Source organism: Staurois parvus, unplaced genomic scaffold, assembly GCF_062004578.1.
Source record: "Staurois parvus isolate SC_StPar_1 unplaced genomic scaffold, SC_StPar_1.0 ptg000264l, whole genome shotgun sequence".
NCBI lineage: Eukaryota > Metazoa > Chordata > Amphibia > Anura > Ranidae > Staurois > Staurois parvus.
The window spans coordinates 3,691,325-3,835,503 of record NW_028318060.1 but is presented as its reverse complement, the minus strand read 5'-3'; positions in this window follow the sequence as shown (position 1 = coordinate 3,835,503).

Sequence of the window (144,179 nt, the reverse complement as noted above, 5' to 3'; positions counted from 1 at the left end):
CGATGGGGCACTATTCCTCCCCCCCACTGACACCAACGATAGGGCACTATTCCTCCCCCCACTGACACCAATGATAGGCACTATTCCTCCCCCCACTGACACCAACGATGGGGCACTATTCCTCCCCCCACTGACACCAATGATAGGCACTATTCCTCCCACTGACACCAATGATGGGGCACTATTCCTCCCACTGATACCAATGATGAGGCACTATTCCTCCCACTGATACCAATGATGGGGCACTATTCCTCCCACTGACACCAATGATGGGGCACTATTCCTCCCACTGATACCAATGATGGGGCACTATTCCTCCCACTGACACCAATGATGGGGCACTATTCCTCCCACTGACACCAATGATGGGGCACTATTCCTCCCACTGACACCAATGATGGGACACTATTCCTCCCACTGACACCAATGATGGGACACTATTCCTCCCACTGATACCAATGATGGAGCACTATTCCTCCCACTGACACCAATGATGGGGCACTATTCCTCCCACTGATACCAATGATGGGGCACTATTCCTCCCACTGATACCAATGATGGGGCACTATTCCTCCCACTGACACCAATGATGGGCACTATTCCCCTCACTGATACCAATGATGGGGCACTATTCCTCCCACTGATACCAATGATGGGGCACTATTCCTCCCACTGATACCAATGATGGGGCACTATTCCTCCCACTGACACCAATGGCGGGACACTATTCCTCCCACTGATACCAACGATGGGACACTATTCCTCCCACTGACATCAGTGATGGGGCACTATTCCTCCCACTGATACCAACGATGGGACACTATTCCTCCCACTGATACCAATGATGGGGCGCTAGTCCTCCCACTGATACCAATGATGGGGCACTATTCCTCCCACTGCAAAATTACAGTTCTGAAGTAGCAACGAAAATAATTTTATGGTTGGGGGTCACCACAACATGAGGAACTGTATTAAGGGGTCACGGCGTTAGAAAGGTTGAGAACCACTGTCTTAGACGAACATATATAATAAATGTAATGAATGCATTACTTACATCTGCAGTTGGTGTTTAATAATCCATGTCTAATTAGTTTTATTCAAAGCCAACAGTCATAGAGCAACCCCAATCATTCCTTTTCTTCAGTGCCCCACCGGCGCTCTTTTCTCCTTCCCCCTTCTGAGTGCCCCCATAGAAAGCCAATTGCTATAGGGATATTTATGGAGGATCGATCGTGAACTGTGTTTTGTGTATCCATTGACACACACACAGCGCTGGTCAGCCCTGACTCAATTCTCTCCTCACAGGCTGTGATTGACAGCAGCAGGAGCTGCCAGGAGGAGGAGGGTGGGGCAGGGAGGGTCGAGGCAGAAGTTGAACAGAGAAGGTTTTTACCTTAATTCAGAGAATGCATTCAGGTTAAAACAACCTTTTGCCTTTAGAACTATTTTAATCCTTAGAGCCCAAGACAACAGCAATCAGCTCCAGTGGAATTTTGGCCTAACCACAAGAATTTATTGGACTTGTTTACTTATCCTGAACTGTACATTTGTTACACTGTCCTTTTTTAATGGCCTTTCACCTATTAGTTTCTGAATGAATATTTGGAGTGCCAATCATTTTATGGTTTTTGTGTGCTTATTTGGAGAAACGGTCTGTGGCGGAAGAATTGTATGCTTAATTTTTACTGTTGCCTGCCTTTCCCCTCTTGACCCCAGAGAAAAACTCACAGCAAAATGCCAACAAGGACCAGGGAGTATGATAATGGGTCTCCCACCAGATGTTGTGGTCCCACAAATTGTAATTGGATCACCCTTTTCAGCTGCCATTATGTTTACCTAGTCTGCATTACTATCTCTGCCCAAGTTTCCTTAACCAGTGCAGGTACATCCTTACAAGGAAAATATATAATACAAATATTAAAAATCTGTATGTCATGAACCTGTGGTAGTGAGCCCTTGTAGATCATCAACTTGGGGTTCCCCAGGGCGCGGAGTCTAAGCCCCAGCCTTCTTCTTAACCAGAGCCCCTGATGGTGGGGATGGACTTGCAGCAAGCTGGTACCAGGTCGCAACCCCCGGGTACGCCCAGCTGAGGATGAGGAGACCGCTCATGTGAGCAGAGTACAATGGGAGGAGACAAACAGAAATCCGATAGACAAGCTGAGGTCAGGACAGACGGAAAACAAGCACAGTCAGAGAATGAAGCCAGGGTTGGTACAGGAGCAATCAATGCAGGATACAGGAGATAGCAACACACAGGAGCTCTGACAACTAGGAAGTTGCTCAGGCAAAGTGGCCTAGACTGAGCATGTCTTATATAGGCAGGCAAACAAGGAGGCAGGCCAGGAAATGATGGAAGGGAAGGAAATAAAACCCAGAGAACAGCAGACGACGCCCATAGGTGAGCACAGACAAACACACATATGGAAGGGATCAGGAACAGGACTGCAGCAAGGAGGTAAGAACACACAAACAAAGAACTTCAGGCTAACTTGTGACACTGTAAAGATGTTTTTTTTAACAAAAATGCAAATACATAAAAATTGTGATGGCGGTGATAAAGTATAATAATGATTACCGTATTTCGTGTTCCATAATATGCACCTGACCATAAGACGCACCTAGGTATTAAAGGTGAAAAACAAGAAAAAAAATATTCTGAACCAATGGACTGCAGACACAGTACAGGAGATGACCAGAGACTGCGGACACAGTACGGGGATGACCAGAGACTGCGGACACAGTACAGGGGATGACCAGAGACTGTGGACACAGTACAGAGGATGACCAGAGACTGCAGACACAGTACAGGAGATGAGCAGAGACTGCAGACACAGTACAGGAGATAACCAGAGTCTGCGGACATAGTACAGGGAATGACCAGAGACTGCAGACACAGTACAGGGGATGACCAGAGACTGCGGACACAGTACAGGAGATGACCAGAGACTGCAGACACAGTACAGGAGATGACCAGAGACTGCGGCCATAGCACAGGAGATGACCAGAGTCTGCGGACACAGTACAGGAGATGACCAGAGACTGCAGACAGTACAGGAGATGACCAGAGACTGCAGACAGTACAGGGGATGACCAGAGACTGCGGACATAGTACAGATGACCAGAGACTGCAGACAGTACAGGGGATGACCAGAGACTGCAGATGGTACAGGGGATGACCAGAGACTGCAGACAGTACAGGGGATGACCAAGAGACTGCGGACCTTTGGGGAGGGAGGGGGAGCGGGTACCTGACGTTGTCCTTTCTTTAGTGTGGGCAAGCTGGCTTCTTCCCATGCCAGCTTCTGTGACAGCCGGGTGCCCACTGCGCATGCGCGAGAAGCGCTGCACTTTGTGAATGGCCCAGCGCCTTCTCGGACCTGTCATGTGTCCCAGAAGTTGCCGGATCATTCACAAAGCGCAGCACTTCTCGCGCATGCGCAGTGGGCACCCAGCTGTCACAGAAGCCGGCGCAGGAAGAAGCTGGTGCAGGAAGACTACAGCGCTTGACAGAGGAACAGGTAAGGTCCTGCAGGAGAGAAGAGCTGAGCGGCCGGCCCGGTATTCTGACGTGGTGGCAGCGGAAATACCGGACTGGTCGCTCTATATTCGCTCCATAAGACGCACTGACATTTTCCCCCCTTTTTTGGGGGGAAAAAAGTGCGTCTTATGGAGCGAAAAATACTGTATATGTTTTACTAATAATTAAATGATAATATTAGGTGCTTATTTGCAATTAATATGAAAATGTTTGTATTTGGAGGCCATACATTGCAACTATTCTTTGCAACTTGTGGCAAAGACGCTGTCCTTACTTGACTTGTTTTACTAAAACTGGAGAGTTCAACATCTGGTGCAGCTGTGCATGGTAATGAATCAGCTTTAAACCTCAGCTTGTTCAATTAAACTTTTACAAAAAAATGGAAGCTGATTAGTTTCTATGCAGAGCTGCACCAGGTTTTTCAATCTCCAGGTTTAATAAATCACCACCAGTATGTCCAGAACCTTCATAAATTTTAAACTCTCTGATTTCTAATCTTTAGAACCTTTACCATGAGCAGAGGCTGTATCGGTTGGTGGAAAATTGCAGACTGTCTAGAGGCCCAGCTGTTTCATTGCACTGTAAGCCACTGGCCATGTACTGTAGCATTGGGACAGAAACTCAGCAGCTGCATTAGTTTGCTTACTAAACTCTCCTCTCTATCACAAGCTGGAAATCTTTCGCACAAAGCAAGGACTGGCCTACCATGAGTTAGTTGCAACAGCTGAGAATGGGTAGAGGTGTTGGCCATGAAGGAGACACAGATAGCTTCAAGGAGTCTGAGATGGACTGGATACCAGTAGGCACTTGTAAGAGAACCCACAACACCCGGGTTGAGGTCCCTTTGACTTGCCTTAGTAGGAGCTACTTGGAACTGAGAGTAGGTATGCAGGGTAAAGTCCCTTGCAGTGCTGGGATGCTGGACTCCCCAGTCAGTTAGTAACATAGTCCAAGCAGGCAGCCATGCACAGAAAAAACAGAGGCACTGGGAATGAGTGGAGGAACACAGAATCACTGGGGGGGTTTACTGAAGGTTGCATAAGATAGCTGAAGTATGACGCAGACAAGGTGTACAGTAACAAGTGCTTGGCTGAAGCACGCAGGGAATCATACAGGGACTGAAGAGCAAGTCATTTGAATTACTGGTAGGCAGGAGTCACAAGTCTGCAGTTAATATAGTTAAAAGAGATAGAAGTGCACAAAAACACACAGAGGCACAGATGAGGAAACAGACTGGGAGTTCATATGTGCTGGTGATGAGAACCTGGCTGAAACACATAGGGAATTACATTGGTGCAGAGGAGCAGATAGTTCATGCGAGAACACACTGATGAATAGAGACTGGTTGCTGGCTGGAGTTTACAAAGCTCCCAGGACTGAATGCAGGTTGGAGTGAACAAAGATCACAGGAGAGGATGATGGCACTGGGAAACACTGTAGCTCCACAGGCATGTCAGGAGGCCTGCAAATCACAGAAGAGGTCACTAAGTAAGGCAAGAGGTCCAGCTGCTATCGTGTGGACACATCACTCGAATATTGTCTGCATGATAGCACTTTAAGAAAGTGCATCCTCTGTAATTGGCTGCACTGCCTGAGGGTCAGGATGCCAGCAGCAGTAGCAGCAGCAAAGGGAAGACCCAGTAATAGAATGAGGAACAGGTAGCTGTGACAATCTCCTCTTGAGTACTCCACACTTCACCATTCCTCTGGGGACAGCAGTCCTAAGTGGACAGCAACTCTGTGTGACCAGCAGTGAGCTGCACGACTGTCTGATATTATTAAGGGTGCACACTGACAGGAATAGAAAATCTTTGGGTGAGTTGAGTTGTGGAAGAAGTCAAGTCTTCCTCTGCAAGTGTTCTGAAAAAGCAAATGTGTCTGCACTTGTATCCCTTCTATGTGAGGGGCTTTCACAAAGTGCAGCGGTTATGTTTCATTCAAATCGAAGGAGCTGTATGTAGACCGTGCTCAGTCTTACAAAACCCAGAGGAAGACCATAATTTTGAAGAAGAGAGAATAAGGCTTAGTGAAACTATGAGTCAGGGCCCCTTCCAACAAATTGGTACTTCATCTAAAAATCCAACAATTTTGGTTCCATGAAGGATCTCTACTATACAAGGGGAGGTATCCGAAGTAACACAAAACAATTTGGTCCTATGGACAGCCATAGAATTGAAAGCCATTAAGAAAGAGACCCCTGTGTCCTTGCAAAACCATAATTGCCTTGCCCAACACTTAATGCTTATCTGCTCCTGTTGACAGGGACAGCCTAGGAAACATACCTGATACAACTACAGCTGTCATTGCCATTTTTTCTGGCATTGATGAGCTCCCAAACAGGAAAGGAAAATGGACTTGTAGTGCTCCCCTGAGATTTTTTTGCAAATTAATATTTTTATCTTGTCTTGTGGATATGGAAGAAGTTTCTGCAACTGGGTCACCAGTCGTAGAGGAATCACTGTTCAGTGAGACAGCCATTCCCTAAGCAGCATAGAGTTTTCCAACAGGGATGTGTTTGTTGTTCACTGTTGTTTATTTGCTACCTTTTTTCACAGTTGCTTAAGCCCAGCTTGCTGCTTGTGCTTCTACCTTGAGTGAGCCCTAAAACCACTTGAAGACCAAGCCTTTTCTGGCACTTTTACAAGTTTAAATCATTATTTTTTGCTAGTAAACAATTTAGAACCACCAAATATTATATATGTTTTTGCGGAGACCCCAGAGAATAAAATGGTGATCTTTGTACTATTTTATGCCACATGGTATTTGCACAGCGTTTTTTCAAATGCAATTTCTTTGGAAAAAATACACTTTAATGAATTTTAATTTAAAAAAGTACAGTAGATAACCCAGTTTTTGGGAAAAGATAAAAGATGACATTACACCAAGTAAACAGATAACATGTCATGCTTTAAAATTACGAACACTCGTGGAATGGTAACAAACTACAATACTTAAAAATCTCCATAGGTGACGGTTTAACATTTTTTTTACAGATTACCTGTTTAGAGTTACAGAAGAGGTCTAGTGCTAGATGTATTGCTCTTGCTCTGACATTTGCAATGATACTTCACATATGTGGTTTGAACACCGATTACATATGTAGATATGGCCTATATATGCTTTTATTTCATTTTTTATTTTTACACTGTCCCCTTTTTTATCACTTTTATTGCTATTATTAAACATCCCTTGTTATAGAAATAAGGGATGACAGGTCCTTTTTATGGAGAGATCTGAGGTCAATATAACCCCAGATCTCTTCTCTACCTTTAAAAGCAAAAGATCAAAAACATTTTTTGATCTTTTGCTTTCTAAAAAATGGCCTTGGGCCATAGAGATGGTCAGAGAAGATCTGGTCTCTGATCACCTATATGGCCAGCCACGTGACCCGTTGTATCGTTTCTCAGGCCCACTGGTGAGTAAGATAAGCCTGAGAAACACCTGCAAGTAGTGGTGGGGGGGGGGGTCCCCTCCCACAGCTTCTGAAAGTGATCCAATGGCTCATTAGCTTTTAAGTCAATCACCGACTGTAAAAAAAATTACCGGGGTTATGGCTGACAGCCTCAGCCATAACTCTGGTAAACCACTTGCAAACTGCAACGTATATATATGTATTGTGGTCAGCAATTGGTTTTAACAGGTACTGTACTAAAGGCTGTAAATACATAAATGAGTGTCCTAATCTGTGCTCTCTTGTCACTCCTGTGGGCCCAGGACAGGCATGGCAGGTAAAACAGAGGGAGATCAGTGTATCTCCATTCTCTCTCATTTTTCAGCAGCACTGACCAGGGAAGAAGTCGATGAGGCATTATCTGTCCTTGATCAGCTTCTGTGGGCTCCATAGGCTGCATTAGGGTCCTCCTTAAAGAGGCCCTGTAATTTCTACTATGCTATCAGCTCCTATGTGATTGCAATATAGTTAAATGTGTAAAAAAAATTAAAGTATAATATTAAAACATTATTATTATTTTTATTGTTATTATTAAAACATTTAAAAAGCTTTAAAAAAATTAACATTCCCCTGCCTTCACCTAGACACATATAAGAACAAAAATGTGTGCGTCAGGGGTGTCTATGTATGGAAACAACAATTGCAATACAGATATCACCATGCACATCGGAATGAGAGTAATGATCTAGGGTCATGGTTCATTGTTAACTTTAAGCCGATAACTTGTAAAGGCATTTAAAGTATCCAGTATGGACAATTTTGAGTATTGAACTTTGTTGCATTCTTGATATTTTACCAAAAATTAGATAACATATTGCCTTTGTGTACACTAAAACTAGTCTAGTTTTACCAAAAATACAGGTTTGATAAACAAGTGCACTAACATCATGTGGGATAAAAGATTGCACCATTTTATTTTCTGGGGTCTCTGCTTTTAGAAAATAAGGTTTGTGGGTTTTAACTAATCTTCAGGCATAAAAAAGGGGTATTATAATATGTGAAAAAAAGAAAAATTGGCTCTGGTGGGAGGGAGCTGGAAAAGAGACATGATTATATGTTTTACTAATGATTAAATAACAATATTAGGTGCTTGATTGTAGGCTCTTTATATAATAACAGGTTTGATTGCTACAAGATTACTTTTCAGAAATCTTGTTTTTGAACAATCTGTTGTTTCCCATCCATGAAATGTCTTGTTGTGCATTCTGTAGAGATAGTCTCTGTGCTTTCTACAGCAAGGCATTTCAGAGCATAAAGGGTGGTCAAGCTTATAAGGTTTAACAAAATAACACAATAAAAGGAGGCAGAGTATTGGCTGCTAGTCCCCAATATAATACATTCGAGAAAAAAATTACCCCCTTGATACTTTAATGCAGCCAACAAAATATCACACATGTTTATGTAAAAAGAATTAATGCATATACTGTACTTTATTTTACAAAATTTTCAAAAAAATTAATTACATCTTAAAATCACACTGGTAGCTCTGATACAATTTCCTCAACTTAGTCTCTTCTATGGGGTTGGGACAGCAAGATAGTATTCAAGATATTCCCCAATAGCCCCAATGCATTTCAATCATTCCAATCCATGGTCTTTTTCAGGGGGCATGACAAGCAGGGGATCTCTAAACAAAATATTCAAAACGAATAACAAATCATTGTACTACCATCAACAATAGGTATATGATCTCCATTTTCATACTTACAAAACATCAATTACACAGCTAGCATATATCAGAGCAATCCTAAAAACAATGCTGTTCATCATAGAATTGCATGCCTCAATAAAATTCATCATGTCCCACGGTATGGAATCAGTGACTTTTTTGGATGTCTGCATACAGAAGGATGGCAATGGCCGCCTCTCAGGCAGAAACACTGTCCTGCAGGGGGACACAGCAAATCCTGTTTGCTTAAAGCTAACTATAATAGATCCTGCAAACAGTGGCGTCACAACCTTTGTTTAAAATGAAGGGACGAAAATGTTAGCAGCAAAGGAATCAACCCGGATGGTGTTATGATATTCTAATCAGCATTTACAAATTAAACACATTTTGCAATGTCATTGGTCCATCTTAACTGATGATGCTTTAGTCAAACAAATTGTGAGTCCAGTTCCATTGATAACTTTTAGAAGGGCCAGCTCATTGAAGGACAAATTGGTCCACAGTGAGTATAAGGAGGGCCCTACAGACAATCATTGCCAGGATTATTCGACATACTGTACCTGTGTGGAAACTGTTCATATAGCTACCTGGTGGATAAAAAGAATATAGTTCAACTACCACACTTTGCCAATTGCCAGACCAAAGGGTTGGTATACCTAATGTCTTGTGAATGCAGCACCTTTCATATAGGTAAGTCCAAGCAGGAGTTTTGGCGGCGCATCTACAAACACATTTATAGCATGCATATTGAGAACCACTATCTGCCCATTGGCAGACATGTGGTTCTGGTACACAATTATAGAGTCCCCCAATAAAAATGTATTGCTATTGACTGGGTACATATTCCAGAATGGGGAGGAGACTGGAATAAGAGACTCCAATTGGAATAGAAATGGATATATAAGTTTCAAGCCATGGTCCCTCCAGGTTTAAATGAACAGTATCCTATCGTCCATTTTTGAAGGGGTATACCTCAGGAAAAACTCTTATTTTCTGATCTGTAGGTTTTCTGCTTATGTATCTAACATTTAATTTAATTATGTAATTTAAATTTGAAGAAAACATTTAAATTTAGAGGATGTGCACTGAGGTGTTGATATGAGTACTGTGCTTATGCATGTATGGTATTGGTATTATGTAATACTAGAAATATTATGTCTCATAATTTGTGTTTATATTTGTTTATTTTAGGTGGACTTCATGATGACATTGGTGTCTGATTGGATGGGTGAGTTCCCTGCTAGTCACTCGGAAATACACTGGGTAGTACACCCGTGATTTTCTGCCTTAGACCCACTGTGGTGCAGACTGAGCAGTTGCTATATGTTGCAGCACCAGCAGGGGGAAAACTTCTGTGCTGGTGGCATCCTAGGACTGTCTTCCAGATGATCTGGCTGCTGCTCATGTGCCTGACGTGGGCCATGACAGCCTGACGCTGTGTGCCGGCGTGGAGTCATGATGTCACATACTGCAATGGGGATGGGTTCTCTCCCTCACGAATGCTTGGGTGGCCACATGGTGGACACCATTTGGTGTCCTGTGGTGATGTTAGCCATAACATCCCTAAATGGCAGCACAGGTTAAACTGCAATCATCTCAATTAATGAGGCAATCAGGTTATATTGAGGTGTATATACATTGGAGGCCTGACTGTGGTTTTTGCTGGCGTGTCTTGATGGAGGTAGGAATCCCTGAGATACTGACATGCTTGGTAAGCATGGATGATGTTAAGAACTTTCCTCTCCCATACAGTTGATTAATTTGGTTGTTGAACAATTGGAATAAGAGAAATTGAGTGACCTATCCTCTTTTCCCTCTTTTTTGTGTTTTTACATTGTCAGGTGGATTTGGAAGGGGCACTTATTGGTATCTGCCAAGGGGCTTTGGTCATTTTTTTCCTATCCCCCTGAGACTATGGTATATACTTGTTGAAAAAGCATATTGTAAAGTTCATATACACATATTTATTTATTTGCCATAGTTAAACCTATAATGCTTCCGTATGGGTTTCCATTACAGATGCAGTGATGTGGAGTATGTCCAAGTGATTGAATTTTATTTAGCTCTTTTTCTTACCAATATGGAAGAGGAATATTTGGGAATTTCAGCTCTACTTGATATATGGTTAGTACACTCCCTGTAGACAACCAGGTTCAGCAATCCTCCTTCATTTTAAATGTCCTCTTGATTTATTGTATGAAATTACTTAATACTTTGTGCTTCTTATACAGTGACTCCATGGAATGATGTTGTCACCAATGTGGGGGTTCATTGACTTCTTCCTCTGCTGCCAATATCCTGAGATGTAATGTGACCACTCATGTATTACCAGATTCACTCATGCCATCATTTATTGAGGCATGCAATTCTGTGGTGAACGCCACTGTTTTTAGGATTGCTCTGATATATGCTAGCTGTGCAATTGATGTTTTGTAAGTATGAAAATGGAGATCATATAACTATTGTTGATGGTATTACAATGTTTTGTTATTAATTTTGAATATGTTTGTTTAGAGATCCCCATTTTGTCATGCCCCTGCTATCTTGCTGTCTGTACCCCTATAGAAAGGATTATGCTGAATTGTATCAGAGCTACCAGTGTGATTTTATGATGTGATGAATGTTTTAGAAAATGTTATAAAATAAAGTATATAAATCTTTTTACATAAACATATGTGTGATATTTTGTTAGCTGCATTAAAGTCCCAAAGGGATAATTTGTTCTTACATCCAAAAAAACACATGAATATTTCTTGTAATTGTTAATATACAGCCTGTGCAAATCCTTAAGTGCTGATTCACACATGTGCATTCCGGATTTCAAGGTCCGGGTTCAGTGTGGATTGCAATCTATTTGTTCAGTGGTTCAGGGTTGGTTCAGGACATGTCTTTGTGACATATCTGTGAGTTGTACTGTTCACAGGTTCAGGGCTGGTTTGGATGTGGTTTTGCAAGGATTTTTTGTTTTGCTGAGGTGGAGAGGAGGGGGGAGAAGAGCAAAGTGTGCTGAAACTTGATCCTGAATTGCAATCCTGATCCTGAACTGAAAGCTTGTTCACAACTGATGACATGTGCAGTTCAGAAGCATTTTCTGTAGAAGTCAGTAGCTTGTAATCCACATCTGGACCTGTCTGATCTGCTCAGAAATCATACAGGACTCTTTTTCAGTCTGCACTGAATCCACACTGCCAGTGTACTGGACATATGTGAACAGGCACCATTAGAAGCAATATTAGTTCACATGTCATGGCTTTATAATTTTTTGTTTTCCAAATAAACTTTCAAAGCTTTTCTTCTTGAGCAGAGGTTATTTATTTCCTCATCACAGTATAGAGATGTGTAGAATTCTGGGCTTTACCAGACTACCCACCCCTGTCTGGTCATGTAATTCAGTTCCCCTGTGTCAATGGATGGGCCAAAGTAAGCCTTTACATTCACATCAGTTGCTGCCTTCAAGGACCTTACAATCTAAGGTACCTAACTCTCATTCATACATAGGCATACTGTACTAGGGCCAATTTAGACAGGAGCCAATTTACCTTCAAGCATGTCTTTTGAGTGTGAGAGGAAACCAACTCAGGCACATGGAGAACATGCAAACTCCAGGCAGATAGAGCTATGGTTCATATTTGAACTGATGACCCTAGTGCTGCTAGATGGAAGCGCTGATCGCTTAGCCACTGTGCTGTCCACAGATCTTTCTTACACATGTTAGTCAGAATCGGCGTTAGGGGGGGAGGGAGTGTTTTCAAGACTAGTTAGATAAAACTCAGAATTATACGTTAATGTTGGACCACCTAGACATCTTCACCATGTATAGACACTATTGGCACCTAAATCCCCAGCTCCTCAAAGACTTCTCATGCTATAATCACATTGGAGGGGAAGGATGAGGAGGAAGAGGTGAAGGAGGAGTAGGAGGAGGAAGAAGAGTTGAGGAAGGCAGAGGAGGAGCAATAAAGGAAGAAGAAAGTGGAGGAAGAAAGGAGAGGCCTCCATGTGGCAGTGCCTCTACCACTCCTTGCCTGTGATTAATATTAGAGAAATTATACCACTGTATGCTCAACTTCATTGTTTACACTACACTGACTTACATTTTGCAAGACTGTCAGTGCACACAAAAACGTAGAAGAAAGTACTATGCCTAAACCTTACTGTGACCCAGTGACTTAGCCAACTTCTACCTAAAAAATCATAATCCACACTTTGGTCTTGTAAATATGTCAATTCAGGTGAACCAGAGGATACTATAAGCTACTGTGGGCATGTGTACAGCCTCTTAAGCTTACACTGTTAAGCTATTATTGGTGTTTATATTCACATATATGTTCATGCAGATTATTTGTTTGAAAGGGCATAGAACTTCTTCATCTCCCTTGATGCCTACAGCTCATCCTTAAAAGAGCTTTTGCCTTCCAGCAGTGAGCTTCTTTTAAAGTGATCTATTTTAGGAGACCCCATTTGAAAGACCTTCTAATGCAAAAAGTCAAACCAGGCATGATGCACAAGACTGGTATAGATGGCAATCAAGGAGCTATTTTTTAAAATTATAATAGTTTTTTAAGCTACAGTAGTTGGAAGAATCTAGCTTTTTAATACTAAATGCATTAATATGAATCATAAAGACCTGAACAGTTATTTTCTATGGAATCTAAAACAAGGGTGAACATCGTTGGCAACTTTCATCAATCATTTTAAAACTGGAACTTTAGAAACAGATTTTTACATGGGAGCACACTGTTATATGCTAATTATATTTAACTTTTAATATAGTATTTAACACAGGCCATTGAACAATTACCACATTTAGCTTTCATATCATTTAGCCATTAATAAAAATACCTAATTAGCCAATAACAGTAACTGAGTTCTTCTTGCAAAATTCCCTACTAATGTGTCAACTTTAAAGAAAATTACTTTAGCTTGTAACAAACTGAAGGTGCTTTAAGATGTGTAAGAAGCAACAGACTGTGTGGTGCAGCTTCAGTAAGTTACAACAGATGCTTCAGTTCTTTAAGCATTCTCAATAGGCTTTAAATATAGCATGATGGGAGGTCTACAATCAGAGCATATTAACACTTTGCACATCCTATAGAGCATATGGATGAAGTAACATGCTTCATAGTATAAAAGTAATGCTTCTATATAATTATACCAAACTACAACCAAACTAAAGCAAACATTTAATAGATACCACATAGGTCAAAATATGATCAGTAATCATTACAGAATGTATATATTATAAATATAAACAAATCAATTGTTAACATACACTGTATGAACATTATTACAAAACAGTCTGAAACACAGAAGACATGAATATGATACAAAAAAATATAGGTCCCGCACTTGCTATTCATCTTCAGCTAGGTGTTCAAGAGATACAGCATATCATTCCCTATTAAAGCAAAAAAAATAAATTACCTGCTAAGTGGAGTGTGGGTCCTATATGTACTACCCTTTAGAAAAATGATCTGCTCAGTTGAGTGTGGGTCCTATATGTTCTACTCTTTAATGGTATTGGAAATTCGCTCACTTTCATTGTACAGCTTCATATTATTTAATCATGGCATAATGGCAATAAATTTCAGATTCTGCAGAAAGTCTTTACTCTAAGGTTAGCATTATCTAGGCAGCCTTAGTTTAAGGTTCAGCTACTGATGGGTACTGCAAATCTGAAATAAAAATGTGCTATACTGGACTTTGCATTGGGGACTTATTACAAGGGGCAACTGCTTCACTGCATAACTTTGAGAACACAACCCTTAGGCTCCATGCACACTGGGCGTTTTATTAACGCTGGTAAAGTTAGCTGTGTAAAGTCACGTTAAAGTTCTCATGCACACTGGATGTTTTTACAGCTGCTGTTTTTGGCTTTTTTTTTTTTTCTACAGCCATCAAACTCCCCAGAATGTTATCCTATGTGTCCATGCACATACAGTGGGGCAAAAAAGTATTTAGTCAGCCACCAATTGTGCAAGTTCTCCCACTTAAAAAGATTAGAGAGGCCTGTAATTGGCATCATAGGTAGACCTCAACTATGAGAGACAAAATGAGAAAACAAATCCAGACAATCACATTGGCTAATTTGGAAAGAATTTATTTGCAAATTATGGTGGAAAATCAGTATTTGGTCAATATCAAAAGTTCATTTCAATACTTTGTTATATATCCTTTGTTGGCAATGACAGAGGTCAGACATTTCCTGTAAGTCTTCACAAGGTTGGCACACACTGTTGCTGGTATGTTGGCCCATTCCTCCATGCAGATCTCCTCTAGAGCAGTGATGTTTTTGGGCTGTCGCTGGGCAACACGGACTTTCAACTTACTCCAAAGGTTTTCTATGGGGTTGAGATCTGGAGACTGGCTAGGCCACTCCAGGACCTTGAAATGCTTCTTACGAAGCCACTCCTTTGTTGCCCGGGTGGTATGTTTGGGATCATTGTCATGTTGGAAGACCCAGCCACGTTTCATTTTCAATGCCCTTGCTGATGGAAGGAGGTTTGCACTCAAAATCTCACGATACATGGCCCCATTCATTCTGTCCTGTACATGAATCAGTCATTCTGGTCCCTTTTTGGAGAAACAGCCCCAAAGCATGATGTTGCCACCCCCATGCTTCACAGTAGGTATGGTGTTCTTTGGATGCAACTCAGCATTCTCTCTCCTCCAAACACGACGAGTTGTGTTTCTACCAAACAGTTCTATTTTGGTTTCATCTGACCATATGACATTCTCCCAATCCTCTTCTGGATCATCCAAATGCTCTCTAGCAAACTTCAGACGGGCCCGGACATGTACTGGCTTAAGCAGGGGGACACATCTGGCACTGCAAGATCTGAGTTCCTGGCGGCGTAGTGTGTTACTGATGGTAGCCTTTGTTACGTTGGTCCCAGCTCTCTGCAGGTCATTCACTAGGTCCCCCCCGTGTGGTCCTGGGATTTTTGCTCACCGTTCTTGTGATCATTTTGACCCCACGGGGTGAGATCTTGCGTGGAGCCCCAGAAGGAGGGAGATTATCAGTGGTCTTGTATGTCTTCCATTTTCTAATTATTGCTCCCACAGTTGATTTGTTCACACCAAGCTGCTTGCCTATTGCAGATTCAGTCTTCCCAGCCTGGTGCAGGTCTACAATTTTGTTTCTGGTGTCCTTTGACAGCTCTTTGGTCTTCACCATAGTGGAGTTTGGAGTGTGACTGTTTGAGGTTGTGGACAGGTGTCTTTTATACTGATAACAAGTTCAAACAGGTGCCACTGATACAGGTAATGAGTGCAGGACAGAGGAGCCTCTTAAAGAAGAAGGTACAGATCTGTGAGAGCTAGAAATCTTGCTTGTTTGTGGTGACCAAATACTTATTTTCCACCATAATTTGCAAATAAATTCTTTCCAAATCATCCAATGTGATTGTCTGGATTTGTTTTCTCATTTTATCTCTCATAGTTGCGGTCTACCTATGATGCCAATTACAGGCCTCTCTCATCTTTTTAAGTGGGAGAACTTGCAGAATTGGTGGCTGACTAAATACTTTTTTGCCCCACTGTATAGACTGCAATCAGTGTTTTTTGGCAGGGGCGATTTTTGGCTGGAAAAAACCCCAGAACTAGTGTGTTTCTAGAGGAGTTTTTTAGCTGTAAAAAAAAGTTCTAACGCTGAAAAACGTGGTAAAACGTGGTAAATCGTGGCATTTTTAAACTTTTTAAAAACAAAATCCCACTAAAAACTGCAAACGTGAAAAAACATGACAAAACGCTGCTAAACGCTGTTGCAAATATGCTAAAAAATGCTGAAAACTCAAATTTTTAATGTGACTTTACACAGCTAACGTTACCAGTGTTATTAAAATGCCCAGTGTGCATGGAGCCTTAGAGCATATTTACAGCTAAAAAAAATCCTCTAGAAATCCACTAGTTCTGGGGGTTTTTTCCAGCCAAAACCCCCCCTGCCAAAAAACGCTAATTACAGTCTATGTGTGCATGGACACATAGGATAACATGCTGGGGAGTTTACTGGCTGTAGAAAAAAACATCAAAAGCCAAAAACAGCAGCTGTAAAAATGCCCATTGTGCATGAGGACTTATTGTCATACTGTACAATATGTGTGCTGTAATCATCATGCTCTATTGACTTTGTTTGTAAAGTCTATGACTATTACTTCTTGTTCCCTCAGTAGTGTGCAGACTGCTATGTATTAGCAACACCAAGGCAAAAATATGCGTTGCAAACGTTTACAAATATAAACTAAACCAGTAATTTTTTCACTCACATTATTTCTCAGGTTTCTGGTCTCCCACAAAAAGATATCACTTTGCATGAGATGCTAGTACATTGGACTTTACTGGAAGCTACAGCTTATCCACAGAATTATAATTTAACATCTAGAGAGCATGCATACCTACCTTTGGATATAACTTAAAAACATCTGATCATTTGCAGCCATTTCACTTCTGTTAAGAGTTAAGAACAAACACATCTTGGAAACAGAAGAATATCTGTGTTTTATATTTCTTGATCGATGCAACCTTGGTCAATACTGTGATGACAGTGGTAGAACAATGCCTTAACATGAAAGCTCACTCATATACTCTGTAACACATTGTCAATCTTTTTACTAAAACATGTACCTAGGAACTCTGCCTTCAACCCACTTGTCAAAAAACCTCTCTGTAGACCACAGAACTTTTTTCAATAGTCTATATCATGAAGGATAGTTTCTTCCAAGGACTAAAGTAACTGTTTGTGCTTGCAAGGGTTCTAGGGACTCACAATACAGTATGTTGCTACATTTTGCTATGCATAAAGGCTTTTTCACTGAAATATTTCTGATTTATCTCTTAGAAAAAGATGTACATATTGAAAACTATAATGGAGCATGTTAAAAACCATATTCAGTTCAACTGTAAAAAATAAAATAGAATACCTGCCAGGGACCCCAGAGCTGGCCACGATCGCGCGCGGGTTTGCGCATGCGCAGTGTGCCTAGTCGCACTAGCGTGTGAGCATTGGGACCTGGGCATCCGCGATTGCAGTGGTGCTTGCGCATGCGCACTCGCGATCGCGGACGCGTGCCTGCCGCCAATCAGGGCGCCCTATTTAAACAGGTCAGGTCTGACTTTAGTTGCCGTATGATCTTACCTGTATCCTGAGTTCCTGTATTGTAGATTGCCTTGTTGCCGACCCTGCCTGACCCTGATTTGCTGTCTGTCTCCTGTCCTGATCCCTGGCTTGTCTGACCATTCTCCTGCCTAACCCTGCACGTTCTGATCTCCTGTTCACGAACCCAGCTTGTGACCTGTTTATCCTCATGCCTACTGATTTGGTACCGCTCTGCCTCCACTGTTACCGACCCGGCCTGCCCGACCCTGCTCTCGTTACCTCCTCACATCAGGCTCTCACCTGCTATACACCTCCAGTGGTGCTCCTACCACAGCTGGGTGAACACAGGGGCTGCGACCTGGTCTCGGCCTGCTCCAAGTCCATCCCCACCATCAGGGGCCCTGGTGAACAAGCAGGTTGGGACTTAGATTCCGCGCCTTGGGGAATTCCGGTCTGTAGAACGCTAGAGGCTACCACCGGCAGGGACATAACAATACCTTTTCAATTTTTTAATCCTTTGTTGCATACTGTATAGTTGTCAGGGCTCCAGGGTATGACCAGAGGTATGTGACTGACGCAGGGAAATGCAGGCTTCAGATATGTTATAAATATAATTTATTAACACTAACAATACATAAACGCAGTGCAATACTAAAACATACACAGTGCAAACGAACCAAACCAAACCACCCACAGATAACAGTACATACAAAGCAAGCGTTGTCAGGCAGGCCGGGATTATCAACAGGAGGTCAGAACGTATGGGGTTAAGCAAGAGAATGGTCAGACAAAGCCAGGGATCAGGAGCAGGAGAATGGTCAGACAAAGCCAGGGATCAGGAGCAAGAGAATGGTCAGACAAAGCCAGGGATCAGGAGCAGGAGAATGGTCAGACAAAGCCAGGGATCAGGAGCAGGAGAATGGTCAGACAAAGCCAGGGATCAGGAGCAGGAGAATGGTCAGACAAAGCCAGGGATCCAGATCAGGCAGGGTCAGCAACAAGACAGAAACAGGACCAGGAACAGGAACAGGATGCAGGAACAAGATACAGGGCCCAGGAAAAACACACACCAAGGCAGAGTCTGCAGGTCTGGCCATCCCTTAAATACACCAGTATAAGCAGCTTCAGGTGTTTAGCTGGCTGCAAGGTTGAGTCTCTGATTGCTGGGAGCACCCGCTGGCCAGCCCTGGTACTACAGCCCATAAGGCAGGTGAGTCCCACCATTGCTGGCCAGTCCATTCCTGACAGTACCCCCCCCTCAAGGAGTGGCCTCAGGACGCTCCAAACAGTCCTAGCTGGGCAAAATGTTCCACCGCCCGGGTCTGGTAACTGGCGGGATATCAAAGACTGGCACACCGGGCAGGACTCCGGGCAGCGGCACACCGGGCAGGGCTCCAGGCAGCGGCCCATCGGGCCGCGGCACACCGGGCAGAGGCACATCGGGCAGAACTCCGGGCAGAGGCACATCGGGCTGGACTCCGGGCAGAGGCACATCGGGCAGGACTCCGGGCAGAGACACATCGGGCAGGACTCCGGGCAGAGGCACATCGGGCAGGACTCCGGGCAGAGGCACATCGGATCACCAGGCGAAGCAGCAGGCAGCGGGCCCCCAGGTGGAGCAGCAGGCACCGGACCCCCAGGCGGAGTGACAGGTCTCGGGCCCCCAGGCGGAGCGACAGGTCTCGGGCCCCCAGGCGGAGCGGCGGGCGCCGGACCCCCAGGCGGAGTGACAGGTCTCGGGCCCCCAGGCAGAGCGGCAGGTGCCGGACCCCCAGGCGAAGAGATAGGTCTCGGGCCCCCAGGCGGAGCGACAGGTCTCAGGCCCCCAGGCGGAGAGGCGGGCGCCGGACCCCCAGGCGGAGCGACAGGTCTCGGGCCCCCAGGCGGAGCGGCGGGCACCGAGTCACCAGGCACGGCAGTGGGCTCCGAGTCAACTGGCATGACCGCTGGCACTGGGTCAGACATTGGATCTAGAGATGAGCGAATTTTTCAAAAATTCGATTCGGCTGATTCGGCGAATTCCAGGAAGAAATTTGATTCGATGCGAATTAATTTGCTACGAAGTTAACTTATAAAAAGGGTTTCTAGGCTTCAGAGAGCCTTTAAATTAGTGCAGAACACTGTACCTTTAATTTAAATGCCCTTGGAGATGAGGAAGGAGAAGGAGAAGGATGAGAAGAAGGAGAAGGAGAAGGATGAGAAGAAGGAGAAGGATGAGAAGAAGGAGAAGGAGAAGGAGAAGGAGGAGAAGGAGAAGGATGAGAAGAAGGAGAAGGATGAGAAGAAGAAGGATGAGAAGAAGGATGAGAAGAAGGAGAAGGATGAGAAGAAGGACAGTTCTGTGACAGTTTCTGTCTATTTCTGACAGTTCTGGGACATTCACTCCATACAGCGGTTTCAACCGCTGTATGGAGGGAATGTCACAGAACTGTCATAAATAGTCTATTTCTGACAGTTCTGGGACATTCACTCCATACAGCGGTTGAAACATTGTATCTATTTGTTTCCATAAATGGATCCATTTATGGAAACAAATAGATACAATGTTTCAACCGCTGTATGGAGGGAATGTCCCAGAACTGTCATAAATAGTCTATTTCTGACAGTTCTGGGACATTCACTCCATACAGCGGTTGAAACATTGTATCTATTTGTTTCCATAAATGACATTTTGCAGATACACTTAGAGGAGCTCTGCAGATACACTTTTTGCCGGCTTGGAATTATTCTTATTTTCATCCTACTTCTTCTTCTTCTTCTTCTTCTTCTTCTTCATCCTCATCCTCATCCTCTTCTTCTTCTTCTGAGGATGAGGATGAGGATGAAGAAGAAGAAGAAGAAGAAGTAGGATGAAAATAAGATTAATTCCAAGCCGGCAAAAAGTGTATCTGCAGAGCTCCTCTAAGTGTATCAGCAGAGCTCCTCTAAGTGTATCTGCAGAATAGAGGAACTCTGCACATACACTTTTTGCCGGCTTGGAATTATTCTTATTTTCATCCTACTTCTTCTTCTTCTTCTTCATCCTCATCCTCATCCTCTTCTTCTTCTTCTGAGGATGAGGATGAAGAAGAAGAAGTAGGATGAAAATAAGATTAATTCCAAGCCGGCAAAAAGTGTATCTGCAGAGCTCCTCTAAGTGTATCAGCAGAGCTCCTCTAAGTGTATCTGCAGAATAGAGGAACTCTGCACATACACTTTTTGCCGGCTTGGAATTATTCTTATTTTCATCCTACTTCTTCTTCTTCTTCTTCATCCTCATCCTCTTCTTCTTCTTCTGAGGATGAGGATGAAGAAGAAGAAGAAGAAGTAGGATGAAAATAAGATTTATTCCAAGCCGGCAAAAAGTGTATCTGCAGAGCTCCTCTAAGTGTATCAGCAGAGCTCCTCTAAGTGTATCTGCAGAATAGAGGAACTCTGCACATACACTTTTTGCCGGCTTGGAATTCTTCTTATTTTCATCCTACTTCTTCTTCTTCTTCTTCATCCTCATCCTCTTCTTCTTCTTCTGAGGATGAGGATGAAGAAGAAGAAGAAGAAGTAGGATGAAAATAAGATTAATTCCAAGCCGGCAAAAAGTGTATGTGCAGAGCTCCTCTAAGTGTATCAGCAGAGCTCCTCTAAGTGTATCTGCAGAATAGAGGAACTCTGCACATACACTTTTTGCCGGCTTGGAATTATTCCTATTTTCATCCTACTTCTTCTTCTTCTTCTACTTCTTCATCCTCATCCTCTTCTTCTTCTTCTGAGGATGAGGATGATGAAGAAGAAGAAGAAGAAGTAGGATGAAAATAAGATTAATTCCAAGCCGGCAAAAAGTGTATCTGCAGAGCTCCTCTAAGTGTATCAGCAGAGCTCCTCTAAGTGTGTCTGCAGAATAGAGGAACTCTGCACATACACTTTTTGCCGGCTTGGAATTATTCTTATTTTCATCCTACTTCTTCTTCTTCTTCTTCATCCTCATCCTCATCCTCTTCTTCTTCTTCTGAGGATGAGGATGAGGATGAAGAAGAAGAAGAAGAAGAAGAAGTAGGATGAAAATAAGATTAATTCCAATCCGGCAAAAAGTGTATCTGCAGAGCTCCTCTAAGTGTATCTGCAGAGCTCCTCTAAGTGTATCTGCAGAATAGAGGAACTCTGCACATACACTTTTTGCCGGCTTGGAATTATTCCTATTTTCATCCTACTTCTTCTTCTTCTTCTTCTTCATCCTCATCCTCATCCTCTTCTTCTTCTTCTGAGGATGAGGATGAAGAAGAAGAAGAAGAAGTAGGATGAAAATAAGAATTCCAAACCGGCAAAAAGTGTATGTGCAGAGTTCCTCTATTTCTGACAGTTCTCTGACAGCTTCTTCACATGTACAGCGGTTGAAACATCTGTATCCTAAATGGAAACTAATAGATACAATGTTTCAACCGCTGTACATGTGTTTCTTCTGTCAGAGAACTGTCAGAAATAGCGGAGCTCTCTGCAGGGACACTTTTGCCGGCTGATCGGGAAAAATCCGATTCGCGCACCCGAAGTAGGCAAATATTCGGATTCGCCGCGAATCAAATTTTTCCTGAAATTCGTATCGAATTCCGGTTCGCCTGGTTCGATTCGCTCATCTCTAATTGGATCGTCTGGCTGGACAGCGGGCATCGGGTCACCAGGCATCAGGTCATTTGGCTCGACAGCGGGCACCGCGTCATCTGGCAAGGCAGTGGGCTCCGAGTCAACTGGCATGACCGCGGGCAGTGGGTCAGACATTGGATCGTCTGGCTGGACAGCGGGCATCGGGTCACCAGGCATCAGGTCATTTGGCTCGACAGCGGGCACCGCATCATCTGGCAAGGCAGTGGGCTCCGAGTCAATTGGCATAACCGCGGGCACTGGGTCAGACATTGGATCGTCTGGCTGGACAGCGGGCATCGGGTCACCAGGCATCAGGTCATTTGGCTCGACAGCGGGCACCACGTCATCTGGCAAGGCAGTGGGCTCCGAGGCAACTGGCATGACCGCGGGCACTGGGTCAGACATTGGATCGTCTGGCTGGACAGCGGGCATCGGGTCACCAGGCATCAGGTCATTTGGCTCGACAGCGGGCACTGCGTCATCTGGCAAGGCAGTGGGCACCAAGTCACCAGGCACGACAGTGGGCTCTGAGTCAATTGGCATGACAGCGGGCCCGGGTCATCAGGTACCGGATTGTCTGGCTCGACAGCGGGCATCGGGTCACCAGGTATGACAGCGGGCACTGGGTCACCAGGAATCAGGTCATTTGGCTCGCCAGCGGGCACCGCGTCATCTGGCAAGGCAGTGGGCACCGGGTCACCAGGCATTGGATCGTCTGGCTCGACAGCGGGCATCGGGTCACCAGGTATGACAGCGGGCACTGGGTCACCAGGCATCAGGTCATTTGGCTCGCCAGCGGGCACCGCGTCATCTGGCAAGGCAGTGGGCACCGAGTCACCGGGTACGACAGCGGGCTCTGAGTCAATTGGCACGACAGCGGGCACCGGATCAGGTACCGGATCGTCTGGATCAACAGCGGGCATCGAGTCAACTGGCCTAATAGGATCATCAGGCTGGATCAGTTCATCAGGCTGAGTGGAGGCATCAGGCTGAGTAGAGGCATCAGGCTGAGTAGAGGCATCAGGCTGAAGAGAGGCATCAGGCTGAAGAGAGGCATCAGGCTGAAGAGAGGCATCAGGCTGAGTAGAGGCATCAGGCTGAATAGAGGCATCAGGCTGGGTACAGACCTCAGGCTGAAGTGCGGGTGCCGAGGCACCAGGCTGAACCATGGAAGGCAGGTTCTCAGACGGCAGACTCACCGGTTTGGATACTGGCAGGATGGTATTGGTTGGAAAGAATTTTCGCTTTTTTCTGGTTTTAACTACTGGAGCACTGCAAGTAAACGCAGGTCTGCAAACGAATGGAGCAGCTGGAGACAGAGAAGAGCTGGAGGATGGAACAGAGGAGGGAGCAGTTGCTACAGAGTACTTCTTTACAGGGTTAAAGGCAGGATAGGTGCAGCGAGTGGGAACAGGGTACTGACATGCGGTAGATAGCAGGGCAGGAGGAGCTGTTGGGAATGCAGGAATAGAGCTTTGAGGAAATAGATTAGAAGCAGGACTGGGTTTTTGTAAGCTGACTGAGGCTGGGTGCAACAAATCTGTCCATGTCTGCAGTATGGGTTGAACAAAGCTGAGCTTACACAAAGCCTGTCTGACCAAAGACTGCACTGCGTTTATACAATCTCTTAGTGTCTGTGGTGAACATGCAGCATAATGCTCCAAGAAGCAATCCACATCATCCTCTAATAACCATACCAGTGACTCTACCTGGTCGGCACTAAATGGCGGCAAAAATTCATCCCTGCATTCGGGGGTACCAGATGAAACCAACTCCGCACAAACCTGAATCAATGGCTGCACCTCAGAGAATTCTGTGCCCTGATCTACTAGAACATGAGCGAGCCGTATACATTCTAGCAGTTCATCCCGGGGATACTCCTTCAGAGTTTGATAAGCATACTCTCTGTCATCAAACACTAGCAGATATAAATACACAACCTCATCAAGATCCATCCTTCCCATCAACAAACCAAGACGGCTTCCCTGTGCAGCCACTTCTGGTCAGGATTGGCCTTGTTGTAATGTCAGGGCTCCAGGGTATGACCAGAGGTATGTGACTGACGCAGGGAAACGCAGGCTTCAGATATGTTATAAATATAATTTATTAACACTAACAATACATAAACGCAGTGCAATACTAAAACATACACAGTGCAAACGAACCAAACCAAACCACCCACAGATAACAGTACATACAATGCAAGCGTTGTCAGGCAGGCCGGGATTATCAACAGGAGGTCAGAACGTATGGGGTTAAGCAGGAGAATGGTCAGACAAAGCCAGGGATCAGGAGCAGGAGACTGGTCAGACAAAGCCAGGGATCAGGAGCAGGAGAATGGTCAGACAAAGCCAGGGATCAGGAGCAGGAGAATGGTCAGACAAAGCCAGGGATCAGGAGCAGGAGAATGGTCAGACAAAGCCAGGGATCAGGAGCAGGAGAATGGTCAGACAAAGCCAGGGATCCAGATCAGGCAGGGTCAGCAACAAGACAGAAACATGAACAGGAACAGGAACAGGATGCAGGAACAAGATACAGGGCCCAGGAAAAACACACACCAAGGCAGAGTCTGCAGGTCTGGCCATCCCTTGAATACACCAGTATAAGCAGTTTCAGGTGTTTAGCTGGCTGCAAGGTTGAGTCTCTGATTGCTGGGAGCACCCGCTGGCCAGCCCTGGTACTACAGCCCATAAGGCAGGTGAGTCCCACCATTGCTGGCCAGTCCATTCCTGACAATAGTCTTTTGCAGCACATTATGCAGTATATCCACTTGCGTACCTGGTACATCACTGGACATCAAGTTGTTGTACTGGGATGATGCCTAAAGCTGCAGGCATCATCCTGGTACCGTGTCAGGAATGGACTCAGCACTGGTGGTGGGACTCACCTGCCATGTGGGCTGCAGTACCAGAGCTGACCAGCGGGTGCTCTCAGCAGCCAGAAGCTCACTTCTGCAATCAGCCAAACCTGGGGCTGATTGCAGAAGGTGTATTTAAGGCATGACCAGGCCTGTGATCTGGGCCTTGGTGTATGTTTTCCCATGAGCCCCTGTACCTGGTAGCTTGTGTTCCTGCTTCGTTGCTGACCCTGCTTGATCCTGACCTCTGCTGACTGTCTCCTGTTTAACCCCTGGCTTGCCTGACCATCCTTCTGCCTGATCCCCTGTACCGCGCTGCCCATGAGTTACTGAACCCAGCTTGTGACCTTGACCATTCTCTGCCTGCTCCTTTGGTACCTTTCTGCCCGCACGTTGCTGACCTGGCCCGTCTGACCACGCTAACTACTCTGCCATCCATCCATCCTGCACGGATCCAGCCGTCCCTGCTCACACCTTCTGCCTCTTCACATCAGGCTTCCTACCTGCACATACCTCTGGAGGATCCCTCTACCACTAGCAGGTGTACTCAGGGGCCGCGACCTGGTTCCTGTCTGCTCCAAGTCCATCCCCACCATCAGGGGCCCTGGTGAATAAGCAGACTGGGACTTAGACTCCGCGCCCTGGGGAATCCTGTCCTGAGGACCGCTAGAGGTACCACCAAACGGTCATTACAGAACCCTACGGCCGGCCTGACCGTTCCACCTCTCCAGCCCTGACTACGCCTGTATTCCTGCACCTCCTAAGATTAGTGGAAGGTTGGTTTGCTCACTGTGCGTTTATATATATATATCTGGGTGGCTAATAATAAACTGTATTACACTGTACCTGAGACCTGCGTTTCCCTGTGTCAGTCCACACCTTTCTGGTCACTCCTAGATTCCTGACATACCGTTTTCTAGAGACAATAGTTGGCTCTCCTGTAATAGCAATCAGAGCTGCTAACCAGCTGCTCAATTGCTATTACAAGCAGTGGGAAGGGACTCTCCCCCCCCCGCATTACCTTCCACAGCTTTAACAGGATCTTCCGTCCCACCGGTAGTCCCAATCTGCCAGCTGATCACATGGCTTTGTTTGGCTCTGTGATATAGTAACCTGGAAGCGATGACCTTACATCACTTCCAGTTTACTTAGAAATAAACAGCACCATTTTTAAAAAAGAAAAGCATTTAATCTTGGTGTGATTAAATGCTTTTAAGGGCAGAAGAATAGCTGGAATCACAGGTGTGCATGAACAGCTACAGCTACTCAGTAGCAATTGTAGGCTTACCATCACACCTACAATGTGCAAGTTTCTTAAATATGCCATTTCAAACCATTAACATTAACTGAACAACACTTTGGGGCTATAACAAGTTCCACTGGAAAGCATGTCTGTGGGAAATTTGCCCATTTAGTAAATAGATCCCCTGTGAGGTCTAGTACTGATGTTGAACGAGAAGGTCTGACATGGACAAGCATTTGAGTATATCCCAAAGATTTTCAATAGGGTTGAGGTCAAGGCTCTGTGAAGGCAACTAGGTTCCTCCATACCATGCTCATCAAATCATATCATTTTGGACCTGACCTTTGGGCACAGTCATGTCCTAAAATTGTCATCACAAGGTTGGAAGCACATAGTTTTTTAATATTTCTTTGTATGCTGTAACATTAACAAGAACCTTCATTGGAAACACCCACACTCAATAATTAGAAGGGGGTGTCACATACGTTTTGCCATATACTGTACTATGTGAGATTATCAGGTCCACAAACATTTGTTGGCTGAGAGACAGCAGAGCCATTGGCTGCTGCAGTCAATCACAGCCAGTGAGAAGGGATTAGCGGCAGGACTGAACCATGCTCTGTGTATTTTATGGACACACAGACCTGGCTTGGGAGCGAGCACACAAAGAGCACACAAGTGCCCTCAGAGCAAGCGACTTGCTCTGGGGGCACTCAGCAGGGGGAAGGGCCAGGAGAGTTTGTGAGGGACCTGAGAAGAGGAGGATCAGTATTTCTTCTTTTTTTTAAAAGTAAACCTTTAGTATCACTGTAAACATAAATCTTTGATGTCGGTTGAGTCACTGCACTCATCCTCAGCCATTGCACTCGTTTGCCCTATTCATGATATAATAAGAGACTTAAAACTTGGGAAAAACAATATAATTATTCTATGATTATTTAACATGGAAAACACATTGTGATATCATAGAGCAGATTAGTGAGCTGACAAGTGATGACTAAAGAACAATATATGATGACTGGGAAAGCATGCTTACTAGTAAGCCATGAATGATGAGAGATGGAATAAAACATTATTGACATCAATCAAGGTACTACGACTGTATATTGATGAGCTGATGTTGTATTTAGTAAGACATTTGCCTGTCCAACATCACAATGCCATGCTCCCTAGACCCACAATGATATTCTACTAGCCATTGTTAAAAGGTAAATGTTACATAGGCCAGAAACAGGAATAATCATGTTCAGTTATACAGAAATTTTTAATGCATTGATAAAAACTCTAGGTGCAATAATGAGCACTTCCAGCAATCAGAAGTATACCTTATTGTTTGAAGATCACCTGATCTTCGAAATTGATGCTTGAATTAGACAAATCACTTGTGACTTTCAGGCTACGTATGGCCATCCTATGAGGCATGAATTATGGAAATCAGCAAAAACCAGCAAAAGTTAGAGCTAATGAATAATAAATAAGAAGGAGCAATCAAACAAGAATGTGTGAAGAATTAATATGGTTAGAATGACCTATACCATACTATACCATACTTCCTCAGCACTTTAACATCAATTTCTTTTGCATACATTGACACGTTTATTTTTATTTTCGGTTAAAAATGGCTAATCACTTATTTTTTAACATAATAATCACCTTGGTTTCTTTTAAACAAAAGAAAAACAAGGCTTATTTTCAATTAAGTTGATATATAATCAGTATTAATTGCAGTAAAAAAACTCGCCAAAGGAGTACTGTATACCAATTTTGGAAGATTTTACAGTAAAGTTGCCATTCATCCCCAATTTTTTGGGACATCCCCATCAAGGAGGGTCTGTTGCCAGGAAATGGCCATCCTGGGAGTTTTTGCTTTTTATTCCTAACAGAAGGCAGCATTCAAAAATGTTGCGGACAGACTGCTCTGCATGTGTCTGACCATTCATGCTGCTGTGCACACGCAGACTGTTTCAGCCATGATGTGCACTGTGTGTAAGGCAGCATTAGTGGTTAGTTCAAAAATGGCACCAGCAGAGCACCTTGCAAGTGCATGACCATCCATGCTGTCGCATATATGTAGATCGTTCCAGCTGTGCCGTATAGAAGTACATTGGCTTGCAGTGTGCAATGCCACAATCCAGTGGCTCCCAGGGATGATGCTTCAATCTGTGATTGTGAAACAAAATAGAATGTGACTTGGTGCATCCAGTGATGTGCCTCCATCCCACCATTAATATATCTATACGATCAATTTATTTGTCCTGGGACTTTGAATGAGGCACAACACACACGACCAATGAATAACTAGTTTCCAACATTGTTGTTTAACAAATGACTAAATATACTACTTATTGAATACAATAAGAGGATCAAATGGTAACAAGCTTATTTGTAATTAATCCATATTGATGCATTTCATACAAATTTCAATATACTGTTGACCATATACAATCCAGATGTCAATGCATGATTACACTAAAATTGTATCCAAAAACTTAACACATTCTCTGACTCTCTGTTCATTCCTTCAGGAGTAGATGCATTTATAATATCTGTAAATGAGGCTTGCCATTCACAATCCGGATAGGATAGCCAGCAAAAAGAAGATAACCCACGTGTGATGACACAGCTTGAGGATGAACTAGATCAAGAAGCCCTTAATACATTATTGTTACTGCTGGATGACAATGATGATGTAGAGGATGAATATGAAAATCAGTCTTCCATAACCAGGAAACTCTGTAATCTCTTGATAAAATCCACTAAAATGCCCCCGCTACACAAATATCAATGGGTTAAAGTGTTTCTTGACCTTGTCAAGGAAGATCTCCACAAAATTAATTGGACATGGTCAGGACTCCATAATCTGACAGGTGTAGAGAGAAAAGCACTATCCAAATTGCAAAATGCCCCAAATCTGGTAATCAAGAAAAGTGATAAAGGAGGTAATGTTGACCTCCTATCCAAGGAAAAATATGAGAAGGAAGTTATGAGGCAACTTAATGATCAATCTACGTACAGAAGAATTAGGGATAATCCCTTCCCAAGTTTAGTTAAGGTTTTGAATGAAAAGGTATCCCTAGCATAGGAAGCAAATTTACTTTCTAAAAAGGAAAGGGATCATCTCACAGTAAAATAATATAATAATTTGACCATCTATATTAACCCTAAATTGCACAAGTCATTAGAAAATCCACCAGGGAGACCCATTGTGAGAGGTGGGACATAGTCAGCAAGCCGGGTAGGTAACAGCGAGGCAGACGGTACAGATCGGTAGACAAAGAGTCACAAGCCGGGGTTCGGTAAAAGGAGGTCAGACAAAAGGAGCAGGCAGAGGATGGTCAGGGCGAGCCAAAGGTCAGGGCAGGAGGAGACAGCAGTATCAGGTCCAGGCAGGGTCAGCAACAAGGCAATCAGCATACAGGAAGAGCAGGAACTCAGGAACAGGGAGAAGACCATCAGGCAACTTGTGTCTGTGCAGGGCTAGTTTAAGTAGCCCGCCCGGTGCTGAAAGGCGCGCCTGGGTCCTGTAATGTAATTTACAGGTTTTTCTTGAATTATAGTGACTGTCATGTGCTGTTCCTGCAGCCCTCCTTATATGAATGATGACATTGCAATGTAGAAACATATGTTAACTCTGTTAAATGACCTAGCCTGTATTTATCCTTTCTTTTCCCTTTCCTTTCCTCATATTTTTGAGAAGACTGCTAGATACGATCTACTTCTAGTTGAGATTCTCATTGTCCAATGTAAAAATGTGAATTGTATTTTCCCTGGAGGTCACTTGCATCATTCACATGTGTGAGTGTGGGAGTGTGTGAGTGTGTGTTTCATTAGGCTGATGGGTGACATCTAGTGGTAAAGTTGGTTATTGCCGCACCCCAAGGTATAAATATCCTGATATACTGGCCCTGCCTATCCCTGAAGAAGCACAAGGGCGAAACATGTTGGACCGCACCTCCCTATGCATGCCTGGCATGTGACGTCACTGCAGTTTGCAGTCATCCCATCCGACTTCCATCACACGTCTGGGCACCCAGCACTCCCTGCCATGTATACAGTATACAGGACGGACTTCCACTACTGCTGATGCTGTACAGCCTATAAAAATGGATCCTGACACCATCTAGTGGTATAGTTTTGGAACTACTCATGACTTGCTGTAATTAAGCCCAGTGAATACCTAAGGGATGGTGAGAAATGGAACACATCTTGTACTTTCTGGAACCTGTGGTCGAGCTGATTTTCCACAGGATAAAGGAGACCTGCCCCACTTGTGTAAGGATGGAGCTGTAAGATTAACCCCGGAGCTGTCTTTACACCATTGCACTTCCAGATGTGACAGAATTTAAACAGATGTGCAATAATGTTTGTTTTCTGGTGAGTGTACATCTGTCCAAGGTGGTGGATTCCCTTCATGGATATTTGCACATTTGAACTTCTTCACTTGGATATATTGCAATTCATTTGAGGACTATTATCGTTTATTGCTCACTGTTTGTTTTATATTGTCATCATGGACATTTATTGATTCACTCAGTTGCACAACTGCACGTACTTTTGCACTTTATTTATTTGGATGATTATAGCATTAATTTTTTATGTTCATGCGTTTATAGCTCTGCACTTTTTATACACATGTTTACATTGGGACTGTTACCTATGCCCTGAGTGCCAGCAGCTACTAGAATAATCATTTGCACATATATAATTAATTATTCATGTCTGTTTTCAATTAGCGCTTGCTTACATATTTTTTTGTATATATTCACAACTACCCATTGCTTATTTAAAGGGGCAACCCTCCTTTACACAATTATCCATAAATTGTCATTCTCCGTGTCCTTTTGCATTGCACCAGTGGTCATAAGGATAGCTGGTGGTTTCCTTAAGCCTCTTCTCCCCAACCAGTGTTGCACTTGCAACAGGCACCATTGATTCCCAATGGTTATGCTCAGTCTGCTAACATTATTTAAGCATTGATATTCACCTTGTATTAACATTGCTTACTCCTTCAAATTGTGTGTATTGCTGTAAACAGTTTGGCATCCCTTAACTGTTAACTTGTTAACTGTGGTTATTCAAATATTGTGTCCATTGCCCATTTATTGGTAACTATTTTGGTCTATGTCTGAACCTAGAGTGTCAGAAGGGATGAGGAATTTACAGGTTAGGTAGCACCAGTGGACCAGCATTATCCAGCTGCTACTATGGGGATAGATATTTTGTACTTTTCTTTTAAGACAGCAAGTGGAGCTTTAGGCTACTTTTCACATGTTTATGTCTGTTTATTCAGTTCTTGGTTGTAAAAACGGTTTTGCTTAAAGAGATTCATAGCTCAAGATGATAAATACATATAGAACTCAATGAATACTTGCAGTTGCTCATCCTTTTTATCCTTTTTTGGATAGTTCAGTCTGAGGTTTCAATCAGACAGATTTGTTACAGATTCCTACCTGTTTCTACTTTGAAGATATAGCTGTTTGTTTGACTATATCATGTGCAAAGTGATTCTAAATGGATCTGTGTTCATTTTAATCAGCTGGTGGCCAGTTGACACCAGGATTGCATAGGAATGCGGCATGAATGTCTTTGTGATTCCTGTATGCTCCAGTGTGTGAGTTTTTGCAGCCCATTCATTTCAATAGGCTGAAATCGCACAGGAATGTCAGAAAAGTAATGAATGCACTACTTTTAAAAAATGGTACTGCATTACCATGATATTTGGTGCCCATCAACGCATGGAATTTGCAATCTGCATTTGGGGTGCCCTTACCAATACATGGGCACCAACAGCAGATTGAAAAGGCAGTACATTCTGAGCATGGGGTGGGAAACAGGCATGGAACACACCTTTTCACACTATTTTATGATTTGAACTGACTCTCAGTGTTCTCATGAGAAAAGCTGCAGTGTCTGCATCCCTTTAGAAATAATTACCCCTTAGAGAGTAAAGCTGCAGAAGATACCTAAATTCTAACATATATTTTGGTGTAGACTCCTGTAAAAATCAGTAAGCCAATCATTCAACCAGGAAATTAAATAACAAGGTAATTTTAATAGCATTACCTTACAATGTGGTTTATGCAGCAATTGAATATGCAATAATATGTTTTTTATTTGCTATATGAACATCAGAAGGTGGAAAGGTGAACATCAGAAGATGGAAAGGTGAACATCAGAAGATGGAAAAGCAACCTTTACAGCAATAGTAATTGGAGTTCACCAAGTATACTACATTTTTTTGCAAAAGAAAAACTTTAGTGAAAATCAATTAGTTGGACTTTGTTATGGTGTCACTGCTCCTCATGCTATGTTATTCACAAGGGTATCTATCTGTACAAAATCTTTAGAAAATTATGTTTTCTTTTATAATGAAACGGATATTTTTAAGGAAGTTTTAAATTAAATGCATATGCAAATGACTGAAACAGCTGTCACAGTGGTATTTTTTGCAAACAAACATAGATCCCTATTTGCCCTTTTTCTCAACATATATTGCAACATACTGCACCACAGAACAGAAAGAAATATCATTTTACCACATTGTCATTTCTTTCAAACTGTATAGTGTGAACTTTTAATGACATCCTATGGACATAAAATTACCATGACAACAAGATAAACAATACAAATAAATCTATGACTGAAGTAGTGTTGCCATAACAACCGATCAGTAGAATTTCAGAACATTCAGACAATGAATAAAGCTTAAAAACATACTTTTGAGCAGTAAATGTGCATTAACACCTGAAGTCAGAAACCAACATGATTCATGTTTGGAGAGTCACAAAAAATACTGAAGATCTTCATAAATGTGTCTCTCACAAACAATCGCACACGTAGGGTCATAATTAAGGATAATCCAAACTAACCTGGGTTCGGTTCAGGGCAGATCCTCAAAACGTGACTAAAATTTGGGTGTGCAATCCAAACCCCAGTGAAGTAAATGGGAGCCAAATGTAATGAAAGATAAAACAAAAAAGATATTTTCTAGGTTAATAGGAAATGGATTTAAAAAAACAAAATGGCATTGGATGCTGGGTACTGTCCTGGGGATTGCGTACCAAAACAAAACATGTATTTTTTAAAATTCTGATTGAAAGGGCATTGAGACTTTAACCACTTGCCTTCCTGGGAATTTACCCCACTTCCTGACCAGGCCATTTTTTGCTTTACGGCGCTGCGTTACTTTGACTGACAATTGCGCGGTCATCCAACACTGCACCCAAATGAAATGTACATCCTTTTTCATCCCACAAATTGAGCTTTCTTTTGGTGGTATTTGATTGCCTGTGCATTTTTTATTTGTTGCACTATAAAAAAAGCCCAACAATTTTGAGAATAAAACTATATTTTTGACTTTTTGCTATTAAACATATCCAGTAAAAAATTTTTAAAAATCTAAGTATGTCATAGGTTTAGGCCAAAATGTATTCTGCTACATGTCTTTGCTAAAAAAAAAAATCCCAATACTGTATGTGTAAATTAATTGGTTTACGTGAAAGTTATAGCGTTTACAAATGGCGGTATATATACTGGGATTTTTTATTTTATTTTTACTAGTAATGGCGGCAAAAAGTGACTTATAGCAGGACTGTGAGACTGCCACAGGCATTCTGACACTGGGGGAACTGACTTGGTGTCACTGACATCCCCAGTGACAGCAATACAGTGAGAAGTGCTAAAAAAAAAACACTGACACTGTACTAATGGCACTGGGCAGGAAGGGGTTAACATGAGGGGCGATAAAAGGGTTAACTGTGTGCTGTTTCACGTAGTGCTGTGTCCATGTGCTTCACTGTAAGCACACTGCTTTGGATGGCTGTGCTGTGCACAGCCATCCAAAGCAGTGTGCATGAGCTGACAGGGAGGAGAACTGTTTTGTTTACAAACAGTTCTCTTTCCTGTCGTAGATCACCGAGTGATGGCGAGTAATCACCGGCCGGGACCTGGTGATTGACAGCCATGGTGATATATATACGTGATTTTGCACACCTGTGCCGCCCTGCAGCAGTATATCTGCTATAGGGAGGTTGGGAAGCAGTTAATAATGATTTAAGGTCAACATTAAAAATGCACAATTCCTTTAAATCACATGCCTAGGGGTACCCTTTACCTGCCTTTGAAGTGGGTTATCTGTGTGATATATACTGTACAGCTTATGGAAGCAAAGGGGACATTTACAAAGAAAAAAACATTTAAATTTCAGACAAATGACAGCTCCTTCTGTTGGTAAACTAACAGCCAGGGATTTCCTTCATTTATACCAGACCCTCATACTAAATACATACCAAGCCACTATCCTTGATTAGAGTATGATATGGATGTCAAAGGAGACCCCACAAGCACAAAAAAATGTTGTGAGGTCTCTCCAAAATTCCATATCCTTCAAGTCTAAGATGGGGGGATGAATAAAACCACATGCTAATAACAAGAAAAAAACAAGAAATGTCCCCCAAAAATCCATACCAGACCCTTATCTATCCATGCAGCCTGTCAAGCCAGGAAATGGAGGTTGAGCGTGTGACCCTCCCCTTTCCTGAACAATACCAGGCCTGATGTCCTCAACATGGGGGATTCCCGTGGCAAAACATCTTGCCCCCATGTTGTGGGGACAAGGTCCCCTTCCCCACAAACTTGGCCTGGTGATTATGAGGGTCTGCAGGTGAATGGCTTATCAGAATCTTCCAAATTCCTAATAAACCCTCACCAGAAGATCCCCACAACTATAGTCTGGTATAGTTCGGGGGGAGCAGACTTGCTCACCTTCTTTTTTGGCCTGCAAACTGTATGTTCAGGTCAGTGTGTGGGATGGAGTTTTTGAGGGACCCCAATTTTTAATTTCTTTGCATGGGGGTTCCACCTTGAACTCCATACTACACCTGAAGGGCAGGGATGAGGCATGGTTGTTAGGATGCTGGTAGCTACTGACTTCCTAACAACCAGCTTGAAGGGAAGCTGTCACATTTAGCACTGGCAGTAATACTACTACTAAATGTATCACTTGCCACTGGTGGTTCAATTCAACCAAACACCAAGTTAGTTTGGCTATTTGCAAAAACTGAAGTAACAGCCTTTAGTTTGCAGAACTGAGTAACAGCCTTTAGTGACAAGCTTCTGCACACAGACCTATATTGCAATAAGAGAAGGAATGGGTAATACCATTTCTGTTACTGATTGCTATTTAATATGTGCAGTTGGTATAACTCTAGTGCCCTTTGTATTCCCTGTTCATATTTAGGCATCCTGTACAACTTCTCTAGCAGGAAAACGCATGTAAAACAATGAAAATGGAAGTTCATACATAATTTTTTGGTTGTCTTTTTCTTTTGTCTTTAATTGGGCTTAGCAAGAATACAAAAATTCAGAGGGGAGCTCACAGCACCTACATCCCAAATGGCAACATGATGCAAGAGAAGGGAGGAGGGACACAAAGAAAAGATAAAGAAGAGGAGAATGAACTCCTCACTGATAGAAGAAGATGATCAGGCTTTAAAAGGCACCAATAATAACAAAAAATGAAAAAAAAAAAAAAATTACAACATTTATTTCAATCATTTAAAATAAACAAGTATAGTATACACATTGAGTGTTTAAATTGAATAATAGTACTAGTTACAATAGTCTACATCCGGTGCACTACTTCTCAACATGTTTTGCCTATTTACAGGCTTCTTCAGGAGAATTGAATATAGCACCTATAACAATGGAACATGTAAAGTAGACAATAATAACAATAAACATTTTAACAGATTAAATAAGCAAGGTATTGAATACCAAATAACATACAGAGATAGGGGAATATATATGGTATATAACATAAACATAAATCAAAAATCGATGAAAGGCAATTTAACAGCAGATTCATGACTGGCTCATTTAAATGTAATGTCTGTGAAACCATTAATGAATAGTTTAAAGGAACAAAGAGTTCTTTCAATCAACTTGGACGTGAAGAGAGCTCAAATGGTAAGTGTTTTTTAGGGTGCCCAAAGGCTAACCGCAAAAATATAAAGTGATCAACTGCCACCTAATATTGTAGATTAACAGCCTAAAGCAGAACAAACCTTTGTTTAATACCTATTCAGATGGAAGTATCACAAAAAATACTCGATGGACATTGTCAACCACCGCCATAACAGTGGCAGTACATAAAAAAAAGGCCAGAAATACCAGTCCAATTAGAACACTAAAACAAAAATGATAATAAATTATATCTCCTAGATTGTAAGCTCGAAAGAGCAGGGCCCTTGATCCCCTCATGTTTTGCATTGTATTGGTATTGTTCTGTCACATGTTCTGTCTCCCTTTGTAATGTACAGCGCTGAGCGAACTATTGGCGCTTTATAAATACTGTATAATAATAAAAAAATAATAATAAGCAGAGATCAGATGAAACCAATCAACCTGCCAAAAAAGGAAACCATTATGATGGAGAAAATACTAAATTTACCTCAATTGTATAGTTCTCAAACCAAAAAGAGGAGGTGGCAGCAGTTAACGAAGGCTATAAAGAAGCCCAATCTTCAAAGAGAAGATACTTGCTAAAAAAAACAAAAAACATCAAAAAATATTGATATGAATAAAGGTGGGAAACCTACAGAAAAATGCCGGCCAATAGCCTGATCAGATGTCTATCGGGTCTCACCACAGCAAGCTCCAACGCCATTATTATTGGCACCTTTAAATTCCCGATCATCTTCTTCTTTCAGTGAGGAGTTAATTCTCTTCTTTTAATTGGGCTTATTATAAAATAAGCAGTATAATAGGGGGCTAATTAGTTTTCAGAAAATTCTAAGCCTACACCATATATCTACTATCATTTGCACTACAAAAAGAGGATCAACCCAACAAAAACATGGTATTTATGTACAGTATAGTCTGCATTTTATGACTATCGCAAACTGAAAAATATTGTAGCCCCTAAACTATAATGCACTGAAGATAATTTGATAGACATTAAGACCAGCAGTGGATTGCTTGTAGAGATTGGAAAAAGTTGAACAATTCTAGGGCAGGGCAACCCCAAAAATAAACCTTATTGGTAACCAAGAGCAGAAGTTCTATAACCAGGAAAGGTAGTTAGCTGGAGTGGAGGTCAAACCCCAATGATTGCTCTAGAAACCAGAACACAAAACAAAGAGAGACAGGTTTTGTCCTAAATACAAATCAATAAAAGGACCATACTGTTTGATGCACATGTAAACTATAACTTTTTTTAACAAACTCATTTCATATAAAATAATGAGCACAAAAATAAAGTAAAATAAAAAACAAAACCAATATCAAATTGATAAAATAGAGCATGTAATATGAATGAATTCATGCTTTAGTGATTAGAGACAGTATACATGTAGAGATAAAGGAGATGTTGATAGGTATATTGACAGGCAATGATTTTACTGCACAATCAGAGCTGTTCAAAGAAACAGGCTTAAATGAACCATAAAATCTAGATCTATACACATTTCTCTAATGATTTCATTGGAACTACTGGTCTCTCAGAATAACAAGCTTTAGATGTCAGTGATATTCTGCTTCGCTTTTCAGTCTTTATCATTTACCTAGGGACTGTGGTTCTTCTTCTATTTTTTAGGATGATTAAATAAAATCTGTTTTATTTGTGAGATAAATATTATTTAATTCAGTATAGCGCTATATTTTCTTAATATGCCTTTAAATGATCTATAAGATCTCACATACAATATATTTTCACATGAAAGGTGTGATGTGTAATGTCACAGTACTGGCCTCCAGTGCTTGTAGCAGAACCATTTGTGTCACTTAATGATCAATTTTTAGGGTCAGCTATATTGTAAAGGCATTGCACTAAGATGAAGTATTGCCGGTTGAGGAGCACTTGATAGCCCATTAAAGACTTGAATATAGCTATTACAAGGTGTGCATGTTTGGATTTTTATCTAATACAACCACCTCTGATCATGCTCTTTCTACAGCTTCCACACACTAATAACAGCTGTATAAGAAATCCATAGTGTAATACAGGTGGCAAAAGAATAACTTATCAAACAAGATAAATGCTCACTGACATTGGTGCCAAAAAGCCTACCAGGTAATTGATGGAATTCTTTACATAGCCTCATTAACCTTGAATGGATGGATGCATTTTGGCCTGATGGGCATTTCATAGGGCATTTGTGTTTTGACTAATCCCTCCCTTGTCACTGGTCACTCAGAGTGTATAATTGATGTTATAAGTGCTGAATTAATGAGCATTGGCTTTTTTCCATGGTCCCCTTGACATCCTGTCATGACTACCAAAAGCAAAGTATTATGCCCATTTATGTAAGGAGCTCAAAGTATTTACATGGTTTATGCATATAGCCTCAGTAATGATGTAGTACTTCCAGGAGGACATATCCCAGATAAGGTCATAGGTTATGAATCATGATGATAGAACAATAATTAAAAATTAGAAAGGTTTATTAGAGCTATGGATTTCAGTTACAGTTGCATAATGGTGAGAAGCTCATTACTGTCAATTATTCTGCAGATGTGCCATGCTCCGTATGGATATCAGCAATCAATTTACATGCTAAGCAACATTTGTGTTTCAGGTGTAATACTTAAATATCTTTGGGAGTAATTATATGATAGATTAGACCAATGTAACTTTGCTCTTTTCATCCAAACAGGTTCAGGTGGATCTTTTTTTTTTTTATAATTTGAATGCCACTTGTAGTGAAATTGTGCTTGCTGCAACATAGACTGTCACAAATTTGCCTTTACACTATCCCACAGCATGCACTTTATGCAAATTCTAGGTCTCTGTACTGTTTCTCTGCTATTGTTTTGCTCTTTTTTCCTACCACCTGTTTACCTGTTTCTGTTTCTTTTACTCCTGTCTCTCAATGACTGTGCCTTGATATAGCAACCCATGACAATATTTTAGGAGTCTTTTCTCTTTAATGGCGTCCGGGGTATTATCTCACTGAGTGACTGGTATGTTAGTTTGCTACTCAATCACAATGTTCCTACAGCTCCCGTGGTCCTGTTTTAGACTTCCTTTCCTGTTTCTAGTTTCTGTATTTGGCTAGAATTCTGATCTCGTTGCTCCTGCATTTCTTTGTGTGGTCTTTGAAATTTAAATTGATTCCTAAATCCTGATCTTTTCCTTGGAATAGCTTGGTCTGTCTCCTGGTTCCTGAATCCGAAGCCGCTCCTGCAAACCATTTAGTTTGTCTTCCTTTTGCTCCTTTTTTTACCATTTTAAAAATATTTTTTTTTCTGTAGATGCTATGTTATGCACACCACAAAGTTTTGTTTAGTTTCAGATGCACTGGTTTATTGAAGAATTTCATTTTGTCATATTCATTATGCTGACCTAATTAGTTTTCAGAATTAATTTCATAACTTTGGCATTGGATTCATATATTTGTTGGTCCTGGTGGATTAGAAAGAGTTTTCAGTTTTTCTGGAAGATTGCTATATATACGATATCTTATCAAATTCATATTCAATATTTACAGATGCTAATCTAACCCACCAAGAGAAATTGCATGAACTGATTGGACAATTTCGACTGGCGTCATGTGCATCCGAATTAACAAATGGAAAGAAATTCAGATCCATTCATTATCCGAATCAGATTTATTGAAGAGAGTCAAAAATGTAATTAATCTCCCCATGGGCCCAAACTACTAGTGCATTGTGTGACATCATCCAAACTAAACAAATGCATTCATTAATTTTGATATAACTTTTTTTTTCAGATTCGTTGATATTTGTTGCTATGTCCATTTGAAGATTCATATACATAAAAACAGTTTATAATGTTTTTACATAAATAGAGCTTTCTTTTGGTGGTATTTAATCACCACTGAGTTTTTCTTAATTTTTGTTATACAATTTTGCTAATAAATAACATTTCTTCATAAATTTAGGTCAAATGTATTCTGCTACATTTATTTAGTGAAAATACCCCACATTAGTGTATATTAGTTAGTCTGTAGGAAAGTTATAGGCCTTGATTCACTAAGATGTGAGTGTATTAGCAGAGACTGACCATTCAGGCAGACTCCGGTCAATCAATCAGTCGTCTGACCAGCGTCTAGCAAGCTCATTAACGAGCGTCTACTGACTACTTTGCCATTAGTGAATGTGGTATCCCGTCTGGCACATTTTTAGGTGCAATACCGGATATATTCGCTAGATGGCGCACAAGCGCGGGCTTTATTAACATTGGCGTTTTTCTGATAGAAAATTCTAATACAGCTGTACTATTACATTCTGAAAATTCTCTTTTGCTATTTTTTTTTTTTGGCTGTTTCTCCAAAATGATCAGGAAAGTATTGCATTTACTAATGAATGTCATACATTTTATTTTCAAATTTTTCACACTTATATCTCAAATAATTTATATACTTCTAATTTCCCAATATAGTTATATATCTTCATTCTCTTTAATCACATAACTATTCTATGTTAAAGACAAGTGCAGCGCTATAAATGCATGTGATCAATAATGAACGCATGTAAAAACCAAAAAGTGCAAAGAATTGCAATAATGATCTAAACTGGTAAATCGTGCTAAAATAAGTTCATAGAATCATTCCTGAATAATGGAATGTCCTTCGTGTGAGAGTACCAACTCAGAGAGTGCCTATGAATGGCACGTGTGGTCTCTCCGTGACGGACAGTAGTGCATGAACTCGTGAAAGGTAAACCACCCTTGGGACTGGTCTACACTCACCAGAACAAAAGTATTAATGTGCATGGGTTATACACATCGCACATCTGGGGGTGCAGCGGTATGCTGGCAGCTATGGGTTAGTCATCCAGCTCCATCCATCCATCCATCAGGGTGGGTGCCCAAATGGTCCTGGGGAGGAATTAGCTCAGCCACAGGAGCCAGAAAGGTGCTCAATAGTGTAGTACACTGTCACAGGGGTGGATGACCTTTCACGAGTTCATGCACTACTGTTCGTGGTTATATTTATCTTGTGTAATACCATTTTACTAGTCTATATCATTTGACCAGCGCTCGCTTTATCATTTTTAAACAATGTAACTATTCTACATTATAACTCAAACTGTGTTTCCCACAGTGGTTTAGTGGTTAGAGCTCAGAACTTACAGCACTTGGGTCATGGGTTCTAATCCCAGTCTTGGCAACATCCCAAAAAAATGGAGATCAATTTTCTGGGTTGTGGCAGGAATATTGATCAATCAATTATGATTTTGCCTAATGACTAGAAAGTGGATGAATGTTACTTGCGTACTGTTCTTCTGCCAATTAGGTCATGTGCAAGTTTCATGCCGTGTATATTTCATTGTAACTTTTTTCTCTTTTAAATCTGTCTCCTTATACAACTTGACCCCCTCCCCCACCCCATCATCACCTGTCCCATATGCAAATCTATGGATCACCGCCCCACTCTTTAACTATCTATTTACTGATCAAGTGAATGTGTCTCATTTTCTATCAGCTACAGCTCAGATCTCACATTATTATACAATTGCTGATTGTATCTCACCACTAGTCTGATTGAATTCACAATTCCTGGTCAGTCCTGTTCCCTGACCTCTAATAACCTTTAGGGCCAGTTCACACTACATGTGTTTCAGTTGCTTTTTCAGCATCACAAACGCACAGAAAGAAGGTTATATGGTTGTCAATGTCATAGTTCACATCAGCGCTTGCATTTTCAATGCATTGCAGGTGCTGTAAACAAAGTTGACCACGCTGCATTGTTTCTGCACAGAACTGTACTGGAACACATTGAAACGTCCTTGAATGTACTAAAACGCACATGTCCCTAACTACATTGAACACAAAGAAAATAGAAAAAAATAAGTGGAAGGGATACAAAAATGCAATGTAAACATGTCCAAAACGCATCCAAAATGTACTGGAACACACTAAACATGCATGCCAAAAGGGCATGAAAAAAACCCATCAGGAACACATCTAGACTGTTTCTATAGTGTGAACCAGCCCTTAGGACTTGTTCACACCATTGGTGGTGCAGAAACGCATGCAAGAACACACATTTTCCAGCACAGCAAAGAAATGCAATGCCCTATGTAGATGTGCGCAGGTACCATGATGAAAACGTTGTTGCACCTACACACGTCTATTAAAAACAACCCCATTCACAGCCACAAATACGCATGGCACCACATGGCACGCATGGTTAGGTGCGACACACTTGGAAAATAACATAAAAATAAGCCAACATGGCTAAAACATATCTTGAAAATATGGGGACTCTGATATCCGGCGACAGTCCGTTCACGAACGAGAAGCAATTCTGCACCCTAAAACCAACATAGAGGAAAGGGATGGTCAAATTGCTGTGCTGCTTCCAAACCACCTCTGGCATGCCAGGGTCATTATGCAGGTCCTCGATGCCAGTTCTTGCCTGCGGCCACAAAATATCCACTGGCCACAAGTGAAGGTGAGTGGAGGACGTGAAGGTGGATTTCTACCAGCTTCAACCGCAAGCAGTACCACTCCTGAAAAATGAGAGCAAATAATCATTGACACGTCATCATGACAGTCAATTCTCAGTGCAGGCTATCTAGAGTGTCTTTCCTTTTTAACCATTTCAAGAGTTCAAGGAAACATTCTTGGAGCATCTACTGTGTTTGGAAAGGCCAAAGGTCCCCCCCTCCCCCAGGCACACTAATGCTTATGCAGGCCATAGACGGGGAGAAAAACAGCCGATTTTTCTTTTAAAAAATGAAAAATCGGTTGTTCAAGCGGCCGACGTTACCAGCAATGGTAAAAAAAAAATCGGCCGATTTTCATCCCGTCTACAGCCGGCAAAAAGTGTCCCTGCAGAGAGCTCCGCTATTTCTTTGACAGTTCTTTGACATTTATAGCGGTTGCAACAATGTATTTGTATCCATTTCGGATACAGATGTTTTTATTCGGAAACAAATAGATACAATGTTGCAACCGCTGTAAATGTCAAGGAACTGTCAAAGAAATAGCGGAGCTCTCTGCAGGGACACTTTTTGCCATACTGGAATTCCTCTCATTTTTCATCCTTCTTCTTCCTCTTCTTCTTCCTCTTCTTCTTCATCATCATCCTCTTCTTCCTCTTCATCATCTTCTTCTTCTTCATCATCATCATCCTCTTCTTCATCATCTTCATCATCATCATCCTCTTCTTCTTTTTCTTCTTTTTGTCTTCCTCTTGCAGGTCACTGCTCATGTGCAGATTTTTTATCAGTAAAAAAATCGGCCGATTTGCCCATCATTGCCGCGAAAATCGGCCGAACGGCAAATTCGGCCGTTTTTTTTCCAACTTTACCGAAAAAAAAAATCTGCCAAAATACCGAAAAACGGCCGAACAAATAGCCCACTAACGATCCGAAAATCGGCCGATTTTATTTTCGGCCGAAAAATCGGCCGATTTTCGACCCATCTATGGCCTGCTTAAGATATGGTGTGGCCCTAGGGTCAATGTGTGTTTAGAATACTTCCAAAATGCACATACAAAAACACTACATCCAAATGCATGTTGCATTTCTATAGCATGTTAAACAGAAGAAAAATGCACTTACATAATGTTAACATGCGCAAGTAAAAATAGACAAAATCCACATCCTTTTATTGTGGCTTCACATACATGCATTGTGGTCTAACACCGCACTCCTGGGCAAACCACATGCAATTTGTGTGCGTTGCAATTAGAGACAAACATTTTGCACACCTCAAATTGCACCGCATCCGGGCCAAAAATGTGCAGGACCCTTTTTCAGGGTATGCACATGGGTGTGAATAGGCATGCCATCCAATTTGGCAAATCGCAATACGCTTTGTGTACCAATATTGGTGTGTTGGTAACTTCACCTAGAAAGCCGCAGCAGGTGGCATGAAGGGGTTGCGGTTGTGATGCGGTGCAGCGCTTGCACAGAAAACACTGCAAATTTCACATCGCATCTGTGTGACACCAGAATGTGCCAATATGTGGCTTGACAAAGCACAGTGGTCAGTGCAGATTATTTTCAATCCATGTTTTTTTACACTTTTCATTCACTGGTTTAACTCAGGTGATCGTTAATCACAATTATCTCCGGAGATCACATGCAGCCCCTCAACCATCTACACATATCTCTGGAAATCTATACAGATCTCCTTGAAAAAATGTCTCCTCTCTTCTTCGGAAAACAATTGTCCTCCACCTCATAAACAGGGGGACAGAGAAGACTTCTCCTTGATAACTAAAATCAGATGAATTATCTGTGCTTAATAAACATACACCAATACTGCAAATGCATTGTACTGTCCAAGGCATTGCACACGAACGCATTGCACACTAGAAATGTCAAATGCGTTAGTGTGTACAGTGCATGAGTGTAAAATGCTTTAGTGCACACTGCAGTGTACAACGCATTGCACACTGTAATACTCTGTACAAAGTAATACTGTGTACACCCACACATTGTAGACTGTAATGCACTGTACTCTGTCATGCAGGATGGAGCAACGCATTGCACACTGTGATACCGTGTACACCCACACATTGTAGACTGTAATGCACTGTACTCTGTCATGCAGGATGGAGCAACGCATTGCACACTGTGATACCGTGTACACCCACACATTGTAGATTGTAATGCACTGTACACTGTCATGCAGGCTGGAGCTACGCATTGCACACTGTGATACGCTGTCCACTGTCATGCAGAATCCAGCAACGCATTGCACACTGTAATACCATGTACACCAACACATTGTAGAATGTAATGCATTATATGCAGTATACATGTCCAGATATTCAAAGATTAGCCATGAAGGCCTAGCTGGTTACCTATTTGGCAACCGCAGATAGCCGAATAACGCTACACTGCATCCAGGCAGCTCTGAGAGGGTGTCATATGACATCCTGGCAGAACCCGCTCTCCATGATTGCTGTGTCCTAAGGACACAGCTGATCACGTGATGTGGTAAAGACCAATCACAGCGGCTTTTTACCATGTGATCAGCCATGTCCAATGACACGCTGATCACCGGGAAATGCATTTGCCGGGTCTTGGCTGCACTTTCATCACGCTGTCAGAATGTGTGGAAAGTACTGCCGAGAACCAGCAGTTATCAAAGCAGGGGTCGGCCCCGATGATCAGTGCCCACCAGTGCCACCCAACAGTACCTGTGGCCAGCAGTGCTGCCTCATCAACGCACATCAGTGTTGCTAAATTACCAGTTTACCAAATGTTATAATATAAACAGACTTTTATTCATTATGAGCTATTTTGTGGTTTATCGAGCAAAAAGTAAAACTCACAGCAGCAAGTCAATACCACCCAAAGAAAGCTCTATTTGTCTGAAAAAACTGATACAAATTTAAGATGGGTACAATGTGGCATGACCGCACAATTGTCATTCAAAGGGTAACAGTGCAGAAAGATGAAAATTGGCCAGGACAGGAAGGGGGTAGGAGTACCCAGTAGGCAAGTGGTTAATATAATTGACCCATCAATACCCAGGAGCTAATGTACAGATAAGTAGCATGTGCACCAAGTGAGATTCTGCTAGGCCTCACCCACAAAATTACAATTACTTGTCCCTCACATGTTATAAACATATTTGCAATGGCCACAGTTACTTTACATATAAGGATCATCTCCTCAGTTGAGAACTGTGCTCTCGCCATGTCCAAATGCCAATAAAGTTATCAAAATTTTCAACCAACACAAAACCTCCAACCACTTCTCATCCACTTACACTCCCCACAACCACTTCCGGGTGCGCGCGCACCAGATGACGGACTTCCGGGAGGATAGCTGCTCGTGCGCCATGGGGGACACCTGTTTGGCGTTTATTTGTGCACGATCGCGCATATCTATGCACGATCGCTCATTTCTATGCACGGCTATGATAGCTTTCGCGAATGTGTGTTTTAGTGGTTTTTTTCTTTTTAAACCTTGGCTAATATATATTTGTTGCCAAAGGCCAAAAATCAACATACAGTGGGGACTATTTTATTACTGTAAATCAAATTGTAGAAAACCTGTAGCTGGCTGCACAGTGAATGTGACATATTCATTAGTACATAACAATATTGTGGTGCAAGCAGGTTTTTTATTTTTTTGTTTGGTTTTGAAAAAGCCAGTTTGCACCCACTTGCATATTCACGCTCTTACAAGCTACATTTGAGCAGATTATATAAGTATACAAAGTAACTATTAAGGTTGTTCATATATTGAACATAAAATAAACACAAAAACATCAGTGAAACATTTATTGATCAAATATATCTTCATTTATTTGGTCAGCAGGAACAAGTAGGTACAGTCAATATCTTGGTGAGTCACAAAAATAGGATTGATGTGGCAAAAATAAAACACTCCTGCTCATAAGAGCTTACAATCTAAAGATACTTCTAATGAACTGTGTGTGCTCAGGTTATAGCAGGAAACAAAGGGGAAGATGAATCAAGTAACATTTTCGTGCACATAAGGTTTACTTACACAATCATTTAGTATAAAGATCCATTCACAAAAAAGTCTACACATCAAAATATAAAGAAAACAAGACATATGTGAAAAACCCCTCCCACCTCTACAAATCCCCTCCCACCTCTACAAATCCCCTACACATACATTTGTCAGCAGGTTTGTAAGAAAAATGCATTTGAGTCTAAATAAGCAAGCAAAATTAAAACAAGAGCAGATTTTAAACAAAACGATTGACATGTGTGAGGCTTTCAATGCAAAGAGAAAAAACACAATCATTGTGCAATAACACACAAACACACTTTACAAGGCCAAAAATATGCAAACATTTCCAGCCCACTTCCAAACACAGCCTGAGTGGTGTCTGGGGCAATTCAGCACAAAATCTCTTCCTCCCCCAAACCACTACAAGCAAGGACTTAGTCACAAACCACCCGGCCTAGTAACAGGCCAAATCACTCCCTACTGCACATCTTTATATAAGCTAGGTTGTATTTGGAGCACGCCAAACAAGGCCCCACACCCAATGAAGCCACACCCACCACTGACCTTAATTTGGTCAGTGAAAGTGTTTTCACCTGATGAATCCTCTTCCTACCTGCATTAACCCTTGGTATACAGGCCCCACAAATCAGAAAGATATATACAGTGAAATGTACGTGTGCAGCATACAACAGAACATTGAGCAGGGATGTGAAAGGGAACCCCAATTGGAACCTTTATTGCTACTATGGTCACAATTCCCTCCAGATTCTCGCATGAGTTAAGACAGTCACATGACCACATCTTGTATGCAATACTGAAAATGACAAATCGATTTGACTAGTATGGTGAATTTCCCATCAATTGGTAAAACACTCCAGAAATCAAACATCACCAAACATTACACTCTGGGCAAAGCTGATTTACAAATCATGCAACTTACAGTAAAGTTGACCATTTCAATGCAATTTTCAAGACATCTGACACAGATCTCTATGCAAATTGCCACTAAAGTAGTACATGTACTACTATAGAAATCAGTGTTTGAAACGCACCCATATGGTCACTCTAATAGCAGACAATAGGGTGCGACTTTGCAGACGATTTACAGCTTGCATGTTGTGCAAATCACATGCCAAGTCCCACTCAATGAGCACGCTATTGGAGCGTTCATATTGTTGTGGTTCAAACTTGGTAGGAGCCGCAAGTAATAATAGAGTAATGAATACACTACTTTTCATGCAATTTGCTGAGAGATCGATGTCGAATGTCTTGCAAATTGCACTTGAAATCACCATGTACCCCGACTTTGAAATCATGCAACTTCTATGCAAGTCACATGATGTGACTGTGGCGTCAATAACACCACTTAGAAATCTGCTTTAATGTGACCGGGTAGCCCCCAGTAACATTGTTTGCGATTGCCATGCAATTGGCATGACAGGCGACTTGCAAATCGTAGACCAAGTCGCACCCTATTGGCCACTGTAGGCTCTGTTCACATCCAATTGGATTGTGAACTCGTGCAACTTCACTGTAAGTTGGACAATTGCCGCATCGGATTAGATGTGACAGTGGTGTTGGCCCCCAGTAACATTGGGTGCAATTTGCCATGCAAAGAGCAAGCTGCTGGCCATGCCAATCACATGACAAGTCACATCCAGGGTGTGCAATTTCAGGTGCGATTTGTGCATTGACATCGTACCTGATATTGGATATAATGAATGTGAGTGTATTAACGTACGCCATTTGTTGCAGCGAGAGTTCAAAGGTATTTGAGAATTGTGGCCATTTATTAGCAATTTAACATCTAGACTCAAATAGAAATCGCAATGCTACACACAATTGAAAACACAACTAGTTAGTAATTCTCTAGAAAACACAGTAAAATTGGCAACTTAAAGAGTAATTTTCAATTGCATATAGTGTGAGCGAAGCAGGAAAATCAACAAAGGAAATAAATCTTTGAAGGCGTGCGGTACCTGCCTGCTGGGATAAGGGTCTGCTATGCATTTGGGGGAAAAATGCACGCCAGGATTTGTGACAAGTTTGATGTGTGGATTCACCAACCAAGTCTTTTCTCTCTCGTTCACTCTTCTGAATGTCTCTCTTTATCACTCTTCAGTATGTATCTCTTGCTCACTCTTCTTTGTCTCACTGGCTCACTCTTCTCTCTCGCTCACTCTTCTGAATGTCTCTCTTTATCACTCTTCATATGTATCTCTCGCTCACTCTTCTTCGTCTCACTCTTCTCTCTCTCTGTCAGCTCTTTGCTTGCCAAATCCTTCACAAAAGTGGGTGGAGTGTAAACCATCATTATCAAATCTATTAGTGATTCAGGCCCTTATCTTATCCCATTGTATGACATTCACATAAGGTGCAGCTTTGAAGGTGTTTCAACAGACAAGGCCTCATTCTAATTCACATTTTAGGGATCATTTAGACAGAAAGCAAAGATGTTGCCAGAATATGTATGTGAAGACAGCCACACACGGAGATCATGCTACTACCTCGCCGGGGTTGGGATTCAAACCTACAACCCTAGAGTTTTGAGGCAGTAGTGCTAACCACTAATCCACGGAGCTACATTGCTAACCCAGCCTGTATTTCTGTGCTGTGAATCAATCCTAGGTCCCTGGGCATGGTCAGTATAACTAGCCAGATATCTCCAATGTGACACAAATGTTGTGCTATGTTGCCAATTCAGATGTATGTTGGTTCTATGTATCCCAATACAAAGGATTGCAATACTAATACAGGCGTACCTCGGTTTACCAACGCCTCAGGGAACGTCATATTTGGGGTACAAATGTCAAACCATTTCAGTTAATTGGTCTGTTTACAAATGTTTGAATAATTTGGTATGGGCATGTGGCCTGGTATGGTTCAGGAGAGGGGGAGGCGCTCGCTCGTCGTCGTCCCCCCCTTTCCTGACCTGCCGGGCTGCATGCTCGGATAAGTATGTGTTATGGATTTAGGGGGGTACCCCATGCTGTTTTTTATTTAATTTCAGCGTGGAGTTACCCCTTAACATCCATACGAGACCCGAAGGGCTTAGTATGGATGGGAGGGGGGACCCCACGCCAGTTATTTAAAGAACTGTTTATAAATCACTGCAATACTTTGACATTCAACTGTCAGTGGGGAAATCCGCCGACAGCTGAAACATGAGCGCTGCATTGGTTTTCATTACTAAAATGCTGCATGAGTTGATAACATAACTCATGCGGGATTGTAGGAGCGACAGCCATGAGTTAATGTTTCAACTGTCAGCGGGGTTCCCCACTGACAGCTGAATGTAAAATAATTCCCTTTATTGCATAAATAATAAAAAAAAAAGCGTGGGGTCCCCCCTCCCATCTGTACCAAGCCCCTCGGATCTGGTATGGATATTAAGGGGGAACTCCACGCTGGAATTAAAAAAAAAACCAGCGTGGGTCCCCCTCAATATCCATACCAGACCCTTATCCGAGCATGCAGCCCGGCAGGTCAGGAAAGTGGGGGGACGAGCGAGTGCCCCCCCCCTCCTGAACCATACCAGGCCACATGCCCTCAACATGGGGGGGGTGCTTTGGGGCAGGGGGGCTCCCCCCCCCAAAGCACCTTGTCCCCATGTTGATGAGGACAAGGGCCTCTTCCCCACAACCCTGGCCGGTGGTTGTGGGGGTCTGCGGGCGGGGGGCTTATCAGAATCTGGAAGCCCCCTTTAACAAGGGGGCCCCCAGATCCCGGCCCCCCCCCCTACGTGAATGATTCTGCGGTACACGGTCCGCAGACTCATTCACAAAAAAACTAAGTGTGGTGTAAAAAAAACACAGTACAGGGTCTTTGACAAGTCCTTTATTAAAACAATGTCCCCCGAAGTAGATCCAACGTCAATCGCGGCGGCGGCGGCAGGGACCCGAAAAAAAAAAAAGTTCCTCTCCCGTCCGAGGCTTCCAGCCTTGTGAAGAAGAGGCTAGCTGGCATTTCTTATATAGGTATGGGGCGGGGCCAGTCGGGGACATCATCTGAGTGACCCGCCCCATGTCACATGCTTGCTGTTCCCGGCTGGCCCCGCCCCATACCTATATAAGAAATGTCAGACTGTCTCCTGCATTCAGCTAGTTAGCCTCAGTGGAGAGACAGGGTGACATTTCTCAAATAGGTAAGGGGCGGGGATGATGTCCCCGGCTGGCCCCGCCCCATACCTATATAAGAAATGTCAGCTAGCCTCTTCTTCACAAGGCTGGAAGCCTCGGACGGGAGCGGAACCTTTTTTTTTTTTCTTTTTTCGGGTCCCTGCCGCCGCCGCCGTGATTGACGTTGGATCTACTTCGGGGGACATTGCTCTAATAAAGGACTTGTCAAAGACCCTGTACTGTGTTTTTTTTACACCACACTTAGTTTTTTTGTGAATGAGTCTGCGGACCGTGTACCGCAGAATCATTCACGTAGGGGGGGGGGGCGGGATCTGGGGGCCCCCTTGTTAAAGGGGGCTTCCAGATTCTGATAAGCCCCCCACCCGCAGACCCCCACAACCACCGGCCAGGGTTGTGGGGAAGAGGCCCTTGTCCTCATCAACATGGGGACAAGGTGCTTTGGGGGGGGGAGCCCCCCCTGCCCCAAAGCACCCCCCCATGTTGAGGGCATGTGGCCTGGTATGGTTCAGGAGGGGGGGGTGCTCGCTCGTCCCCCCCCCCTTCCCTGACCTGCCGGGCTGCATGCTCGGATAAGGGTCTGGTATGGATATTGAGGGGACCCACGCTGTTTTTTTTTTTAAATTTCGACGTGGAGTTCCCCCTTAATATCCATACCAGATCCGAAGGGCTTGGTATGGATGGGAGGGGGGACCCCACGCTTTTTTTTATTATTATTTATGCTATAAAGGGAATTATTTTACATTCAGCTGTCAGTGGGGAACCCCGCTGACAGCTGAAACATTAACACATGGCTGTCGCTTCTAAAATCCCGCATGAGTTATGTTATCAACTCATGCGGCGTTTTAGTAGTGAAAACCAATGCAGCGCTCATGTTTCAGCTGTCGGCGGAGTTCCCCACTGACAGTTGAATGTCAAAGTATTGCGGGGAATTAGAAACTGTTTTTTAAATAACTGGCGTGGGGTCCCCCCTCCCATCTGTACCAAGCCCTTCGGATCTGGTATGGATATTAAGGGGGAACTCCACGCTGAAATTAAAAATAAAAACAGCGTGGGTCCCCTCAATATCCATACCGACCCTTATCCGAGCATGCAGCCCAACAGGTCAGGAAAGGGGGGGGACGAGCGAGCGCCCCCCCCTCCTGAACCATACCAGGCCACATGCCCTCAACATGGGGGGGGTGCTTTGGGGCAGGGGGGGCTCCCCCCCCAAAGCACCTTGTCCCCATGTTGATGAGGACAAGGGCCTCTTCCCCACAACCCTGGTCGGTGGTTGTGGGGGTCTGCGGGCGGGGGGCTTATCAGAATCTGGAAGCCCCCTTTAACAAGGGGGCCCCCAGATCCCGGTCCCCCCCCCCCCACGTGAATGATTCTGCGGTACACGGTCCGCAGACTCATTCACAAAAAAACTAAGTGTGGTGTAAAAAAAACACAGTACAGGGTCTTTGACAAGTCCTTTATTAAAACAATGTCCCCCGAAGTAGATCCAACGTCAATCGCGGCGGCGGCGACCCGAAAAAAGGAAAAAAAAAAAAAAGGTTCCGCTCCCGTCCAAGGCTTCCAGCCTAGTGAAGAAAAGCCTAGCTGACATTTCTTATATAGGTATGGGGCGGGGCCAGCCGGGAACAGCAAGCATGTGACATGGGGCGGGTCACTGGGATGATTCTGCGGACCGTGTACCGCAGAATCATTCACGTAGGGGGGGGGCCGGGATCTGGGGGCCCCCTTGTTAAAGGGGGCTTCCAGATTCTGATAAGCCCCCCGCCCGCAGACCCCCACAACCACTGGCCAGGGTTGTGGGGAAGAGGCCCTTGTCCTCATCAACATGGGGACAAGGTGCTTTGGGGGGGGAGCCCCCCTGCCCCAAAGCACCCCCCCATGTTGAGGGCATGTGGCCTGGTATGGTTCAGGAGGGGGGGCGCTCGCTCGTCCCCCCCCCCCTTTCCTGACCTGCCGGGCTGCATGCTCGGATAAAGGTCTGGTATGGATACTGAGGGGGACTCACGCTGTTTTTTTTTTAAATTTCAGCATGGAGTTCCCCCTTAATATCCATACCAGACCTGAAGGGCTTGGTATGGATGAGAGGGGGGACCCACGCTGTTTTTTTTTTTTTTTTTTATTGCGGACCTTTATTTTTACATTCAGCTTTCAAAATAAATATTATCTAGACCTTCAAAATAAGTAAAATCATTACAGAAATAATTATAAAGGATAAGAAACAAAAATAGAATCACTAGAACTAAGGAAATCTAATTAGATTACATGAAGATATGCCGAGTGCTGTTTATTAAACACAGTAGTCGCGACCGAGTGCCGGCTGTCAGAGGAATCCACAATCAGATTCACTATTAGTCAGTGGCTAAAAAGCAAACGCCCATGGCAGAGGTCTAAAAGGTGTTCTGCACATGCTCAGTTCTATCTGCCAAAGACACTGCACGGGCGTCTAGATTTTTACTGTGTCGATTTCCTTGAAAAAAACGATTTTTAACACATTCTTAATTTTTTTGGAAATAGCAGATATTGTTTAAAGTGAAGTCCTGATATTTGGCAAAGCAAATTTCTAAGTGAACATGTCTCTACAGTGATTTTTCATGGTGTTAGACGTGCTTCTTAGCAAGTCTGCTTTTGTGAGTCTGATTCCGGGCGTGTGTCTTTTTGTGAATTAGATTGGGCGTCTGCTTATGGGCTCTGGTCAATAGTGAATTAGGTTGCAGGGTAAAAAATGGACGGACGCCCATGAAAATTGGGCTTAAGCCCATAAATATGCGCCCACGCCCAATAGTGAATCAAGGCCATAGAGTCTACAAACCATGGTATATATATCTGACAATCAATCAATCAATGTACTGATGGCCAATCTCATTTCTTGAAGCCGAAAAAATGCCAGCATAGTACAACTACCCCCCAAATTACCCATTTTTGGAAAATAGACAGTCCAAAGTATTTAGTAAGAGGCATGGTGAGTTTTATGGAGGTTTTAATTTTTTGTTACAATTTTTTGTAAAATGTAGAAATTAAAAAAATAATAAATCACAGTTTCTTTTACTTTTTTTTTTACATATTGTCACCAGTCCAGTAGTGCATGATTATATAACTGGTGTGACAGTGATCAGGTACACTGACTGGTGACAGTATGTAAAAAAAAAAAAAATAATAATAATTCAATTTTTTTTTCAACTTTTTCTATTATTTTTTTATGTTTTATTACATAATTTTTTCTTTTTTTTTCAACACACTGTAACCAAACAATACCACAGTAATATTGAACTTACTAGTAATATTTAATATGGGCAAGTGATGAGGGTTTTTTTTTTTACACATTATGATTGCTAATACCAATGTATTTTATTGATATTTGCAATCATTATTACTGAATGAAACTGACTTTTGTTGTGATTATCTGTGATTGGGCAAAGCTCATCACATGATACAGATGGGCTATGATTGGTCCTGTCTGTACCATGTGACTGCTTTGATCAATCACAGCTAGCAACATAATTGTATACAATGAATGGTATGACAGAAAGCCATCCATTGTATACAATTGACATGTGAGCTTTTGTGATTGGTCACAGCGGTCACATGACACTGGCAATGGGCCGGTGTAGTGATATGTCATCGACTGTGTGCCGTGGACACAGCCCATGACAGATTGCGTCGCTGCGTGGCCCCGTGGCCAAGTGAACGGCTGCTTTTCACAGGACGTCATATGACGCCCAGTCACAACGGCGAGTGTCCTCCCTGCCCGTCAATCTGCTATAGGCCGGGCGGGAAGGTGTTAATTAGAAGTTCCTGCCCATTACGGATCAAATCCTCTCTCTTGGATCCCAACGGTAGGTTTATTTTCCTGAACTGGGACTACATGGCATCCTCTCTTACTTTGGTCAACATCTATGCACCCAATTCAGGTCAAACACATTTCCTCACAGAACTTTTTGAGAAAATTCAGAAATTTCAGTCACCTCAGGAGTGAGCCCGCATGAGTTCCCCCATAGGAAGTGGCTTTCTCTGGGGTCACTAGATGAAGAGGAAGAGCCAGAAGTGCCAGGAAGGGACCTGAGAAGAAGAGGATTGGGGCTGCTCTGTGCAAAACCATTGCACAGAGCAGATAAGAATGACATAGAAATTAAAAAACATTTAGAACTACTTTAAACAGAACAAGTCATGATGAGCTTATACATTAATTTTAAAATTCTCTTATGGATTGTTATAACTTTGCAGATCTACTTAGGAATGATTAATATGTGCCCTTTGATTTAACTGTACTCACATTGTTTAAATCTGACCCATTAAATTAAGAGAAAAAGTAAGAGATCACCGAAGTTTGATATATGCTCCCTTGTCAATTTCATCATACAAGGAGGTTGATTTACTAAAACATATGTGGAACTTTGTGTTTGCTTCTGTTACATAGTCTCTGAATCAGAGAGACGGTGGAGTTGATTTAATAAATCTTTAAAATCTGTTCACCCAGCAAAGTGATTATTTGCTTTGTAAAATGAATGTTTGTAATTAAAATGCACATGTGTTCACTTTGAATACCCAATCATGTGTGAGGGAAATAAAAAAAAAACAGGACTTATGGCAACATATGATCATGTTTCAAAGTGAACACAGCTTTACCTTATTTATTTAAACGATAAAAATATGCAGCGCTATAAGATTAAACATAAATGAGTAGATAACAAATACTAAAAAATCCAGATATGATATGATAAGAAGCTTCTAGGTTATCATAACGTATTAACGTGACTTCTGTGATATATCGGCATCTGGAAGACTGGAATGCTCGTGACTCTTGTAGATTGCACTAACCGGATACATATGCAAATGAAGCATGGAGTAATTAAGACCTACTCCTAGTACTCTGGAAGTAGGTCACTGGATAGGTAGTTGTCATCTCAAAACTTGCCACTAGGTGTCATATCTCCCAGGACAGGCAAAGGCAGGCAATCCACAGACAACAGCAGCAGCCAGGTATTAGCCAGGATATCAGCCAGCAGACGGACAGGATATATGTAGCCACCTTCAAAAAAGGCTCCCTCAGCATAAGAAAAGGAGCCACAGGCCAGAAGCTTTGATAGTGTAGCAGGGTTTTATTGGTATAATAAAAAACATAGGTAGAAAACCACTTACAGAGTAAGAATATGTACACGGCCGTCCAGCAATGGCCATGCAATGAGTGAAGATATCTGGGGGGCACCTGCCTGACGCGTTTCGTGCGCTGTGCACGTTCTCAAAGGAATTTTCAGTGACCTACTTCCAGAGTACTAGGAGTAGGTCTTAATTACTCCATGCTTCATTTGCATATGCATCCGGTTAGTGCAATCTACTCTCAGTTTATTACCACAAGAGTCACGAGCATTCCAGTCTTCCAGATGCCGATATATCACAGAAGTCACGTTAATACGTTATAATAACCTAGAAGCTTCTTATCATATCATATCTGGTTTTTTTTAGTATTTGTTATCTACTCATTTATGTTTAATCTTATAGCGCTGCATATTTTTATCGTTTATGTACCACTTGAAGTTTTACAGGTTTACTTCCTATGTCAGCTGCTAGCCATTCCCTCCTTCACTGACACCTAGCACTTGGTTTATTTGTCTTTCTTACCTTATTTATTAGCTTTCATTTTACTGGCTAAACAGCCTCTTTTCCTTTTTAAAATCAACCACGCTGTTGGTATCACACAATAAAGTTCCATAGTTGTTTACATTCTCGTTGACCAAAGGACTCAGGTATGTCTGTTTTGTAGGAACATTCAAGAGTTGAGAATCAGCATAATAATAAGAATGATTATTCAGATTTTTGCATTAACCTGTTTATGGTTCTTTTAAAGCAAGGACGCTTATTGCTTTAGCTTACACTGTATACAGAAGACAACTAAAGGCATCAACTTTTCAAATTGCTATGCCTACAATAATAATCAAAACTGAAAATATCAAGTAAATAAAATATGAGAATCACATAAAAAAGTATTTTCAGATGTACATTACAATAAGGAATCAAAATACATACTTAGTAAAATACATTACAGTTTTCCTTTAAAGAGTTATACCAGTTTCACAATTTAAAAAAAATTCATATCCCGTATTCATCAAACTGTAAACTCTGGCTACAGATGTCAGATGCAGATAAGCTGACATTCCAACTACTGTAGTCTACTGCAATCTAGTGATTTTGTGAAAATGACATATGTCTGAGCATAGTAATAAAAACAATGGACCATCAGAGTATATGGATCAATCTAAGGATGGAAATGGTGAATTTTTGAATAGCAAACATAGACCATGGTCCAGGTGGCAGATCTGCCAGGGGTGGTATACAATCACCTTACTTATCCTGTTACTTCTTGTCAGTAATGCATTCCCATCTGCTTCTGCCCTCTGAGTCTTGACTTTAGCTGTAACTGCACAGTTTAAGCTTTCTTGTTGGTGGAAGAGTGTACTGAATAGTTGACTCTATACATTTATATCTAAATTGAAAGCATATTTGAATGAATTAACAAGCTAACAAGCTCTAGGTATAGTGAAGAAGAGATTTCAAACTGTCTCTTGTAGCTTTTCCATCCCCATCCTTTGAGGTACCTTCTGATATTGTTAGTGTAATAAGAAGCCGGGCCACTTGACTTTAGTAGGTGGGCAACAGTACAGGAAAGTTGACTTAAGCAAAAAGTATGAATCCAACCTTGGATGGAGACAGCCATTTTTATCAATTTTTGAAGCCAGGACGGGTCACATGCAACAGATTACTACTACTACAATATATATATATATATATATATATATATATATATATATATATACAGTATATATATATATATATACAGTCATGGCCGAAATTGTTGGCACCCTTGATATTTCTCCAGGAAATCATGTATTTCTCACGAAACGTATTGCATTAACACATGTTTTGCTATACACATGTTTATTCCCTTTGTGTGTATTGGGACAAAACAAAAAAAGGGAGGAAAGAAAGCAAATTCGACATAATGTCACACAAACCTCCAAAAATGGGCTGGACAAAAGTATTGGCACCCTTTCACAACTGCGGATAAATAAGAATGTTACAAGCATGTGATGCTCCTGTAAACTCACCTGGGGCAAGTAACAGGTGTGGGCAATATAGAAATCACACCTGAAAGCAGATAAAAAGGAGAGACGTTCACTTAACCTTTGCATTGTGTGTCTGTCTGTGCCACACTAAGCATGGACAACAGAAAGAGGAGACGAGAACTGTCTGAGGACCTGAGAACCAAAATTGTGGCAAAATATCAACAATCTCAAGGTTACAAGTCCATCTCCAGAGAACTAGATTTGCCTTTGTCCACAGTGCGCAACATTATCAAGAAGTTTGCAACCCATGGCACTGTAGCTAATCTCCCTGGTCGTGGACGGATGAGGAAAATTGATGAAAGATTGCAACGCAGAATAGTCCGGATGGTGGATAAGCAGCCCCAAACATGTTCCAAAGACATTCAAGCTGTCCTGCAGGCTCAGGGAGCATCAGTGTCAGCGCGAACTATCCGTCGACATTTAAATGAAATGAAACGCTATGGCAGGAGACCCAGGAGGACCCCACTGCTGACACAGAGACATAAAAAAGCAAGACTACAGTTTGCCAAAATGTACTTGAGTAAGCCAAAAGCCTTCTGGGAAAACGTCTTGTGGACAGATGAGACCAAGATAGAGCTTTTCGGTAAAGCACATCATTCTACTGTTTACCGAAAACGGAATGAGGCCTACAAAGAACAAAACACAGTACCTACGGTAAAATATGGTGGAGGTTCAATGATGTTTTGGGGTTGTTTTGCTGCCTCTGGCACTGGGTGCCTTGACTGTGTGCAAGGCATCATGAAATCTGAGGATTACCAAAGGATTTTGGGTCGCACTGTAGGGCCCAGTGTCAGAAAGCTGGGTTTGCGTCCAAGATCCTGGGTCTTCCAGCAGGACAATGACCCCAAACATACGTCAAAAAGCACTCAGAAATGGATGGCAAAGAAGCGCTGGAGAGTTCTGAAGTGGCCAGCAATGAGCCCAGATCTAAATCCCATTGAACACCTGTGGAGAGATCTTAAAATTGCTGTTGGGAAAAGGTGTCCTTCCAATAAGAGAGACCTGGAGCTGTTTGCAAAGGAAGAGTGGTCCAAAATTCCGGGTGAGAGGTGTCAGAAGCTTATTGATGGTTATAGGAAGCGACTGATTTCAGTTATGTTTTCCAAAGGGTGTGCAACCAAATATTAAGTTAAGGGTGCCAATACTTTTGTCCAGCCCATTTTTGGGGTTTTGTGTGACATTATGTCATATTTGCTTTTCTGCCTCTGTTTTATATTTGTTCCAATACATACAAAGGGAATAAACATGTGTATAGCAAAACATGTGTTAATGCAATACCTTTTTTGTGTGAAATACTTGATTTTCAGGAAAAATATCAAGGGTGCCAACAATTTCGGCCATGACTGTATATATATATATATATTGTAGTAGTAGTAATCTGTTGCATGTGACCCTGTCCTGACACACACTATGATGTCTTTACAAAGCTGTTGTGATTTATGTAATGCCATCAATGAAAACAGATAAACATTTGAAGGGCCTTTTAACTGGTTTATCTAATTCTGCAATTTCATCTGGAATTGTAATTTGTATAATCAGTTTTGTCTCAACAACCAGCAAGTAATGATATTTACTGAATGCAGACACAATGATCTCACAATAAACATATTTTTTAACCTCCCTAGCGGTCTGATTATGTCCATATTTCTGTGCTCAAGGCGGTACATTTTTTTGCATGGAAATATGTTGTTTTTTTTATTGTAGGCCTGTCATTTTTAGGAATAACTCACTGAAATCTGCCCGAACAAGAGTCTAGTAAACATCCCGGGTAGGATAAAACTTGAAACACGAAATCATAAATTATAATATAATAAATAATCATAAAAATAATAATATAATAATAATTAATTAAATTCAATAATATAATCAAACCAAAAACACTGAAATTTGAAATATAGCGCCAAGTTCGCACATCACTGAGCAAAGTCGCAAAATCGTTTTCAGTGTCTGATGACGAATTTCCCCACAAATCATTATCACTCAATTCTGCAAGTAGTTCTAATTTACTATCGCTGTTCTTTAGCTGGTCTAAAACTGCTTTTGACCTAAAGGGACGCTTTTTGGACGCCATGGACATTTCTCAGTTTCCAGGCAGAAAGAACAGTAAAAATGCAGGCAGGGCACAGGACAAAGCACTGGGGACAAAATGTATGTGAAATGGTTTGATACAGTAATGTTTTACTATGTGATTTTAGTATATTGAGTGAATGTCACTTTTAAAATGTTTGAATTTCCCGCATGTTCCGTCCCCCATATGTCCCGTACTTCCCGACGCTCGCAGGGAACGGAACCCGGGAGACGGATGCCAGCATTGGCCGGAGGAGATGGCCGGGGACGCTGCAGGGGGGACATCGCAGGAGCGAAGGACAAAGTGAGTGCAAGAGGGATCACTGAGCAACGCTGCAGGGTAATCCCGAGTGTAGCTCAGGGTTACCGCTTGTGGTGCTGAAAGTTTTCCTCGAGCCACACTCGGGAATACCACCAGGGGGGTTAAAGACTTTATCCAAAAAGTGTTCAGACATCCATACTTGAAAAGTGTTCAGTGTTCCCCAATGTGCAAACAAGTCATTTTTTAAGTTCTTAGCCTTTTAGTGTCACTTTCTAAGATATAGCCTTAACAAAGTTAGAATTTGTCCTAACCTAATAGCTTATGAAAATACTGTTTGAGGCTTCGTTGTGTATAAGCTTGTCCATCTATAAAATTAGAGGAATTTGGTACATGCAATACTATCTAAATGTCAAATGGATGTGCCCTTTTCAGGTTTAACATCCCTATTTCAGTCTAAAGGCAATTACATGAATCACACAGTCAAAGTTTCAGTATGTCAAACAAACTTAAAACCATTAAACTTACATTAAAGTGTTACTAAACCCACAACAGTAAAATCAGTCTGTATATGTCGTAAAGCATGCTTGTTATACTCACTGTGGAACCTAAGGGGTTAATCCTCTGCATTGTGTAAAAAAAGCTGTTTGATCCTTTCTTCTGCCCCTCCTCTTGTTGAAATGACCACCTGATACAGACTGAATCCGTAGTCACATGCACATGCTCACTTTGGTGTGTATTGCTAGAGAGTTTTTTTTTTCTTGGGAGAGTGCATGTGATCAGCAGAGGGCCAATCAGCACTGTCCAGACAGAAGGTCAAGGGTTTCACATCCTCCTAGAGCAGAAAGAAAACTCCTTCTACAAGCATTAACCAGTGCTCTGCTGAAGTCACAGGACTGCTCTAACTGTTGATGAGAAAAGGTATTTAGCAGTTTATATTTACTAAAATAATTGCATTTCCATATTGTGTGTACTGTGGGAGATCAGATAGAGTGAATGCAGGTTTAATTATATGAACCTTAATTTGCATGGACTTTAAAGTGCAATAGTGTTGATGAACAAACCTAAAATATCCCAATCCAGTCAATTGGAACCTTTGTCTTATGATACCTTGAAATCCTTATGTCTTATAAGAACCTGTTATACCGTACTGCTGCTGATAAATATTTGTTAGTAAAGGTCTTAACAATATGCACATACTGTAAGCAAAGTGCTATTTATTAATAAAGTGCCTAAAACCCTAAAGAGTGTGCTAAATTTAACCATCTATAGCATCACGATCCAATATTTGTACATATACAGTAATAATTACACACATCCACCAAAAGAAGAAAAAAACAAGACAATATTCAGTGCAAACAATGTCCCATGCAGATAATGTCAATGCTCAAAACAAGTTTAAAGTGAATAATGTGTCAGTGATTCACTCTCAAAAGTGCCAATGCCCCAATGACTCTACCTTTTGGTTTTAACCCCACATATGGATACACTCACCAGAATTATTGATCACTTAAATTAAAAAGTGGGTCAATATATTTTTGTAGATATTGCTCATGAATAAACAATCCCCTTTTATATGTTCCTGCCCTCCTCTGGATTATAGGCACTTTATTAGTTACATACATAGTTATATAGTCTCATACACATTAGGGGAGATTTACTAAAGCTGATTCACTCAGAATCTGGTGCACCTGGTGCAACGTAGCCAACCAGCTTCTAACCTCAGCTGGTTTAATTATGCTTTGGCAATATAATCTGGAAGCTGATTGGTTTCTATGCAGAAGTGTACCTGATTGTGCACTCTCCAGCTTTAGTTAATAAACCCTATTGTATGTTAGAGTACTGTTTTCCAAACCCTTCCATATCCAACTCTCCACTGGCACCAAAAACTGTGGAAGGAAGTTCCACATCCTCATCACCCTAACAGTAAATAACCCTTTACAAAGTTTAAGTATGAAAAGTTTCTTGCCCAACTTCATTGTTTGGCCTTTTCCAAAGACCTAAGATGAAAAAGTTCCCTCCTAGTGATAGAGCCACCTTACTAGGATTTATATGTTGCTATCATATCCCCTCTTAAGTGACTCTTCTCCAGGGCGAAAATATTTAATGTGTGTAGCCTTTCCTCATATCTGAGGTCCTCTGAGGTTAGCTTTGTTGCCCTTCTCTGTATTCTCTTCAGTTCAAGAACATCCTTCCTGATAATTGGTAACCAGAACTGGACAGCAATATTTAACATTTTATTTATATGCGTGTTATTAAGAACTTTACTAAGGTTTATTTGTCAGCACCAAAGTACTGTATGACAGGTTCATATAACAGAGGTTCATATTGATTGGGTTGGGATATTTTAAATTTATTCTTCAACACTATTGCACTTTAAATCTTTTAAGCCCATTCAATTAAAATTCATATAATCAAGGTTGCCTTAATGGTATTAAGTTTGCTTGACACACATATTGTTTCACACAATTTTAATGCTGTTCTTGTTTATCACATGCAAAGAAATACTTTTTAAATGTTTTACTTAGCAACCCCCTGGTGGAAAAAGGCTTTAGGCAATTAGGATAGCCCAGAAATCACTTGCACTTTTGACAGACAGCTGTGTCAAACTTACAGGATATAAGTTTTGAATTTTAAAGCAATAGCAGCTTATTATGGAAAAGTGCATATGTTAGCATTGTTATATAATTTAATCAATTATATTGAGTAAATCTTAATACAATACATAAATACATTTTGCTTGCCATAAATAGCTTCCTTATATGACCTTAAGCCTAGGCAAACCTAGAATTAATTGATCGCTGGCTATCAGGAACATTCAGGGAGTTTTGAAAGTGCGACTATCACTATGGGGGATATTTACTAAAATTGGTGCACTCCAAATCTGGTGCAGCTGTGCATGGTAGCCAATCAGCTTCTAACTTCAGCTTGTTCAATTAAACTTTGACAATAAAACCTGGAAGCTGATTGCTTTCTAAGCAGAGCTACACCAGATTTTGCACTCTCCAGTTTTAGTAACCCCCCCCCCAAGTGTTTTTAATATAAATACATCTTGGTGATTGTAGTGCAGTGATTGTGGTGATATTAGTGTATTAGTGCACTTGTGATAGAAACAATTGCATACTCTCCTTGATACTTTTTTTATTTGCACTAACATACAAGCTTTTGGGGTATGCCCCCTTCTTCAACTATTCAGGAAAGGAAAACATTTGAACTAAGAATGATAGTTCTATTTGACACAAAAGATAATGGCTTAAATTTAGACTTGGGCTTTCTTACTTATTAATTCCCAGTTTTCGACCCCCTCTATGATAGCATATGCAAACTGAGACAGTATTAGGTGTCAGTTTCATACATCCAAGTAGATACATTACTGTGGTATCATATTCTCATATCAAGAAGGTAGCCATCAATAAGAAAAAATGTGTTTACTTTATGTAGTGAGCAGCTTTGTTATTCCTGTCTTGTTATACAGTCCTGTAAGATCTAAGCAACCTGTAAACAGTATGCAATAAAGATGTCTTTTGAGGAATGGACTGTTCTTTTTTGATTTGTCTCATTGTTTGTCATTTGTTGCCATGCCTATGCTTAAATTGAGAACAAAAGATACATAAAAGCCTGAATAAGCTAGCTGTAGCTTAGAAAACAGAATGCAGAAGAAAAGAAAAAAACTGAGAGAGGAAAGTAAGGAATAAATATACAAGGATTTAACCTCCCCACACATCCAAGATGATCACAAAATTGGCCATGGTTAACCAGTACTTCCAGAGGCTGTGAGGGCTTCCATAATTCCCAGATTTGGGGATTTTGGCACTCATTGGTGTTGTGGTGTTGCAGACAGTCAGGTACTGTATTAGAACAATTCTAGGATGGAGGTCTGTTTCTGATTGTGGGGGTTCCATGCTTTCATAAAAAACTGTAAGGCTGTGGACTGCTATTAAAAACTCTTTAGAGAGAAGATCTGATAGATAAGAGAAAGGGAAATCCCACATAATAAGGAATTATCCTGAGTTGTGAAAACATGGCTAGGGTATATCCTTTTGGAGAACATGATTGGTCTGTATAAAACTGAGGATGGAAACCAACAAGAGTGCTTCCATGTGCTAGAGAGAGCAGCTGTTATCAGTAATACTGCTCTAGGTTGGTCCACACTTGCCCTCAATCCACAGCTAATTGCATGCCCAGCTTCTTCTGGGTAATATACTTTAAACAACAGATGATGGAATAATCCATCATTAAATACATTAATATTACGAGAATGTACACAATAAAGGGGTTTGCATCTAATACTGTATTGTACTGTCATCCACTGGTTGAAGTGCTACCAGCACTTGGTGAGTTAGGCATATAGTTCCTACCTTCCCTGTAAATTCCTTTTTTTGTATGAGATTATTTTCTATACAGGCATATAAGCATGCATACTCTAATAACCTGATCATGTAAGTCTTTATACAGGTATGTGAGGGAATACACCTAGAACATTTTGTGCTGACCTATAATGAGGCAGAAACAACAGCATTTGGACAAAATGGTCCAGAATGCCTGGTCTTTATTATCTATGAAATTAGTTTTCAGGGATGTCTGATGCACTCTGCTGGCACTCATAGACATGAGAATCATTACCTAATTTGACCAGGCCTCTTTTGTCTTTGGCCACACAAACTGTGATATGGGAACAAAGAGAACATCAAAACCAAAAGTGCAAACTAATTTAAACTATAAATTTTATATTTCATTGGCTAACAGTTTTAAATGTCTGTGTAAAAACTCGGTTACTGTGCCAATTTCATTAAAAGGACATGGTAGGAAATTAGATATTTGACAATAATAAGATTTTTGACACCTCAGTATATTACACATTGCAAACTATTATCATTCATAATTAACCACTTCAAACTCACAAAAGCACCTTGCACCTTGAATTCTACTAAATGTTATTACCAGACATAAATCCATCATTTTAGATGCAGTAGTCCTTCGTGTAGGGACATCTAAATGAAAAAGTTACTAGAAATCCTATGACTTGCTTAGACTAGAGCACTATATATATATATATATATATATAAAACACTATAGCATATACAATTGGGCACAAGTCAAATTGCAATTCATGGATATTAAAAATTATATTTCCTCCAATCTGCAACTCTGTAATTTTCTGTAAGATTCAATGCAATATGGCAACCTGGAGGTGTTCTGTACACAGTTGGTGTACGGATGCCCCAGAGATGTAAGTTCCTGCCTGTATGATTGACTCACTGATTTTTCCAGAAAACTCCTTTAGGTCTATCTGCAAATTACACTCCATTTCAGCAATACAGTCTAATCTAGAACCATCATCAACCTGGGTTTAGAAAATGAAAACAAAAATTAGATTAACACCTTCCCACCCGACCTATAGCAGATTGATGGCCACTCCTCCTTCAGCCGTGGGGCCGTGCAGCAGCGTGATCTGTCACCGTCTGTGTTCACGGGTCACAGCCAATGACATATCACTACATCGGCCCACTGCCAGTGTCATGTGACCACTGTGACCAATGACAGCAAATTACATGACAATGGATGGCTTCCTTTCATACTATCCAATGTATATAACTGTGTTGTTAGCTGTGATTGGTCACAGTGGTCACATGGTACAGGCAGGACCAATCATAGCCCATTTGTACCATGAGCTTTGGCCAATCACAGCTAATCACAATAAAATACTGAACGAGTCAGTTTCATTCAGTAAAAATGGTTGCTAATATCAATGAAATACATTGCTATAAGCAACATAATGTGTGAAAAAAAAATTTTTTTTACATACTGTCACCAGTCAGTGTCCCTGATCACCGCCACACCAGTTACAGTATATGATAACACTGCACTGGTGACAATGTGTAAAGAAAAAAAATTGTGAATTTTTTAAAATTTCTTCATTTTCACAAAAATTGTAACAAGAAAATTACAACTTCAAAAAACTCACCAAGCCTCTTACTAAATACCTTGGACTGTCTATTTTCCAAAAATGGGTTTGTACTAACCTAGCACTCAAGAAATGAGATTGGCTGTTAGTACATCAGGATTGATTGCCAGATATATACCATAGTTTGTGGACTCTATAACTTTCCTACAGACTAAATAATATACACTAATTTGGGTTATTTTTCACCAGATAAATGTAGCAGAAAACATTTGACCTAAATTTATGAAAAAAGGTTATTTATTTGCTAAATTTTAAAACAGAAACAAAGAAAAATGCGTTTTTTTTTTCAAAAGCTCCTTTTTTTTGTTTAGTTAGCAAAAAAAATTAAAAACCGATGGTGATTAAATACCACCAAAAGAAAGCTCTATTTGTGTAACAAAATGCTAACTTTTTTGTGGGTACAGTGTTGCATTACCACACAATTATCATTCAAAGTGAATGCAAATTGGCCTTGGCAGGAAGAGGGTAAAAGTGCCCGGTATATATAAGTGATTTCTGGGCTGCCATTCGCGGCTATCAATCACCGGGTCACGGCCGGTGATTACTCGCAGGCGCCCGGTGATTGCCAAGCATATCCAACGGGGAGGAGAACTGTTTGTAAACAAAACAGTTATCCTCCCTGTCAGCTCATGCGCACAGCTTTGGACGGCTGTGCACAACACAGCCCTGCAAAGTAGTGTGATTATATTGAAGCACAAACACAGGGCCCCATAGTAAAACACACCCAGCACACAGTTAACCCTTTGATCGTCTCTCATGTCAACCCTTTCTTGCCCAGTATTTTTTTTTAGCACTGATCACTGTATTGGTGTCACTGGGGATGTCAGTGACACCAAGTCAGATCCCCCCAGTGTCAGAATGCCCACCGCAGTCCCACAGTCCCATTATAAGTCACTGATTTCCACCATTACTAGTAAAAATCAAACTGCCATTTGTAAAATGCTATAACTTTCATGTAAACCAATTCATTTACACATATTGGGATTTTTTTTTCAGCAAAGACATGTAGCAGAATAGATTTTGGCCTAAATTTATGACAAAATTATATTTTTAACATTTTTTTACTGGATATGTTTAATAGCAAAAAGTAAAAAATATTGTTTTTTCTCAAAATTGTCGTTTTTTTTAATAGCGCAAAAAATTTAAAATGCACGGGCGATCAAATACCACCAAAAGAAAGCTCAATTAGTGGAAAAAGGATGTAAATTTCATTTGGGTGCAGTGTCGCATGACCGCGCAATGGTCAGTTAAAGGAACGCAGCGCCGTAACGCAAAAAGCAGCCTGGTCAGGAAGGGGGGTAAATCCTCAGGAAGGCAAGTGGTTAAAGTCTGATTGACTGCTACTCCCACTTTCAGCAGGCTGATATAAAGACAGCTGCAGTTATTTTTGCCAGCTGTATAAAAAAGTACATTTAATGTGTATCTAAAGTCATTTTTTTCCTTTGGATAGAGTGATAAGTGGTTAGAACCCCTGTGTTTTGTTGCTGCTCTTGTTCCCATTAGGGAGATATTTTCATTCTGTTTGACCTAGTGATCATTGTTAGCAGGACTGATTGTATGATTACATTTTGATTGTCACCAGAACAGGAATAGAAGGTTAATCTTCCAAAGAGGACACCTGTTTCTGTCCCACTTTCTAAGAGAGCATTTCTCAATTTTGGAGAAATTTCTCTTATTTTTTGAAGGACAGGTAAAGTAAAGGGAAAACTGCCCAATGGCACACAGATGGCAAAAACTCTGGCAAGGAATTTACACTTTTGGCTTTAGATATACTTCTACAATGTTTTCATCAATAGTGGTTCAGATTACAGCTTTTTGTACCTGCCTGGAGTTCCAATTTAAAGGATAAGTTCACCTTTTAGCAAAAAATCATAAATGCACATTTTTTTGCAGGTAAACAAAATGCGCATTTATTATTTTTTTGTTCCTGGAGCCTGTAAAGCATTGCAACAGCTATCAGCAGAACACTGGTGCCATGCAAGTCTCCTCCTGACTTGTCAGTAAATCTGCTTGTTTGTACATTACTGACAGGAAGGCTCAATGAACCATCGCAGCACTGTGGAGCGCTGTGGTAGTTCATTTAAAACTACAAGCCGACAACCGCAAAGGCCTCGTAGTCGAAGGGACTTGTAGTTTTCTCATTCACAGAATACTGTGAATGAATGATGAGGCTGAGCAGGCGGAGCCCTGCACGGCTGCATTTTTTTTAAATTGTGACAGCTACCAGGGAGGAGAACATCCCCTGCTAGCTGTCACAACAGGGTTCGGAGGGTACGGGAGGGCTGAATATGGGTGTAGTATATAACATGTTACAAAAGGTGAACTTATCCTTCAAAATGATTCTATCACTTAAAAAAAGAGAACTGCTAACAAGTATATCGCTCAGTTCCCAAGATGTCTCTGCATGTACCTGCAGCAGTTTTTTTAACCCTTCTATGGTCAAATGTTGGTCCGTCTAAAGGGGCAAAGCTCTGGCACTTCCTTGTAGTGTGTGAGAAAAGGGAAGGAGAGGGTGGACAAGCTCCAACACTGCCTGAAAGTTGTGGAGCTTTGCCCATCAAAGAGCTCAGAATTTAGCTGTTGTAGTTATGTGAGGGCTGTTGTAGGTATGTACATGCACCTATACCTGCTAGCAACTCAATTTTTTGGGACATGCCAATCTGTTGTGTGTATTGTAAAGAAAATGTCATCAATTTGCTACCCTGCGTCTGAATGCTTAGCAGAAGAAGTGGAAGGTTAAATACAGAGAAGAAGGCTGAAGACATAAATACACTGGCAAGGTAAGGAGGATGCAAGATTTGACTTATTATTCTAGCACAACAGGGTGGGTTGCAGTAACTAGTCCCTCAGATAAATAGGATTTATAGCTTCACTTTTTAAACTTTCACCATTGTGCAGTGTATTTCTATCCATTTGAGTGGAAGAATTTACAATCTTTCTTGGCCTCATCCTAAATATGGGAATCTAAAAAAATTAACTGAAGTCATATTGGTCCATACACCCCATTCACCATATAGTATGCCATTGTATTCTTCCTTTTGGCCATGTCATACTATAAAATAATTATGAGATTCTTGCATTTTAATGACAATTCCCTGTGCCCTCTGTTGTGTGTGAGTTTTAACTTGTTAAAATAACAACTTTGTGAAAAAAAAAACTTATTTACTTTCATAAATAAAATAAACTAAAATTTAAAAATGTCACCATGCCTCTTACCTCATACTGTGTACTTTCCAAAAAAAGGTCATTATGGGGGTATTTGTACTGACCTTGCATCATAGGGCCTCAAGAACTGAGATAAGCAGTCAGAACATCAGGGTAGATCAATTTTCATATATATATATATACAGTATATATACAATGCACCGCCTAAATAATATATGCATTTTTTTTCCACCAAAGAATAGTATTAGAATATATTTTGGCTTAGATTTATGAACACAATTCTGAAACAGAAACAGAAAGAAAAACTGTTTTTTCAGTGTTTTTGGTCTTTTTTCTTTTATATAGCAGAAATAAAAAACCCCAGTGGTGGTTAAATACCACCAAATGAAAGCTCTATCTACAGTATATAAAAAAAACATTTTATATAAGGTTGGAGACCTGAATGGGAGGCAACTTGGATTTCACACTATGTGGAGCATAGTGACTCCTGACCTTATTGAGTGCATCAAAAGTTGGGGAAGTGTATCGAGAGTATGTTTGGGTTCCTAAGCTTGTAACCAGCTGATGATTTTGTTAATAGAAATTAGATGCCTTATCTGTTACTGATCATTACCATCACATGCTGTACATGACTGCTCTATAACACGAGAGTCATATTTTCTGTCACACTTGTTGCTTGCGTTCCTGCCTATCAGCCCTGAACCTAGGTATTATTAGTCCTTTGCACCTGTGTGTTCGAGCAATGTGTCGTCATGTGGAAGCTGGACCCTTCTGGTTTTTGTGGTGATTGCCACTGCTTGAGTATTCTCATATTCTGTGTGTTGTTTGATCCTGTCTTTGTTCTCAGTGTTCTCCCTCTGACTATGCAGTTATATTCCCTTTGTTTTTTTTCCATGGATCCCTTCATTTCCTGTTGCTGTATGTGTCCTTCTTAGCATTGTTTCTTGTTGTTTGCCCCACAGCTCTTTCCAGCTTGCTGAGTCTCTCTCTCTCTGCACAATTGCTCAGTATCCCCCACTCACCTGCAATTTATGCATGCTCCTTTCCCCTGGCATTCTGTCAGGAATGGACTAGCCAGCAATAGTGGGACTCAGCTGCCTTATGAGCTGCAGTACCAGGGCTGGCCAGCGGGTGCTCCCAGCAATCAGAGACTCAACCTTGCAGCCAGTCAAACACCTGGAACTAATTATACTGGTGTATTTAAGGGACATTCAGACCTGCAGACTCTGCCTTGGTGTTGTGTTTCTCTTGGGCCCTGTATCCTGTTCCTGCTCCCTGTTCCTGTCTGATTCTCTGCTGACCCTGCTCTGATCCCTGGCTTGTCTGACCATTATCCTCTGCCTGACCCTCTGTACCACGCTGCCCGCTACCTGCTGAACCTGGCCTGTGACCCCGACCATTCTCCGCTTGCTCCCCCTGTACCTACCTGCCCAATTGATATTGACCCGGCCTGCCTGACGACGCTTGCATTGTATGTACTGTTATCTGTGGGTGGTTGGTTTGGTTTGTTTGCACTGTGTTATGTTTTAGTATTGCACTGCGTTTATGTTTGTATTGTTAGTGTTAATAAATTACATTGTTTATAATATATCTGAAGTCTGCGTTTCCCTGCGTCAGTCACATACCTCTGGTCATACCCGGGAGCCCTGACACATTCCTTCCTAGATTGCTGCAGTAAGTTACCTTCATTCCTAGTATCCTGTGTGTACCCTGCATCTTTCCAGTGTGCTATTTGGTTGCAATGTGCCCGCACGAGTGTGTTAGAGAGCCACAACCTGGGGAACACTTTGTAGTGAAACATTCACACCGCCAGAGGTTCTGGTGAAGACCGGGTGGCTCCTTAGATCTTGTGACTCTGACACACCTCCGTTTCACGCTGCTTCTGCATTTTCAAGGACTGGTACCTGTTTAATTGTTTCCACTGGCCAACTAGATCTTGAGTTTACAATCCCAGGTGATCTTATCATCTGATCATTACATTTTCCTGGTAAGCCTTCAGTTGTGGCTATTTGGTGGCAGAGATCCTTTTTTTACTTTTCTGACACACACATCAGTTTGAATTGCTCTCAGTGTAGATCGCTTTACTAGTTGATGAGATTCTTGTATATTTTTGCTTGATCACTCTATATGGTATTTATTAGTTGAATATTTTGATCATTTAGCATAACACATGAATGAATAATATAAACTTTCAGTGTTGTATGGCTGAGTAATTGTCATTCAAAGTGTGACAGCACTGAAAAGTGAAAAATGGCCTGGACTGCAAGGGGGTGTAACAGTCCAGTCTTCAAGTGGTTAATAAGTTGGGAGTGAAGCAATGATGACACTAGATATGGCTCCTTATTGTATGTTGAAGCCACATTTATGCATACGATACAGGAAAGATACATAAGTAAGATTCCATAGGTAAGAGTGACAGGATTATTATAATTGTTATTAAATCACTGTGCAAAACATTATGTAGCTAACCCACCTTGCTGTATTTTTCTGTTTGCAGAATTACAAAAAATGCATTTGTCCTCATTTGTCATGTAATATTTGCTAAGTGCATAATAAATTAGATTAGAAGGACCATTGTTGACCAGCTTGGGCTGCAAATGCAGAACACTTTTGCCATCCGTTTGAGACACTTTTAACATTGTTCAGATCTTTTTGCGGGTACATTTGACCTACAAATGATCTCCTTCAAAACTGCTTCAAGATCCTCCTATAGACTAGTATGGGAAGAGAAGTAGTTCGGAAGCAAACAAGAGCTTGCTAACAATGACCACACTGTCCAGCCAAGGATATCAATCTACTGCCTTCCTATTTAGCTTTACTACCTGTATGACCTCCCTGCTAATTGGGAAGATGTGAATATGATGATTTATCGATCAATGAACTGACTGAAGGTGGAGAGAACACAAAGGAACCTGAATTATGGACCAAGAAAATACTTGTGTCATGCATATGTGTTTAAAAAACAAGATTGGCTGTACAGAATTACAAATTATTGGGCAAATCAATCAAGCACCATATGTGTATTTAAACTGTGTATTTAGCTGTTTCTTTGAAGTTGTAATCAACTCAAAATCAGTTTGTACTTTCCTTTTTTTCTCTGCATACAAGTCAATCAAAATGCATGACTAATGCATCTCAAATGCCAGTGAAAGCTTGCCAAAAACAGTTATACACACTTTGTGTAGCCCTGATCTGCAGCAATGGCAGGAGAGAAGCTGTTGCGCAGATTAGTTTGTCAGCATTACACTGATACTGCAGCAAACCACACACAGCCACCTCTGCAATTTCTGTCTCCTTCCCTGCTTGCTACCAAGGATAGGAGTGGCTGTAGGAAGAGAGGGCAGAGAGAGATAAATCACTGGCCATTTGCAAGACTGTATGCAGCCACAGAGAGAACTGGAGAAATGCCCTGCCCATCACTCTGAAAAAACAGAGGAAAAGGAAACTGTGGGTTCCGCTAGATACCATGGATTCTAGCAAGGACAGAGCCTGCTGGGAGCAACTATGACTTATGGGAAATGTAGTCCCCAGGGATATTGAGTATGTATTACCGATTGACTCTGAGACTACATATCCCAGTATTTCCAGAGCTCTGTGGGGAGGAAAAGTAAGGACTATTCTGGAACTTGAGGCAGTCTCACAGAGGACATGGTTGAACACACACACAAAGTAGCAAGCTGTTGCCGAATTGCAAAGAGGGTGAGAGGTGTACTTCTCTTAGTTTGTGGGAATGCCACTGTTGAGCCTGGTGTCACCACCTGATTTTGGAGAGGATGTCACTGCAGCTAACATCACTGAGCCTTAAAGAAGGAGTGGGAGGAGACAGGTTATTAGGAGTTGGTGAAAAGCTGCTGGCCATATCTTACCACACCCCGATTAAGACTCTGTTACTAGGGACATCATTCAGACACCTACTGTACACCTAGGTTAGGAGGGACATAATTTTGAGCACTCTAATATCAGATTTGGACCCCAACATACTGGCCAATAGGGAAGGGATTAACAAAGACTGTTGGACCATTGTTATAGCATTGTCTCCCAGACAAGACCTTCAGTATAGAACTTAGGGTCGTTCGCTGGTCTGCTTGTTTATTACCAATTGTATCTGGTAATTTACATCTATTTCATATACTTGATGTGTTTATTGCTGTTTTCCATTTCTTTTATAGCATTGCATATATTGTTGCAATAAATATTCCATCTTCAGCTTGGGTGCATTGGAGATCATGGTGCTGCTTACACAGTCATAAGCTCTAGGACCCGGGGACCTGAGAAAACAGCAGCTTCTCTGGGGGTAAGCCCTACATTTGTAAGATAAATTTTGGATGAAAGCCAGTTGACCAATACATTTGCTTTTAAATTTGAAAAAGGAAACCTATACAAAATAGGGTGAAAGTAAACAAACTCCATGAAGACTTGCTGACAAACCGAGCCCATAATCTGTGTCAGGGAATCCATGTGCATGGTGTTTCCACAAAGAATGGTGGCCATGTGTGCGTGCAATAATGCATGCACTCTCACAAACACATTTGCGCACATGCACAAATTCCCGCTGGTGCCAGGAGAGCTATTTAAAGGATGCTTATGCTCATGTTCTGTGTTGACTGTCTGACCTCTATTGCTGACTCAGCTTGTTATTGGCCTGATCTCAGATTTTGATTGTTCTTCTGCCTACCCGTTCCTGACCTTGGCTCAACCCTTGACCACGCTTCTGCTTATGCCTCTGTATTGCATTGCCTAGCCACTCGGCTACTCTTGTAACTTTGCTTCTGTCTCTGCTTTGGCTCCATGTTATCTTCAAGTGCCTGCTCTGGCTGTCACTTCTATCAGCTTCAGTCATCACAGCGGGCTCCTGTCTTCAGTCCACTGGAAGCTCTGACAAGCCTTATGCCATGAACCTGTGGTGCATGCAGAGTGCTCTTTTAACCTCAGCTGGTTCATCCTGTATGGCTGCTGCTCCTGACCTGATGTCCTGCCATACTGTTCCAGTCTTCATCGCTGTCAGGGCAGGGGCCGAGGAACGGACAGGCAGGCCTAACAATGTAACGCACTGGTTGACGACAACCACCACCCACAGACCGAAGTCCCTCAGGGCGCGGAGTCTAAGTCCCAGGCTGCCCTTCACCAGGGCCCCTGATGGTGGGGATGGACTTGACGCAGCCAGGAACCAGGTCGCGGCCCCCGAGACACCTCAGCTGCGGTAATGGCCGCCGCCAATGGTGTGTAGCTGGTGGAAGAGACAAAAGAGTAGTCAGACAGGCCGGGTCAACAACAACAGGACAAAACAATACAGGACAGCAGACGAGAATCACAGGTCACGAGCCGGGTTCAGCAACAGAGGGTCAGATCAAAGGAGAATACAAAGAATAGTCGAGTCACAAGCCGAATCAGATACCAGGAGAATCACGAGAGTCAGAACAGAGTAATAGCAACACCAAGACACAAGACACAAGTGCAAAGAGCATGTGCGGACCACAGGCTTATATGTCATCAGCCACACCCCTCTGGGGGATGGACCTCAGAGACCTGAAGGCATAAAAGGATTCCCACCATGCACAGCAGAAAACCAAGATGGACGCCAGCACATGGAGTAACATAACCTCAGGGAAAAGGTAGGACCTTGACAATCGCCTACTGCAAGTTCTACTATCAATACCTACTGGCACTCGTGTTCTTCCTGTCCCTCGGCACCATCTGTTCCACCTTCAGTGGGGCTTGGGCTGGAGAAACAAGAGGCCAGCTTTGTCATCTCAGTCTCCTATCAGGTACGTGACAATCTGGGTGCTGTAAAAATGCTAACTGCTTATCAACCATGCTGTCCTACTACACAAATAATAAAGTATCTAGAGACCAGATGAGGCAGAGGCCAAAGGTAATTCAATAATTGTAAATCCCATTTTAAACAATTGGAAAATTCATATTTTATTATATACTCTTATGTCAACATTGGGAACTAGATTATAAATGCATCATGTCATAGCGTTGCCTTTGTCAACAGTTCACAATGCAGATTTGAGGACATTTGGAGAAAATGTATCAATGTCTTGCTATACATTTGTAAAATGGTGATGCCTAGCATTAGCCATTAATATGCTACAGAAGGTAATCTAACACAACATGTACTGTTGCCTTGGTGACAACTCTAAAAGCTCTGTATATCTTGGAAAAGGGTGCTTACTGTTTTTCTGTTTTCTGAAGTACTCATGTACCCATTAACACTGGCTCTTGACTTTTAGTTCATCCCTCCTACATTGATCTTCTGAATGTACTCTTACCTGCATTTAATCCTGGCTCTTTGCCATATTTATATTTGTTCTCCCAATATTGGTCTTGCCATAATATCTATGTCATGCAGGGTCCTTAATCCAAATGTGATGCAAATAAAATATTGAAAGCTTGAATTAATCTGATGATCAGTGGATGGATGAGTACTGTACATCTCTGAAATTTGTGTTTCTCCATGTTTTGTCTCTTGAGCTAGTTGAGAGTGCTGAAAAAGTACAAAAAGTACATAATATCTGTGTGACACCTCCACTCCTTCTGTCCTGTTGCCACAACTCAACTAGCCAGCAATGTGTGGCCCTTAAAATAAAAGCCTTAAGCTTCTGTGTAAAGATAGCAGCTCTAGCAGCAGCTGCTATCAAAACAGTCACCCGCACACAGACATTTGTTAGTTCTAAAGCATAAAATAACTTGTATTGGTGATTGTGCACGGTAGACATGTGCACGCAGGAGATTTTCATTTCGTTTTGAATGCATTCATTCATTGAAGAATTTCATTTCACTATATTCGTTACGTTGACCTGATTCATTTTCAGAATTTTCAGCATTTGTTTCATAATTTTGTTGGGCCAAGTGGATTTGAAAAATGTTGAGCTTTTTCCAGAAGATTGGTATATATTCACTATATCATAGAATCAGACAAATTCGAATTGGAAGGATTCAATATTTTTGGTCGCTAGTCCAACTCACCAAGAGAAATGGCATGAGCTGATTGGACAATATCGACTGGCGCCATGTGCATCTGAATTAACGAATGGAACCAAATTTGTTATCTGAATCCAAGATATCAAATTAAACAAATTGAACAAATGCATTTGTGAATCTTGTTATAACTTTTTTTGGATTCACTGACGTTTGTTTCTGTGTCCATTTGGAGATTTATATGCATCTTAATCTCCGAACATTAAATTTTCATACGAAAAACAAAATGAAATGGATGTCAGATAGAGTCAGGGTTTTACACCTGAGGACTTTGTAGCTAAGAAACGCCCTTGTGCATGAGGCTGTAGAGAATAACTTTGTTATTTTTTTTAGTGACACTTCAAAAAAAACCAACACAAAATTGAAAAAGTTCCTTTATTTCTAAATATCTAAATAAAAGAAGAAATAATTTTGTTTGTTCTTAAAAATCACATGCTTTGCATGCTCTTGCCAGACTTGAGTAAGTCTTGGACCTCAATTACACTGTTTCCTGGACCAATTGATAAGTGTCTCTATCAGTCATAGAATATCCAGAGGTGCTTGTTTTGTGAGTGACACCCGCTGATTCTCTATTATGGAAGGGAAAGGAGCTTTACTGCTCCATATGCAGAAAGATAACCTTATAAGTTCTAATGATGGATGGAGCCTGTACATCTGTATGTGGAAACTATGAGCCTCTGATTGCTGATCTGCAACTTAAATGAGCAATTGGTAGTTTGCTATGTCTACCTAGGCGCGCCCTATACTATACCTGGCACTAATCACAATTCTAAGGCTAGGTATAAAACCCTTTTGCCCACTGCTCTATGTTTATTTACAGAGATCTGTACACATATTCAGTATATAACATACAACTATTATTTACGGTATACACTGATCACTCTACTTTGCTTTGAGCCAAAGTTGAACAAACCATCTCTCAATAGTTTGTTGCTGGCAACAATTATCTTTTCCAGTATGATATCTTTGTGTATACTGGCTAGCCCCATAAGTGAAAGATTTTAAGTGTTTTTAAGGATGTCAATATGTCTGTCTTTGTGACAATTATGGTATAATACTAAAAGGAATATATTTATACAATAAATATAAATAATAATAAACTTTTATTTATTGTGAATGCTTTGACTGTATTGTATCTATTTAGTGTGCTCAACTTAATCTGCAGGAGAAGGGCTTAAATTTTGAATGATTTGAATTTATGGAGTTTGAAGTTGAACAGATTTGAGAATTTTGGGAAGATCCAGTTAATCTAATATTCGGTATACTGTATATAACATACATAGATGCTATACACCAAGTTCTTAGTTGAAGTCCTTAAAATATATATACTGTTGAAACTCAAAAAATTAGAATATTGTGCAAAAGTTCATTTATTTCACTAATGCAACTTAAAAGGTGAAACTAATATATGAGATAGACTCATTACATGCAAAGCAAGATAGTTCAAGCCGTGGTTTGTCATAATTGTGATGATTATGGCTTACAGCTCATGAAAACCCCAAATCCACAATCTCAGAAAATTAGAATATTACATGCAATCAATAAAACAAGGATTGTAAATAGAACAATATCAGACCTCTGAAAAGTATAAGCATGCATATGTACTCAATACTTGGTTTGGGCCCCTTTTGCAGCAATTACTGCCTCAATGCGGCGTGGCATGGAAGCTATCAGCCTGTGGCACTGCTGAGATGTTATGGAAGACTAGGATGCTTCAATAGTGGCCTTCAGCTATTCTGCATTGTTCGGTCTCATGTCTCTCATCTTTCTCTTGGCAATGCCCTATAGATTTTCTATGGGGTTCAGGTCAGGTGAGTTTGCTGGCCAATCAAGCACAGTAATCCCACGGTCATTGAACCAGGTTTTGGTGCTTTTGGCAGTGTGGGGAGGTGCCAAGTCCTGCTGGAAAATGAAGTCAGCATCCCCATAAAGCTCGTCTGCAGAAGGAAGCATGAAGTGCTCCAAAATTTCCTGGTAGACGGCTGCGTTGACCCTGGACTTAATGAAGCACAGTGGACCAACACAAGCAGATGACATGGCTCCCCAAATCAACACAGACTGTGGAAACTTCACACTGGACTTCAAGCATCTTGCAGTGTGTGCCTCTCCATTCTTCCTCCATACTCTGGGTCCTTGGTTTCCAAATAAGGTGCAAAAGTTGATCTCATCAGAAAAGAGGACTTTGCACCACTGAGCAACAGACCAGGTCTGTTTTTCTTTAGCCCAGGTAAGATGCTTCTGACGTTGTTTGTTGTTCAAGAGAGGCTTGACAAGAGGAATACGACATTTGAAGCCCATGTTCAGGATCCATTTGTGTGTGGTGGCTCTTGATGCACTGACTCCAGCCTCAGTCCACTCCTTGTGAAAGTCCCAAACACTTTTGAATGGCTTTTTCCTGACAATCCTTTCCAGGCTGTGGTCATCCCTGCTGCTTGTGCACCTTTTTCCTATACACTTTTTCCTTCCACATAACTTTCTATTAATGTGCTTTGATACAGCACTTTGGGAACATCCAACTTCTTTTGCAATTACCTTTTGAGGCTTTCCCTCCTTATGGAGGGTGTCAATGATGGTTTTCTGCACAACTGTCAGGTCAGCAGTCTTTCCCATGATTGTGATTCCTACTGAACCAGACTGAGAGACCATTTAAAGGCTCAGGAACCCTTTGCAGGTGTTATGGCTTAATTAGCTGATTAGAGTGGGACACTTTGAGCCTAGAATATTGCACCTTTTCACAATATTTTAATTTTCTGAGATTGTGGATTTGGGGTTTTCATGAGCTGTAAGCCATAATCATCACAATTATGACAAATCACAGCTTGAACTATTTTGCTTTGCATGTCATGAGTCTATCTCATATATTAGTTTCACCTTTTAAGTTGCATTACTGAAATAAATTTGTTATCTTGAATAATGACAAAATGCCAAATAAACAGGCCCATAGAATAAAATTTAAAAACTGCCTTGGTACATAGGGGGTATACAGGTGTGTAAGCTTACATGGTAAAATCACTCCAAGTAAAGAAATTCCTGCTGATCTTGCCAAAAATCCAGTGAACTCCTACATTTTATGTAATGAGCTGACAACACTGACTCTGCTTTCCGGAAATCAATGTTGTCAGCCTTGTCTGTCTCTCTGGTAACATTGCAGCATCCTCTGATAATAGGACAGCTTTCTGTTACAATTCTGAACTCCTATCTATTATATACCTACCATGTTTAAAGTGGTTGTATACCCTTACATATAGCCAGTGTAGTGACTGGCCTCAGATGATACACAGAGATGAAACTAATCCATTTAAGTTTTACATGTCTATCTGCAGTCTTCTCTTCTATACATCCATTCAAACTGTTGAATTTATAAAGTTTTTCTGAGAGTTCAGAAAAAAAGAGAGTGGAGAGCTGAAATTACACTCTGCAGAGCTCCTTGAGGAGAGCTCTGAGAACTGATTGGAGGAAAAAGACACCCTCCCCTCACACAGCTCACAAGAACAGAGCGGAGGCTGTCAATCTGCTGGAGGTCCCTCCCCTGTCACCATTTTTCTCTTGGTGTCAGGAAAACCTGTCAGAAGGGATTCACGCTGATAGCTGAGGAATGAAGCAGCAGACAGAAATGACAGTGCTCTGGATTGAGATAAATACACACGATAGAGGGATATGCTTTGTTCATATTTCACGTGTGAGCTTTACAACCACTCTAAGTAAAATGTTTTGACTACTTGCCTTCCATCCTCATTTCTAGTTTTCACTATTGTTCCTGTTTATCAATGGTATTGGTAGACAATGTATGCATTAATTTCCCATTTTTGATGGCATCAAACTCACTCATCTCCCCCATTACCATTACAAATATCTGTCTTAAATTATTCACTATTTTTTCATTGTGTGTAAATTGCTTAGAGAGTGATATAAATGAATGATGCATTCATGCAGTACCTATAAAATACATATCTCTATAGCAGCAATAATATTATTTTCTGAAAGCTATAAATAAAATAAAAAAAAAATCTATTGCAATGCCTATTTATGTATTGTAAAACTGCGCTAAATAAATATATGTGAAATCCCCAATAATATATATATAGCTTTCAAATTATATGAAGTCCGTGCCTCAAAATACCATCAATTCCTAAAAAATTTATAAATCACTTATATAATTATATCAGTGTTACAAATATTTATGTATTACCTAAAAGGACAAACTGTATATATAGTAGATTTAAAACGTATGTCAAATTGTATTATGAAGTTTGAGAAAAATACTGAATATTTTTGTAAGATTTGTGTTTCCTAGGTATTTAGCATCTGGTTTGCATAACAGGTTTTTTTAACCTATTTCTCACCAGTATCCACTGAAAAATAATGAACCCATTTAAATACAGGACAAATACTAAGTCAAATATGATATTATACTACTTGATCTTAGTTCTAGCCAGGTATTGTTTAATATTGACTTACTCTCATAGTAAGCTTAGCCTGTCATTTGCTGATGTACATTCTCCAGGGTGAACTACATAAAAAGACATGAACTTGATGTGATCCATATAAACAAGTGTAATGTCAAGCTGTGACTATAATGAGGCCTTATTGAGACAGTATGGACAACGTCACACTTTAGGTAAACACAGTTCCATAGGATTTGTATAGTAGTTCAATGCTTTGACCTGGTATACTGGTATAAGAATAATTCCACCCAAAATACTATCTAGGCTTAGGATATGTGTTTAAGGTAAGTGTTACCTTATTATGTGCACTTGCAACAACACAGTTTAGTACTCTCCATGATCCATGATTTTATTTGCACTAACAGTTACATTTTAAGGACAAGCTTTCAAGGCATACCTCCTTCTCCAAAGGTCCAAGCTGTACTGATGCACAAAGCATTAGCAAAATGTTAAAGTGTATCTATGGCAGGGGCGGGCTGACCATTTGGAAACTCGGGCACTGCCCAAAGTCCCGCGGTCAGTAGGGGGCCCCATGAGATGCCCCTGGTACCTTTTTCATAGGCTTTTTTGAGTTTGGGCAAGGACACAGGGGCCCCATGATACCCTATTACCCGGGGGCCCCATAAGTTGTCAGTTTGCCCCTGATCTATGGTCAAATCATATATTCATCTCTACATTGTAGTTTAGTTATTTGCAGCCTACTCCTGTTATTCTGAACAAACATGAGTTTGTAGACTTACTTTGCGAAGATCCCCACACATTTTCTTCTGTGAATTCTGTGGCATGTATTCACTATACTCTGTGAGTAGTCACTGCTTTGTCACACATTTCACAGAGCCTTCCTTCTGAACTACAGAGATGCTGAGGGGAGGAGTTTCAGGAGGCAGAATCAATACCTGAATCACTGCATGAAGGCAGCAAGATACCATGGGATATGTAGTCCTTAGAAATCTAAAGTAAACAGCAGAGGAGAAGTTGCAATGCATGCAGGGAGTCCAGGAAGTTGTGAAAAGAGATGGCCAGTGGACAGGCAGATCTCACAACATGAAAGCAAATTTTGCAAGTAAGCTTACATTAGATTGTCAATGGTAACTATTGTTTGTGTTGTTATTACAATGCTGATGTTATAAAATGAAAGTGTATACTGTTACCATAGATTTCCTTTAAGAACAAATCCTTTAAGGATCTTATGTTGGTGAAACAGGACAGAAGTTGCAAACAAGGATGAATTTGCACAGACATACCATCAAGGAACATAAAGAAGATGACCTCTGCACACCTGTGGGACACCATTTCACACAACCAGACCACACAATGGGAGTCCTCAATATTTTAGTTCTTAAAGGAAATTTCAAATCCATTCAGGAAAGAAAAACTTTTGAACTAAGAATGATAATTCTATTTGACACAAGAGATAACGGCCTGAATTTGGACATGGGATTCCTCAATCATTATCCAACAATTTTATGACTATCAGCTCAAGCATGACTCCCTCTGTGAGTGTTGTCTCCCCCCCCCCCCCAGTCTTTGCTTTTGCTGTGTCTTATCTCTAGTCTCTTTTTTTTTTCTTTTTCATCCAACACATCTCTTCTAACATTCTGCTAAAACTTTGTGATCAGTACTGCTTGGACCTTGAAGAAGGGGACATTCCCCGAAAGCTTGTCCTCAAAATTGTATGTTAGTGCAAATAAAAAAAGTATCACGGACAGTACTCAATTGTTTCTTTAAGAACAACAATCTTAAAAAAAAAAAAGGAAAAACACACAACACTTGGCAATCAAGGGGAGAAAGTTAATCAGATCAGGTGGAATGCTACGGAATGGGAGGGGGGAGAGGAAAAAGTCTCAGAGGTGAGAGTGGTCATAAAACTGTTTGGTAGTGATTTAAGGTCCACATTCAGTCCATTATCTTTTGTGTCAAAGAGAATTATCAATCATAGTTCAAAGGTTTAAGTAAGTAAAACTGAGTTTAATCACAAGCTGACTTCTTTCATTCAATTGATGAGATTTCCATGCAGTGGGTTGTATTACTATCCCTTTTGCAAGACGATCGTGAAACAATTTGCCTCTTGTACTGGGTATTTTCAACTTATTTGTGTATTTTACATTGTATTTGTGTCTACATACATATGTAAAATGAATCAGAATACTGGAATGTCATGATGTGGCTTTGCAATGGCCAATGTACTTGGGCAAAACTGAGAATTTTGGTCGAGCAGTTTTAATATTCGCCTGGCAGTGCTAGGGTCATTGGTTCGAATCCCAACCATGTTACCATCTGCCTGGAGTTTGCATGTTCTCCTGTGCCTGTGTGGGTATACTCCGGGTACTCCGTTTTCTCCCACACTCCAAATACATGCTGGTAGGTTAATTGGATCATGTATGAATTGGCCCTAGTATGTGTATGTATGGATGTAAGTTAGGGACCTTAGAATGTACGCCCCTTGAGGGTTAGGGACTGATGTGAATGTACAATATGTATATAAACACTGCATAAATTGATGGCGCTATATAAGTACCTGAAATAAAGAAATAAACATAAATAATAGTGGAAATATAAACTAGATTGGGTAAGAATAATGCTGCAAAAATAGTTAACTTGCAGTCTATCAAGCAAAAGTCAGGAAATGTTGTTAACCACTTGCCCTCCAGAAGATTTACCCCCCTTCATGACCAGGCCATTTTTTGCTGTTCGGCACTGCACTATTTCAACTGGTAATTATGCGGTCGTGCAATGCTGTACCCAAACAAAATGTATGTCCTTTTTTTCACACATACAGTCAGGTCCATAAATATTGGGACATCAACACAATTCTAATATTTTTGGCTCTATACACCACCACAATGGATTTGAAATGAAACGAACAAGATGTACTTTAACTGCAGACTGTCAGCTTTAATTTGAGAGTATTTACATCCAAATCAGGTGAACGGTGTAGGAATTACAACAGTTTGCATATGTGCCTCCCACTTGTTAAGGGACCAAAAGTAATGGAACAATTGGCTTCTCAGCTGTTCCATGGCCAGGTGTGTGTTATTCCCTCATTATCCCAATTACAATGAGCAGATAAAAGGTCCAGAGTTCATTTCAAGTGTGCTATTTGCATTTGGAATCTGTTGCTGTCAACTCTCAAGATGAGATCCAAAGAGCTGTCACTATCAGTGAAGCAAGCCATCATTAGGCTGAAAAAACAAAACAAACCCATCAGAGAGATAGCAAAAATATTAGGCGTGGCCAAAACAACTGTTTGGAACATTCTTAAAAAGAAGGAATGCACCGGTGAGCTCAGCAACACCAAAAGACCCGGAAGACCACGGAAAACAACTGTGGTGGATGACCAAAGAATTCTTTCCCTGGTGAAGAAAACACCCTTCACAACAGTTGGCCAGATCAAGAACACTCTCCAGGAGGTAGGTGTATGTGTGTCAAAGTCAACAATCAAGAGAAGACTTCACCAGAGTGAATACAGAGGGTTCACCACAAGATGTAAACCATTGGTGAGCCTCAAAAACAGGAAGGCCAGATTAGAGTTTGCCAAACAACATCTAAAAAAGCCTTCACAGTTCTGGAACAACATCCTATGGACAGATGAGACCAAGATCAACTTGTACCAGAGTGATGGGAAGAGAAGAGTATGGAGAAGGAAAGGAACTGCTCATGATCCTAAGCATACCACCTCATCAGTGAAGCATGGTGGTGGTAGTGTCATGGCGTGGGCATGTATGGCTGCCAATGGAACTGGTTCTCTTGTATTTATTGATGATGTGACTGCTGACAAAAGCAGCAGGATGAATTCTGAAGTGTTTCGGGCAATATTATCTGCTCATATTCAGCCAAATGCTTCACAACTCATTGGACGCCGCTTCACAGTGCAGATGGACAATGACCCAAAGCATACTGCAAAAGCAACCAAAGAGTTTTTTAAGGGAAAGAAGTGGAATGTTCTGCAATGGCCAAGTCAATCACCTGACCTGAATCCAATTGAGCATGCATTTCACTTGCTGAAGACAAAACTGAAGGGAAAATGCCCCAAGAACAAGCAGGAACTGAAGACAGTTGCAGTAGAGGCCTGGCAGAGCATCACCAGGGATGAAACCCAGCGTCTGGTGATGTCTATGCGTTCCAGACTTCAGGCTGTAATTGACTGCAAAGGATTTGCAACCAAGTATTAAAAAGTGAAAGTTTGATTTATGATTATTATTCTGTCCCATTACTTTTGGTCCCTTAACAAGTGGGAGGCACATATGCAAACTGTTGTAATTCCTACACCGTTCACCTGATTTGGATGTAAATACCCTCAAATTAAAGCTGACAGTCTGCAGTTAAAGCACATCTTGTTCGTTTCATTTCAAATCCATTGTGGTGGTGTATAGAGCCAAAAATGTTAGAATTGTGTCGATGTCCCAATATTTATGGACCTGACTGTATAGAGCATTCTTTTGGTGGTATTTTATCTCCTTTGCGGTTTTTACTTTTTGTGCTACAAACAAAAAAAACCCAAAAATGTGGAAAAAAAGAGATACTTTTCACTTTTGGTTATAAAAAATATCCAATAAACTCAAAGTTGGTCATAAATTTAGACCAAAATGTAATATGCTACATCTTTGGTAAAATAAAATCTCAATACATGCATATTACTTGGCTTGTGTGAAAGTTATAGCTTCTACAAACTATGGTATATATATATGTGTATATATATATATATATATATATATATATATATTGGAATTTCCGAAGCTTTTACTTTCTGTCTACCACATTTCTTGAGGTGCTAAAATGCCAGGGCAGTACAACCCCCCCACCCCCCAACTGACCCAAAAGAGTAGACACCCCAAGGATTTTGCAGAGAAGCATGTTGAGTCCATGGAACATTTTATATTTTGCCACAAATTTTTTGAAAATTACAATTTTTTTTTTTTACACAAAGTTGTCATTTTAATGGTATATTGCTCACGTATACCATGGGTATATGTGGCATAAAACCCCAAAACACATTCTTCTACTTTTCCTGAGTATGGGGATACCACGTGTGAGATACCTTTTGGCAGCCTAGCTACATGCAGGCCCCCAAAATCCAATGATCACCTCCAGGCTTTCAAAGGGCATATTTCCTCATATCACTTCCCTGCTACCTATCACAGTTTCGGAGGCTCTAAAATGCCAGCATAGTACAAACACCCCCCCCCAAAAAAAATTACCCCTTTTTGGAAAGTAGACACCCCAACAGGGGCAGACTGACAACTCATGGGGACCCGGGCAATAGGGGATCATTAGGAGTGTGTATATGGGAAGGTCAGGCACTGATGTCAGATGAGAAGACCTGGCTCCCAGTCTCTGCTCAAATTCATCCCAAAGGTGTTCTATCAGGTTAAGGTCAGGACTCTGTGCAGGCCAGTCAAGTTCCTTCACCCCAAACTCACTCATCCATGTCTTTATGGACCTTGCTTTGTGCACTGGTGCGCAGTCATGTTAGAACAGGAAGGGTTCATCCCCAAACTGTTCCCACAAAGTAAGGAGCATGGAACTAAGGAGCCAAGCCCAACTCTTGCAAAACAACCCCATGCCATAATCCCCCCTCCACCAAACTTTACACTTGGCACAATGCAGTCAGGCAAGTACCGTTCTCCTGGCAACCGCCAAACCCAGACATGCCTATTGGATCACCAGAGAAACATGATTGATCACTCCAGGGAACATGTCTCCACTGCTCCAGAGTCCAGTGGCGGTGTGCTTTACACCAGTGCATCCAAATCTTTACATTGCACTTATTGATGTAAAGCTTGGATGCAGCTGCTCAGCCATGAAGCTCTATTCTCTCTGTTGTTGTGCTAATCTGAAGGCCACACAAAGTTTGGAGGTCTTTAGCTATTGACTCTGCAGACAGTTGGCGACTTCTGCGCACTGTGTGCTTCAAGAATGCACTGACCTGGCTCTGTAATGTTGTTGTTCCCAGTTGCTTCCACTTTGTTATAATACCACTAATAGTTGACCGTGAAATATTTAGTAGGAAGGAAATTTCACGGATGGAATTATTGCACAGGTGGCAACCTATCATGGTACCACACTTGAATTCACTGAGCTCCTGAGAGTGACCCATTCTTTCACAAATATTTATAGAAGCAGTCTGCATGCCTAGGTACTTGATTTTATACACCTGTGGCCATGAAGGTGATTGGAACACCTGAATGCATTGATTTGGAGGGGTGTCCCAATACTTTTGGCAATATAGTGGGTGGCACAGTGGCTTAGTGGTTAGCATGTCTGCCTTGCAGTAAATGGGTCATGGGTTCAATTCCCGACCATGGCGCCTCCTGCATGGAGTTTGCATGTTCTCCCTGTGCTTGCATGGGTTTCCTCTGGGTACTCCAGTTTCCTCCCACACTCCAAAGACATGCACCCCTTGAGTGTTAGGGACTGATGTGAATGCTCAATATATATATATGTGTAAAGCACTGCGTAAATTGACAGCGCTATATAAGTACCTGAAATAAATAAATAAATATAGTGTATGTATATACACGTATATCTATATTTGTATTCCCTGTTATGATGTCAAGTAGCATATGTGCTTATGTTTGTCTATATGTGGTTTACTATAACACAAGCTAGAGAGGAAATGTTCTGATGATTTCCCTAGGAATTAGGTTGTGGGTGATAGACAATTACATCTGCAAATATTTGACATTTCCCTGGAATCAAGGCAAATCTGCTTATCCTTGCCAACTCTGTCAATATCCAAAAGCTATATAAGCATACATGAGGCTAACACAAAACAGAGTGCACTGGATACTGCAGATAAAATACAAGATAAGATAAACAAAAATCAAGCAATTTCACTTTCAAAAAATGAACTGACCAGGGCAATTATAAACTACGCCAATGGAAAACCATCATACCAGCAGTTACTAAACACTAAATGAACTCTGTGCTAATACCAAACACTTACAAATATTAATATTGGTATTGTGGTCACACCCAAAAAAGAACAGCTGCTCACATAAATATCCACGTACATTTTCAAATTATATATACATACTGTACAGTATATGTATAGCGTGTTCCCTTTAAATAAATTATACCAAAAATGGTGCACAAATAAGCAAGTAGTGCTGCAACATATAAAAATATAAGTATACTGTACAAACAAAATAAAGTCCCAAAATCCACTGTGAACTCCTATAAAAGAAGACAAGACCAAGCAAAATTAATGTATCAGCACACCATGTGAATTGCAATCCAAAGCCAATCTTCCACCACCACCACACACAATTGCACTCCTTACTGAATAATTAAAGCCCTTATTGCATGGAGGTCTACTGCACTTTTCCCGCATATATGGACATCATGGTAGCTGGCTTCTGATTAGTCTCCTTCAAAGCCCCTCTTAAGACTGTTCAATACACTCCTTATAACAAATAATTAAAAGAAAAGCAGACCACAAAAAGTGTGATACTGTAAAGTAACTTATTCAGTAGCAGATAAGCTCACATGGCACTGATAAATGCATATATATTGAGATTTGCTGTACAGCCTGCATGCGCAGTGAGTGATGATGTCAGGCGTGCTCCACCCCCATTCCAGCATACCAAGAGTTCCTGAAATCACCCTCACTAGGTAGCCCACAAAAGATAAGGTATCAGCATAGATGGAACTCTCTGACACTGCAAGAACCATGTAGCAAGGTACTACAAAAATGCCCCTAAAGCTGTGGAGAGAAGGGGCCACGGTTATATCCTGGTTAAATTAGTATCTTCACTACTGGAGGTACTTGTTTAACAGGACACAACTTTAGCTACTGCCAGCTACCTTGCAAGGGTGTTTCCAGCAAATGTTAGTGTTATCTGATGTTTCATTGGAGGGGTTTACAAACATTGACACATGACAGCAAATGTTGCAACCTCAAGTGCAGTGGTGGTTAGGTTAGTTAGTGGGAATAGTGTGGCTCCTGACTTTACCATAGGGCTGCACATGGTATTCAGTAAATGTAGTGCTACCAAAAGATTCAAACTCTGTGAACCGGAGATGGTCACTGACTGAAGACATGCTGTAGGAGTTGCTAGACATTGGGGACATAATATAGGAGACATTCATAGACTGGAGCCACAATACATGAGATTGCTAAAGATCACTGTTAATACTAACTCTTTACAAAGCAATGCCTCCATATTTGTGTTCAATATAGTGGCTGTAATTGGCCAGTTACATATTTGCATTGTTCTAACGTAGGATATTGTTGTAATATGCATTTGTTACTGCATTCAGGTGTTCATTTGTTGTACGTAAAGGAACCGCAAAGAAGAAAATGGGTCCAAAAAATGACCTTACTGTAATTAATATTTCTCTTAGCAAGATGCATTATAAATGTTTAGAGGAGAAAAAAAAACTAAAAAAGGAAATGGATAGACAGCACAGAAGAAAGAAGATAGTGTGCAAAGGTCTTAGAAAACAAAGACTGCTCTCTGCAGAAGTTCTGAGGGCCACACAAAGGCTCAAAATGATGAGTCCCACAAAGCTCTGCTGTATAGTCTCTTAAAGTAATCAAATATTCAACCTACTTTTGTGTGCCTACAGGCTCAAATAATTTAGTCTGTATCTTAATTATTATTTTTTGCAACTTATGAACTGATGGAGTGTCTGTCCTAAGAAAAAACACAACAGGAACTGAAACCTGACAAAGGTTCTATTCACCATGTTATCCAAATGCTAAAAAAATGTTTAGAGATATACTTTAATAACAATAAAACCTGACTCTTAAGATGACATGTTATTCTAAGCTACCGCTAATAAAAAAGTACAATACTGCAGATTTTATATGTATGCAAGCTAAAGTGTTCTTGTATGTCTGCCTCCAGCAAAGCAGGAACACATTTATTTTAGTGTGGTGGATAAAATCTTACTCCACCTGGGTAATTACAAGCTTTTTGCAGTTTGAAAATTAAATTCATTTCCATGCATAAGTATGCGGTAATAATAATAGCACAAAAGTTAAGTGTATTAACTAATATATCCAAAAAACTATTAATTTTGTATTAACTCTAATAGGCTTTGAGCAGCAGGGGAGCATAAGAATGAGCAGAAATCCAAGAGATTAGATATACTTTTTTATTTTTTTTTATTTTCACAAAGAATTTTAGACTTTCTTCAGGGCAGCACAGTCAATGAAAAATTGATAATGAATAGTGGCTAGGGATTATTGCATTTTGTATATTACTCTTTACCTATTTAACCCCTTCATGACTGCTTGGAATGATTCTGATTTTAAGGTTTTAAAGCTGAACTTTCAGTCTTGCACAGTTGTTCAGACTCCTCTCCTGTACTGTAATTTCTTATTCTGATTTTACTGCAGACCTAGAGCTTCACATAATGTACATTAGAAACTGCAGCAAATCAGATAAAGCCTGTTTTATTTCCAGACCTGCTGTTCCTTCATTACATTTCAGTTCTTTTAATTATAGTGACCCAGCATCATGTGTGGGCATTATCCAGCATGCTAATATAGCCTGCCTAGGAACACCCACTCCTTCAGACTAAAATCCATCTATCAAGGCATTTTTATGAATGCTGCTGTTAAACTCATACACCTTAACAGCCGATTAGTGACTGCTGCCCCTCTCTGCCAATCCCTTCATTGGCTTCCACTAACCCAACGTAGAAAATTCAAAATACTAACCACAACATACAAAGCCATCCACAACACTGCCCCTAACTACATCAACAACCTCATCTGCAGATATTGTCCAAATCACCCGCTCCATCCTCCCAAGACACCTTGCTATCTAGCTCCCTTGTCACCTCCTCCTGAGCTCACCTCCAGGACTTTTCCAGAGCCTCTCCTATCCTCTGTAACTCCCTACCGCAATATGTCCGGTCAGCCCCCACCCTGTCTGCCTTTATGCGATCTTTGAAAACTTGCTTATTCAGGGAAGCCTACCCCACCTCCACCTTAGAACTGTACTTGGTTCACCTTCATCAGATCATCACCTACAGCTATCACCTTTTGTACCACCTCCCCCTTCCTTTAGATTGTAAGCTCCATGAGCAGGGCCCTACTTTTCCTTCTGTACTGAAATGTATTGTAATTGTACTGTCTCCCTTATATTGTAAAGCACTGTGAAAAATTGGTACTATATAAATCCTGTATTATAATAATAATAATAATCATCAAGGCTTTTTGATAACATCCTCCAAGAGCTAGAACACCGCTTGCATCATGACTGGAAGCTCTTGAGAAGAGTACTGAGGCATGGTATTGTTATGTTTTCAGAACGCTATGTGCAGAACTCTGCCAACCCCTCCCACCAGCCATGAGCTGCCTGCATTGTAGAGAGAAGCAAGGAGAACCAGTAATAACATCACTGGGATTAAAATAAGGTATGCAATATAAATGGAAAGGTTTTATTTAACATTTCTATTAGCATGTTGATGTAGAATTATAACTTATAATTTCAAATATAATGTCAGCTTTGACTGTTTTTTTGCAGAGGTAGAGGGACAGGCAATGCAGAAGGGGTTTTTTGTATTTTGCAACAATACTTTGTAACATTATTGCTGTCAGACAGTAGCAATCACTAGCCAATTACTAGCTTGTGTGTTCATATACTCACATCTGTATGCATTTAACGAAATGAAATGAAGTGCTATTGATACATTGGCATGTGTAGTTACAGGTGCATGCTGCAAATGTTGTGTACACATGCATTTTGCAGAGTTTAAAATAGCCAGATTAGATTAATGTCCTGGTGCAGGAAATTGGGACATAGCTCCATCTCAGCAGGTTATAAATATAATTGGGCCCTTATTTATGCTTACTTATTATAACAAGCATACAGTATGGTGTAGATGTCTTATTGATGCACTGAAAGGATTAAAAAAAAAAAAAAAAAAACAGATCCACAGAAGGGCATTTTGATAGTCAGGATGGCTAGCTTGCCAGCATTGTAACGGAAATATACATTATGAAAAATCAGCAATAGCAGCCTCTTCTAGGTAATAATAGATTACAAAATGTTTTTATGTAGTCATGGGTGAGTAACGGAGAATAATGGAGGACCATTATTCCCAGTGATGTCAGTTCACAGTGAAAATACAGCTGCTTCAAATAAAAGTTTCTTTTACTGATTTAGAGATGATTTGGGTTCAATTTTTTTGACAATATATAAAATAACAATAATCCAGCAGATAAAATCCTCAATGCCCTCTGCACTTGCATAACTCTATATTTCACCTAGTAGAGAATGGGGGAGATTTACTAAACGTTGTGCGCAGAAAATCTGGTATAGCTGTACATAGTAACCAATCAGCTTCAGTTTTATTGTCAAAGCTTAATTGAACAAGCTTTGTCATATAATAATCAGGACTAATCACCAGTATAATTAAAATTACAAATTCTGCAAATAATAAAAACCTGGTTGTGACTGCCAAATCCCCCTGAATGTGTGAATATACATGAAAAACAACTCAAGAAATGTAAACAAATATATAAAAGTCCATTCTTATTCTAACTTCTATTAAAAAAGGAAGAGACAATAAAGAATATTCAAAATCTTGACCAAGAATAGTGGTTAAAAAACCCTGCTACAACTGGTAAATAAGCCCATAATACATATATAAACATGGTATGTTTCATAAGTGGTCCAACAGTTTGTAATAACAGAAACTATATACAATATAGCCAGCAGAGATATATGATACAGTATATAGTATTCTCAAATATTGTTATACAGACTAAGTAGCCAATGAAACCACCAATGAACCATGACCCATGAATACGTAGTAGCTGTTCATAGGTTAATGGATGGCAATGTTGTATCTCTCAATGAATACCATGGAAGGTTATAATAATTCCATATAAAGCTGAAGAAATAGCACCATTTCAATATGATGCCGATTCACCATGCCTGAGCCCTGCTGCATGGTTACAAGCAAAATAAACTATCCTTAAAGCCCAGTGTACTGGCCAGAACACCCCTAACAGGGGAGACTGACTCTGCATCTGGACCTGTCACCAAGCAGTAAATCTAGTGCATCAAAGTAAGCCAAAAATAGGTGTATGAATGTGATGCTATGGGAATCAGGCAAACAAATGCATTGAACTATCAAGTATTAGCCATCTGCTACTGCAAAGGTACAGTATATAACCATTGTCCATAAACTTGATCTGCACAACAGACGTAGATCAAAAATCTTGTCTTTATTCAGTAAACCACAGCGTAAACGATTAATATTATTGTTATTATACAGGATTTATAAAGCACCAACAGTTTGCTCAGCACTTTACAATATAACGGGAGACAATACAGCAACAATACAGTTCAATTCAAGAGGGTTAAGGGGACCCTGCTCCTTGGAGCTTACAATCTACGACAGTAAAAATCAGCTGAATCATTACAGCGTACACGGCTTTAGTTATAACTGCTATGACTAAAGCCATATAGACTGAAATGCGTCAACTGACTTACTGTAACTTTTTATGCTGTGGTTTACTGAATAAAGACAAGCTTTTAGAGCTAGGTTGGTTGTGCAGATCAAGTTTATGGACAATTGTTTTCAGCCGTGTGACTGAAGATCAAGCATCTGCTGGCTCTATGAATGGAGTTCTGTATGGGTAGTAGCACCACTACTTCTTTTCAATACAGTATATAACCACCAAGAGCTATGGGGTGGTGGTGAGCATAGATATTTATCAGTCCATGTGTTTCTGAAGGAGTATGAGTGGGGCTGCCAGTGAAGCAAGTGGTGAAAAATATATAGAATAAAAAATATTTCTGACCATTGAGCCACAAGCGTAATCTGCAAACTCAGCTCAGGTTTCCAGGCCATGGACAAGTACATTAGGAAGATCACATCCTGTGAGGCTGATTTACTGGTAGGAATTAAACAAGACCTGGCATACATTGTTATAGTTGTTTGCACACAAGTGCTTGTATGTCCTTCAACTCAATCTTTCAAGCTTATTGCACATTGATGTTTGGTTAACTCCTAGTTTGCTATGCATGGTAAATATGTGTGTGACATTTTTCCAGTAAGGTGCACTATGCAATGTGCACATCAACGTTTTACTAAAAAAATAATTAAAAAAAAAAAAAAAAAACTAAGGTGACCAGCTCACTAAACAAAGAAATGTGTGTGCAGCAAACTAAATGGAATATAAAAGAACAGTATTTTATGCCATTGGATAAAAAAAGCATCCAGTACTTTCACTTGGTGGTGACTTGGCAGTTGTCAGCAACGGTAGCAGTAGCAGACTGGGGTTGGAAGGAAGAAGCTACCACCACCCCTCAGGGACAGAGTAAACAGCTTTGACATTGGTAGCACAGAGTTGACTGCAAAGTTAGCCCTTGAAAAGCTGTAAATTTCTATGAGTCTCTATGAACACCAAGAGGAGAGGGATTTGAGTTGAAGAGGATCAGTATTGAAAGATTTAATTACCTTAAAAACTTATTTTAACTTTGGCTAACAGAGAGTTCCATTGAGTTAAGTGGGAATCCACCTGAGTGGGGCACTAAGGTGTGTGTATCATTTGCACTGGGATTGGTGGACTTCCAACACTGATTTACATGCATGAGTTTGCCCAGTAGAACTGTGAAATACAGCATTGGTTGTGGACTGTATAATGTTTCTGCATGATTGAAGCATGAAGATTCTTTTATATGTGAAACAAATAATTTTTATTGAGTTTTGGTCTGTAACATATAGACACTTTGATGGTGGTACAGAGTCATTGTATGGTTTATATAATATTAACGTGGTATACATCATTTATCATTATTGAGGAGCACTGCACATTATTTATTAACTTTGTAAGACTCTGTTTTTGGGGATTTCACAGAAGTGTTTAGCAGCTCTTCATATATTTTTGTTTTGATATAAGTTGTATGTTGTAAATTTTGCCGCAGCTCCAATAGCACTGGAGTGTATATATATTTTTATATATATATTCTTTATATGGATATTGACTTTTGTAACACATATGCATTGTGTGGAAATGCTATTATCTCACCAGTGGATATCCATTAAGCATAAGTCCCCAGCATGTGGAGACTTATGAACATTCTCCTGTTATGGTACTATTAATATACACATTTGTAAGGATGCTTAGAAAAATACACAAGCTATAAAATATGTACAGACTATGATAAGGTATGTTGGTCACTGAGGAATATAACAGGCTTGAAATTGATACTATGCATTGATGGTGGTATCGAAGGCTCTTATTTGCAATTAAGGCATATCTAATATATTATCAAGGATTCATGTAAAATCAATATTTATGAACATCGAGAAACTGTCTCTAGCTGAAACATTTTAGTAGTTCAACTGTATCAATTTTACATGAGATTTAAAACATGCTATTTATGTAGGAATTTTGAGCACTGTGGTATTGTAACTGGATGGGTAATCAGCCAAATGATCACACAAAGAGTAACCGCAACTTGCAGTTTGCTAATCAATTGTATAATTAGAATCACTAATGCATACACTGCAGAATAATGTTAAACAGATTATGAAAGCTGCGCAAACATGGACTATTCACAACAATATCTCTGTGGCTCAATCAAGGTAACGTGGTTGTGTAGCATAGTCTCTACAAGACAATAATAGCAGAATGTCAAGCAGAGAATCACTACTTTTGCACAATAGTTTAGAACACAAAAGGCTACATTTCTTCATGAAAAGTGGCCCAGGGTAACTCAGGCCAGAGCACACAGTGGGACCACCACACTGGAACTGGAATGCTCTAGAAATCAGGTAGGTGCTTTCTACAGTAGCTGGACTTTTTGGAGAAACTGTGTGCTATTAGGCTCCTGCCAAGCTGCCTGCATGCTGGTTCTGACAGTGGAGAGCCGCCTACCTGGTTGTAGATGACTTACTCAGCCACCTCTGCCTCATCAGGTGTGGCTTTGCAGAGCTGTAGAGGGAAAGGAGCAGAGACACTTGAACATAGAAACTAACCAGAGTGTCCAGGAATCCAGGGAGTTGTGGGAAAGGGATTTAATATGGTTTGTGCCTGCATCTTAGCATAGTGAGAAAATGGGCACGTTGCTAAATAAGCCTGTCTTATCACAAGTTTTTAGACAGCTTTTTTTATTGGTTTCTAAAGGGTACAGTTTAAAAGCAGTAGTATGATCATTGCATGGCCATACTGTTATTTAACTTTATACCGGCCATACATATCACATGACCTGAATGCCTGCCTCCACTTCCCAGCATCTAGACGCTCTTAAAGGGTTGGGAGGTGTCAGCTTGAAGGGTTTAAAAAAAGAGCTATGCTTATTTTTAAAGCACAGTGATGTGCTTTATTGTATACCATTGGCTGCAAAGTGCAAAGATGGAGGAACACTCTATAAATTAATCTGAGAACAGAAATATAAAGACAGAAAGATAGCCTGGTTACGTGACCTGTCAAAGTCACATGACTGGTTCTCCTCAAGTCTCAGAACTCTCTTTAGTGTGCAAAACAGAAAAAAAACACGTATGTGTCTGTGTTATTTCGATTTTACATCCTATATTTTGAAAATATATTTTTACTTGAAATAATATTTTACTATTGCACATTCAATATAATATGTCAGCAATTACAATACATACCAATTATTTTGTACAACTTAATAAAACATCCAGCTTAAACTATGAATAAAAGACTGAATTGCTAATTCCTAATATGCATCCTAGTCAGTTATACTAATTGCCCGGGTACAAAGTGGCAGAGGGAGTGATTAACTCTGCATGTGACTTTCTCTACAGTACACTTAATAAGTTTGATCCCCTAAAATATCTGCACACTTATGGAAGCACTTTGGCTGACACAGCACATTAAATATGCACGGGAATGCTTAGATATTTTTACAAAAGGAACTTAAATACTTCCAACAAGACATTCATTATGTTCTAACCAAAAGGTTAATTGACCATATCAGGTGAGCTATACTTTTAATTACAAAGATTAGTTCCAGTTGCAACCACTGTATCTTCAGAATCACATACTCCTTTACAGATCACTTCCTGGTATACAGGCAGCCAATATTAGCTAAAAATTATGAATCTCTAATTTAACTGTACATGGATCATCCTATACACCACAATAAAGTTACTTATCCTTATCTGTGCTATAGCTTGGTTGTTTTTCACCAAAACAAACACATATAATAATAATAAAGGTTTATCTTGAGCCTCGGGAATCAGTACTGTTTCCTGGCCTGGAAAACATATTTAAATTAGGGGGTCTCACGGTGACTTAACTTGTTGCATGTTTGTACAGTGATTTGTAAAATAGTGAAGCCTGAGACAGATGGGCAGTTGGCATTTTCATCAATAAGAATCTGGGCGATCCTTTGTTGAATAACTACTAAGCACATCTGATTAACAAACAGTGTCAAATGCTCAAACATCACCATAGCTTCCATACAGCTAATAGGCAGCATTCAACAAAGACTCAATAGACTGTAAATTCCTAATAGATTGTCAGCTCTTTTACCTTCTGCATCTCTCCTTTGTTACCTTTGTCTTCTGTATCCCTCCTTTATATACTAAAATACTGCAAGTTATTTCACCCTTTAAATCCATTATGTCCTAATAGATTGCAAGCTCTTCTTCTGAATCTCTCCCTTTCACCCAAATAAACTCAAAACTCATCACCTTCTGTATCACTCCTTACACCCTAATGTAAGCGTTTACATCTCTGGGATCACAGGCAACAAAGGAATAAAGAATGTGTGTTGCTGGGGAGTGAGGTTAATCCCTGCAAAATGTAGATCAAAATCAATATGCACAATTCCTACTTTAAAGGGAACATTATTATATGCCCCCTTTTGGCAATGATGTCACCATTATCCCCACCCCTTCCCTTATATAGCTTATAACAACTTGGGGAGGTTTCATTTTTCTAGTGGTACAGCTGGGATCAGTCATGTGCGCTGACTCTTTTTTTTTTTTTTTGTGGCAAATCGGTGGGCAGCAAGGATGGGGATTGACGGAGAATTTACAATGATGAACTTTTTTGGGGATTTCTCATTTTTTAATAAAAGAGTTTTCAAAGATTTGAGTGTCTCTAGTTCTAGGTTACATTTTTATTTGTGAATGAGTAGGGGTCCTTTTTACCCCTTAGCCCGAGTGCACAGCGGTGCAACTTGACAGTTCCAAATCACATGACAAGTTTCACCCTATTTGTGCCTATGGAACCATTCAAATTGATGTGACAATGACTTTGTGGTGCTGCTCCAATTTGGAAAAAAGTTTCCTCCACTATTTTTTGTGATTTAATGTGCAACTTGAATAGACATCTGTGCATGAAGTCGCATAGATGTCAGACAAGCCGCACATGAAATCACACTGGTCTGCAGCTTTGAAATTGTTCTACTTCAAGTGAAGTAAGTTGATTGCAAAGCCACATTCAGTGTGTCCCAGGGCTAAAGGTGCTTTGTATATTTGTTTGTTTTGCTCTAATGTAGAGGCAGTATCTGGGGCCCCCTTATTATTAAAGTTGGCTTCCAAATTCCAATAAGCCCTCCATCCACAGACCCTTACAACCACCACTCATGGTTGCGGGGAAGAGGCACTTCAACATCAACATATGGTGGACATAAAGTAATCCCCCATGTTGTCAGCATGTGGCCTTATATGGTTCAAGAGGGTGTGGAGAGGGTCACAAGCTCGCCCACCTGTATCCCCCTTTCCTGGCCAACCAGACTGCATACTTGGATTAAGGGTCTGGTATGGATTTTTAGGGAGGCTCACGCTTTCTTTGTTTTTATGCAGTATGAGACCCCTTAAAATCCATATCAGACCTGAAAGGACCCTCTTAAAATATTAAACTCAAAAGGGGCTGATATATATGCATTTTTTCATTTTCACTGTAGGATGTGCTGCACCAAAAAATGAAATTTACAAGAAAAAAAATAAATCCATTTAAATTGCTAGCAAATTACATTTTATTGCCAGCTTCTTCAAATAATAACAGCACACAGACCTCTTCTAAATGTCAGTGCTGCAGCACAGACATGAACCCCTTCACATGAATGATTAGGGCATATTATTTAAGGGAATTGGGTCTTTTTAGTTTTTCACTTTAGGCATTTAAAAACCACTGCTCCTGGCTGATGGAATTTAAAAAAAAAATGTTTGCATTGGTACATGCACACTGGCCACCATGCTATTTCTATGACACCCCCTTGCCTGTTAGACCAGACAATTGGCATTTTTAGTTTGACATATTTATGTCCCTTTTATTTCAATAGGGTTTGGCATCCAAACTTCTTTGAAGTTTGCCAAACAGTGCTCAAACTGATCCAAGGGCACTTTGGCTCATCCCTCGTGATCACTATGTCAGCTACCACAATACTGAATCATAGCAATATATTTATTATAAAAGAAAAAAATGGAACATTAAATGACATTATTCATATAATAATATATAATTTCTTTACAATTATGTTCATTTGTTAGTCCACAATAAAAAAACATAAGTATACCATTTATTAAAACAACATATCAAGCACAGTTTTGCTTTAAGAGTGATGGTCCTGTAGCCTGCACCATCAAAAATCAGGCAGCAGACTACCTCCCATGTATCTGACCTAGCAAGTTCCTTTTAAGCTTCAGCCAAAAATCAGCTAAAAGATTAATTTTCCACCTGGTAAGCTGAACAGTTTGGAGAAGTCAACCATGGAGATTACTTTAGAACTAAATTATTGATGGCCAAAAGTAAAATTACATTTTAGTTGCTCCTTAAACATATTTTTCTTATTTCAAAACATTTCAAAGGTGCTTTGCTTATTTTTTTTTGCTCTAATGACATACATTACATTTTTAGTTTGCTTATTACTATTTACCTTCTATTTCTTATCTGCATATGTTTAAAGCTGAACTCCAGCCTTCTCTTCATTCATTCTTGCACAGTTGCATAGGCTTCTCTCCTGTACTGAAACTGCTTACACTGATTACACTGCACACTGTGAGCCTCTCACCGTATGCATTAGATGCTGCAGCAAGTCAGATAAAGCCCACCTGAGTTACGGACTGGAAGATATCAAGCATCATTTAGCTCTTTCCTCCACTGTATTACTGTCCCTAGCCCACTCCTTTCTTTTATTATATTTTAGTTCTTTGCATACCTACTCCCAAGAACGATATAACCACTTACATTGCATAGAGAAGCAATCACTTGGTTTAAAATAAGGTATTTAATGAGAAAAGAAAAGTCTTATTATTAACAAATTATTATGTTGATAGGGGCAAGGAAGGCAAAATATAAGTAGATTAAACTCAAGCTTTAAAGCAAAATGAAATCAACAGTTACTCCCCTCCCATCCCTCCTTCTCCAGCAATGGTATCTTCTCCTTGGCTTCTTCAAGATGGCGGCTCTTCTGGCTTGATAAGTATACTATACTGAGCTGTGCATGTGAACAGGCAGGTGAGTTTGTATTATTGTAGAAGGGACTTGGTTATTTACTAAGACTGGAGAGTGAAAAATCTGGTGCTGCATGGAAACCAATCAGCTTCCAGGTTTTATTGCCAAAGCTTAACTGAACCAACTGACGTTAGAAACTGATTGGCTGCCATGCACAGCTGCACCAGATTTTAGTGCTCCATTTTTAGTAAATCTCCCCCACAGAGGGATTGATTTATGAAAGGCAAACAGCCTGTTCACTTTGCAAGAGGAGTTGCACTTTGCAAGGAAATGTGGCATCTATTTGCTCAATGCAATTCTGTTGTTTAAATATTGCAAAAAAAAAAAAATTGAACTATGTTGTGTTTTTGTGTACTACAAGTTCTTTAACCGCTTATACTGCTACAGGGTGGCAGGGATGCGCAAAATCACATATATATATATATATATATATATATGTGAGTTAGCATCTCTGGGTAGGGGGCGCACATGAGCCGTGCACGCGCCCTACCCACGCCGTCATTCGCGGCCACAGCTGTCAATCACTGGGTCCCGGCCGGTAATTGCCCATCGACACCCGGTGATTACCGAGCATTTCCAACGGGAAGGAAGACTGTTTTGTTTACTAACAGTCTTCCTCCCTGTTGGCTCGGGCAGGGGCGGACTGACAACTCATGGGGCCCCGGGCAATAGGGGCTCATGGGGCCCCCATGTCCTTGCCCAAACTCAAAAAAGCCTATGAAAAAGGTACCAGGGGCATCTCATGGGGCCCCCTACTGACCCCGGGCCCTCGGGCAGTGCCCGAGTTTCCAAATGGTCAGTCCGTCCCTGGGCTCGGGCATACTGCTGTGGATGGCTGTGCACAGCACAGCCATCCACTGCAGTGTGCTTACAGTGAAGCACACCCGTCCCCCATCCCCCGTACCCCGTCCCCTAGTAAAACACTCCCTACACATAGTTAACCCTTTGATTGCCCCTCATATTAACCCCTTCCTGCCCAGTGTCATTAATACAGTGTCAGTGTTTTTTATTTAACAGTGATCACTGTATTGGTGTCACTGAGGATGTCAGTGACACCAAGTCAGCTCTCCTCAGTGTCAGAACGTCTGTCGCAGTTTCACAGTTCAGCTAAAAGTCGCTGATCGCCACCATTACTAGTAGAAAAAAAATCCCAGTATATATACTGCCATTTGTAAATGCTATAACTTTCATGTAAACCAATTAATTTACAGTGGGGATCGAAAGTTTGGGCACCCCAGCTAAAAATTTGTATTAATGTGCATAAAGAAGCCAAGGAAAGATGGAAAAATCTCCAAAAGGCATCAAATTACAGATTAGACATTCTTATAATATGTCAACAAAAGTTAGATTTTATTTCCATCATTTACACTTTCAAAATAACAGAAAACAAAAAAATGGCGTCTGCAAAGGTTTGGCCACATTGCAGAATTTATAGCATGCACTGCCCCCTTTGCAAAGCTGAGACCTGCCAGTGTCATGGATTGTTCTCAATCATCGTCTGGGAAGACCAGATGATGTCAATCTCAAAGGTTTTAAATGCCCAGACTCATCTGACCTTGCCCCAACAATCAGCACCATGGGTTCTTCTAAGCAGTTGTCTAGAAAACTGAAACTGAAAATAGTTGACGCTCACAAAGCTGGAGAAGGCTATAAGAAGATAGCAAAGTGTTTTCAGATGTCAATATCCTCTGTTTGGAATGTAATTAAGAAATGGCAGTCATCAGGAACAGTGGAAGTTAAAGCAAGATCTGGAAGACCAAGAAAAATATCAGACAGAACAGCTCGCAGGATTGTGAGAAAAACAATTCAAAACCCACGTTTGACTGCACGATCCCTCCAGAAAGATCTGGCAGACACTGGAGTTGTGGTCCACTATTCTACTATAAAGAGATACTTGTACAAATATGGTCTTCATGGAAGAGTCATCAGAAGAAAACCTCTTCTACGTCCTCACCACAAAAATCATCGTTTGAACTTTGCAAATGAACATATAGACAAGCCTGATGCATTTTGGAAACAAGTTCTGTGGACCGATAAGGTTAAAATTGAACTTTTTGGCTGGAATGAGCAAAGGTACGTTTGGAGAAGAAGGGGCACAGAATTTAATGAAAAGAACCTCTGTCCAACTGTTAAGCATGGGGTTGGATCAATCATGCTTTGGGGTTGTGTTGCAGCCAGTGTCACAGGGAACATCTCACGAGTAGAAGGAAAAATGGATTCAATAAAATTTCAGCAAATTTTGGATGGTAACTTGATGCCATTTGTGAAAAAGCTGAAGTTAAAGAGAGGATGGCTTCTACAAATGGATAATGATCCTAAACACACCTCGAAATCCACGAGGGATTACATCAAGAGGCGTAAACTGAAGGTTTTGCCATGGCCTTCACAATCTCCTGACCTCAACATAATTGAAAATCTATGGATAGACCTTAAAAGAGCAGTGCGTGACAGACAGCCCAGAAATCTCAAAGAACTGGAAGACTTTTGTAAGGAAGAATTGGCAAAGATACCTCAAACAAGAACTGAAAGACTCTTGGCTGGCTACAAAAAGCGTTTACAAGCCGTGATACTTGCCAAAGGGGGCAGTACAAGATATTAACTCTGCAGGGTGCCCAAACTTTTGCAGATGCCATTTTTTTGTTTTCTGTTATTTTGAAAGTGTAAATGATGGAAATAAAATCTAACTTTTGTTGACATATTATAAGAATGTCTAATCTGTAATTTGATGCCTTTTGGAGATTTTTCCATCTTTCCTTGGCTTCTTTATCCACATTAATACAAATTTTTAGCTGGGGTGCCCAAACTTTCGATCCCCACTGTACATATATTGGGATTTTTGTTAGCAAAGACATGTAGCAAAATACATTTTGGCATAAATTTATGATGAAATTTTATTTTTTTAATGTTCTTACTGGACATGTTTAATAGCAAAAAGTCCAAAATATTGTTTTTTTTTCTCAAAATTGTCCCCCTTTTTTTTTCATAGCGCAAAAAATAAAAAACGCACAGGCGATCAAATACCACCGAAAGAAAGCTCAATTTGTGGGAAAAAAGGACATAAATTTCATTTTGGTGCAGCGTTGCATGATCATTAAAGTCGCGTGTCAGTTAAAGTAACACAGAGTCGTAATGCAAAAAATGGCCTGGTCAGGAAGGGGGGTAACTCCTCAGGAAGGTAAGTGGTTAAAAGTACCTAAAAGTACATAACAATTTTTAGCTGTCACCATTTTATTCTACAGTTTCTCTGCTTTTAGTAAACATAAAGTATGAGGGTTTGAAAGTGATTGTAAAGGGTTTTCTTTCAATAACATAGGTCATGCTTCCCTGCTCTGTGCAATGGCTTTGCACAGAGCAGCCTCGATCCTCCTTTTCTGTGTTCCCCTGCCTGCACTCCTGCCTCCCCCCCCCCAAGTGCCCCCATATCAAGCTGCTTGCTATGGTGGCACTCGTGCAGGCTCACTTCCGAGCCAGCTCTGTGTGTCCATTTTTTCTTCAAGATTTAGTGTTCCATAGTTAAATAATTAATAAATAAACAGCTATTCACATTGTGTATTTATTATTAGATTTTGTGTTAACAAATCCTTTCTAAACCCAATCCTTGTTCCAGCTGCAATCTTTCAGACACTGTTACTGTTTTACTTACTTATAAGAACAGCAGATTTGAAAAACATTTTAAAAAAAGAGGTAAGGGGTTAGTTTAGGGGGCAAGAAAGTGGAAGTATGCTTTGTTTGAAAAATATACTAACCAATAAAGATTACATAGTTTATGAAAAAAAACTACAGTAAAGGCGTAGCTTATAACGAAAACCTTATGAAAGCATCAGGTATTTAATACATTTGCATTGCGGTGGTTATAAAATACAGATGGTTAAAAAAACTACCATTGAAGACCAGTTCTGGGAAAATAAAGCTTAGAATAATGCTGCATGCAAACCCTTGCAATGCTAAAGAACACCACTTGGTGTCTCATAGTGTTAAAAACGCCTAGAAAAACATTTATATCAGTATCTGATGCTATATTGTGTTCTTACAAACATCTACAAATGTGCTATTTTATTGCCTTTTTATTAGTCATTATATTATTAATTTTTTTCTATGATTATATTTTTTTTTCTATGAATATACAGTACATTTACTTTGCTAATATTTTTTGGCAAACTATATAAACTTTGTAAGTGTAGAAAGAATTTAATGTGTCACGTACCTGGCTGGAGACCGAGGTGACAAGAGGGCTTTCCTAGGGGCTGAGTGCAGAGCACCCCTGTGGGTGGAACCTCAAAGAAGCACGGCTTGCTAGCTGTGTAGTTGCCTGAAGATCAGAGTAGATGACGCACCAGAGGAAGACTTGACCATGCAACGATGTCAACGAGGCAGGTGACACTGAAGAGGTGTAGGTGAAGTCTTGACCATGCGTAGATATCAGCAGGACAGGTGACACTCTAGCTTTACAGGTGGATCTTGACAGATGATTATATACAAAAATGCAGCGCAATACTATATAATCAAATAGTAAATAATAAGTAAATGTACATAAATCTTGCTTTGTGACAATGCTTAAATACCATATAAGTACATAATCTGTGCTCAAAATGTATCGCCTTATATTAACCGCTTGCCAACCCGCCGCAATGTTTTTACTGTGGCAGGGCGGCACCTGTGCGCACAGCACCGTCTTTTAATATTGCTGTACAAAACAGGTAGGGGGCGCGCGCGAGGCGCGTGCCCGCCCTACCCGTCCCGCCGATCGTGGCAGCGGGTGTCCGTCACCGGCTCCCGGCGGGTCATTTCCCGCCGGGTGCCGGCGATTACAAGTAATCACTGACAGATAGCACGGCTGTATTGTTTACATTGCAGCTCTGCTATCTGTCAGTTCAGAGCATGCTGAACCTGAGAGAAGGCTGTATCTCTCGGTATCAGTGTGTTCCTGTGAAGTACACCCCCCCGCCCCCTAGTAGAGCACTCCCCTCACACAGTTAACCCTTATCTAATAAAAGTTAACCCCTTCCTCCCCAGTGCCATTAGTACAGTGTCAGTGTTTTTTTTTTGTACTGATCACTGTATTGGTGCCACTGGGGATGTCAGTGACCCCAAGTCAGTTCCCCCCAGTGTCAAAATGTCCGCCGCAGTCCCGCAGTCCCACCATAAGTCGCTGGTCACTGTCATAAATCGCTGATCACTGCCATAAGTCGCTGATTGCCGCCATTATTAGTAAAATAAAAAAAAAAAAAACAGTATCTTTCCCGCCATTTGTAGACGCTATAACTTTTAAACCAATTAATTTACACGTATTGGTTTTTTTTTAGCAAAGACATGTCGCAGAATACATTTTGGCAGAAATGTATGACTAAATTTGATTTTTACATTTTTTTTACGGGACATGTTTTATAGCAAAAAGTCCAAAATATTGTTTTTTTTTCTCAAAAATGTCAGACTTTTTTTTTATAGTGCAAAAAATAAAAACCGTACAGGCGATCAAATACCACCAAAAGAAAGCTCAATTTGTGGGAAAAAAAGGATGTAAATTTCATTTATGTATCGTATTGCATGACCGCGCAATTATCCGTTAAACTAGCACAGCGCTGTATAGCAAAACAATGGCATAAATTGCAGTATCTATACCATAGTTTGTAGACGCTATAACTTTCACACAAAGCAATCAATATACACTTATTGGGATATTTTTTTACCAAAAACATGTAGCAGAATACATTTTGGCCTAAATTTATAACTAACTTTGAGTTTACTATATATTTTTTATAGCTGAAAGTAAAAAATATAATTTTTCTTGAAAATTTTTGGTCTTTTTTTGTTCATAGCGTGAAAAATAAAAAGTGCACAGGTGATCAAATACCACCGAAAGTAAGCTCTATTTGTGTGAAAAAAAGGACGTAAATTTCGTTTGGGTGCAGCATTGCATGACAGCGCAATTATCAGTTGAATTAGTGCAGCGCTGAGTAGCAAAAAGAAGCCTGGTCAGGAAAGGGGGTAAATCCTCAGGAGGGCAAGTGGTTAAACACAATAACACACTCTATCTCACATAACTGCACATATTAACCATGCGTTATCTGAATCATATCCACTGTGCGTTTATCTACTAACAGTGTCCCAATATAAATAAATAATGCCACCTGTCAGTGCCCATCAGTGCCACCTATCAGTGCCCATCACTGCTGCCTAAAAGTACCAATCAGTGCTGCCCATCTGTGCCGCCTAGCAGTGCCCATCAGTGCTGCCCATCAGTACGACCTAACAGTGCCCATCAGTGCCACCTATCAGTGCCTATCAGTGCAGCCTATCAGTGCCAATCAGTTACTCCTTACAAGTGCCCATCAGTGAAAGAGAAAAAGTACTTATTTACAAAACTTTATAACAGAAACTAAGAAAAAATATATTTTTTTTACATTTTCAGTTTGTTTAGCAAAAAATAAGAACCTCCAAAAGAATGCTCTAATTGTCTCAAAAAAATGATAAAAATTTAGTTTGGGCACACTATTGCATGACCACGCAATTGTCATTCAAAGTATGAGAGAGCTGAAAGCTGAAAATAGGTCTTGGCAGGAAGGGGGTAAAAGTGCCCAGTAGGCAAGTGGTTAATCAGCACCTTTTGGGTGAAACACATGGGGCGGAGCTTAGAGCCTGTGATATCAGATGCCATACCTGGTACTATGAGTGAGCGATTTTAATGTCTTTTATTTTAGTGCATTTTGCCGCCTGGCCTATAGCCAGATGGCAGGCAGGCAAGCAACTCGTCCCTCCGGGTGGACGCCATATGGCATCTTTTCTGGCACGCGCAGATCTGTCACAGGCCATGTACCTCGGACACGGCCAATGACAGATCTGTGTACTGGCCCCGTTGCCTGTACCATGTGACCTGCTGTGACCAATCACAGCAGGTCACATGACAGTTGTATACAATGGATGGCTTCCTTTCATGCCATCCATTGTATACAAGTGTGTCTAGTTGTGAATGGTCACAGCGATCACATGCACAATCTGGGCCAATCACAGCCCATCTGTGTCATGTGATTAACCATGGCCAAATCACAGCTAAGCACAAAAAAAAACCCTGAATGAATCAATGAAATTCAGGTAAATGCTTGCTTATAGCAAAGTATTTGCTATAAGCAAATTGTGTAAAAAAAAAAAAAATACTGATCACTTACCCAAAGTACTACAATGTTACTATGATAACATTATACTACTTTGGTCATAGAGAAATTTGAAAAATTAAAATCTTAAAAAAAGAGAAAAAAAAGTAATAAACAATTAAAACTAATAAAATAATTTAAAAAAAAATTAAAACAATTATAATTTTTTTTTCATACTGTCACCAGTCTGTGTTCCTGATCACTGCCATGCCAGTTATATGATGACGCTGTACTGCACTGGTGACAGTATGTAAAAAAAAAATAGTGAAAATAATTTTTTTCATTTTTTCATTTTCCGAAAAATTATGACAAAAAAATTACAACTTCAAAAAACTCGCCATGCCTCTTATGAAATATATTGGACTGTCTACTTTACAAAAAGTGGTAATTTGGGAGACATCTGTACTTTTCTGACTTTGTTGGACCTCAAGAAATTAGATTGGCTGTCAGTACTTCAGGATTGATCAATTTTCAGATATATCCCATAGTTTGTGAACTCTATAACTTTCCTACAAACTAAATAATACATCCTAATTTGGGTTATTTTCACCAAAGAAATGTAGTAGAATACATCTTGGCTTAAATTTATGAAGAACAATTATTTATTTGCAAACTTTTATAACAGAAACAAAGAAAAATGTGGGTTTTTTTTCAAAATTTTCAGTCTTTTTTTGTTAATTTAGCAAAAAATAAAAACCCCAGTAGTGTTTAAATACCACCAAAACAAAGCTCTAGTTGTGTGAAGAAAATGATAACATTTTAGTTTGGGTACAATGTTGTATGACCGCGCAATTGTCATTCAAAGTGTGAGAGTGCTGAAACCTGAAAATTGACCTGGGCAGGAAGGGGGTAAAAGTGCCCTGTATGGAAGTGGTTAATAAAAAGATGCTATTTGCACTATATAGTCTTTTTATTTTTTTCTGTATGCATCTGTGTGAGTTTTCTTTATGTGCGTCCCCCTTACAAACTTAGGACGCTGCGTGGATAGATTTATCTGTTGACGATAATTATGGGGAATCAAAGCATTGGCTTTTCATGCACTTCTTGGCTTCTTGATACTCAACAGATCTGGTAATACTTTTGGTGGTGGTCTCACTCCTTGCCCTGTGTGGCACTTTGGGCTGTTGACAAGATTGATAGCGTATTGCTCATAAAACACACTGTGTTATATCAGCAATACACACTGTGGAACAATTAATCCTCAAAGAGAATCAGTGAAGTCTGAGCTCAGTACACCACTCTACCATCTCTTCCTGTGCAACTACTCTTTAGTTACAGAGGACAGGAAGGCTTTAAGTCATGACTGGGAAGGGGAAGCAGGGGAAATTGGACCACTAAAAAGGGAAAGTAAGTGCTGATTCGTACCACAATGCAGTGCACTGCAGCACACACATTTTTGTGCATTTACGTAGGTTGTGGCATACTGCATTAGGCAGCCCTTTCAAATGTATGTATTGCATGCTCCTTAACACATGAAAAAAGTTTTTTGGCATTTTTTCACAGTGCAATGCACAGGACAACATGCATTGTGCTTTGAAGTACATGTGCGCTTTAGACGTTGGGATGCCATTCAAAATGAATTGCACAACAGTGCACCAAAGCAAGCAATGCACCAACATGAGTGGTGTTTCTTCTGTGAACTTTGAGGATATATTGCCTCACAGTGACTATGAAGGTCAATGAGGACTTGTTTTAAAGAATATTTGCTGCTTACCAAGATTAGGTAAATATTTGAATGTCCATATTCTGGCCTACTTAAAAAACATGAATTGCTCAGTTGCTCACTAAGAGGAGCCTAAAACACTAACCTAGCCCCAAAACATTAAAGAAAATCACATTTTTATTTTAGGTTCAAAACTACTTAGTTGGAACACATTCAGATGCTGGAGAATGTGCTTGTTAGTATTCCACATTTGTTAGTGTATTCACTATATTATGCACTATAATAGCATATACTGTATGTTTGGCTGTTCAATTAGGTTTGCTGGAGCATCGGTTCCACAAGGTACACATATTTTTTCTATATAATTAGGCCCAGTGGTTTCAACACTTTCTTAATCAATGACCTGGAATGAATATGCACATCAAGATTTCAGAGTTCACGCAGGCTGATGAGTCAACATATGGAAGCCATTGTATCAGCATGACAAAAAGACAACCAGCAATTTTAGAAAGAGGTCAGAAATGGCAGCCTACACAGTTTTCTCTTCAAAGGGATTTTTTTTTATTTCTATATAGATTGTGTTTGTGAGTAGCCAAGACTCATTATGCCTTGACCAATGGACATTGGCTCTTTCCAACAGAGAGAAAATATAAAAAAAGGTGTACAGGACTCTGCTGAAATGTTCTTGTGAACACTCTGGCTTTCATAATTTATTGGAAGGTCCATAAGCGAGCTAGTCTGTGTAATATACAGTGGGGATCGAAAGTTTGGGCACCCCAGCTAAAAATTTGTATTAATGTGCATAAAGAAGCCAAGGAAAGATTGAAAAATCTCCAAAAGGCATCAAATTACAGATTAGACATTCTTATAATATGTCAACAAAAGTTAGATTTTATTTCCATCATTTACACTTTCAAAATAACAGAAAACAAAAAAATGGCGTCTGCAAAAGTTTGGGCACCCTGCAGAATTTATAGCATGCACTGCCCCCCTTGCAATGCTGAGACCTGCCAGTGTCATGAATTGTTCTCAATCATCGTCTGAGAAGACCAGGCGATGTCAATCTCAAAGGTTTTAAATGCCCAGACTCATCTGACCTTGCCCCAACAATCAGCACCATGGGTTCTTCTAAGCAGTTGTCTAGAAAACTGAAACTGAAAATAGTTGACGCTCACAAAGCTGGAGAAGGCTATAAGTAGCAAAGCGTTTTCAGATGTCAATATCCTCTGTTCGGAATGTAATTAAGAAATGGCAGTCATCAGGAACAGTGGAAGTTAAAGCAAGATCTGGAAGACCAAGAAAAATATCAGACAGAACAGCTCGCAGGATTGTGAGAAAAACAATTCAAAACCCACGTTTGACTGCACGATCCCTTCACAAAGATCTGGCAGACACTGGAGTTGTGGTACACTATTCCACCATAAAGAGATACTTGTATAAATATGGTCTTCATGGAAGAGTCATCAGAAGAAAACCTCTTCTACATCCTCACCACAAAAATCATCGTTTGAACTTTGCAAATGAACATATAGACAAGCCTGATGCATTTTGGAAACAAGTTCTGTGGACCGATGAGGTTAAAATTGAACTTTTTGGCCGGAATGAGCAAAGGTACGTTTGGAGAAGAAGGGGCACAGAATTTAATGAAAAGAACCTCTGTCCAACTGTTAAGCATGGGGTTGGATCAATCATGCTTTGGGGTTGTGTTGCAGCCAGTGTCACAGGGAACATCTCACGAGTAGAAGGAAAAATGGATTCAATAAAATTTCAGCAAATTTTGGATGGTAACTTGATGCCATCTGTGAAAAAGCTGAAGTTAAAGAGAGGATGGCTTCTACAAATGGATAATGATCCTAAACACACCTCGAAATCCACGGGGGATTACATCAAGAGGCGTAAACTGAAGGTTTTGCCATGGCCTTCACAATCTCCTGACCTCAACATAATTGAAAATCTATGGATAGACCTTAAAAGAGCAGTTCGTGACAGACAGCCCAGAAATCTCAAAGAACTGGAAGACTTTTGTAAGGAAGAATGGGCAAAGATACCTCAAACAAGAATTGAAAGACTCTTGGCTGGCTACAAAAAGCGTTTACAAGCTGTGATACTTGCCAAAGGGGGCAGTACAAGATATTAACTCTGCAGGGTGCCCAAACTTTTGCAGATGCCATTTTTTTGTTTTCTGTTATTTTGAAAGTGTAAATGATGGAAATAAAATCTAACTTTTGTTGACATATTATAAGAATGTCTAATCTGTAATTTGATGCCTTTTGGAGATTTTTCCATCTTTCCTTGGCTTCTTTATGCACATTAATACAAATTTTTAGCTGGGGTGCCCAAACTTTCGATCCCCACTGTATATATATATATATATATATATATATATATATATATATATATATATATATATACTGCTCGAAAAAATTAAACTAACACTTTTTAATCAGAGTATAGCATCAAGTCAATTAAACGCCTAGGATATTGATCTGGTTAGTTAAGTAGCAGAGGGGGTTGTTAATCAGTTTCTGCTGCTTTGGTGTTAATGAAATTAACAGGTGCACTAGATGAGCAGCAATGAGATGACCCCCTAAACAGGAATGGTTTTCCAGGTGGAGGCCACTGACACTTTTTTCCCTACTCATCTTTTCGGACTGTTTTTCACTAGTTTTGCATTTGGCTAGGGTCAGTGTCACTACTGGTAGCATGAGGCAATACCTGGACTCTACAGAGGTTGCACAGGCAGTCTAACTCCTCCAGGATGGCACATCAATATGTGCCATTGCCAGAAGGTTTGCTGTGTCTCCAAGCACAGCCTGAAGAGCATGGAGGAGATTACAGGAGACAGGAAGTTACTCTAGAAAAGCTGGAAAGGGCCTTAGAAGGTCCTTAGCCCATCAGCAGGACTGGTATCTGCTCCTTTGTGCAAGGAGGAACAGGATGAGCACTGCCAGAGACCTACAAAATGACCTCCAGCAGGCCACTGGTGTGAATGTCTCTGAACAAAACAATAAGAAATAGACTTCATGAGAGTGGCCTGATGTCCTCCAGTGGGCCCTGTGCTCACTGCCCGGCACAATAGTGCTTGATTGGCATTTGCCATTGGGCACCAGAATTGGCAGGTCCGCCACTGGCACTCTGTGCTTTTCACAGATGAGAGCAGTTTCATCCTGAGCACATGTGACAGACATGAAAGGGTCTGGAGAAGCCATGGAGAACGTTATGCTGCCTGTAACATCGTTCTGCATAACCGTTTTGGTGGTAGTTCAGTGATGATGTGGGGGGCTTATCCATGGAGGGACACACAAACCTATACAGGCTAGACAATGGCACCCAGACTGCCATTAGGTATTGGGATGAAATCCTTGGACCCATTGTCAGACTCTACACTGGTGCAGTGGGTTCTGCGGTTTTCCTGGTGCACAACAATGCCCTGCCTCATGTGGCGACAGTTCCTGGAGGATGAAGGAATTGATACCATTGAATGCACCCACGCTCGCCTGACCTAAATCCAATAAAACACCTCTGGGATTTCATGTTTCAGTCCATCCAAAGCTGCCAGGTTGCACCTCAGACTGTCAAGAAGCTCAGTGATCTCCAGGTCTAGATCTTGGAGGATACACCCCAAGACACCATCCATCAACTCATTAGGAGCATGCCTCGACATTGTCAGCCATGCATACAAGCAGGTGGGCCATACATACTACTGAGTACCATTTTGAGTTGCTGCAATGAAATTTCAGCAAATTGACTAGCCTGCTGCATCATTTTTCCATGTTTATTTTTCGGGGTGTCTTTGAATTTAGTCCCCTGTAGGTTTATAATTTTAATTTCTATCAAATGATGGGCCAACCTTACGTTCCTAACACATTACCCAGTCTATATCAGTATAAATATCCAGCATGATATTTTTCCCCATTGAGATCTGATGTGTTTTCAAAGTGTTCCCTTCATTTTTTGGAGCATTGTATACATTACATAAATATATATATTGGTTTAGAACAGAGTTCTGCACAATTTGAATTTGGCAATCCTTTATCATAGGCACATACTGTATGTTGCCTGGAATTGTAAAACAAAATCAATTTGTTGCTTAACAATAAACACCAATATGCTTTTTGAGAAATTATGATTGACATACGCAGCGTGGTCTGAGTTCTTCTTGTAAGCAACCAACATTTCTTTCATGCACTGTATGTTTTGCAAATGTATTTTCAGTAATATCATGCTTGAAAGATGTGGAAGATTCATGTGATGTAAGAACATAATAAAAATAGTCATTATGTCCAGTTTAATTTTTAGAATGATGCACACTGTTTGCTGCATAATCGAATAAAGAAAACAGTTTTATGAGCTGACTTTCATAGCTGTGGGAATATCATTTTTATATATTTTTAGTACAAAGCTAAATTTTTATTAACCTTGTTGTCCACGTTTTTCTGTATAATGAATAATATTAAAGATTATTATTATATTAATTTTGCATGACTACTCTGCAGCAATATCTGCTTCACGAGATCTGTGTGGGCAGACTTCTGCTTTTTAGTTGCTAGAGTACATATTATTTATTATCTAGTTAGCCTTATGAGGTCTCCTAGCAACATAGGATACGTGTTTTGCAAGCATAGGTATATTTACATATTTACAGTGATGCTTTGGTATCACATGTCCCTTAGTATCTAAGGCAACTTGTGACATTCAAGGTACATACTCATTTGTCTTCTTTCTTTTAAAGAAAATCTGTTACATATAAAGCACAATAATGGTGTAGTCGAGAAAAAAAGAAAGTGGGAAACTACCTCTATGCTTTAAATCAGCAATTTCGGCATCTTATTTTAAAATCTCTGCCACTTTACTAGAGAGCAAACTGTCATTTGCATAGAAGCTGCATTGATTCAGACCTCTGGACACTGCTGGGTGCCTTGACACTGCAGAGAATTATTCAATGTAGCAGAGCCTAGAGTGAATTTTGTATTACATTGTAACATTAATCCAGACGCCGACAGACTCAGCAGAACATGTTACTTTGGCTAATTAGTGCATCTCTGCATATTCAAGGACTATTTTCTAGCTGACAAACTATAAGCCGCTATTCTTGCTGATATACTGATATGTGTGTTTGAAATAAAAATGTATATTCAGTATATAGATAATTTTTACATAAAATACAATTGTGGAAGGATAATTTTTACATAAAATAGAGTCATCCTGCTAGGGGGCAACAGTGCATAATGAGGCCTTTCTATAGGATGGAGCATGGGCCAGGGTTTCTAAAGACCTGCACAGAAAGGTCTTGCATTTGTGTCAATTCCATTTGTATGTCATGGTCTGAGATGCTTCAGAGCTCATTCAGAATTGTTTACTATGTGCGCTTGACCTACAATTCTTCTGACCTGCATTTGATTGTCTTTAATCACTTGCCTACAGGGCACTCATCCCCTTCATGCCCAGGCCAATTTTCAGCTTTCAGCGCTCTCACAATTTGAATAACAATTGGCTTGGTATTAAGAGATCCCCGAACTTTCCACTTCTTAATAGGTGATTTAACAGTACTAATTGTCATATTCAAGGCTTTGGACATCTTTATATGTCCTTTCCCATCTTTATAAAGTTCCATTACCTTGTTACGCAGGACTTTTGACAGTTTTTTTCTGATCCCCATGGCTCAGTATTTAGCCTAGTCAGTGCTTCCACGTAAGAGCTAACAAACTCATTGACTATTTATACACTGACACTAATTGCAATTTAAAAAGCAACAGATGTGGGACATTAACCTCTAATTGGCATTTTAACCCATGTGTGTCACCTTGTGTGTCTGTACCAAGGCCAAACATTCCAGGGTATGTAAACTTTTGATCACAGCCATTTGGGTGATTTCTGTTATCATTATGATTTAAAAAGGAGCCAAACAACTATTTGATAATAAATGGCTTCATATGATCATCATCCTTCAATAAAAGAGCATTTTTTGGCACGATCAGTCATATTTTCAATATCAATGCCAAAATTTCACAATTTCTGCCAGGGTATGTAAACTTTTGAGCACAACTGTATTTCAAGTCAGGTTTGCCTCTGGTCTGGCAAAGGGTGAATTATGTTTACTTATAGAGCTGGCAAGCAGTATTTTATGTGACAAACCATTAGCAACCAAAGGAAATGTAAAAACCCAAAAACTCATTTCAAAAACAAAAATTACATGTATTTTTAACGCAACAAGGATAAGTATCTGAACACAGCTTGGTATCAATCTCTTGTAATCCACAGTACAGTAGAATTCAAACTGGAAGAGAGAGATTCAGTAATTTTAGCCAATCAAGTGAGCTGTATGCACATGTACTGACAAGCAGCATGCTGACAGAAAGAGAGGCAAGATAGATACCCTCATCAGTCTGTTGCTACACTATTCACTCACAGACTGGGGCAGGGAGATGACTAAGCTGTGTTGCTTAACTGTGCTAGAGAATCATCAGGTCACCAACCTACATGTAGTGTATGGCAACACAATAGTGAAATGTATTTATTTATTACAGATACTTATATAGTGTCATCAGTTTATGTAGCACTTTCCTTATTTATGTTCACATCAGTCTCTGCCCTGAAAAAGCTTACAATCTAAGGTTCATAACTCACACATAACTCATACATGTTCATAGGCCCATAACTCATACATACAGTAGGGCCATTTTACACAGGAGCCAATTCACCTACCAGCATGTTCTAGAGTGTGGGAGGAAACCCACTCACACAGGGAGAACACAGGGGCGTCCCTAGGGTTGGTGTCACCCGGTGTGGTAACACTTGGTGACACCACCTCCGACGATCCCCGCAGGATGGATCGGATCTGCAGATAAAGCATAATGGATCGGAGTCCGGTCCATTATGCTTCCCAATCCACAGATCCGATCCATCCTGCGCAGATCGTCGGCTTGCTGTAAAACTTACCGTTTCATGGAGCTTGTTAACCCCGTATAAGTTGCAAGCCGACGATCCCCGCAGGATGGATCGCATCTGTGGATTGGGGAGGATAATGGATCGGACTCCAATGCATTATGCTCAATCCGTAGATCCGATCCATCCTGCGGGGATCATCTGCTTGCTTTAAAACTTACATTTTTGTGGAGGGGGTCTGGTGTCACCCAGTGTGATAGGTGTCACCTGGTGTGGCGCGCACCCCCCGCACCTGCCTAGGGACGCCCCTGGGAGAGCATGCAAACTCCAAACAGGTATGGCTATGGTTGGGATTCAAACCAATGATCCAAGTGCTTCTAGGCAGAAATGCTGCCCAATTTTAGCGGAAATCTGATTAATTTTGATTCAAAAATCCACCAAATTGCATAAATAAACACTTTCAATTTTGTTAATCCCTAATGGCTATTAGAGGGAATACTTACAGTTCTGTGTGTGGCTAGAAACACTCAAATCATGGAACAGCAAGTAAATTGTGAAAGACATTTCCAAAATGACTTCCAGATAAACTGCACATTCATTGCTTAGAAGGTGTGTAAATACACTGAACTTTCCTTTAAATAAACATTTTTTAGTGAACCAATAGATGATAGGCTTCTTTTTTTTTTTTAAATATATTGGATATAGTGCACCCGATATGAAGTGTATGGTTATTAGAAGTCACAGTGGAGGTCTGTGAAAATTAAACTGCAATAGGCCACAGGCTTAAGAGAGTCTGAGGTGACATCTAATATTCCCGTGCTAAGACCGCTGTCAGTTTTGTAGAAGAGTATGACTGATCCATTTAGGTCTGTCACACTCACACATATACATACATATACATGTATACTAGAAAGCAGATAGCCTTCAGATTAGACAAGGTAACCCTTTAACAGAATTGTTCAAATTTTATATTTATAAATACAACTGTGGAAAATTATAAAGCATTACAATTGTAAGCTTTAAGTGTAAGTAATCACAGATATAATAGACACCAATGCCATCCAGTTATTCCCTCCTAACAGTCTTGTCTTATATTATATTGCAACTGTACCATCTCCTTTTATCTTGTAAAGCATTGCACAAACTGTTGTAGCTATTGTAATCCTGTTTAATATAATAATAATAATAATAGTACTAGTTAAAATGTAATTTGAGTTGTTTTTCAAACTCTACTAGTTTCCTGCAATCCCTTACACATCAGCATTAAGACTGGGAGAAGACAAGGAATCACGATAAGTCAATCAGGATTTACTGCATTCTGGAGGGTTGTGAATCCTACAAATGGAGCTTGCTGACTGAGGGAATGAGCATAGAGATGACCTCATCAGTAAGTGGCCTTTCCTTCTATGATGAATCACCTTTGTGACCAAAGCTGTAATGTGTAATGGAGCCCCATAGCAAAACCATAAACCTTGCATCTCTATTTTCCATCGTAAAGGCAAATCTTATAGCAATAGGATACTATTTTGTTCTCAGAGCTATTTCACAGAGGTAGCCATAAGGGTTATTTAACTGTAACTGATAATGTGTTGTATGTACATGTAATTAATTACTTAAAATTTTCTATCTTTTGATATTTTGTTAGATGTTTTTGTATCAATAAAGTTTTGTATGTTTGCTAGACAGTTTACATTTAACCTTACCAACAACAGTCCCTAAAACAGAGGGACTTGTGCTACAGTGCTATGAAAAAGTATTTGCCCCTTCCTGATTTTTTTTTTTTTTGCATATTTGTCACACTTAAAGTATTCCAATCATCAAACAAAATTTACTACACAAAGATAACCTGAGTAAATACAAAATGCAAAATGCCGTTTTTTAAAAATGATTTCATTTACTAAGAGAAAAAAGCTGTCCAAACCTGCCTGGCCCTGTGAAAAAGTAATCCCCCCCCTTGCTAAATCATGAATGAACTGTGATTAACCAAATTTTTTGGAAAGCTGAGTTAAATTTTGCTTACCCAGGCCTGATTACTACCAGACCTGTTGAATCAAGAAATCACTTAAATAGAAGCTGTCTGACAAAGTGAAGAACGCTAACAGATCTAAAAAAAGCAACACATCATACCGAGATCTAAAGAAATTAAAAACAGATGAAGAACAAAGTAATTGACATGTATCAGTCTGGAAAGGGTTTACAAAGCCATTTCTATTATTCACAGAACCTTCACAGGAGTGGCCTGCCTACCAAGATTTTTCCAAGAGCACAACAATGACTCATCCAGGAGGTTGTAAAAAATCCCAGAACAACATCTAAAGAACTTCAGGCCTCACTTGCCTCAGTTAAAATCAGTGTTCATGATTCAACAATAAGAAACTGGGTAAAAATGGCATCCTCGGGAGAGTTCCAAGACGAAAGCCACTGCTGACCAAAAATAATACAAAGACTCATCTCACATTGGCCAAAAAACATTTTTATTATCCCCAAGATTATGAGACAAATATTCTGTGGACTGATGAGACAAAACTTTTTGGAAGGGATGTGTCCTGTTACATCTGGCATAAAACTAACACAGCACTTTATAAAAAGAACATCATACCAACAGTCAAACATGGAGGTGGTAGTGTGATGGTCTAGGGCTGCTTTGCAGCTTGAGGACTTGGATAACTTGCCATAATTGGTGGAACCATGAATTCTGCACTTTAGCAAAACATCCTGCAGGAGAATGTCTGGCCATCTGTGCATGACCTCAAGTTCAAGCTCACTTGGGTTATGCAGCAGGACAGTGATCCAAAACACACCAGCAAGTACACCTCTGAATGGCTAATAAAACAAAATTAAGGTTTTGGAGTAGCCTAATTGCAGGAGAATGTCTGGCCATCTGTGCATGACCTCAAGTTCAAGCTCACTTGGGTTATGCAGCAGGACAGTGATCCAAAACACACCAGCAAGTACACCTCTGAATGGCTAATAAAACAAAATTAAGGTTTTGGAGTAGCCTAATTAAAGCAGACTTAAATCCAATTGAGATGCTGTGACATGACCTTAATATACTCAAAAACCCTCCAATGTGGCTAGATTAAAACAATTCTGCAAAGAAGAATGGGCCGGAGTTCTTCCATAGCGATGTGACAGACTCATTGCCAGTTATCGCAAATGCTTGTTTGCAATTGTTGCCACCAAGGGTGGCACAACCAGTTATTAGGTTTAAGGGGAAATTACTTTTTCACATAGGGCTAGGCAGGTTTGGACACCTTTTTTCCTTTAATAAAAAAAATCATCATTTAAAAACTGCATTTTGTATTTATTCGGGTTTCCTTTGTGTATTATTAACATTTTTTGATGGTCTGAATCAATTAAGTGTGACAAATACGCAAAAAAAGGAAAAATCAGGAAGGAATCAAATATTTTTTCACAACACTGCATATTGTACTGCTTAGGGATGATGCAATTTTCATAGCATTCTACTATTCATACTTGGTTCGGCCATGTGATCCTCTGTTTCAGTGATCAGCGGAGAGAGCACTCAACAACATGTGGGAATTCTAGAAGCTGTGACATCACCTATAGGTTCGTATATCCCATCTGTTGTCAGTGCTCCTTCCTCTTCCCTTCAGCCACCTCTGGATGACACAGGAAAGCTGGATCACGTGACTGGACTGGAGTGAGTTTAAAATTGGTAAGTACTGTATATACATCTTTTTTTTTACACAAGTTAATCAGCATAGTTTTTAGGAGGGGTTGGGAGCATGTTTTAAGACTAGCTACGTTTAGGCTGGAATTCTACTTTAACTCATACAATACAATTAGTTTGCAAATGAATATTTAATACATGACAAATAAGTCCCAGAGTACTATGGATTATCTAAAAAAACAGCACAGCAGAGGCTTCTTGCCTTGAGGCAGGATTTGTCTGGCTGAAACTATGGGCTGAGCCATCTGATAAGTGATGAGTAATTTTTTAACTGAGCATGAGCAACTGAGTTCTACTTACGGGCTACCTGCTGGCTCATATGAGAGCACAAAATAATAACATACAATCGTTGATATTTACTTGACTTAAAAACATATTTTTTAAAGTTCTGATAATAAGTTGGAATATTTGAATATATGTACAAAACCTCGATCTATTCTCTTTAAGCTCTTTTATGTATTTTTTTTATCTAAAGTAGGAACTCTCAGGAAATTGTTATGGAATGCTGAACAAACTGAATATTCACATAGTACTGACATGGATATTAATGATGTCTGGAACAGTTTAGACTATTAAACACTGTAATGTGAAAACTATAAGTGAAATTGAATTCACTGCGCTTTTTTTGTGTGTGAACAGTGGAGAACATTACCATATCACAGCACTGTACTCTGGCTTATTCAGCCATGAATATAATACATACTGGAAAAGTGAAGAGGGCTTAAAAATCATTTTCGAGTTGTTCGATCATCTAGAAAATAATTGTAGAGCTGCAACACTTAAGTCAGAAATGGTTATAACATGCGCACATAATGTAAAATCATATTCAAAAATGATGCAGAGGTGTCAGAAAATGACAAGAACAATACATAACTCAAAATGAAAAACACTCAAGTGTCTTAGCAAAATGTTTTTTTCTTCATAGAAAATTGTCAAAAAGGGAGAAAAAGGAGATTTGGTCTGGGAGAATTTCCATTCTCCTTAATAGCAGATTTTTAAAGCACTCCTAACATATAAATAGCTTAGCATTTTCAAAAATTAAAATTGGCCACAAAGGTGCCATAGAGGACCACAGCCAGGTGTGAAATGGCTGTCAATGCCTACATCAATAAAATGGTGTTGAGCTTACCCTCAACTCAGAAAATGTTCAGACCTGAGTTCTAAACCAGCCCCCATTTTTCCCATACCCCCTTTCCTTTGTTAAGGGGCATCTCAAGAGAAGCAAGATGTGATAAATCCTTTGATTCTTCAAGTTAGTAGGGCAATCCTTGCACTGTAGTTTTTTTATCCAGCAAGGACAACATAAGCAGCACAATGGCATCACTAGAACTCACTTTACTTTTTTGGAGACTAGCAGTCAGCAGCACCAGTTCTTAGATGATTTAGCCCTGCAGACATACAGCAATAAGGCTTTAGGAACATGAGTACCTAGCAGGGCAAGGTCATCTAGTACCCAGGGAAAGAATGGCAAAACACCCCTTCCGCCATGTTTATTATAAACGAGTTAGTGTATGTTAAAGACAAGAAGATGTATACTGAATGCAGTATTTTCTTTTCAATGAAGTGGGTTGTGATGCAAACTATCACTAAACTATGTCATTGTGTGAAAAGAACTCAAAGTGGAAATTTACCCATACCAACTTGATAAAAATTAATGTTCTTTAGCAAGGAACATACTGTACATTCCACATGAATAACTATACTACCAAAATTAGTGTGTGTAGTGTAGCCTGCATTGCTCCTGTACTTTTTTGTTTGAGGCTGCCATTTTGCTGCCAAAAAATGCTACCCAGTAAATCTTTAGGCCATTAGCAGATCACTCTCTAGTGGCTCTGATTTTCAGAACAGTGTACAGAAAATTGAGGTTGTGAACAGCAGGATGAGCCTGCACATTACTGGCTTTTACATTGTATAGGCACTTATTTATAATGTTTTATATAGATATACCTGCAAACAGGGCCAGACTGAAGTAATCTCTCAAGACTTAATTTTCGACTAAAATTCCACTTTAAGGAAAAGTCACTTGTGGCATTTCAACAAATTTCTAACAAAAAAAGTGAACAGAGTGATACCCCAGGATCAGTATATCAACACTGTTTCCAGTGCATGCTAATAGCATTATGATCACTATGGCTAACTGGTGTGAACAAGTTACAGTACAATATATTTATTAATCTTACTTTGCTTGCTTTTGTGACTCTGCAGTTGATGACCTCGAGGCAGAATAGATCTGGCTAAAAGGAAAAAAAATACTATTCTATTTGCCAGCAGGTATATCTTTTAGCTGTTAGTTTAGTACTTCCATTGCTCCCTCTGTTTTCTATTAAACCTGTTCTACGTGTGGGGGGTGCAAAATACAGGTAAAATGTCAATCCTGCTGTATTTGTTCTGCAAAGCATAATGAAGAGACAGTAGGAGAAAAATAAACCCAGTTGCTGCAGTAATAGTAACCCCCAACATTGATGTCAGTGGATGCAATGATAATTCCCAGCACTGGTGCCAGTTTTCACAATAATGATCCCCCCTCAACTTTGGCGGGAGTTTACACAATAATAACCTGCAGTATTTTAGTGGCAGCAATTATAACACCCAGCATCGGTGCCAGTTTCCACAAAAATAACCCCCAGATTTGGTGCCAGTTTCCACAATAATAACACCTTGCTTTAGTACCAGTTTCCACAATAATAACACCTTGCTTTGGTACCAGTTTACACAATAATAACACCTTGCTTTAGTACCAGAGTACACAATAATAACACCTTGCTTTGGTACCAGTTTACACAATAATAACACCTTGCTTTGGTACCAGTTTACACAATAATAACACCTTGCTTTAGTACCAGAGTACACAATAATAACACCTTGCTTTGGTACCAGTTTACACAATAATAACACCTTGCTTTGGTACCAGTTTACACAATAATAACACCGTGCTTTGGTACCAGAGTACACAATAATAACACCTTGCTTTGGTACCAGTTTACACAATAATAACACCTTGCTTTGGTACCAGTTTACACAATAATAACACCTTGCTTTGGTACCGGTTTACACAATAATAACACCTTGCTTTGGTACCAGTTTACACAATAATAACACCTTGCTTTGGTACCAGTTTACACAATTATAACACCTTGCTTTGGTACCAGTTTACACAATAATAACACCTTGCTTTGGTACCAGTTTACACAATAATAACACCTTGCTTTGGTACCAGTTTACACAATAATAACCTCCAGTATTAGTTTCAGTAGCTGCAAGAATTACATCCAGAGTGGTGCCAGTTTACAGTAATAACCTCCAGGATTGGTGTCAGTTTACACAATAATAAGCATCAGCATTGGTGCCAGATTGCACAATAACTACCTCCTGTACTGGAGCCGTATGCAATAATAACATCTACATAGATGGTCAGTGGTGTTATGCTATTTAAACCCCCTTTCATGGTTTTCATAGCAGTGCTATTTAAAACATGCCTCCCCATTGGTGCTCAGTATAGGCCAGTGGCAGTGGTTATTACCCCTTCATAGTGCAGCATGAAAGGTTCAATTAACCCTGCCACTGGCCACTAAGGCAGCAGTGGTAGTTTAAATAGCCCCCTTGGCGCCAGCATAAGTGACAGGTGTGCACCCGTGCTCTGCCCAGGCGCTAGCACATCTGTTTGTCTTGCCGGAATCCTGCGCATGAGGATATTCGTGCACCGTGGTGCTCTTCTAGTACCATTGGCAGGCCTTTCCTGACAACATTATCCAATCACAATGCCCCCACACTCCTCAAGGAAATATGCAGTTCACAGTAAATGCATGAATGTAGATTTGTCTTTTTTTTCATTCATACTTCCACATGGTGCTGTTCTCCCTCTTCCCAGCCTCTCAATGATTTCAGAGGCAGGGACTACCAGTTATCTGTCAGGTAGAGATCACTCCATCTGACACTGTGGCTTCTTCTAGTGCCAGGTGGAGGAGTACATGGAGTGCTCCAACACTGGCACTCTACAAGTGTAAAGACTCTCTTCTGGGAACTGTCTGACTCCACCATCAGGCACGTTTAGTGGCAGCACTGCCTGCGTATCAGTGTGTCAAGGACTCACTCCACCTGTTTCCCTCCTCCCCATTGAACTGTTGTGCCCAAAGCTTCTGTCTCCCCCCATCTTGACTCAAGTTCCCAGGCAAATGTGTCTCGGTTTGGATTGGGGGGGGTTAGTGAATCCTATGTGAAGTCCATAAATTCTAAATTTAAAACTGAACCCCACTGAAGTTTTTTGGGGTTGTGAATGTTGAATGAACATTCTTGCTATATTCAAGGCAAGTAGGAAATAGGAAATATATTAAAGAAAACTTCCACAATCACTATCAGGGTGAGTATTATCAAAAATAAGGAAAGAACTCAATAAACCTGCAATACATCAATTATCTGCAAGGACCTCAGTAATGATGTATCTATATGTTAAGTAATGTCATAAACAATATACCATCAACAAAAATTATAAAAAGCAGAGTCCAATGTGTACATGTTTTCACTTTAAATCTGATCTCAAAGCATGAATATTCATACAGTGTCCTGTGACACAAATATCCTGTGACATAAACAATCTTCCATCAATACAAATCATTAAGCGAAGAGTCCATTGTGTCCATATATTCACTTTAAATGTAATTCTCAGAACGTGGATGTTCAAAAAGTGTGCTGAGAACTCATCATAAGAATACCCAAACTCTTCAAAATTTCTACTGTTACAGTAATGCGTTTATTTCACCACTTGTGCATGTCCCTTCACCAGAAAACCTATGCTCTCACCTTATGTTCTGACCTAACTAATACTAGGTCATGTGCACTTTCGCTTTTAAGTGGGGTCACAAAAGCCCCACAGTACTCCTCACTCCAGCACCCAGATGTTCCTCAATCCTTTTCCATCCTCCATAATCCTTTGGTCAATATTAGTTGGGAACGCAAAAAAAAAGGATATATAGTGTTCTCCACATAAAATAAAATATTTTTAATTTAATATTCTATATACTTATCTTAAATGTGCACATAATCTGATGCACTGCAGTATGAGAGCATTACAAGAGAGAAAACCTCCAGCAAGATGGCTGACCACACACTTATGGTGTGACCTCGGAGGCTGATTCACATATATGCAGTGCGGATTGAAGCTCAGGTTTCACATTTAATTGATACAGTAGCTGTTCGCAGGTTTAAGTCAGGTCTACATCCGGTTCAGGACAGGATTAGCTCAGGATCTTATCCTGTTCACATATGCTGTTTAGGAATGGTTCCCATAGAAGTCAATAGCCTGTAATTCGTACATGAACCTGACCGCACTGCTCAGAAATCAGACATGACTCTTTTTAAAAACGCACTGAATCTGCACTAGCCGTGCACTAGACATATGTGAACAGGCACCATAGGAAGCAATGTTATTTCACACATGCTGATTGGATGTGGTTTAAACTGCATCCAATCCACATATATGTGAACGGGCACTGAGGGTGATACCAATCCTTGAAATTACATTCTTGGGAGATGTAATTAAGCTGTAAGCAGTGTTATGGAACAGTATGATGTTCATGGACACCATATTCTTATATAGTTTTTTAAGGTTTTCTTCTAGCTTGGCTTAAATGTAGCAGCAGCACACACGTCTGAGTTGTTTCAACCTGAAAAAAAGGCCGTTTTAGGTCAACTGACTGAGACACATAATTTTTTTTTATCCAGCGTAAATAGGCCAGTATTAGTGGAAGTAGCAGCCACAACAGATATAGAAGCTGTAGGAAAACTTACTATTAAAAAGATACCCTCAACTGCGTAAACATTTGTCAGCAGTATGGATTGTGAGCTTCTTTTTTTGCACTGCATTGTCAAGGGAGCCAAATGTTAAAAAACAGTAATGGGCATTTTCTAGTCTAATAGGAAAGGGATTATCAAATAAACAACATGGGGGATGAGCACTGCCCTACTGAACATGTACCAGAGCAAAAAGAACCCAAAAAATGTTTTAACTCTCTTTGGTAGGGAGCTGTAATGCTTAAAGTGAAACATGCCTTGGGGTGCCCTGACACTGCCTGTGATGTAGTGCATCTGTGTGATGTATACAACCTACTGCAGCAAAACTGGCATTTACAAAAAAAAGGTTCACATTTCTGGCAAAAATGTTGGGAAGTTCCCATGACGTTAATAACTATATATAGTGTGTCCATATATTGTCAATGATGTTACTCTACAGATTTGCCCTTTTGTTTATATCAACTTTTGGCAGGAGTGAAGTAGCAGACATGTGTGTTGCTGTTTTTTTTTCTTTTGGCAGGTTGGCATGCATCAGGCTTCGTGATTGTTGTAAATCTGCATCGTTGGATGATATGATTGACAATGGATGTATATTGCAATACTTAAGTATTTTTGTAATAAAGGTTTTGGCAAAAGCGATGTCTGTGTTCATTTATTTACACTTTACCTCTTTTTTGGTGAATGAGTAGGGGTACTTTGGGGGATGTCCCCTTTTTTTTAAAGGGGTTTTCAGATTATGATACACTCCCACCCACAGACATGCTGTCTGTCAAGCAGAAAAAACAAACAAAATACATTCTATTGCAAATGAACACAACCACTACTATACAGAATTTGCTATAGGGACAAGAAAACAAACAAAAATGCCACATGGTAAGAGGTAAATGTTACACAAAGCATAGTTTGTCATAAGGAGAATGCTATACTAATCACAAACAAGGAAAAGCTACACATAACATGGTTTGTCACAGAGAAAAATGCCACACAAAACAAAGTCTGCTGGAAGGAAAATGACACGCAGAATGAATATAGTCTCAGAGGGAAATCCCACACAAATATTTGTCCCAGGTAAACATCACCCAAAACACCAACTGTAATAGGAAAATGCTACAGTCAGTCACAAGGGAAATGTACCATAGAATGCATTATGTTACGTGAAAATTCCACCAACAATTAATGGAACAATGATGGATCCTGCAAGAAGGTTGATGTGACCTGGACACAGGTTCTGGGACACTTTGCAAAATATGAGTACAGTAATATTTATATGTTAACTTTTTTGCTCTCTTAATACCTGAGAAACATATCCCTCTTGCTGACCAATGTTTGTTACCAAAATTGGTAAAGAGGATAACTATTTCTTGCTTACTTACTAGAACATTTGAACAACACTCATGCGCCATCACCTTGATAGTATGCTCTACTTTTAAAAAATACTTTTTTTTTTTTAATAAAAAAGTCTGTTGCCCCACCCTCCAACAAAACAACTGTGAATTAGGCAGGTGAATTCCGTATTCAGCAATGTAACTCCACAAAGAAATGTATGACCATTTGGTAAAGGTGGTTAGATACCTCAGGGTTAGCTCCCCCTCAATTAATTCTTCAGTGGCTACTCCATAATTAATATTTCCTTTTTCCAGATGTGACATGTTCAGAGGTTTTATAAACGATGGGGAATGGCTGGCGGCTGGAGCTCTTTTTTCCAAATTATGTGGCTGTGCTGCTTAGTATTTCAAGGATGTGACAACTGATACATGAATATGTTTTTAACCTGCCAATTTGTTTTGAATTGTTTTATTAGGTCTGTAATTAACATGGATAATGTCTTGGCATTTACCACTTGCCCTCCAGAAGATTTACCCTCCTTCCTGACCAGGCAATTTTTTGCAATACGGCGCTGCATTAATTTAACTGACAACTGCACGGTCATGCAACGCAGTACCCAAATTACATTTATAGGTTTTTTTCCAAAAGTAGAGCTTTCTTTTGGTGGTATTTTATTGCCTCTGTGTTTTTTATTTTTTGAGCTAATAACAAAAAAAGATAGACAATTTTGAAAAAAAAAAACCCAATATTTTTGAGTTTTTGCTATAAAACATATCCAGTACAAAATTTATAAAATCAAATTTTCGTCATAAATTTCGGCCACAATGTATTCTGCTACATGTTTTTGCTGAAAAAAAAAAATACGTGTAAATGAATTGGTTTACGTGAAAGTTATAGTGTTTACAAATGGCGTTAGTGGAATTTTTAAAAAAACGTTTTATACTACTAATGGCGGCGATCAGCGACTTATAGCGGGACTGCGACGGGCATTCTGACACTGGGGGGGAAACTGACTAACTGTCACTGACATCCCCAGTGACACTAATACAGTGATCAGTGCTAATAAAATTACTGACACTGTACTAATGACACTGGGCAGGAAGGGGTTAACATCTGGGGTGATCAAAGGGTTAACTGTGTGCTATGTGTGTTTTACTGTGTAAGCATGCTGCTTTGTATTGCTCTGCTGTGCAAAGCAGTGTGCTGGAGCTGACAGGATAGAGATCTGTATTGTTTACATGCAGACCTTTCCCCCATCAGTGATGACAGCTGTAGCCGCCAATGGTTCTGCTATAGGGCGGTCCGGAAGCGGTTAATTAGGAAAGCATCACAAATTTTTGTTTATATAATGAATGAGATGACTGCAATTTCTCTGTACTGTGTGCTTGTGACTATGGTGTCCTTTTATGAAACAGAGATCAGCGGCGATCCTAAGGATCTCCAATCATTAGTGGTTTAGGAAAGAGAGATGATCAGTGGAGAACTTGTTCTCCGCTGATCATCTCAGCACACAGATGGCCAGTATAGGAAGGAGTGATGTCAGCCCTTCACTGGTGATCTGTGTTCTCCCTCCAGATTCTCCAATTCAGAGCTGGAGAATCGGAGGAACTGCAAACGCAGCAGCGGTAATTTACAGCTACTTAGTAAATGGTGTTTGACTGATCTCTTACTGTAATCTCGCGAGATTATAGTAACAGCAGCCATTTTCCAGCGTTCAAAGCATTTGTAGATTGCTTTGCCATTCATTCGGAGAAGCGATCTACACTGCTTCATAAAAAGGCATTCAGAGGAGAACTCTCTCCTCTGAGAATGCCGGAGAACTGAGCAGCGGTCATTTACTGCTGCATGATAAAAGGACACCTATGTTCAATTAGAAAAATCTAGTCTGTGTAAAATAGTTTTAGAAGATTTAGAAATAAAACATTGGAAGAAAACTGAGCTGCTGTATCATTTTGCCTTCCAAATAAACCAACACATAATACCCTAAATTTTTGTTCAAGTGTAGAATATTCAACATCCACAGTTGCTAGTGTTTTTAGTAGTTCACATTATGTATACTGTTTTGTTTCCTAGCTCAGTATCCACACACAAAAGCCTAGGCTTGATATGGAAGAGTCTGAAATGTTTTAACCACTTGCTTCCCAGGCCAATTCTGACTTTTTTTGTTAGGAAATTACTTAGAACCCCCAAACATTATATACTTTTTTAAAACAGTGGCCCTAGAGAATAAAATGGCTGTTGTTGCAATGATATATGTTGCACGATATTTGCGCATCCATCTTAAAAACACACATTTTCAAGAAAAAATACACTTTAATTAATTTTAGTGCACAAAAACACAACATAATATCCACATTTTTGTTAGAAAATAAAATATGATTTTACACTAAAGTAAATAGATACCTAACATGTCACACTTTAAAACTGTGTAGGGTTGTGGAATAGCGACAAACTACAGTGACGCTTTAAAAGCCTTTACAGGTTACCAGTTTAGAGTCCAACAGGAGGTCTGGCACTAGAATTATTGCTCTCACTCTGACATTCGTGATGCTACCTCACATGTTTGGTGCGATTACCATTTACATATGTGCATTTGTGCACAGGGTAGAGGGCTGTGACAGACTTAACCGGGACAGGGACTTTTGGAGGGGACTGCAGGCTAGCCTCTGGCCTACTGACCATGACCCTGGCATCTGAGGGGGCTCTATTCTTTGGTAGGTGTGTGCCTGGGGGGGGACCTTTAGAGTAGTTTACTTCGTATTCAAGTCCATGTCTCCCCAAAACACACAGACTCTGAGAACTGGAGGACAAGGATACAGATTTGGGGTCTCTCTGCCCAAACCAGCATTGACTGCTTCAACCCCCCCCTTCCTAGACTCAGAGACTCTAAGAAGATGTTGATATAATCAGCTCAAAACAACCTGATGCTGAGGACTCTTGCTCTACTCTGTTTATCAAGGTGTTATGTGTATTCCTACCATTGTGTGCCTGGTAGGTGTGCATTCCCATTGTTAACTGAGTTAATTGAGTCACCTATTGTTTCTGTCTGTCTGCTACTCCTCTTGGAGATGTAATTAGTATTATGTTTATCCTAATGTATAATAATTGTTTTTATTGTTCATGTGGGGACTACCCCTATTCCTGAAGTGTATAAAAATTTATATTTCTGTTCAATAAAGTAGTTCCAGTTTGCATCTAAGCTAGTGTTGTCTAGTCTTGGGTGCAATGCCCAGCTATAATGCCTTGGTTCTGGGTTGCAGCAGCGAGGAAGCAGTTCTCTGATGGAATCACCCAAACAGGGTGAAATCCATTCCATCACATTTGGTGGCAAACAGAGGGATGTGATTCCTCCCTACGGGCAGTCCAAACCACCATCAGCACCCAGTGTCGGGTGATATACACTGCTCAAAAAAATAAAAGGAGCACTTTTATTCTATACTGATATGAACTGGGTAATGTGCTAGGAATGTAAGGATGCCCCATCGTTTGAGGGAAATGAAAATTACACTGTTCAACAAATTTTTATTTTTTGCCAGTTTTGGAAACAAAAGGATCCATTTCTTAATGAATTTCACATTCTGAGTTCAAATATAACAATGAAATTTGTCAATTGGCTCTAGTTTTTCTGTAAACGGAAAGTTTTCTACTATAGGCGTAATGACTACATAATGCACAATAATTATATAGATAGATGTCTTTCCACAAATATAAAGCAAGTGATATTGACTACATAACAAAGCCTAAATGGCATAATATATTGCATAGGATTACCAAGAAAAATTATAGCCATAAGCTAAGTTGAATCATTTTAATACTTCGGATTCTCACTAGTTTTGTCTTCAGTTTGTGTCGGTTTTGCTTCTCTTGGCTTTTCTCTTGTATTCGAGGAAAGGGCTATCTCTTACAACTGTCCAGCAATAGTCAGCAAGCATTGATGGGCTCCATTTACCTTGATATCTTCTTTCCATAGCTGCAATGTCTTGATGGAAGCGCTCTCCGTGTTCATCACTCACTGCTCCACAGTTTGGTGGGAAAAAATCCAGATGCGAATGTAGAAAATGAATTTTTAGAGACATGTTGCAACCCAGATTTCTGTAAGTCTGGATGAGTTTTTCTACCACTTTCTTGTAGTCTGGTGTTTTATTGTTTCCAAGAAAATTTGATGTCACTGATACAAATGCTGTCCAGGCAGCCTTTTCCTTTCCACGCAACAGAGAAAGAAACTCATCATCATGAATAAGTTTACGAATCTGTGGCCCAACAAAGACTCCTTCATTTATTTTTGCAGCACTAAGTGCTAGAAATTTGCTAATCAGGTACTTGAAACCTGCTTTATTCTTGTCCATTGCCTTAACAAAGTTTTTCATTAATCCCAACTTGATGTGTAATGGAGGTAATAAGATCTTATTGCTGTCTACAAGTGCTGGATAGTTAACATTTTTTTCTCCAGGCTGCAATGACTGGCATAATGGCCAGTCTCTTTTGGCATAGTGCATTTCTCTCGCACGACTGTCCCACTCACAGAGGAAGCAGCAGTACTTAGTATATCCACCTTGAAGTCCAAGTAGGATAGCAATCACCTTCAGGTCACCACAAATCGACCATTGATGTTCATCATAGTTGATGCACCTTAAAAGCTCTTTCAAGTTTTCATACGTTTCTTTCATTGAAACTGCGTAAGCAACTGGAACTGATGGCAGCTGATTGCCATTATGGAGCAAAACAGCTTTAAGACTCGCCTTTGAAGCATCAATGAACAGCCTCCACTCATCGGGATCATAGAATACGCCGATGGCTGAGATTAAACCATGAACATTGTTACATACAGCAATATCACCTTCCTGGACGAAGAATGGTATCAGATCTTTCTGACGATGACGGTAGAAAGACGTACGAACATCACTTGCTAGGAGATTCCACTGTTGTAGTCTTGACCCCAAAAGCTCTGCCTTGTTCTTGGGAAGATCCAGGTCTCTGATAAGATCGCTCAATTCCACTTGTGTAATGAGGTGTGGTTCAGTGGGTGTGGATGGAAGAAAGTCTGGGTCATGTGAGGTTGACGGTTGATGACTACACGCTTCAGGTTCTTCCTCACTTGACTCAACCACGAAGGATTCTGGTGCTTTAGGAATTGGTAGCCCCTCTCCATGAGGAACTGGACGTATTGCCGATGGAATATTTGGATAGTGCACAGATAACTTTTTCTTCTTATTTAGCCCTTTTGTTGGAGGCACCATACAAAAGTAACAATTACTAACATGATCTGTTGGCTCTCTCCAAATCATTGGCACAGTGAAAGGCATAGATGCCTTTTTTCCATTCAACCATTGCTCCAGTGCCGTCCCACAAGAATTGCAGCATATATGTGGTGCCCAGCTCTTGTCCTGGTCTCCTATCTTGCAGCCAAAATACAAGTTGTAGGCTTTCTTAATCATTCCTGTTATCCTCCTTTTTTGTGAGATAAAAGTTATTTCACCGCAGATATAGCAGAAATTATCTGCTTTATTCACACAAGTTCGAGGCATTACTGAGTAGCCTATATAAGCATAAAACGAAATGTAAAGACGAACTCCAATGAGCTACAGATACTGCAGCTTTTATGCAGTGAAGTGATGCAATTAAAGGCTAATATTGCATCATCTCAGTATACATGCAATTTTCTGTTGGTCACCAGTATCAATTGCGCAATATGCAGCTGAAGTTGCATCATAATTTTGAATGGCTTACGTCATTAGATGAGTGAATATATCATGGAAACTAGAGCCAATCAACATTTTTTAGGGTCATTTTCGTTTTCAGCACCCCAAAATTATGTAAGATTAGCTAATTTTATGCCCAAAACTTTTTACCTGTTGAACAGTGTTATCAACCTACAGAGAATTGAATTCAAATACACCCTGAAAATCAAAGTGAAAAAATGATGCAGCAGTCTAGTCCATTTTGCTGAAATTTCATTGCAGCAACTCAAAATGGTACTCAGTAGTTTGTAAGGCCCCCACCTGCTTGTATGCATGCCTGACAATGTTGGGGCATGCTCCTAATGAGAAGATGGATAGTGCCCTGGGGTATTTCCTCCCACATCTGGACCACGGCGTCACTCAGCTCCTGGACAGTCTGAGGTGCAACCTGGCGGCATTGAATAGACTGAAATATTATATCCCAGAGGTGTTTTATTGGATTTAGGTCATGAGAGCGTGGGGGGCCATTCAATGGTATCAATTCCTTGTGGAACTGCCTGCATACTCTTGTCACATGAAGCTGGGCATTGTCGTGCACCAGGAGGAACCCAGGACCCACTGCTCTAGTGTAGGGTCTGACAATGGGTCCAAGGATTTAATCTCAATACCTAATGGCAGTCAGGGTGACATTGTCTAGCCTGCAGAGGTATGTGAATCCCTCCATGGATATGCCTTCCCAGATCATCACTGACCCACTACCAAAACAGTCCTGCTGAGCGATGTTGCAGTCATCATAACATTCTCCATGGCTTCTCCAGACCCTTTCATGTCTGTCACATGTGCTCAGGGTGAACTTGCTCTCATCTGTGAAAGCACAGGACGCCAGTGGTGGACCTGCAAATTCTGGTGTTTGATGGCAAATTTCAATTGAGCTCTATGGTGCCGGGCAGTGAGCACAGGGCCCACTAGAGGATGTCGGGCCCTCAGATCACCTTCATGAAGTCGGTTTTTGATTATTTGGTCAGAGACATTCACTCCAGTGGACTGCTGGAGGTAATTTTTTAGGGCTCTGGCAGTGCTCATCCTGTTCCTCCTTGCACAAAGGAGCAGATACTGGACCTGCTGATGAGTTAAGGACCTTCTATGGCCCTGTCCAGCTCTCCTAGTGTAACTGCCTGTCTCCTGGAATCTCCTCCATGCTCTTGAGACTGCTTGGAGACACAGCAAACCTTCTGGCAATGGCATGTATTGATGTGCCATCCTGAAGGAGTTGAACTGCCTGTGCAACCTCTGTAGGTCCAGGTATTGCCTCATGTTACTAGTAATGACCATGACCCTAGCCAAATGCAAAACTATTGACAAACAGTCAGAAAAGATGAGTAGGGAAAAAATGCCAGTGGCCTCCACCTGTAAAACCATTTCTGTTTAGGGGGTCATCTCATTGTTGCCCATCTAGTGCACCTGTTGTTAATATCATTAACATCAAAGCAGCTGAAAATGATTAACAACCCCCTCTGCTACTTACTGTAATATCCCAGGAGTTTAATTGACTTTATGCTATACTCTGATTAAAAAGTGTTCCTTTAATTTTTTTTGAGCAGTGTAGAAGAAGTGTTCCAGTAGCTGGCTGCCATGAAAGCGGAGATCCAGAAGTGAAATCAAGAGTATATCGCCCAGTATGGAGAGCCTGGTTCTGCCCAGGACATGCTGGAATTGAGAGACGGGATCCATCAGAAGCTCTGGATGGAGGCTCTCCAAGTGAAGCAATACTATTATGGAAAGATTCTCCCTACACCCCTAGATATGTACTGGCTGCAGTTGGACTTGTGTATACCATTCCTAGGAGAGCATCATCGGGGGAATGGATGATGGATCTGTATAGGCTGGTCCAGACAGAAATGGTGCTGGATGATGGTTATCTGGCACTGCAATGGAATGCTGCCCAAGTGTGTTCACGGCTGAAGAACAGTGATCACATAGAAGGCTATGACTACGGCGGCCCGGGATTGATATTTGAGATGCTTCAGGAGGATCCATATTTTGGTAGTGCAGTGGAGTGGAGATGGGAGAACATCCAAGATTTTACATCTCAGTGAGCTTGGATTGAGAAGTGATGAACTTTATAGTTACACAAGAATGGGAGCTGGAACAAACATATAAAAGACTGATGAAGCTCAACAGTATGCCCCAGCATCCATGAATGTTATGGATTACAAGTTACCCACCAAAGTGCTGGTACTGGGCCCAAATGCTGCCAGCCTGTGCCCTTTAATAGATTTTTCTGTTGAGGAGGAACAACCCAGAGAGCCTTCAGCAGTTGGCATCAAGGCATCATTTTGCTTCCCAGCAGAAGAGCTGGCATCAGGACAGAGCACCACTGAACTCTGCCCAGCACCAACAGCACTTCTGGAGCTCCAGGGAGCTAGGGTGGGCAGCCCTTCCCCCCAGCAACAGGCCGATACAGTGGTACTCCTACCCCAGCTGACGCACTGGCAGTGGGGCAGAGTACCACCTGTCTCTACCCATACACAGCTCCAGCACCAGCACTGGCAACAGGACAGAGGGGCCAGCACCTCTACCCCACACCCACAGCAGTTCCAGGGGCCCATGGAGAGTAGGTGGTTGCCCTCTCTCCCCAGCAGCAGATGCACAGTGAAGGAGAAGAGGTGGTCATCCTCCCTACCCAGTGGCAGATCCACAGTCCAGGAGAGGAGGTTGCCATCCTCCCTCCCTCCCCATTAGTCAGTTAGAGAGGAGGAAACTCTTTTCCCTTCCCAGAAAGGATCCATGCACCAGGAAGACAGTACCAGAGAAATGTTGTCACAGAAGCTGGATGAGGGTACAGGAGATGGAGCAACTGGCTCATCTCCCCAGCAGCAGCTCCACAGTTCAGTAGAGGAGATGGTTGTGTTCTCTCCCCAGTGGCAGTGTAGTGACTCAGGAGTGTAGGAAGGCATCCTTGCTCCACAGTGGAAGTCCAAGAGTCCAGGAGATGGAGCGAGCAGCTCATCTCCCCAGCGATAGTTACACAGATCGGGAAAGGAAGTGGTTGTCCTCCCTCCCCAGCAGCAGTTCTAAAGCACAGTCTGAGAGAGAAGGTTGTTGTACTTCTTCCCCTATGGCAGATCTACAGTCAGGGAGAGAAAGTGGTTGCCTCCCTCCCCAACAGTCAGCCAGAGTGGAGGATGTGGAGTCCCCAGCTGAAGCACTGCAACAAGGCACAGCGCCGCTGGCCTCTGTCCAGCACCTATCATGTCTTCACAGCTCCAGAGAGTTTGGGCAGTTGGCCCCTCTCCCCAGCAACAGACTGAGCCCTGAAACGGTAAAGACCTCCCAGCCGAAGGCTGGCAACCAGACAGAGGATTCACAACTTCTGCCCCATACCTACCAATGACAACCCTTCCCTGCGGCCAAAAATGTAGATTGTGTGGCCCCACTATGTGGGTTTACTCTGCCCAACTGACACATGTCTAGGCCAGGTGGAGGTCTAGGACCTGGTTTTCATTGTTCATGTGGGGACTGCCCCTATTCCTGAATAAAAATATAAAAATAAAAATGTATAAAAATAATTTTTTCTGTTCAATAAAGTAGTTCCAGTTTGCATCTAAGCTAGTGTCATCTAATCTTGGGTGCAATGCCCAGCTATAATGTCTTGGTCTTCCGTCGCAGCGGCGAGGAAGCAGTTCTCTGATGTAATCACCCAATCGGTTTGACAGGCGTTCCCTCACAGTGGCGCTTTAATTAGTAAACAAAATGTAATTATTAATTTTATTTATATTTTTTACATTGTTTCTTTGCATTCTTTGGATTAACTTTATTGCTATCACAAGGGATTTACAATATCCCTTGGGATAGCATGGGCAGTGACAGGTATTCTAAACTGTGAGATCTGGGGCCTAGTAGACCCCAGATCTCTCCTCTGCCCTCAATAGCAATAACATAAGGTCAGTTTGATCACAGGCTTTACAAGCCAGTAATGGTTTGTAAACATCAAACTGAAACTGGAAGTGACATCTCTGGTTGCATTTCTCACAGAGGAGGAAATGTACTTCCCTTTCCTCTGTGTTCAGCTGCACAAGATTCAACAGTCCCGAGTTTCCTGATTTTACTAGGGAGCCCAGGAATGGTGGTGGGCTGCTTTGAGCACCCTATAGAAGTGATCAGGTGGCTATAGAACAAGTTGAAGCACCTCCACAGGAAAGCCCATCACTGGCTGCAAATTTTGATATCAGGATCATGGCTGCAGCCTTGATCCCAGTATAATCACTTCAGCCTGAGGTATGGGCATGTCTTATGGGCCTGAATTGGTTAATCATTCCTTTTCTATTTATGACCACTGATATAGAGAAGTGTTCAATAAGACTTTCTAAGCAATGGTCTGATTTAAAAGAAATTGCACAAAGGATCATTATGATGATAATTGGTTTGCTGTCAATATGGATTGCCATAAGTGCACAGCTGTATGTACACCCAGCAATGAAAATACTCTTACTGATATGCTAAAGCATACACTTATTTTCTATTCTTGTGTTGCAGTCCTATTTTGAAGTGTATATAGAACAATCAAATAATGCTGCTTTTGTATGTTCTGTGAAGATAAGGGGCTCCAGTTATAATGTACCACTTCTTTTTACCACCCCAATTCTGACTGTTGTAGTAAAATTCCCACAAGGGCGACTGGCCACAATTATCATGGGATTGTTGGGGAGGGGGGCAATACAAATTGAAAACATCCTCCAATGATGGGGGAGGGACGTTTTTTTTTTTAAATGCCACTAACCAATATTCTGTGATTGTTTTGGGGATGCGATTAAAGATTCTAGATTTTTTTTTACCCACGAAAAAAAAAGATCTCCAGGAACAGGTCATGGGTTCCATCAAGGCATGTAACCTGCATCTCTTCCAATCACAGTGGAGTGTGAAACAGAGAGAACTTTGTGGGAAACCCCAGGCACCACACCATAGACTATACTTTATGAACAACAAGGAAAACACTGACCATGATGCAGATAGGATGATTATGCTGTCCCCAGCAGAAAGTGGATAGTAGTATCTACTTACCTATAAATAAGTGTACTGAAACATGCACATTTTAAGATTCTACTTTAAAATTAAAAAAAAAAAAAACAACAAAACACCAAAATAAACCACAATGTTACAAACACAAGGACTTCTCAATAAGTTACAAAATGTGCACATAATAAACAATGGAAAATATGCTAAACACTAGAACAAATAAAGCAGAGTATTTTTTAGTCGCTAGAATCTCCATTCACAAGAATCGGGGTAAGAAATTGTGTATGCATGCTTGCCATGGTCAAATCCTGCAGTTCTTGGAAATTACATCATACATATATTGCACATGTACTGTGGTATCCTCTGTGCAGCATGAACTTTGACTTTTTTACTTTTAGACGTTTTTACAATCACTGGAAATATCAGTGTACACTTCATGTGGTCCAGTTCCTCTTTGTAGGGATAATCTTGTAGTCTTGTTAAGATGAAACACTGGAGAGTTAACCTCAGAGAGGTAAACCACTTAATACAAATTTAATACAAGAAATTCCAATATTTGTAAATAAATTTAACTTATAAGAGATGAAAATGTTTCTTTTATGGCACATCCAGGCCTATGAGAACCGAGGCTAAGACAACATTGTAGGTGAAGTAAAAGTGAAATCTTCTAACTTCAAGGTGGATTGCACAGCCTTGATTAAAATGGAATCCTTCTGGGGCTGTGACATAAATGTTTACTCAGCTCGTGGGGTCTCTTACTCCTTCAGGGAAGGAAGTGATGCAGAAATCAATAATGAGTCCTCTAGAGGATTTCCAACAGACCCAGAAACATTAGGATTCTCTGTGTCAGAATCCACTGGGAAATGAGATGGCAGGCATTTTGACTCTTGCGAGCAGGAGGTGCAACAAGCTTTTCAACCAAGAAATAAAACCTTCCATAACATAAATAATATCAGCCTTAGTAAGATAGGGAGATAGAGGAATGCCCAATAAAGAATCAGTTTCTGTATTAGTACCTGACAGAGAATATTTAGACTTGTAAAAAGCACAATATATACAATATTTTATCTTTTTATCTAACACCTCCACCGTACACACTTTGCAAAGAATGTCAAGAGCAAAATATTCATCTGTGGCTTAGATAGTTACCTCATCTACCTCAAAAACCTTTCAGAACATAAAAGTGGCCTCTGTGTACATGGTGTGAGTATGGTCCACCAGTGTACAGTCTCTGGGAGCGCATCAGGGGCATTGCCAATGCACACGTGTGCAAGCATGCCTCTTCATAATACTAATTGAGCTAGAGCAGAGCATGTTAGGAAGTGGCTGATATGCATGTGAGTGGGTGTGCACATGCAAATGCACAGAAATTAAAACTGTATTATTAAGTCCTGGCCACAGGATGCAAACAGCAGGGAACTTATAATGGTGTGGGCAAAAAATACTGCCAAGCTTCCTGCACAAATATGCTATCAAGTACTAATAAAAGATGAGTGAAGACTTAGCCCCCTAAAGTCCAAACACAGTAATCAGCCTTTTTTGCCAATATTACCAAAGTGCTCTTCTCTCTGGCAGCACTATAATGAGACAGCCACAATATATGTTTTCTTTTTAACTCCTTATTTTGAATTTTTACAGTCAAACAATAAGTGTGGGACATATACAGTTGTAAAATTGTGTATATGTGAAAGGCATAAGAGAATAACTAATTATCACTTGTTGCTCCCATAGATCTATGCATATTGAAAACATGGTAAACATACATGAGGTGGCCACCCCTCATGTGTTTCACGAATATGTTAAGCACTTGTTATGTCCACTCAAGTTTGACTGCAGCCTCTAGTGTAAATGCCTCAATAGGCCAAGAAAAGGGAAAACTACAGGGGAAATAAGAGGAAAAAAATAGGGGGCACAGGGGTAGAGATGGGGGGGCGGGGTGCATGGCTCACAGTTAGTTTCAGGTGTTTACCTGAAAAGGTACCTGAAAGGAGGGTTCTCAGAGTGGTCTGTATCTCAATGCTCAGAGGCTAGCATGACTCTGCAAAGGAGGTAAAGTCTGTCCAATAAAACTAGTGGTGTCAGCATTCTTCCTCTCTTTTGTTTGCAGAAGCAAGAAGCTCCCCAATTCGCTGGATTTTATTAATCTTAGCAAACCATAAACCCAATGTTGGAGGCAAGGTTTGCCACCAACACAATGGAATGCATGCTTTAGCTGTGTTGAGTAAATGGATAAGTACTGAGCTTTTGTATTTCCTAAAGGACAACAGGTCCAAATGCAGCAAGAAAGCTGTGGGATCATTCAGCATCTGGATGTCCATTACCCTAAAGATGATTTGTTTTACTTGGTTCCACAAAGGCATTAATTTCGGGCAGGACCAAAAAGTATGTAGCATATCACCAGCACATGGAAGGACATTGCGGAAACAGCCTATGCAATGTCACAGGGACCCTATACCATCCTGAAAGAATTTTGTATCCCCTTTCCTGGATGGAGCTCAATATGGAGGCCCTATGTGTCATCTGGAGAATTCTTTCTGTTTGACTTTAAACTTAACATTAAGGTCATTTTCCCATTTCATAAGGAAATTTGTGGGAAAAACTTCTGGTGGTTAAGAAACAGGTCTATACAAGTGGGAGAGACCATGTTGTAAGGGTTCAGTCTCCAAACATCACAGTATACTGTATAGTGTGAATCCTAAGCAACATCAAATGTAACTGCGCATATTAATAAAATGGAGAGACGAAATCAGAATGACTGCCACACCTCTGGTCCTGGCACTCAAAAAGGCATCCCGGACAAATACTGGCCTGACTTTAAATGCAGAGTCATTTTACTGTTGGATAAACAACGGTTGTTACCACTAAGAATAGAGAACATCAGTATAGAAAACCTGTACTCATTGGTGTACTGGAGAGACATCTGGGATATGGGATTTAATATATTCAGTATGGCATGTATCCATAAGTGCTCATTTGCTGACTGGAGACACTAACAGTATTTTAAATATCTTGCATTAAACTACCAGCAACAGTTGATAGTAGCAAATCTTCCAAATCTAGCAAAGATCTAGCAGAAAGGCATACATTCTGCTGAGGATACTAAGAATCGCTGGGAAGATTTGGGAGGCCTTATAGATTTAAAGTAATTTAGTTTTTATATGCCTAGTGTCTATTTCTTCTGTAGGCAGCAGTATGACTCTACATTGCTTAAGACCATCAAACTGTGTTCCTCAATGGGTGATAGAGAAAGTGTCATGTTTCACATGACTGTCATATTGACTGTCATATGCCTTTAAGTGTTTCTATATTTTGTTTCTGCTCTTCCCTTTCCTTTGGTTTAGTTAATGCTGTATAGACAGCCCTCCCCTTTTCCCAGAAATGCATTGCAGCTCTAGCCTCATGTCATGGAGCAGGAAACTATGATCTTTTGACCTATCGAATGTTCATTGTTGTAAGATTCTCTCAGTTTATGGAATAAACTTCACAAGATCTACAAAATGTCTTATCGATTGAGTCACTGACTGTGGTATGCAACTGAGGTTGAAGTTGTCGCTATCTCATCACAACTGTAAGTTACAGAGATCACACTATCAATGCTAAGATTGGAGAGGCAGAACAGAAAGCCTGTTTTTCTTTAAGGTACAACAGCTGGCATATATTTGTAAGCAGGAGCATGCACTCCAGGACACATTTGTTAGTCAGTTGGCTGCATATGTATTATGGTTAGTGTATGTGGATGTGAGTTTCTGTGTGAAATACAAGTTTTTGGTAAACTTTGTAAGGATTTAAGTTTGTTTAGCCTGTGCCACATATACATTTATTCAAAGGTGTATATTCATATAATTTAGTAAATTGGGCCCAATTTTAGATTTTACAACGGTGACATTTTTTTAATTAAAAATTTTAGAATTTTGTATCCTGTTTTTGTGCAGCCAATCTACTTAAACAGAGCATGTTGAAGAGTGGAGAGTGTGTAAGAGACATTGCCACAGTTGAGGAGGGTTTCAGCTTTGAAGAAAATAGCTGACAATCATACAACCAGTAATAGTTAGCCACTCTTTTTTTTGTTCCTTAAAAATGTACAGTTGTTTTCTAGTGTGGGAATATGATCATTTAGTACAAGTATTTAATGAACCTGAGCTTTTGGCACCAAAACAAATTACTTGTGAATTATTTGCTACTTCATGGGATACAGGGCAGCTTTCTTATTCCATACTCACAGAGTTAAGTGTCACCTACAGGTGATTGAACTCTGGCAAAAGACAAGAAATCATTTCCTATATAACCCCTCCCATACTGGAAGGTCCTCAGTTTTTTCACTAGTGAAAGTGATGGTCACTGCTGTGCAGTTCTTTGCCCAATGTTATCATATTCTTAAAAGTTCCAACTAGGATCAAGAGACCTGTTTTGCAGACGCAGTGTAGGTTAATTTTTTAACTGTTGGGGGTTGCTGTTTCTCCATTCTCTCATAAGCATTGCTTTAAGATATCCCTGTAAGTAAGGACTAATAGATTTGATCTGTGTCCCATGATGTATGATAAAGAAAACTGAATTTTTGTCTTACCTGTGAAATCCATCTCTCTGGACACAGGGGTCTCTCACCTCTATGTTGGGATGCATATATTGCTACAAACCTGAGGACCTTCTGATATAGGAGGGGCTAAATAGGAATGGACTTCTGGTCTTTTTCCAATGTCCAATTACCTGTAGGTGGCGCATAATCCCGTGAGCAAGGAATAATAGAGCTGCTCTGTGTCCCATGATGTACTCCCAAGAAATGATTTTTACAGACACGTCAAAAATCCTCTTATTTTATTGCATATTTAATACAAAAAAAACTTAATTTAACCATTAAACTAACTTTTACCCCTAAATCTAACCATTAACCCCTCAATCTAACCATGTAATCCCTAAATTGGATCATTAACATAAACTCCTAACCTAACTATTAATATCAATCAAAAGGCTCACTATAAAAAAAAATGATGGTATTCTAATAACTATGCAGTAAATACCATATAGACCATGCTTGGGCCGTGCAAGCAATAGACTTAGTGACAATAGATAAATGATTGGTGATAACAATAAACATACGTTATACTGGTTATTCAGTCTCTGTATGTGAATAAAGTGCAATGGTGCTCAATCCTTGTTTGTGAACTCCGTCTTTTTTTGTTATCTTTTAATCTGTTTTTATCCTAATTTATGCTGTATATATAGTGGTAATTCCCCTTTAACAACTTATTGTTCCACTTTATATGAGTGCTCTTCACTCTGACTTTGAGTTTAGGTATATAGCAGGGACCATTCCCCTTTAGGAGCGCTACCGTGTGCATACTATGTAAATCGATATTGTACATGCATAAGTACTAACATTTGTATGTCAGCTTAAGCACACCCAACAGGCGCTATCTAACTGTATTCAGCAATATTGCAGTTATTGATTAAAAATGAGTGACAAAGCTGTAGTATGATCAAGGAATTGACATGCTGACTGAAGGGTATAAATACCATCTGCAAAATGGCAGATTTTTCACTTCCTGATGATGTCCTATTGATCAAAACGCGTCGGGTTTTGATGAAGCAACTTACGCCGATGTCACTTCCAGGATGATTTTTGGCATTGGTATAGTCCCTGTGGAGGATTACCGGTTACCATTAGCAACGGCGCTTAAACTTTGTGAAGGAACATCGGTTATTATTACCATGTTGCATACTGGGATAGTATGCAACTTGACCAAAAGCGCACTTGACCAACCTAGAGATAGGTGGTCATGAGATGACGGTGAGTGCAAATCCATGTGGGGCACCAGTCTGAGCACAGTGAAGCACTTGTCACTTTCATATGGAGTTCACAAACAAGGATTGAGCACCATTGCACTTTATTCCCATACTGGGACAGAGTACTATTACCAGTATAACTTATGTTTATTATTATCATCAATCATGTATCTATTGTCACTAAGTCTATTTCTTGCCAGGCCCAAGAGCAGTCTACATGGTATTTACTTAATATTTTGTGTATATGAGTTCACAATCAGGACTGCTGCTACAAATTGGTATTTGGTATTTTTTGCCTTTAATCCTAAGCGCAGCAGCATTCTTTCTTTCACTTTAATAACTATATCCAGCTCATTTCTTGAATTTTACAAAAATATCTATATCAAATATAATCTCTACATTAGGAGCATATCATAATGTAATATTTTTCAAGATAGTGGTCATTTAATTCCTAAACCTAACCTTAACTTAATCCAAAGAACTAAATCATACACTAAACCTCCTAGAAAGCCCTAACTGTCCATAAATACAATGAATATTATACCAGTACTAGTGGAATGAAAACGGTAAATACATAAAGTATATAACAATAACAGAAATGTTGGTGCTGATAAATAATGGGCACATTCATTAGTGCTAAAAATTGCAACTGATTTGTCATTTAAGGACTTTACTGAACAGTATACAAATATCTTTTATAATAATTAAAGTGAACCTATTATTTAAGCACATATATACAGTGACATCCTCAAAATCTCTGTAAAATATGTAGTCCAAAT